The 138,236-nt window shown below is 48.1% G+C and overlaps 5 protein-coding genes across 15 annotated transcripts; 3 read left to right on the forward strand and 2 right to left on the reverse strand.

Annotated features, from left to right (window-relative positions):
- Positions 1–12,428: 12,428 nt before the first annotated feature.
- On the forward strand, positions 12,429–55,515 carry LARP1 (La ribonucleoprotein 1, translational regulator). 5 transcript variants are annotated; one of them, XM_037396974.1, is made up of 21 exons: positions 12,429–12,793; positions 23,497–23,547; positions 29,259–29,285; positions 42,953–43,014; positions 44,642–44,707; positions 45,495–45,666; positions 46,255–46,386; positions 46,542–46,691; positions 47,403–47,565; positions 47,850–47,994; positions 48,216–48,390; positions 49,246–49,415; positions 49,725–50,084; positions 51,254–51,377; positions 52,004–52,209; positions 52,305–52,411; positions 52,769–52,920; positions 53,196–53,340; positions 53,578–53,687; positions 54,256–54,383; positions 54,951–55,515. In XM_037396974.1, exons 1-21 carry the CDS (start codon positions 12,442–12,444, stop codon positions 55,167–55,169), a joined length of 3,216 nt encoding a protein of 1,071 aa, XP_037252871.1. In that variant the 5' UTR covers positions 12,429–12,441; the 3' UTR covers positions 55,170–55,515. The 5 variants fall into 5 exon arrangements, with proteins under 5 accessions (XP_037252871.1, XP_037252872.1, XP_037252874.1 ...); XM_037396975.1 differs by having other exon boundaries at positions 45,498–45,666; XM_037396976.1 differs by having other exon boundaries at positions 12,430–12,793; positions 46,542–46,682.
- Positions 55,516–59,197: 3,682 nt separating this feature from the next.
- Positions 59,198–78,511, reverse strand: FAXDC2 (fatty acid hydroxylase domain containing 2). 3 transcript variants are annotated; one of them, XM_037396981.1, is made up of 11 exons: positions 78,450–78,511; positions 73,950–75,990; positions 71,164–71,232; positions 69,983–70,030; positions 67,012–67,103; positions 66,801–66,904; positions 65,996–66,117; positions 65,463–65,668; positions 64,403–64,508; positions 63,123–63,289; positions 59,198–62,271 (listed from the first exon to the last, which is right to left on the reverse strand). In XM_037396981.1, exons 4-11 carry the CDS (start codon positions 70,028–70,030, stop codon positions 62,118–62,120), a joined length of 999 nt encoding a protein of 332 aa, XP_037252878.1. In that variant the 5' UTR covers positions 71,164–71,232; positions 73,950–75,990; positions 78,450–78,511; the 3' UTR covers positions 59,198–62,117. The 3 variants fall into 3 exon arrangements, with proteins under 3 accessions (XP_037252878.1, XP_037252880.1, XP_037252879.1); XM_037396983.1 differs by having other exon boundaries at positions 62,005–62,271; positions 75,745–75,990; XM_037396982.1 differs by having other exon boundaries at positions 62,005–62,271; positions 74,199–75,990.
- Positions 78,473–86,468, forward strand: CNOT8 (CCR4-NOT transcription complex subunit 8). 3 transcript variants are annotated; one of them, XM_037396984.1, is made up of 7 exons: positions 78,473–78,575; positions 79,566–79,765; positions 81,354–81,547; positions 82,903–83,064; positions 83,867–84,011; positions 84,689–84,799; positions 85,105–86,468. In XM_037396984.1, the coding sequence occupies exons 2-7, from the start codon at positions 79,649–79,651 to the stop codon at positions 85,252–85,254; spliced, it is 879 nt and encodes a 292-aa protein (XP_037252881.1). In that variant the 5' UTR covers positions 78,473–78,575; positions 79,566–79,648; the 3' UTR covers positions 85,255–86,468. The 3 variants fall into 3 exon arrangements, with proteins under 3 accessions (XP_037252881.1, XP_037252882.1, XP_037252883.1); XM_037396985.1 differs by lacking the exon at positions 78,473–78,575 and adding an exon at positions 78,585–78,705; XM_037396986.1 differs by lacking the exon at positions 78,473–78,575 and adding an exon at positions 78,585–78,701.
- A 744-nt stretch (positions 86,469–87,212) lies between these two features.
- On the reverse strand, positions 87,213–105,726 carry GEMIN5 (gem nuclear organelle associated protein 5). Of its 2 annotated transcripts, none has more exons than XM_037396979.1 (28): positions 105,539–105,725; positions 105,166–105,320; positions 104,502–104,683; positions 103,842–103,993; positions 103,505–103,636; positions 103,192–103,324; positions 102,585–102,744; positions 101,767–101,979; positions 100,974–101,059; positions 100,373–100,467; positions 99,612–99,748; positions 98,333–98,406; positions 97,754–97,935; positions 97,513–97,652; positions 96,885–97,056; positions 96,401–96,628; positions 95,780–95,893; positions 95,216–95,344; positions 94,525–94,620; positions 94,095–94,232; positions 93,410–93,557; positions 93,176–93,295; positions 92,099–92,309; positions 91,229–91,486; positions 90,416–90,578; positions 89,243–89,819; positions 88,735–88,831; positions 87,213–87,818 (listed from the first exon to the last, which is right to left on the reverse strand). In XM_037396979.1, exons 1-28 carry the CDS (start codon positions 105,687–105,689, stop codon positions 87,663–87,665), a joined length of 4,599 nt encoding a protein of 1,532 aa, XP_037252876.1. In that variant the 5' UTR covers positions 105,690–105,725; the 3' UTR covers positions 87,213–87,662. The 2 variants fall into 2 exon arrangements, with proteins under 2 accessions (XP_037252876.1, XP_037252877.1); XM_037396980.1 differs by having other exon boundaries at positions 87,663–87,818; positions 103,505–103,633; positions 105,539–105,726.
- Positions 105,727–105,750: 24 nt separating this feature from the next.
- MRPL22 (mitochondrial ribosomal protein L22) lies at positions 105,751–115,316 on the forward strand. Of its 2 annotated transcripts, XM_037396988.1 has the most exons (8): positions 105,751–105,841; positions 105,927–105,972; positions 107,861–107,996; positions 109,978–110,043; positions 110,573–110,650; positions 111,479–111,548; positions 112,785–113,017; positions 113,149–115,316. In XM_037396988.1, exons 1-7 carry the CDS (start codon positions 105,814–105,816, stop codon positions 112,994–112,996), a joined length of 636 nt encoding a protein of 211 aa, XP_037252885.1. In that variant the 5' UTR covers positions 105,751–105,813; the 3' UTR covers positions 112,997–113,017; positions 113,149–115,316. The 2 variants fall into 2 exon arrangements, with proteins under 2 accessions (XP_037252885.1, XP_037252884.1); XM_037396987.1 differs by lacking the exon at positions 113,149–115,316 and having other exon boundaries at positions 112,785–113,080.
- The last annotated feature ends 22,920 nt before the right edge of the window (positions 115,317–138,236 follow it).

Here is a 138,236-nt window from a genome sequence, read left to right on the forward strand (position 1 = left end):
TCCCAGCTGGGCTTTCCCTGTTTTCGGGGGGTTTGGCTCTCCCATCCCTAACAAGCACACAGCACTGCAGGGACAGCAGGGTTTAGGAGCCGTTCCATTAAATTCTCTCCAGATTTTCCCAGAGCTTGAAACCTCTCAGCTTTTTCACTGTTGGGGTTTCTGCCAGCCCAGCCCTCCGGGGTGTAGCTGGGGTTGGTAGCAGCTGCGGTGTCTGGAGCTGAGATTTGGGGAAACAGGGAGAGAATCAGCTCTCACTGGTCCCAAGAGCAGCAGACACAGAAACAAAAAATTGCCTCTTTTGGGAACCCATGGAAAATGGGATTTTATATAAATTTATTGTACCTATAGATATTTGCGTCTGTATGTATACAAAGGCTATCACTCTTGCAGAAGTGTTGCTGTGTCACCTGGCACTGGCGCCGTGGGATGCCGGCTCTGGGAGCTGAGATGCTATCTCGGGGACTAGCTGGCAGTCCCAGCCAGAGCCAGGGCGTATCAACCCGTCCTGCTCTGAGGACACTTTGCAAACATCCCAACTTGTTCCTGAGATTTATTTCTGGGCCAAAGCCAGGCAGGAGGAGGCTTCCCGCAGGCAGCTGTCTGCCAGCAGAACTTGCCCTGCCCGGGGCTTGCTGCTTTCCAAGCAAACCCTGTGCCCGCGCAGGTGAAACGCCTCCCTTTTGGAAGAAGGAGAGGGCTGGGTTTAATGTTTGGGGGCTGAAAGGGACATCCCCCAGCTGAGAAAATCAGTGCTGCGGCTTGCCCTGGGGCACGGGGGGGCTCGCCCGCCGCTGGCCCCGGTAGCCGGGCGGCAGGTGGCAGCGGAGCGGGGCCCGGGCCAGCGCCGCGCTGCGGGGGTGGCCGCGCTGCCAGGCTGAGCTGACCAGGGGCTTTTCCCCCGGCCCTGTGGCCCTGGCTCCTTTCCCAGCGGGAAAAGGGAAGCACGCTGGCAAATTCAAGCTGGCCCTGGGCTGCCCGCCACCGCCCCCACCCCCCCCCCACACCCCCCCCCCGGTTCCCAGGCATCCCAAAGCTGCCCCCAAGACCTTGCCAGGGTTCCGTGGGGCACAGTGGCACAGTGACGGTCCAAATATCTCTCCCTGCTCCATCTTGGGGTCTCATCCCTCCCGGGAAGGGTCAACAATTCCCACTGCATCAAGTGGTGGTTTCTGATTCCTCTCAAAAGAGAGCCCTGAGGGCCAGGGAGAGGAGGAAAGCCCCCCCCCCCTCCAGCCCCCTTCCCCAGCAGCACTCTCTGGGAATATAAAATTTAAAAAAAAAAAAGCAAAGTACAGGCTGTAAGAGCCATGAACAGGTTTTCAGTGGGTTTTCCATGGCACCTGCTCAATGGCTGGGAGCACAGCCAGAGCCCACGGGGTGCATGGCTGGCCAAGGCAGTCGAAGCTCTCCCTTGGCACCCGGCACCCAGGCGATGCTGGGAGGGGGCCAAGGACACCCCCCTTCTGGGACGCTCTGGGGTGCCTGTTTACAGAGGCGGGTGATTTTGTTGAGTCACAGGTTGGGGCTGGCAAGCACCCAGCCCTGTACCACCAGCCAGCCAGAGGCTTAGAGCCATGCCACCCTCAAAGAAACAGGGGCAGGGGGGTGTGTGTGTGTGTGTGTGTGGAGTTTAACCCCTGGCAGGGAGCTGGGAGCATCTTCTCCAACCTACCGGGCTCCTCTAACACCCCACTTGGTTAAAAAAAAGTATTAAAAATAGAGAGAAAGCAGTGTCTGCTTTTTGAGCACGGAGTCCTTGCTGGCGGAGCAGCTCCTGCCAGGAGGATGGGCACAGGAACAGGGTTGAGCTGTCCCCAGAGGCATGGTGGGGGCTGTAAAGCTGTGGCCAGGTCCTGCTTTGGTGATGTATGATTTTAAGAAGCCCAATCCTGGCCACAGGGGCACATGAAGGCTGCTGCAAGCAAGTAACAAGTCCTCAAGTCTGCAAGTGCCTGTGAGCATGAGAGGAGGTGGTTGGGACCACATGGGGATGGTGGTGGTGGAGGGTCTTTAGTCCCCGGTGCTGAGACACCCCTATAAATAGCTTTCTTTTACTCTCTGGCTCTCCTTTCCTTGGAAACAGAGATGGGGGAATTTCTCCTTCTGGCGCCTGGTTCAAGGGAGGGAGCACCAGCACCAGCATCGCCAGTTCCCCAAGGACCAGCCGTGCAGAGAAGCCCGCCACAGCTGCATGACTTCTTGGGCTGCACCAGCACCTGCCGTGGTGGGAAATTCTCCCTGTCAAAGGGAGCCCCCTCTCTCCCTTGCCAGCTCTGCCCCCTGGGGCACTGAGTTATCTCTGGTGCTGGTGTCCTGGGTGCCTGTGTCACCCCACCCAGCCTGGCTCACCAGAGATGCAGTTAAGAGCCAGGGCTGCCCTCTCCTGATTACACACGCAGGTGCTGAAGCTTTTATCATGGGCAAAGCCCTGCTGGCTCACTCGGTCCCTTTGGCCACTCCCGAGAGCCCTGTGCTCAGAGCCTGGCTGCGCTATCTCCCCTCTTCATGTGAACCACACGACTTGCAGCCTGCCTATCTGAAAAGCAACACCAAGCAGGACAGGGTCCCTGGCCTCTGCCCAAGGGAAAGTACCATTTGCCACTACCTGGGGAACTGGTTCTTCCAGAGAAGGACAAATCCTGATTGCTCTGGTGCTGGTGTTGTGACCCACTGAACACCAGCAGCTGCCCCTGGGACAGGTCCAGCCCAGCAGCCGGCTCCAAGCCCTGCCCTGTCCTTCGAATGGGATGAAGGGGTAGGATTGGCCTCCAGCAGCCCCTCAAGACGGGATGAAAAGGGTTACGCATTGTGTTACAAAATGTTTAAACGTAAGCATCCGACCTCACTGCAATTTTCCTGGGGGTTTTCCTGGTGTTTGGGCTATCACAAAACCAAGTGGGTCACTAGAGGGCTTGCGTGGAGAACAGCTTCACTAGGCACAGCATCCAAAACAGCAACACATGGGGAACCTCCATGGAGCATCTTCCACTGCCCTGTGAAAGGACAGTGCCATCCCAAGTAGTCCCCAAAGAGCAGTTGGAGCCCCTGCATCAGTCACCAGATCTTCTGTTTAGAAAGGGGGCAACATGGAAGTGTTTGGTCCCCCCCAGGAGCCTGGGGCTGGGAGCCCTGGGAGGAGCTGCCTGTGTTTGAAGATCAAGCAGATGATGTGCCTGGGTGCCCCGCAGTCAGTGTGAGCACCAGTGGTTCCATGGTCCAGCCTCCACCGGTATTACTGGCAATTGTAATGTGCTGTCACCATGTGCAGAAAGGCAAGAGGTGCCTTAACGAGGTTTGCTAAAGTAAATTATTAAATCAACAGCTTTGCAGAAGCAACCAGTGCTGGCACAGGAATTGTGGCATGGTGTGGATGGCTCCTGCCTGCCGGAGGGAGTGTGTTGGGCAAAGCCACCTCAGGAACCACTGGGAAGAGCAACAGGGGCCGGTGGGCTGACAGGTGCAGGAGGGGAGGGATGTGTGCACAGGGACTGATGCTGCTCTGGGGTTTTCCCCTCTTTGGTGGCCCAGTCCCACCAGACGGGAGAGAAAGTCCAACGCAGCCTCTAACATGGCTTTTGTCCTTCTCCTCTGCTGTACTGGGGAGGTCTTCTGCCTCACCAGCATTAACTGTCCCCAGCTGCTCTGCAGGCTCCAGCTGCGGTCCCGCTCCAGGCTCCGGGCTACCATCTCGTGTTCCTCCCCACTCAGATAAACTGCGGGGATGTTTTGGTTTGGCACGAGCCTTGGTTTTGCATCTTTAGGAGCGGAATTACAAAATAATAAGATAAGGCTGTAGACTGGAAGCGAACTCAAAAAACCCTGTTTCAAGTGTAAAAGAGGTCTCTCCTGCCCAGCAGACCTGTGGGGTGATCTTGGTTCAGGACAGAAATTGCTGCCAAGGGTTTCTGGAGAGCTGGGAAGCCCTCAGTGCTGCCTTGGGGTGGTCCCATGCTGAGCTTGCACTAGCTTTACTGAAACAGGGGCAAGACTTTGTTGTGGGAGCAGGAGCTCGGAAGCAGCCTGCAGGGGTAGCGAGGGACAGTATGTGCTTTTCCCCCTGTTTTTTTTTTTCCCCGAGGATGGAGAGGACCTGAAAGGTGTCTCTGAAGAGGATGAGCTGCTGTCTGGCTCCTGTTGTTTCCACTCTGAAGTCCTGGCCCTGCTTGCTGTCAGATGAAAACCTGTTTAGGAGAAAACCAGGTTAGCTGAGAAGCATGAAAATCAGATTGAAACATAGGTGAGAAATCCTGGCTCCCTCTACACACAGTTTTACATTGCATTTACTTTGCTCATGGTTTAAGTTCAGAGTCTAGCAACCAGCCCGGCAGGTCAGACTCCCTCACAGGTCAGCACTGTCCGTCTTGACAGGTGAGGGAAAGGTCTCGTGTCACCGCAAAATCGGGCAGCCAAAATATAACAAAATCCACCTGCAAATTCTGCATTTCTGGCCTGAGGTCCCTTTCACCCAACACAGCTGGAGCTGGTCAGTAGTTGTCACTAACACGACAACCTCCATCAACTAACATCATCAGGACTTTTTCATTTGCTTGATGTAATTGTAAAAATGAATGCATCAGCACAGAACATAGCCACTGCATCCCCAGCTTTACGGTTAAAGTCCCATCCCACAGTAATTTCCCCTGATAGCATTGGAGGCACAGGATGTCTCAGATCCCTGGAGTGGGTCTCTTCCCCTTGTTGTTCACCTGGCTGTCAAGAACTTCAGGAGCTCATTGGGAAGTGCAGGGGCAGAAGAGGCAAGAGCAAGAATAAAGTCATAAAATACAGCCTCTTACAGCTTGGACTCCTGGTGCACTGGGACTCCGTGGGTAGTGGATTCAGGATCCTCCTGGATGCTTTACAGGAGTGTATCCATGAGCATCTCGGAGTCTCGCTTGCCCCCTGGAGCTGGGAAAGCAGACATGCTGTGTTCTGGGTTAATTAGAGATACTTACTTGATGCTTTTGCAGCTGCTGATCTCAATGAGCCTTTCCTACAGTGGCTTTGGGCTGACTTTTTAAAACCACTGACGGAGCAATTCCTTTCCATTACTCCCATCTCCAGAACAAGGTGAGGTTCTCCAGCCCTCCTGAGGGCTCCTACAGAGCCAGGGAGCTCCCTACAACCTTCCAGGTACTACAGCATTACAGTCCAGGTCTCTGCAGGGAGGTGGGCAGGGGAACAGGGGAGCTCTGCTGTCCCCAGCCCTGTCGCCCCCCTGGCTGCTGGGCTGAAGGGAGGGCTGACACGGACATCACACGTCCGCCCCTCCGCAAGCCATTCCCATCCCCGATGACCTCCCTGGGGACAAAGGCAGAACATGAGCACTATTAGCTGCTGTGTTTGTATACACAGGCCTGTTGCTGACACAGATCTCTTAATCCCTCTGCCTGTGTCCTACAGACCATGCTTGTACAGCGGTGGCCACGGCCAGGTGCTGGCACTGCACTTTACTGAAGCCCTTTTACCTCTGACTCGCTGATCAGCTGCTGACGGGGTGTTATCGGGAGGCTCAGTGGTGATGCCAGCGTCCTTGCTAAGGGGACTGTCCCCAGCTTGATTTGGTGGCACCAGGACAGCTTGGTGCAGGGTGGGGAGGACCAGTGTGTGCCGCTCTGTGCTTTGGCATTGCTTCGCTTCCGATTTATCATCTCTCCCACTTTGTGGGCCTTCAGCTCAGGGGTGGAGGTGGCTCAGCTCACGATTCAGCAGGCTGATGTTTTCTTTGCACCAGCAAAATATTTGGGAAAGCAAACACAAAGCTGGCGAGGCTGGGTGGGAGTTACAGCCAGAGAGCCTGGCTTGCTGCAGGGCACGAGTAGAGTGGAGAGGATGCTCAGAGCAGGCTGGAGCCGTGCCCCCTCCCCACACCCCGGGTGCTGGGTGCTCGGGAGAAAGATGCTGGCTGCCAGAGGAGTATCAGTGCAGGATGGAGCTCTCCCCAGGTGACAGAGTGGGGAGGAAAGCCAGGAAAACCAGCTCAGCAGAGAAACCTCCCTGCAGCAGGAGCAGGGATGGGAGCAGAAATGAGCAGAGGAGGAAGAACCTCATGGCACCCAGGAGCATGACAACACATCACCACAGCTGAAGGGAGGTCATTTAGTCACTTCAGGGGGTCAGACAGAGCCAGGCATGGAGCTGCCCTCGCTTCATCCCCTTTCTTTATGTGCACGATGCAGCTCTTGGTCACAGAGACGTGCGGTCCCCTCCTGAGGTCCTTTGCCACCCACGGTGTGACGGCTGGTGCCTGGGGCAGGCAGCCAGGCTGGGCTGGGTGGGGAGTGGGTGTGTGCAGACCCTTCACTGTGGGTGGTGGCAGGAGACCCGAAATCCTTGTGGGAGATCTAGCCAGGCAGCTCAACCCCACCATTCAGGACTGGCTCTTGATGGGGTTCCTGTCTGGTTTCTCCTCCTCTGGTACCCCCGTGATGCCCATCAGAGCCTGGGCTGCTGGCTGCCTGAACTCTTGCACACGTAATAACAAGAAGCTTTTCACTTTCCTTCTCACTGTTTCTCAGTTCCCTAGCTATCCAGGGAGAACAGCACCCATCAGATCTGTATGCATCAGTGCAGTGCACAGACCCTAGTGTGCTGCTCGCCAGAGAAACACCCGGCAGCGATGCAATTGTGCTGTGGGTCAGGCTAGGATTTGAATGGCAAAGCCCAGGGCTTTGCTTTGACTGCAGAGGGGTAAAAAAATATTTAAATAACTGCCAGTCACTGAAAAGAGCAGGAGTCCCATGGGAAAAGAGAGTATTTGCAGCCGTGCATGGCTGATGGTTTTGTCATGAACACAGAGCCTGCAAAAGGAGTGAATGAAGCTGCCGGGAGCTGCATCTGATTTAGTATTTCATAACTTTGGTGGTTGACTCCAAGCCTTTTGGCTGTTAATTATCCTTAGGTGCTTAGAGGAAAATATCCCAGCAATTCCACCCATAAATCTTATTGATTCTTACCTTAAGTCTTTGGGAGCTTTTTGAGCACCTGCACAAGCTGCCACCACTTGAATTAATCAAGCTCCACGGAGCAGCTGCTGGCTGGTGCCTCCCTGCACATTAGGCACGAGGCAGAAAGATGTATGTTGCCAGCTCTGGTGCAAGGTGTCGTGGCAGAGAGGCACGGACTTCTGAGGCTGCTGTGGGCGGTCAGGATCTGGGAGGGATGCAGGACATCTCATCTGAAGCACAGAGAGCTTAAGACATTTTGAAGAAGCATGCTGGAGCATTTATGCCTGATATCGCTTTGTGGAAAAGTGTCTGAAATATTTTTGCTGAAATTTCTGGTGGCAGAGGGGTGGCATGGAGGGTAAATATCCACTGAAGAAAATCTCAGCCTCGGTGGTCAACTTACACCACGTTTTCATGAGCACCTGGAAACTGAAAAGATTTAAGGGACGTGTTAAGCAACCCTGAGCTGATATATCTACAGCAAAATATACAAGGTGGGAAATTCTGGTCTAGAGGAGGTATTGCTTTCTACAACCAATGTCATCAGTAACTAGGAAACGGGGACGTTTTCAGAATGTTTCTTGAGTAGGCAAGGTTACTTATTGGCTGTGGGAGATTCCTACAAGAACTGTGGATTTTGGAGGAAAAACTTGTGACGATAAAAGTAGTTATGTATGCTTAGAAATCCCCCCCCCCCCTCCAATCCCTTGATTAAAAGCATGCAAAAAATGCACGGCAGACTTCAGGTTTTTAATTACAGGATATTTCGTCTCATTTAAAACTCATTCTTAATACCAGGAAAATCCACGCAGCACGCTGCCGACACAAACACGTTCACAGCACCACTTCCCAGTGGGCAGAGGAGGGTGGAAGCGGTGAGGGACCAGCGGCTCCGCAGAGCTGATGGGAGCTGGTTTCCACCCGGCGCGTGGCACGGGTGCCCTGAGCACCACAGTGCCTTGGGCTGGGCTGCAACATCAAACCGCCGAGCCCCAGCCCCTGGGCCCTGGAGTCCTGCTAAGTGAAAGCACTTTTTAATTGGGCTGTAATGGAACTCGTTAGTGTCTGCTGTTTTATTACACAGGTTGAAAATTACTTATTAGTGCGAATGCACTCACTCTTCATGCTGATCGTTCACATGCTTTGCTAGAAGGGTCCAGGCGCGTTTATCTCGGAGCCGGGGAGTACCTTCCATCCCTCCGGATCTGACGGCTGCAGGCAGGAGAAGCCCACCGGACTGCCTGGGAGCACTCGGTGTGTTTTCATCTCCCTGCCCTGGCAGGAGAAGTGGGGAGTTTACTGCTCTGGCTGCGTGTCATGCTTTCGTACGTGGCCCCTCTTCCCAGCGCAGGGGCACGAGTTCTGGGGTTAAAAACACGGAGCAAGGAGAGGTTAAAAGCTGCGTTGAAGAAGGAGATGTTGGAGGAGGTCTCTTCAGCAGAAACATGCAGGAGTGGGCGCCTTCTGTTTCTGAGCTAAAGCAGGCTGAAAGGCCAGTATGTGGGGTAGCAGAGGGTTTGGGTGTTTCATTTTAAAAGTACTCAAGTCCTTTGTGATGGCCACAATGTGACACTAATAGGTGCCTGATGGGGTTGGGAGGCACCTGCCATGGCAGGGTGGCAGGGACTTGCTGGCAGCTTGCCCTCAACCCCACTCACTGCTGGGGCTGCAAACTGGGACTGGCATTTGGGCTTCCACAGCTTTTGGGGGCGAACCTGAGACTGAGATGGGTTAGAGTTTCCTGATGAGGATCCTGAGGGCAAGCTACATATTTTTCAGTGGGAAACTGTCAGGTTTTTTTGAAATTGAAAATTCCCTGTTCAATCTTAGGGTTCTGCACCAGTGTGGCACCCTCTTCTCGAAGAGAAAATGTTTCTTTTCCAGGAATGAGCTCTGGGTATCCTTTGAAAAGCTTTTCCTCTGTGGATGCCAGAGGTAGCCCTGCAGTCTGGTCAGTCACGCTGCATTTGCAGGTCCCATGGGAGCAGGACTCTGACACCCATCTGGGGCAGCTGGGCTCGCTGGAGGGCGGCACTGCAGGGTTGCTGCAAGAAAATTTGCCCAACCTTGAGTGCATCATCCCTGACAAAGTTCCTGCCTGGCAGATTTCAAGGAGCAGTAGCAACTACATGAATAAGTCAAAGCATATGACTCAGAATAGGAAGTTTGGGCTTTCCTTGGCAAAATCCCCTCTCACTTTTGCAAAGCATTAAAGGTGCCTGAGCCTTAATACTCTGCCATCCACGTGTAAGGCTTGGGCTTTACTCATCTCACCAGGGAGCAGTGTGACTGGCACTGGCTGGCAGCAAGCAAGCTGGTCTGGAGGTGCTGGGGAGAGGAGAAGATTCCTTTCAGAAGCGCTGACTGCAAGGTCAGCACAGCCCTTGGATGCAGGGAAAAGAGATGAGGTCAAGAGTGTGCTGCAGCTGCTGATGGGCATTCGGTCCTCTGGACCGGACTAGAGCAAAACTGTAGGAAACATGTGTAATGGTGATCTCCTGTTCCCAGTGCCAAACAAAATTAGGCAAATGGGACCTGAGAAAGGGGCTGAGCTGCCATCCAGGCAGGATGGTGGAGCTAAGGGGTAGATCGGTCACATCTGCTGCTTTGTGCTTCCCCCCGCCCCCACCCCGGCACACCCCTCGTGCCAGGCTACTGAGTTAAAGCTGTTCCCAAAGGGAGGGTCAAGACCCTCGGTGAGGTCGCCAGACTGGCAGAAATGGAACTGGGGATCTGCAGGGCCAGGCAAGATGCTCAAAGATGTTAACAGCCACCATCAAAGCATCTTTAAACCCCCAGGCCAGCGTCAGAGCAGCCAGGGATCTGTGGTAAATATGCAAGCCACGCTTCAGTCAGGGAGAAATAAGTAAGCTGTTGTACAGGGAGCAAGGGAGGTGGGGAGCTCCTGCCCAAATCACTGCTCTGCAGAGGAGTTTCCCTGGAGCCTGCTCCCTGGGAGCCTGCGCGGGGCCAGCACGGGGCTGGGAGGCAGCACCCAGAGCCACTCGGTGTGGCCCAGGCAGGCACAGGGACACGTCTGGGGTGAAGGATGAGGCAGAGAAGCAGGCTTGGGGGTGACAGTTAAGTGCTTTCATTGAATTTGGGGAAAGCAGAGCTGGATTTCTTCCTGGTGAATCGTGCTACAGAAATGCAGAGACTTCTTGGCTGCTTCACAGCAAATCCCTGGAGCTGCGAAGCAGAATATCCATCCCAGTGCCGTAGATGCTGGGCAGAGCAGGGGAAGGTGGAACCAGCAGAGGTGGGGACACTGAGGGAGGTGTGGGGCGCGTGGAGCTTGCTAGGCACGGCCGGCGTGTTTACACCAGCTGGAGTTGGTGCTCATCCAGCTTCCCTTTACGTGAAGGGTGGGTGTTTGAGAGCTGACGAGCCAAGGCGATTTGTCCCTGTGGCTGATGCAGAAAGGTTGCCCAGACACTTCTCTTTCTCCCCCCTCACCCATGCATTTTTTTCCTAACGTTTAAAACTCTGCTGAGGTTTGGCTTGGCTGGCCGCTATGTGAGTGGGGAGGGTGAGACTCCCCCAGCTCCCTCCTGCCTGGAAGCTTGGAAGCCAGTTTGGCTCTCAGCCACCGCGGGCTCCTTCCCGCTCACGTAGCAGGCAGAGCCGCATCCCGAAGGGACCAAGCGGCAGGAATGCTCAGCCCTGGCTGGGGGACAGGACAGGGACCCCGCTGGGCTGCACATCCCCCAGCTGCAGCTTCCTCGACCAGCAACGCCTGTACTCCCCTTCCAAGGACCCGCTCCCAGAGAGGGTAAAGGTGGGAGCCTGGCTGGCAGGGAGGGCAGCCCGGGCCGATGGGAGTTGTGCAGCCCCCAAGCCGTGCTTGTGGGGAGCCCAGCGACCCCTGGAAAATCAGGGACTGGGCTACATGGGGTACAGGACACGGCTTGTGTTGCTGCAACTGAGGTATCAGAGCATCCCCTCCGCAATCCAGCCAGGCAGCCAGGCCAGCTGGAGTTACATAGAAACTTCCTTTTGGAATTTTAGCGGCCAAATTCTTAAACGTGTTTGGGATGTGGCACACACTGGTGATCCCTAAGGCTGTGGCACACCTCTGAGCCAAGGGGTTGGGGACCGAGGGACACAGAGAGCTGAGATGGTCTCAGTGGAGCATCCCCGACAGCCTGAGACTCCCTCTGCAGATCCGCCAGCCCGTGGACGCTGCCGCCCTTCCAAACGGAGCGCTGAGCTCATGTTTCTCTCTCACCCTCTTCTTTCCTTCTAACAGCTCCACTGTGAGATCAGCTTTTCATCCTTCTCCATGCCAGGAGTTGCATCTTCAGCGGCGGGTCACACCACCAGCTCTGTGGAGATGTCTCTCTGGGGCTACTGGACACACTGGGCTACAGGACACACACATGGGCTTCCAGACGCACTTTTCTGGGAGAAGTGGAGCGGTGTGCTCGCCCTTACAGAGAAAACGGTTGGACCTGATAATCTCAAAGGTCCTTTCCAACCTAAATGATGCTATGGAAAGGCCGGGAGAGGCTTGTTATGAATGAAAGAGGCATTTTTATGTGAATTAGACAGGTCGTGCTGAGCAATACTGGCAGTGCAAGTCGCCTTTGAAAGGTGTATGGCCCGGGCGCACATACACACGGCGGGGGGACAGCCTCGCCAGCTGTAAGGATGAGGGGACAGGCACCACGGGTGCCCATGATGATGACAAGTGAGTGACATCCCGTCAGCTAGAGATCAATCCAATATTTTAACCTCCCCAAAAGGAAGGTCTGTGGGTTTCGCCAGGCTCAGGACACAGGAGGGGCTCCTCGAACAGGGCTGTGCCCCCAGGGCACCGGGCCCCCTCCTGCACCCCCACTGGGGAGGGAACTGCCCGTGGCCGTTATCCCCGGGTGTGGGTACCAGAGAGCATCCCCGTCCCTCGGCGGTGGGCCGAAGCCTGCAGCAACATCCCCGTGCCAACCGTTGCTTCCCGGTTCACGGGGCCACCCCCCGCCACTCGTGTTCTTGCAGCAGCGTCGCGCTGCCGGCCCGGGGTGCGTCCCGCAGCGGGGAGCCCCGGACCCACCGAGCCGGCAGCGGGACTCCGAGCCGGAGCAGCGTCCCCTCCGGCCGGCAGCGCCGGGGTGAAGCCGGGGCGTGAAGCCGGGCGGGGGCCGTCCCGCAGCGCGGGGGCCGGGGCCGGGACCGGGGCCGGACGGGGTCCCGGCCGCGCGGCCCCTTTAAGCGCCCCCGCCCCCCGCGCGGCCGGGCGTTGCATCAGGCACGTGCGCGCCGCCGGCCGGCCCGCGGGGGCGCGCCCCGCCCCGCCCCTCCCCTCCCCTCCCCTCGGCGGCGGCGCGCACGGGCGGGCGGGCCGGCGCAGCGCGCGCCCCCGCGGCAGTCGCGTGGTCCCCGCGCGTCTCCATATTGCGGCGGCGGCGGCGGTGGGGGGGGGCGGGCAGCGCGGCGGCGGCGGGGCTCGGGGGCGCCGCGTGCGAGGGGAGTTCCCCGGCGGGGCGGGGGCGCGCAGATGGCGACGCAGGTGGAGGCGCTGCTGCCCGGCGCCCCGCTGCTGCCCGCCGAGGAGCGCGCCCTGGTGCTGAAGCCGCCGCAGGACGGCGGCCGGGAGAAGGGCGAGCCGCCCATGGGCCCCGACGGCGGCCCCGCGGCGCCGCGGCCGCCCAGCGCCAAGCAGCAGAAGGAGGAGAGCAACAACCAGGAGAAGGAGAGCCTGCTGCGGGCGGGCGGTGAGGCGGAGGACGGCGGCGAGGCGGGCGGCGCGGGGCGCCGGGAGTTCATCGAGGCCCCGCCGCCCAAGGTGAACCCCTGGACGAAGAACGCCCCGGCCGCCGCGCCGGCGGTGAACGGGCAGTCGCCTCCAGGTGGGTGCCGGGGCTCGGAGCAAGGGCTGGGGCCGGGGGGGGGGGCTGGCTGCGCCGTCGACCGCGCCCCGGCCGGCCGCGCCATGCGGCACGGCGTGGGGACGGCGCCGCGCCTGCGGCCTTGCCGGGGAACGGGGCCGCGGCCGGCGTGAGGGGGGCGGCGGGCGGGGGGGTCGCTGGAAGTAGGAAGCGGCGGCGCCGTCCGGGGCCATGAGGCGGGGAGCGCGTGTGCGGGGGAGGGGAGCGGGGCCCGCGCCCGGGCAGCGGCCATGAGGCGGCGGGGTGGGGGGCGGCGCGGGGGCGGCTGAGGGCCCGGCGGGGGCGGGGGGCGGCCGAGGGGCTGGGTGGCCGGGCCCCGGGCGGCGGGCACACGGCGGCCGCCCCGCTGCGAGCACCCCCCACCCCCCGCTCCCAGCATTCCGCCGCAGCGCAGGCAACGTGGTCGCTTCCCCGGGCGCCGCCGCCGGCGTGAGCTTCCCCCGGGAGCGCGGCCCGGCCGCCGGCGCCCCCCGCCGCCGCCCCCCGGCGGCCCTCCCCGGCCCGCGGCCTGGCGCTGCCCACGTGTGCGGCAGCGGCGCCCCCGGCGCGCAGGCCGCGCCGCCTTTCTCTGCCGACTCATGGCGGCGGCGGGGCCGGGGGCTGCGGCCGAGCACGGCCCGGCCCCTGCACGCCGCAGCCGGCAATAGGGGGTGTCAGCCGCGAGCCCCCCTCCCCCCGCAAAGGGAGCCCCGTGGGGAAGCGGAGGGGCAGCGTCCCGCGGGGTGATGCTGTCCACATCGCGTTTGTAACCCGCTGCCGTCGTCAGCAAAGCCTGGACCCGCAGATCATCAGCATTTCGTGGGAAGCAGGGATAGGTTCTGCTTTTACCGGGAGGGCATCGCTCAAACCTGCTTCGAGGGAATCGGTAGGAAGAGGAAAACACGGAAGTTTTCACTAAACCTCTTGTTTGGGAAAGACTCTCTTAATTTTTCCAGCCTTCCCCTGTTAACTCTAAAATTGCACTGCCAGATATGATACCAGATTCCTAATTACTGTATTTGCTAGTGTTTTGCAAGAACTGTTACTGCTTAGCGTGGTGATTCATCAGAGGTATTGATCTTTGGAAGATGGACAGCTCTGCGTTTTCCACCTGGAAAGCTGTCATCTTAACGGGGAGTACAGAGGAGGAATTAATTGCACCAGGTAAAAGTCCACGTTCAGATTGTGGGGTGGGTTGTCGTTGTACGCGCCAGCATAAGTGAAACATAACGAAATCCAGGCCAGCGTTGCTGTCCGCACTTGTCTCTTGCGGTATGACATAAAACTGGTCGCGTAGCTCCTTTGTATGAAAGCTGCACTGCATCATGCTGCCTTCTTGGGTAACAGTCCCTAGAAATAAACCAAACGATGCGAAGTGGCAAGATTGAACATTCCCAGTTCAGGCTCTCTAAGGCGCATCCAGATTCGTTATGAGGCCCATCGCAAAGTTGTGTGATTCCTCAAAGCCAGCAGAAACTGAGGCAGTCTGCCCAACACAAGGAGGGGCCCCTTGTAACTCCTGAGATGTTTTTTTTTTTTAGGGACAGAGCATGTCAGTAGCATGTGTCCACCCTGTGGTAGGGTGCGGGAGTAATGCCGCAACACTCAGAATTTTCATGGGCCCAGCACAACTGTCTTGGTATTCCCAAAGGTGTTTAAATAATGGAATTGGTTAGTGGTGCGTTTTGGGATGCTTAGCAGCAGCGACTGGTTCCTGCAGTGCCCCAGATGCTGCCGCTTGGCTCTCCTCTCTTGGGGCATTGTTTCTTTTGCTGCCTGTTCATTAGCAGAAGAGAGAAAACGTGTAAAATAAACATGGCTGGCAAACTCCCAGGAGAGGCAGGCTGGCAGCTGACCTTGCCTGGCAGCCCTTCACCCAAGTACCTTCTTGTAGAGTTTGCAGGCTCCAGTTGTGTCTTTACTGCTTTGGGTGGAGGATTTCTTTTGGCAGATGCTTACAAAAAAAAAAAACAACAACCAACAACGGAGCGTGAATTGTGTGAGACTGTACTGGTGTGGTGAGTTGTCATGTTGCAGTGACCTCCAGGAGGATCACCTAAGGGAGGTGACTCCTTTGTACGCTTGAAGTGGATTTAAAACTCTGGAAAGGCACTACTGGATGTTTTTGGTTTTTCAGCAGAGATTAGAAAAACCATGGCTCATGATCCAGCCGTGTTCTCAGAGTAGTGCTTTGCATGCTGGAGACATTAAATGTTTCCAGCCCTCATCCTGCCATAGGTAGTGAGAAGACCAAGGAGCCTAGTGAGGACAGCTCTGTAAAGATAAAGGGATCCTTCTGTGACTTGTTTTACAGGCTTTGAAAACCCTAATTTTTTAGAATGATTATATTAATTATAGACCCGTGGAGCAGATTTAATGGACAAGACCTACTCCTTAGGTGTTTACCCATTCTGTAATGGTCTGTGTTGGAATTGGTGCTTCTAAAAGTAAAGGCATTGAGCTCTGGCCCAGAGGAAACAGAGCCATCTTCAAGATCTTTGCGAGTTTCTACTGTCTGTGTTGGAGTATGGATAGGGAAAAGCTTAACAAACCCACCTCCAGTTTTGAACTGTTTGACTCACTGCAACTGGTAAAGTTGAATGCACTGGGGGTGCTGATGTAAGGGCTTGAAGAACGGTGTGGGTTTTTTTTTTTGGACTGATTAGGATTTATCTTCAGAAGTTGGTGTCTTGCCTACCTGCTGCAGCATTTTTATGCTTGAGGTTGGCAGTGAGGTCTCTTAGAGGGTGTTTGAGTGAATGTTTCTCCTTTTTCAGGAAGGAGGGCTATTGAAGCAAAGCGTCTCCTTGCTGCTTAACCCCTCCTCCAAAAAGCACAACGGCGTGGCAGTAAGTGGAGCAACCATTAGATCGAGTTAGACAACAGTGATACTGCTGATGCTGTAAGTGGAGGCTGAGGCTCAGCTGGAGTGGCACACCAGAAATTTTTCCTGGTGTCTTGACAAGATGCGTGTTACGTTTCTGTTTGTGTGCGTTTCAGAGTCAGTGTGCAAGAGAGCAGAGGGGATCCTTTTGAGTCCTGAGCAAACACATGGACCTGTCCTATGTGGCAAGTCTTGTACTTGGCACTGCTTACTGCTCGTGAGGGATGATGGTAGAGCTGGTAACAATGCCTCATTTTTACTCTCTAATGATCTAGTAACAGGTCTGTGTGGCTGTCCTCTCCTTATTGCCTGTTCTCTTATCATGTAAATAAATGCAGCCAGCAGCAGCCTGACTGGCGAAGGCACGATGGTCGTATGTGTGCCTGCGGTAGCAAAGGAAGCATTTTTCTGGCAAAAACAGCTTTGAGCTTTTGGCTATAAACAAAATTGAAAGTATTTTCTTAAATTCTTTTATAGAGGATTCTTACATAGTGGCTTGCAGTTAAGACAGCTCGACCTTCTGGAACACATTGTACTCCTCCACTGTGCCCTGCACCAGGACTGGTGCTGATGCAAGCATTGGTGCAGACAGGTGTTAACAGCACCCCGTTTTGAAAACCTGCTGGATTTATTTCAAGAAATGTTGCATCAAGGCACTTGGCACTTCTTAATGTTTAAAGCCGTTTACATCTTGGAAGTAAGAACACGCAGGTTTTAATGACTGGTACTGCAACTGCCGACTTCGCCTGCACTAACTTCTGTGCTGGTTTTCATTCTCATTGTAAATGCTCAGCCAGGAGAAAAGCAGTGTATTTTCTAGTGGAGATGCAGGAGGTGTTTTATTTTCTTAAGTAGAGTTTCTTGCTTGCCGTTTGACAAATGCAGTGGGTGGATAAGCAGTACTTTCCAGAAGGCACACCTTAGTTGCTAGCAGCAAGCACCAGGTTAGCTGACTATTGTTCAGAGAGCGCGCGTGTTGCTTTATGCCAGAGCAGAGCCTGGGTTGGCTACCAGTACTGAGGAGAAGGCAGGGGAAGATTCATTAGCTTCTCACCCCTCGCTGACTAACTCGCCATAGGGCTTTCCTTGAAACCAGCCTCCAGTACAGGAGATAAGATGTATGGGAAGCTTATTTTTACCTTTGGCATTTCTTTGCATTTGGGGTAGGTGCATGCATCTGCCTGCTTGGGTATCCAGCTTGGATACCGTGCTGCACACACCTATTTCCAAAGTGTTGGGCAATTCGTGCTCTGTCGTGGCATGTAATTGTGGAGCTCTCCTTGCTGTTGTTACAACAGAGCTGCTATCGCAGCAGGAGTGTCATCCCCCTGCCGCCCCAAGTTTCCTCTCTGAAATACTGTTTTGTTCCAATCCCACAACTCGCGTTTGAGTAACTCTTCCCATCTTGTTGGGGAGAATGGGGGTAACTGGAACTTGCCGCTCTCAAAAACCGTGAAGCTTAGTGTTTTTCCTCCCCCCCCATACCTTTGCCCTTCAGCTTTGTGCTGGACCTTTGCCCCGTTCAAGCACTGTTTGTTTCGGGAAGGCTGGGGAATGCTGCGCAGCTCCTGAGAGCTGACTCACTGGCCCTGGTTGCTGGGCTTCAGCGCTTCTGCTGTGACCACCAGTTCCACGTTGCCAGAGGTGCAAGGTGTCACTGGAAGATTCTCACCAACCACCACCTTGCCCTCATCACCTTTTAAGATGTTTATTGCCTGTGGTGCTGTGGAGGTTTCCGCCAGGGTTGCATTTGGGATCGCTGGACTGGGCAGCAGAAGGACTTGGGTCAGGTGTGAAGACAAATCAAGTGCAAAAAGCAGGGCTGGGAATGGGGGCACTGGGGCTGCAGTGCTCCGCTCTCTGTTCCAAATTATGACACCTGATCCTTTTACTGTGCTCAAATAGTGTGAAATTATCCTCAAGGGAATGCCAAATGCCAACTTGGATAGAGTGAGGTTGCTCTTTGCATACTCGAAACTTTGTAATGAATCTCTGACACCACCTCAGTGGTGGTGCTTGTTTGGCTGAATAAGGAACGGGCATTTTAGAAAGCTGTGCCATCTAGACCAGGTTGAATGTTTTAATCCTTACTGTTACTATGGCTACAAACAGCAAAGGTTTTTTAAAATCATCTTAATGAAAACTTAAATACGCTTGAATACCGCCAGAGGATTGGGGTGTCCTTGGTGGTGGTGCACCTCTCAGAGGAGCTCTGCTTTCATCTCCATAACCAGGTAAATGGGGGTACAGTGGCCTCTCTGTAGCTCTGGCAGAGAACTGGTAGGAGAGCTGGGAAGGCTTTTTGCTCTATTCTTACCGTAAGTCCAGTTGGGAGTGGTGAGCTTTGTTCATTCCCAACCACGATACGCGTTTACATTACGGTCTTTATTTATCTTCTGGTCATTTTGGCATTGGAACCTTTGCTGACTTCCAACCAAGGGCTTAAGTCTGCATGCCGCTGGCTCTGTCAAATCCCTGGCTTGCTGTGCGCACAGGGAGCTCGGGGAAAGAGGCAGTACAGCCTTGGTGATAACTGCCGGGTGCTCTTGTGGTGGTAATGCCATCTAGGTGGAGCTTTGCAGGGCAAGAAGTTGTCTGCTGGAGTTGGGTAAAGCTCTGGGTAGTCTGTGTGGATGTATGGTCTCTGGCGTGGCCAGCTCTGCATGTGTCCGTTTCTTTGCTTGAGACAGGGCTTCAGTTCAAAACTTATTCTGCAGGTCCAGGTCCTTGTTAGTGATCTCAGTGGAGTTGGTAGAGTTTCCTCCTCACCTTGAAATAACTGGCTAATACGAACATCTAGCAGTAAATGATACAGCTGTATGACTTGAGCAGGTCAGAGAGAGAAGAGGTAAAAGAAAGGCTTTGAAGAAATTAATGCAGTGCTGTGAGAACTTAAGGCAGCTATTTGTGTACTTGCGCAACAATAATTGGAGACCAGAACAAATGGGAACTGAATTTGGCCTTGAATAAATCAATTACCAGACTTATGTGCGGGGAGAGTCCCGGGTCAGGGTCAGTCTGGATTGTTTGGCTGAAAGAAGTGGGTGCACATACGACGGTCCCACAGCCGTGGAGTAAAATCTGACACAAGGCATTTGGTGCAAATAGGTTTGCTGGTGGCAATTCTAATACTGCGCAAGGTACGCCTTTGGAGAGGGGGAAGGGGTTGTGGAAATGGTGGTCAAGTGTCAACATGTTTCTAAGCAGAGGCTCACCCTGTAATCACAGGTTCCCAGAAGACGCTTCTAACTGAACTTTCCTCGTCAGAGTATGCATTTGTGCTGCATTTTGGGGGGCTTCTGTGGGCAGGCCCGGTGGATTGCCTCTTTGGAGCAAGTGGGCATGTGATGTGTTGTGGCTCTGCTGGTTTCGGTGTTGCACCGGGCTGCTGGTGGTGGTTGAACTGCTGGAGTCATCCTTAGCCAGTCATCCGTCCCATCTTTGCTGTGATACTTGCTATGGATTTTGCCAGGATCAGGAGCTCTTCCTGCAGTGTTAAAGCTACATGTGGTGGGGGATATTCTGCTGGGGCATGCAAGGAGAGGGAGGGAGGGAGGACTGTGAATTGGCTTGATCTAATACCTGCATTATCAGTGGTTTACCTTCAGTGTCCTTCTGGAGGAAAGCTGACTTAGGAGTAGCGGCTTGCCTCGACACTCCCGTGTGTTGCAGTATGGTACGGGAACATGCAGCAGGCAGTTTGCTTCAGCACTCTGCGGTGGTTGTGATTTTTTTTTAATTTTTTTTTTTTGAGTCATTCAGTTCCTTTACATGGTCACAAGTCGGAAGGTTTGGTAGAGATCTTTGCACTGGATAGGTTGGGGTTTACAGTGTGTGGGAGGAGACCGTGGTGGCCCTGGCTGGGTTGGATGCTCTGGCACGACAGGTCAGGTGGAAGCCTCTTTTTGCTTTAGAAATGGCCAGTGAAGGTGGCTGTTGGTGTGACTGAGGTCTGTCAGTGCTGGTTCTGGTGACACTCAGAGGTGACACACGTGTCCTTTGTTTGATCTAGAAAATGGCACTCCGGTTTCCTCCGGAGCATGTGTGGCACGCACAACGTGCTGGCGGGCGCAGCTTGCCCTGACCTGCACTCCCGGGAAGCATGTTCGCTTCCTGCCGGGCACCCCTTGAAGTGGCTGGAAACAGGTCTGCAACCTGCTGCTTTAGCAGGCAGAGCTGGCCTGTCACCTGGCCACTTGCCCACAGGTGCTTCGCCAGCTCCCCAAAGTAGCCCTAGGCTCTGATGGCACCCAGGAGGGTATCCCTGCCCTGCGAGGAAGGTGGAGGCGGGCGAGCATCCCTGATGCTCCGCGGTGTTACTTCTTGGCGATGAGAGCAGTAGTTGGGGGCCGGGGGGGCGGGCAATGGGGAGAAACAGGGGCTTGGATGGGGCTTGTGAACCTCATGTGTCCTTGACGCATGAGCCAGAGTTACACCACGACTGGGAGGCTGGGGGCCGGGGGCAGAAATGTCCTGTGCCCTTCCTGCCCGGGGGGTGACACTTGGGACCCTGGTGCTGCTCCACACACCCCTGCCCAGGTGCTGTGGGGGTGCAGCCCCAGTGGCTGGGGGGTGGCAGGAGGAAGCAGTCCCTTCCCAGCACACTGCTGAGCACGTTTTTCCAGCTGAGCGGTGGCGTGTGCCGTGCTCCTGCAGGGTGACTCTGCAGTCTGCAGGGCATGGCTGCGCGCTGGAAGGGATCTGCCAGCTGGGCGGAGGGCGCGGGGCGGGGGGGGCTGCTTATCTCCTTCTCCTTTCCTCCCAGTCATTTGACTTTTCTGACTCGCCTATTGGATGCACACATCATGGGAACGGAGGGTTTTCAGGGCTAAATACATTAGGTTTTAAGAAGTCTGAAACACGGAGGAGGTGAGTTTTTCCTGACTAAATATGTGGGGAAACAAGTATGAAATTGGAAAAGCCACAAAAATGAGGAAAGGGTAGTGTTTTGTTGATGGGAAAGTAAGAGAAAAGGTGTGTGGGGAGATTAGTGTCTTACCTGCCTGGTAACTCGGAGGTGCTGCCAGAAAGTGGGTGCGTTGCTGAATACTTAGCCCTGTCTCTAAGCAGGTTGTTTGTAATATATATTCAGCCTTCACACTAAATCACTTTTTTTTTTTTTTTTTTTCCTTCCCCCTTCTTTATAACTGTGCTTTTGGAAGCTTCTGGTCAGTGGTGTAAATGAGTGATTATTAATTTATCAAATGTTAGTTACCAGACTATCTGGTTTGCGCCCTTACAAATGATGAAGCTAGTGATGGAATGAAGTAGTAAGAACTTGTGGCTAATAATCAACACTCAAATGTTTGATAAGCCAACGTTCACTTCACTTCAGACTACAGGAAATTAATTTATTTAGATTCTCCAAGGTCAGATCTCCCATTTTTATGTATTAAATGTTGCAAAAGCAGCAGTGAGTTTATTTCTGCAAGACACCTGGGATTCTCAGTACGAGGACTTTATACCTTAACTGTAGCCCTTCCAAACAGTCACAGAGTCCACATAGCTCAGGAGCAATGTCTGTGTCAGCTCTCACAGCACAAGCCTACTGAAAATAAAGAACATAGTAACAAGTAACAATGCTCTTGGCCTCATCTAGCACAAAAAGATATTTAAGGGAGTGACTGAAGCACTTCACGCTACCTGTGTACCTCCACACGGGCTCACCTTGGCGAGTTAGTCACAAGGTTGTATAAGGGGCAAGTAAAGGTGAAAAGAGAGCCAAGAATTAAGTGTGAAGAGTGACATCAGTGTACATGATGCCGAGAATATGTGACTGTAGGAGCAGATGTTGAAATGTGGAGATAGGCATCCCAAAAACGTCGATGGGAGGTTTTACCCTGACTGAAGCGCAAGCGATGGGATATTTATGCATGAGATCCCACCTAACAGGACAGAAAAGCGAATCACAAAGGTGTCTGCATCATGTGCTCAGATGACAAAGCATGAGACTTTACTGGCTGTAATCATACTAAATTTCACTTCCCAACTCCCAGCTAAACCTTGAGAGCTTGGGGGAATACCTAATATGACCTAACGCATCTTCTGAGTGCTCAGAAACCCTCTGCCGCTGCGGAGGGTCTTGCGCTGAGCTGAACAAAAGGGGGAGTGATTTGACTTCCCAATCAATCTCAGGTGAGCTCTTCTAGCTCCCCCCCCTTTTTTTTTTAATCAGAGGGTGACAGATGTGACATTTGCATGCTGTGCAGGGAGGAATTTGCTCTAAGTGACCCATGTTTTTAAAATGTAAAATTAAACCTGTAAGTACAACTGTGAAGATGATTTGGAAGAGACATAGCAGACAAGACAGACAACCCTCTTTAACTTCAGTTGGAGCCGACATCTGAGTTGATCGAACTGCCATCAGAGAAGTGGAACCAAGCAAGGATGGAGTTGGAGGGTGATTGGAAAAGCTGTGTGTTTGATTAAAACCAACCAGATAGCTCGGATGGGAGGGGGAGAACATCTCAGACTGTGAGCCTGATGATTTCTAATTCAGTTAAGAGATTTAATTATGTTGTCTTCACTGTGCTGCCTTGTGTATCCTACAGATCCCCTGCTTGGTGCTCTGCCCGCAGCCCTAAGGTGGAGAGAGCCTTGCAATGTTTAGTTCCTGGGGTTTCCACAAGGATTTATGGCACCCCCCGCCATCTTATGGGGCATACCCATGATACTGGTGTTTTTGAGGAGGTGGGGGGATCCTCTTTCATGGAGAGATGATTTCTGGCTACGTAATGGATCCCCCTCTGTAGGGAGAAGGATCTGTCCTGCCCACTGCTTATTGAACTGTCCTTAGGCAGAGCTTTGCTGTGGTGTCTGACACTGCCTGCCCTTAACTGCACGCAGGAGAGCGTGTTGCAGCGTGGTGTGCAATAGCCTGGTCAGAGGGAAATGCCATCCTGTATTCGTTGCCACAGCGTGGGATCCAGTTGGCTTCTGGGCTGCACCAAAATGGTTCCTGTATTTCAACATGAGTCTCTGAGATACGCTGAATTTGCTTGATCATGCCTGCAGTTGTAGTGCCTGTTCAGTATCCAGTAGCTTAAAGAACAGTTTGGGGAGGGTGTGATCGTCGGGCCCAGATTCATGTGGGGTTGGTCTCCTGGAAAGCTGGAGACTTCCAGCAGTGTTGCTTCGGGTTTACTGGTGATTAAAGGATGGGAGGCAGAGAGCTGGGTCACCAGCTGCTTCGTGGGAAAAGTAATCAAGCATCTTTAAGGTGCCCTGTACTTTATCTGTAGCTTTTTGTTGGGTGCATGAGTAGGAGTGTTAGGACTCGTACTTGGAGTGGCAGTGCTTTGCTGCTTCTCCATTTTGGAGGTGGTGGGGAAGGGGTTAATGGGAGAGAACACCCAGTGTTTGTTCTCTCCAGTGCAAGCACTGATAAGTGGATGGGAGAAAAAACAGCCGTGACCTTATAGTTATTCCTTGTGTGCCTACGCATGTGTGAGTGTTGGATTCGCAGGACTGTCTGTTTGGAGAGCTCTTGTTTTTTCTGGTCAGGCTGACCAGATGCGTTCCCCAGAACCCCACTGGCATCTCTGGTGCTTGGAGAAGAGACCTGGACTCTCTTTCAAGTGGATGTCTGAAAGGTGCTTTTGCTGGGCGCAGTGCTGATCCCACCGGTGACCGTGTGACTGCTGCTCGGTCAGCTCTTTTCCCCTTCTGTCCAGAAGAGACTGGATGTCAGCATTAAGGTACTGGTTCGGTTTAGTGTGTGGTATGAAGTTAAAGCTAGGGAGCTATCTTGGACAGATAATGCTCATATTTTGGAGTGGGTGATATTATTTTTTTGTTCCAGGGGTGTTCCTCTTGCACCTTGGTGATGCTGGAAGTCTTCATCCCTTTTCAAGTACGTGAAGTTAGCAGGGGCACCCCAGCTGAGCTTCACCAAAACCACAGCTGTATATACACTGAAAACCTATTTCAAGCATTTGTTTCCATGTGGTTTGTGGGAAATTGATGTTAGAGCTCACACTGGCTGCAGCTTTTCAGCCAGTGTAGGTGATGGTGGTGTCAGGGAAGGAACCATGTGTCTCCTCTGGATGGAGAGCGGAAAACCACGTATGCGGGTCTGGTGGTCTGGATACCCTTGCAGAGAAACTGATCTGGAAGCTCATGAAAGCTTCTGTAGTTCTTTTTCTTGCACGGACCTTACTGGTGTCTTGGGACCTAACCATCAGCTTGGGGTTGATCCATCTGTCTCAAAGTTCAGCTTCTCTTTGAAGGGGGTAAAGATCCTTCTTGTTACAGTAGCTGAGCATTGGTAAGAGGCATGGGAGGCATTTGGCTGGACCTGGAAGCTGGGGAGGGTTGGGAAGATCTGCGTGACTGAGAGCTGGACCCTCCCTGAGCCTGCTTGACAGGTAACGAAGGAGGGAGCAGGAAGCAAGCAAGATCTCAGGAGGGACTTAATTGGCCATGCTAATCTTTGGGTTTGGGGTTTCTGGCTTTGCTACTTTTTCCTAACAGACCTCACCCCCTTCTCTGCTGAATGTTGCTTTGAAGAGGCCTGTAACTGTCTCGGGAACCTGTGCAGGCACTGCCTCGGCCTCTGAGGGGGAGCCAGGTGATAGAGATTTGAGCTGCAATGTTGCCTGGGGATGGAGAGGAGATTCAAGCAGCACTGGTCTCTTTGCAGCAGATGCTGGACTATGTAATTTGGACTTTTTTCCCGCCTGTGCTTTTGCACTGGGAGGATTGCCCTCATAGCCAGGGAAGCAGAACTGAATCGTCCCTGCTGGGTGGCAAGTCAGGTTAGGAGGAGAGAACCCCAGCAATCCTGCCGTCCACCAGCATTTCCCTTCCCTGTCTCTCTCCTGGGCAGCCAGTGCAGCCCTGCAGCTTTCGAGCCATTGCAACCAAGTTCTGGTCACGTCTCTGCTGCTGAGTCCCCGCATGACCTTGGAGAGGTCATTTTTTTGCTGACGTCCGAGTCTTTTTGTCTGCAAAATGTGGAGGATGATTTAATTACAACTGCATGGGTCAAAAGCCGGAACAAATCAGCTGGTGTCTTTCTGTAGCAGTGGCAGTGTGGGTGAGCCCCATGTCCCGCTGGGAGCTGCTGTAGAGCGTGCTATCATGTGTGCTCGTACCTGTGCATGCAGAGGAGCAGCACACCGGTACCAGTCAGCGTGCTTTGGCTACTGGCTGGTGGTGCAAAGCACACTGAGGTTGCTTTTCCCCCCCAGGTGTGGAGAGCCAGAAGGTTAATTGCAGGTGTGGGGGCCGGTGGGGTGCAGGGAGCTAGTTCTTGCTGGCACGCTGCCTGCAGCCTTGCTGCCCCTCTTGGCAGTTACGGCTGCGGGTTGCTGTAATAACGAGTCAGCATTTCTCTTGCGTCAGGGCTAATGAGCTGCTCTTCAGCCACTGCCTCTTGGGCCCTGCTGGGAAGAAGCAGCGTCTGTGGCGGAAAAGGGGTGCAGCTGCTGGCAGGGGGACTGGGGACAGGCAGTAGGTGGTGGTGGAGGTCCCTTCCCAGCTGTAGCCCCTGAGCAGGAAGAAGGCAGGCTTCCAGTGAGGGTGTCTGGATTTGGCACTGGAGCGTGGCTGGTGGAGGAGCCGGGTTGGCAGCGTGCTTCTGCAGTGAGTGGGGGGAGCAGCGGAGGGGAGATGAGGGCTCACAAATGGGGTAGCCTTTCTGGACCTGTCCCAGATACCTGAATAGCAATGGTGGCCAGGTAGCCCCTGGGGAGGGGTTGTGTGTGTGGATGCATCAGCTTTTCTCTTTAAATGCCCCATTTTAGCATACAGTCTTCTCCATATAAAAATACCATCAGGCAAAAATTGGGAATCTGTATCCACCCCCCAGCACAACCTAAAATGAGGACGACTGCCCTCAATTTACTCGTGTCTCCTGGGGTTTTTGTGCAGCAAGTCCGGGTATTGGTTTTCAGAGCAAGCACCTCTGTACTGTGTCTGCACCCTCACGTGACAGTCCTGAAAGGGATGCTCTGCGCCCGTCCCGACCTCCTGCCAGCTGCAGCATGCACCCTTGACCTCCTCCTGCTCGCTTCTTCCTCCACCCCACTTTACTGATAACAGGGAGATTCATGAAATGTGTTTTCTGCTGAGATGTTGCAGGCTGTAGGGATAACCTACAGAGCTGAGGAGGATGTTAAAGGGCTTGGGATCTTCATCTAAACAGAGGGATTCTGATCACCACAGGAACCAGTGATCTCTTCATTGTAGCACCAGTCTCTGCCAGACCAGACCAGGCAGAGACTGGTGCTACAATGAAGAGATCACTGGTTCCTGTGGTGATCAGAATCCCTCTGTTTAGATGCCAAGTCTTTCTGGTTTTGGGCCCATGCTGAGGAACAAAGTGTCTGCATGCAAGAAGGGGAAAGAAACGTGAGACCACAGGGCCCAAATTTCACGGGTCTTCCTTGCTTGCATGGCGGTATTGTTACTTCTTGCTCCTTCACATTTGGCTGCCTGGGGGCTATTCCGTATTGGTCCAGCTCAGCAGGCTGGACTTGGCTGGGTGGTGGCATGCAGGCAAGGGCAGAGCAGCCTGGCTCCCACATAGGGAGTGCCTGCTGCCGGCAGGTGGATGGTCAGGTGGTGAAGAGCAGCTGTGAAGCATCATCCTCTGCAGCATCTGGCCTCTGTCAGGATACCTGGCATCAGGGTCCCTTGGGGGGAAGCAGGTGGGAAAGCAGTGTGTGTGGTGGGAGGAATCAGTGGGGCTGGTTTGCTGGCTTTGGCTTTCTGTGTTGGGACTTTGATCAAAATCACAGCCTGGTCTCTGTCCCTGGGTCCTTGGTGTTTGATTTTTTTTTTTTTTTTTTTTTTTTTTTTTTTTTTTTTTTTTTTGCCTTGGGAGTGCTGGGAAGGGAGCTGACCTGGACAGACATCCTGCAGTGTACTGAACGGGCTCCTTGGAGAGCAGCCCTAGGGGTTTCTCTTTGCCCTGCCAGCCACATGCATTTCTGCCTCCTTCCCTGACATGGCTTTCTGGGAAAAAGAAAGTGCTGCCTGATTTAGACCTCTCTTGGGCACCACAGGTGCTGCCCTTAATTGGCAGGCTAATTTCTAATCTAGTCACTTGTGCTTGCAAGGGAAGAAGGTGTCCCAAAGGGTTGTTGTGCCTGGCAGTCCCTGACCAGCCCTGCCTGATATGTGTCCTCCCAGCAACCGTGCTTTTCAGAAGAGCAAGTCCTGCAGACTGACTGCTCTGTGCTGCCTGCAAACCCAGTGCTCTGGGTCTCTGCTGTGAAGAGCCTGGAGTCAAATCTGTATTATTTATAGGTGTAATGAGTTGGACAAGCTCAGTCTCTCCCAGACGAGAGGACTGAGGATTGGAGGCACGTGTTCTTCCTCAACAGGAGTTGTATTGGCAGACCTCGAGGTGAATGTGAGCAATATCTGCCCCTGGCCATCATGTGTGGTCCTTGCTTTCTACTGACCTAAGCCACTGAGGAGTTTCCACTGCTTTTCTAGTAAATGTGGCGGCAGATCTGCTGTTGGGTTGTGGCTGAGCTCAAAGAAGCCAGGAGAACCTTTTTGCGCATCTCTAGGGCTGGACGAGGCAGTGGGGAATATAGCGGTGAGCTGAGCAGAGGCCTTGAGGGCAGTGCAAGCTTGGAGTTGCAGCAGTGGCATGACTGCTGGGAGACATCCCTAGGGGGTCACCTGCAGTTACTACACGATCTGGTGGCAGTTGTGGTTTCTAGAAGTGGGTAGCCTGGACCTCTTGTGGATGGCTGGTCGTGCAGATGGCTGGCCAGGCTGTGGTGTGTGTTTGATGAGGAGCTGGCTGGACAGCCTAGCACGAATGCAAACTGGAGAACTGCACCTGGTGGAGTATAGCAAGGGTTGTCAAGGCTGGTAGTTCTTGGCTGGCACAAAGGAGTTCCTTTCCTCAGCCATTGTAGTAGCATTGTTATTTTATTTTGGTCTTTGGTAATAGCCAGTAGAGCTAGCTGGTCGAAACCAGTGCTTCCACCTTGTTCAGCTGTGGAGAAGCTGTCTAGGAGTTGCTCTAGTAGGGAAATGCAGAAATTTCCTCTCGTTTGGGACCTGTTAGATCAAGTACAGAGTGTCTCTGCTTGCTGTTGTAGGAGCCTGACCTTGTCAGCAACGATCACAGAAATAAGAGATGTTTAGATGCACTTGGGTGATATGGTGGAGGACTGCAATAGAACATGCAGTCTGCGTGTTATGGATGTGCCAGATCCAGACTGGTGCTTGGAGGCTTTTGTGTATGTGTTGGGTTTTCCCTGAGCTTGTGCCTTCAGCATGGCCACAGACCATAACCCTGTGTAACAGCAGAGATTTTGGTGTTCTCACCAAAAAAACCAGGTCTTTTGGGATTGGTGGGGATTTTTTTTGGTCCTTCTGCTTCTGCTGCTCTTACATGGGAGGAAAGCATTCCTGCCTCAGGATGCTTTGAACGTGGTGCACCATCAAAGGTAGAGCAATAGGAGTTCCTTTGGTAGAGGTGTGCTTTTGCTGTTTCTGCATTGGTTGAGCCCAGGCCAGAGGCCATTGCCCTGTCCAGGGAGTAGTCCTTGCTGCAACTCTTGTGACTTCCCAGCTGACTGTGTGTTTGGGGTAGCTGATAAGCAGGAGCTAGGGGCCTGCCCCTGTCCTAGGAGGACCTTGCCTTGCTGGCAGCCTTCTTCTTCCAAGTTCCTTGGAGGAGAAAGTGTATTGATCTCTCAAACATGCTGTTTTCATGGGTTCTGGGGCAGCTTTTATCAATGGGGTTTCTTGACATCTGTCCTGCATGCTCCTCAAAAGAATAAAACTTTCATCTGATCCTTCCAGCTGCTTGAGTAAACATCTTCCCAGCAATAAATAGGGTCCTTCAGGAGAAGGACCTGTACCTCTGACTGGAAAGAGCTTGGGGGGGTGGGAAGGCTGAGTAATCTGTTTTGGGATCTGAACCCCTCTAGACTCGGGCAGCTGTGCACAACGGGCTGTGCTTGATGGCAGAGCCACCTGAGATGGGAAGGGGAAGGCATCTGCCTGGGGTGGTGTGTGATGTGCCAAGGAACTGGGTGTCAATTTGGGTGATGGGTGCCTGCTTCTGCCTGTTCTCTGGTATAGGTGTTGTGTTGGAGCTGGGCATTGGCTGTTGATGTCCCTTGTAGCTGTGAAACCCAAGAGCCATCAGGAAAATGCTCACTTTGCTTTTGCTTTGGCTGCCACCTGTGCTTCCTGGCCGGTCACGGTGTTAGATGCTTTCTGCAGGTTTCCATTTGGTAATGCTGGCCAGGGGGAGCGTGGGGATGCCACCAGCTAGCTCACTGTCTGGATCTTTGTACGTGTCAACAAGCTCTATTGCTCACTGCTATTAGAAGCCAATGTAGAAAGTTGTTCATTGAGAGCAATACATTCAGGTAAACACAGACTCCTTCAAAATCTTTCTTGCAGTAAGTGGTTGAATTGAGGTGGGTTCCAAGCTGGATTGATGTTTAACTTCGGACACTAAGAAAATACTTCCTCTGTTTAGCTAAAGCAAACGAGTAAGAGAGGAGGGACCTTTCAAATATGATTCGCGCTCCAGCTGCAATCAATACTGATTTTTGTCTTTTTTTTTTTTTTCTTTTACAGATATATTTCCAACTGACGGCCAGTCTGGTATGTATTAATGAAAAATGGAGTTCTTCAAACCTTCCTCTCCTATGCCTTCCCTGCATTTCTCTTTCTGCAGAGTCAGCGCTAACCAGATTAGAAGACTGGTACAAGAATTTGCAACACACAGTAATTTAAAAAGCAAAAAATCCAAACCATGCAAAAACGTAAACAAAAAAAAATTCCTCAAAAAGAACCCAAACCAGAAAAGCCCCTCTAAATATTTGGCCATTCTTGTATGGCAGTGGCACATTTTATGCTTTCATGTAGTGGTGACTGCAACTGCTAGAAGGTTACCTTCTTCCTGTACATTGTAGCATGGCAAATTTGAGTGTCCAGAGTCAAAGAATTTGGGAACTTGCACATCTTGATCTTCACAGGTAACTGAAAGCATCAGTGTGTGACGATGCAAATGTAACTTGGAATTGCAGCTGTTGGTCTGTAGGTTAGTTGTATACAGCTTGATGTCCGTGAGCCTGAAAGTGTACAGTTGAATTTGCAATACTTCGAAAAGATGCAGACTTGCCTCTTGGCTTGTTTAGTCTGTGTGTTGCTGCTGAGTGTCGATGTTAATGACAGCTGAGATGCACTGACAGCAACACAGAATGTAAGACCGATGAAAACTTCCTGGCCCCAGTAATACATGCAGCCTTGCTAGGAGGGACCATGTAGAAGTGGATTGGGACACGAGGGAGGGAGGGAGGGGATGCTACTCTGGATGCAGGTCCCAAATCAGGAAGAGGATGTAGTTTTTAAGAGGATTCACTGATTATATCAATTCTTGCCTTTCCCAAACTGCCGGGAGCCCTTTGTCCAGGTTGATGTTGAAGTGCTAAGAGTGAAGGAAAGGTTTATGCTTTCCCCAGTGATACCAAGACCAGTCAGTAAGGTCCTGATGTCTCAGAGCTGTAGTGCCTTGTGGAGATCGCCCATAGCAGAGGCACTGGGAATGGGGCTCAGTGCTTGGCTTGGCCTTGTGCAGTCTTAGGCACGTCACTGTGTCCACCTCCTACCTGCATCTTTGAGTTGACGTGATAGTGTGAGGATAAATCGCTGCTGATTGTGGAGACGTTGCATCATCAGGATTTGGAAGTGTGGAAATCTACTCCATTGTCGTAGAGCTGATTTCAGTAAAAATAACTCACTGGTTTTAAGCAGTGTGATGTCACTTTGGAGACAGTGTAATTTGACTTCATGAACTGAACAGAGGGCTGGAAGTCATGTGTATGTATGTGTTTCCAGAGCTCTAGCCAGCAAACAAAGCTGTGGTGTAGAACTAGATCCACTTGCAGAAGATGCCTCTGTGGTGTTGGAGAAGTAACCCAAGTAGTAACCCAGTCCATTTCCATTTGTCTTCCATGATTTTTCTTGCTTTCAGAACGTGTGTGAGAACGAAACAGTAAGACTCATTTTGAAGGAGCAAAGATGTATTTCCATGTGTTGAGTTAGTAAGAGGCTTTTCTCCACCCTGCTGAAGATCTGCCTTCATCGGGTGTTGGGTTTTGTCTGTCTGAGCTGCAGACTCGGAGATGTCCTTTGGCTGGCACAACTCCATCCTGTGTTCTCTGGCTGGTTGGGGACCTTTGCAGCTGCCTCCAGGGTGGGGCATGAGTGTGTCTGCAGCAGATGATAGCATTTCAGTAAGTGCTTGTTACGTGTCAATAGCGTTGCAGAAAACATTACCTACAGAGCTTGGGGTTTTTTTACAATTCTGTAATTATAGGAAGATAAGTGAAAGCTTAAACAGGATTCCTCTTAATAGCAGCTGCTCAGGGCACTGCACAGTCCTTTCTCATACCTTCTCCAGAGTAGCCTTAAAGCTGGTACCTTGTTTTTGTTTCCCATGCACTAAGTTTATCTGGAAGCCCTGATAAAACACAGTGAAGTGTGAAGGCAGCAGGTGAAGGCAGGGTAGCACCACTGGTGGTGGGTGGCAGGCTTGCTGCTAGCATCAGAGTAGTTGTACACTCCTGAGCCTGTTGGATTTGACTCCTTCACCTCCCTTTTGTTGCTGAGGTTGTTTAATGAGTTAATTTGCTCAAGCCTGTTACTGCAAAGCACCAGGACTACTGTATCTATGTCAGTGCCTATACTTTAAGGTTAAGCTTGTAATGCCCAGGGGGTCTGTGTGGCTGTTTTCCCCCCTCGGTGAGAGGTGCATTGTTCTTCCACCCCAGGAAGTAGTTGGCACAGTGGCGGAGGATGCTGAGTTTTCGGTAACAGGGTTGGGACTTGCATAGGTGGGGAGCCTGAGCCAAAAATTGGCCATTTTGTAGGCACAGTAGCTGTAGCGTGCCCCAAAGCGTGTTCCTGCTTGTTAGCGTATGGATGCTGGAGGCGTTCTGCCCTCAACCCGGTGTCACATGCAAGCACTATGGAGGTGGAAGGGCAGCAGTGTTTGTGTCCTGGTTACCTAACAGCATTTGGAAATAAAGCTGTTCTCGGAGAGAGGCGACTGACTTTCCTTCTTGTCTAGCACAGCAGTTCCTCTGTCCTCTCCCACATCCAGCGACTAGGATTTGGCAGCTGTAGGGTGCTTTTCAGAAGAAGCCACTTCAAAGCTTGTGATCCGGAGTTCAGGTGGAAAGCTGGGGGACTTCAGTGCACTTGAGTGATGCGGGGCTGGGCTTGGCAGTGTGGTGGCGGAGCAGAGGGACGGACTCTCATCTTCCCTACTTCTGCTGTTAAAGGAGGGCTGTGAGGGCACATCTCCACCCAGACCCCTGTGGATGCATTGGCTGTGAACCCCTACCCTCTGTGAGGCTGCCGATGCTGTCCATCTCCCAGGACTTGCTGCCACATGGAGTGCTGAAGTTTGCTGCCTGCTATTTAAGGAAGTACTTTTGCTTGCTTTAAATTGGCCTCCTGCTAGCTTTGTGTGCTGTTCCTGTGCCCTCCTGGCATCGTACTCTGCAGCCAGCCCTCCTCCTCGCAGTGGTGGGGGGATCCCTGCCTTTTTAGTCTCACCTCTTAAGGGGCTGCCTCTGGGTGATTTAATTGCTTTTCTCTGTGCATCTGTAACACTGCTGTGCCCTTGTTGAAATGCAGAGACCAGAGTTGACAGCAGGGTGCAGTTGTGGATGTGCTAGTATTCAGCAGAGCAGCAAGTGATGCTCTGTCTTGGTCTTGCTATTCCTGATGGCTTTTTTATTAATCTTCTGCTGCACCCTGAGCTGATCATTTTGGAGAACTGTCAGCAGTGGCTGAGATTATCTTTCTTGAGTTAAACACTATGAAGTTTTTCGTAGAGAGATGTGGGTAATGCTCCCACTGCAAGGAAGCAGCTTTTAATCCTTTATAAAGAAAAGGAGGGGAGATGGATCTTTAAATTAGGAGAGAAAGTGCTGTGTTGTACTCTTTTTGTAGCTGAGTATTTCTGAAGGCTCACTGATAAGGGTGGTTTTACTCCTATGCTGTGTATCGAGGCAGAGGAGGCAGCCACCTGTAGCACTGGAATTAACTGGACTAGAGGGAGTGGTTTATGTAGCAGGATCCACATGATTGTGCACTCAGGAAGGAAGTTGGCAGCATTTGTTATTTCAAGCACTTTAGGAAGAATCTTGAATTTCCCCGAGTCTAGCTTAAGGTGGGGGGACATAGGTGAGGATGTTGTATCTTGTGCTTGGAGAGTCTGCCTTGAAATCTGCTTGGCTGAGGTACGGTAATCCTTAAGTAGCAAAAAAGGAGCCTTTCTGCCTGCTCTCAAAGGTTGCAAGGATATTTGGCTGCCTTGTTGTTGTCGTGGGTTAAATGCACTGGATTTGCCACCAGGAGGAAGCCCCCATACCTATGATTAGTTTAATCCAGGTGGTTACAGGACTGTAGGATTTCTTCAGCTTGTTTCCAGAGACACCCTGGTTCGTGGGTGATCTAGGTCTGGCCTCCTGAAATGCCTGGGAATGTTTGCTGCATCTGGTCCTACCACCAAATCGCTGTTGCTTTCCCCTGCCCCAAGAGATGGGGCTGGATTTCTGCCTGGTGGTGGCTTTGTCTTCCTTGGCCTCGCAAGCTGAGCTGCTGCTCAGTCTCCTTTTGTTACATGCATGCAGGGAGGCAGGTTTGCAGCTGACCTGGTGCAGGCTTTGAGGGCAAGGTCTAGCAGTTGCTTTGCAGGTGGCCACTGAGAGGGGACACGCTGGTCCTGTAGAAGTACCCAGCGTCGGGTACAGGAATCACAGTAGGGATCAACTAGGAATGATGTTACTTAAATTACGTCACGGTCTCCTTTCTAGAAACCCAGTCTCTGGCTCCCCTTTGAGATGACAGTTTTTCCGCAGGCACGTTTTGTGCAGAATTTGCACCTTTGCCTTGTGTGACCCCTCGCCCCCTCCACTGGCATGGGCAGTGGGAGCTGCACAGCTCCCTCCTAGACAGTGCAAATGCTCAAGAGCTGGAGGGTCTCACGGCAGGCGCTTGGCTCTCAGTTCCTGTCTCTTCGTTGTTAAATATTTACAGTGAGACATACCAGATGCTTCCCAGGAAGGGTTTTGTCAGCTTCCAAGTCCCCAGATGCAGCTGCACAAGAGGCTGATGGCCATTAAAGGGATCACGTCAGTGTGATGCCCTGGGTTGAGCAGCAATGTGGTGACTTCTCGCTCATGCTACGGGCACTGCTGGTTGTGCTGTCTCATCAGCCCCAGCGGGATGCGGGCGGAGAGCACCCCTCTGCTGATGACAAGAGATTAATGATGTCTGGTCCTCTGGCTTTTTTTTCCTTCTCCTTGGAAGCTTTTCCACTGCAGTGGGAGAGGGAGCGGGTGATGCTTTTGGCTTTTATTGCCACACAGCTTTTATACGGGACCTTCTCTGCAGCAGCGGCATCCATATGTGACTGCTACACGGCTGCCTCTGCTCCCTCTCTGTTCTCGGCATGGCTGTGTCTGTCTCGGTCGCCCAGCTACCCTGCGGAGAGAGGGGTGCGCTGACCCAAGTGAGGCAAACTCAGTCACCAGCTCTCGGCATCGCCAGCCCTGGGTGTGCAGAGGCCAGTAGCTGAAGCATCACTGCTGAATGCCACTGGTCAGGTTCCCAGTGTGCCTCCTGCTTTCAAGATAAGGTCCAGGACCTTGGGCTGGGCCCTGTTTGTTGCTCGTGGTGCTTATCAGCTTTTGTGGCTGACAAGGTGACCTGCCACACAGCACTGAGGATAGGGAGGGAAGGTCCCCCTGGCCCAGGTTGCACGCTGGGCTGGCCCCCCAGGACAGCCTGTGCATGTGCACATACACCGGGCTCGCTCCGTGCTGGGCATCCCCATCTCGGTGTCACAACTCCTGCCTGGATGAGGGACTGTCCGGGTGCTGTGGAAGTAGGATCTCCGGACGTGGCAGGTCTGCTCCTCCAAGGGGGGGCCAGGGAGGGGCGGGCTCACTAGGTCATCGTTTTTTCCAACTAAATATAGTTGCTCGTGCTTTCATAAGGCTGGGATTTTTGCGTCACGTGACTGTCTTATCCCTCCCGGCCAGCAGTTGGTCAGAGTAGGGGATCGTGTGTCTGAATGGGTAATAATTAACTGTTAACTAGCTTTTCATTAGAGCCTGGCAGAACAGGCAGAGCGGTGCAGCAGAGGTAAGCAGGAGTGGAGGAAGCTGCTCCTGGTCCCTCCTGGAGGGTGGACACCCTCTTTTAATTTGCAAATTGCTTGCCCCTAAAGGTGAGTGGCTTGGGGTTTTTTTTGCTGCGTTTTAAAAGTTGAGTCCTGCCATGCCTTGTGCGTCTGTCCTTGCCGTCCTGGTCCTGTAGTTCCTGCTCGGGTCACCCTTCCCTCCCTCACCACTGATTTTTTTTTTTTTTTTTTTTTTTTTTTCACCTTAGGTCATGAACTATTAGCTGGTCTCCAAGCCAGCTTGGAGGAGGGCCTGACCCTCTGGCTCCTCCACGATTTGGCCCGCCTGCATGCCCCAGGTCGGTGCAGCCTTGCCTCGGCTGCCCTCCTCTCCCAGCACCGAGGTGTCCTTGCTGTGCCTTGCCACCCTGAGCGGCAGCTGGATCAACTTGTGCCTTTTCTCAGGGGCCCCAGCCCACCCGTGACACACTGACGCCGTGTTTGCCTGGGAGCGCTGCTGGCTTTTCCCACCCCTCTCCCCGAACCTTTTAACCTGACAGAGTGTTTGCAGGTGTCCTTGGAGGCTGCTTTTCTCTCTTCTGTGATGGCAGAAGAAAATGCTCTGCTGGCTGGAGACTTGTCTGCACCAGACAGCCTGGGTCAGGCGCTGGTGCTGGAACAGCCTCTTCTGCAGGGATGGTGGGGCGACGGGTGCCTTTCTCCCTGCGCAGGGAAAGCAGGGTGGCTCAGCAACTAATGGGGGCCTGATCTAACCCGGCTTTCTCATTTTGACAGTTTCTGGAGTGTGGTCGGCTGGGTGACCTTGGCTGTGTCCCCAGTGCAGTGTCTCCTGGGATCTGGGAACCACTGGCTTCCCAGCAGAGACCCCTTAGTTTAGGGCTCAGTTTCCTTTAGGAACCTGGGGGGGGGTGGGGTCCTGTGCAGCCTCATTCCGCATGAACCTGGCATCTCGGGGGGAGGGGGGGGGGTTGTCAGCGTGGTGGTGTGAGCATGGGTAGTGTGTCAAAAGTTTCCTAGAAATCCTCTTCAGGGAAAAGCATTGCTTGAAAAGGCAGTGGAAAGATGTCACTCGCCCTTGAGAGAGTTCATTTGCTGCCTTGTAATAGCAGCCGTCGGTGCCAGGAGGAACCCGCAGTGCCCTCCCTGATGCCGTTAACGTTAGAAATGCCTGTCGGCGTTTCTGAACCCGCTCCTTCTGGAGCGTAGCTTGGCCACAAGTTGAAAGTTTCTGTCTTGGACTGGGAGGCTGCAGGGAGGATGGCTATGTATCTTTGGTAAGTCCAGGTCCTTCCTGCCCCTCATTTGCCCTGAAAATAAGTCAGACCCTGCAGATAACTTGTGTGTGTGGAGCTTGTAACAGTTATGTGCGTTTAAAAAGCAATACTGTTTGTCAGCTCCCTGTGACCAGCGCTGTTACGAGCGGTGTCCCTGCTTGCTCTGAAGGTCTCTGTGCAGGACTGCGCTGCCAGTGGGGTGGTGTCAGCAGAGAGACAAGCTCTGCAAGTGTCTTGAGTGGCTTTACCTCCCCCTGCTCCAGGGCTGCTTTAGGACTATCTGCTGAGGGATACGAGGGCTTGAAGAGCTGGGAATGCAGCTCAGGTGCCCACATTCCCAGCCCGTGATGGTGCTGCCCTGGCACGCTGTATTGAACCTGCCTGTACCCCTGGCCTTTCTCCTTGCACTCTTCCAGGACAAACTCCCGAGCTCTCGGAGCCTGCCTAGGACATCCAGGTGGGAGTATTCTCATGCTCTCTGTGGAGCTGTCAGATGCCCTTTTTGAAGTTATTTTTAGCAACTGATCTTTGCAGCAGTTGCAGAGCTTATATTGCAGAGAAGTGTAGGCAGCTCCCTGCTTCCTTTGCTGTTAAGAGTAGGGCTTCTAAGGTGGAGCTGCCTGCTGAGGAGCTGCAGAAAATTGCTGGGAAGGCTTTGAGCCACGGTGCCTGCAGCTTCTCTTGCTCCTGCTGAACAGGCTTCCCACATGCTTTACAAGCCCAAATCCTGCTCAGCCATGCAGCTTACGGATCTCGTCTTCTGCTTGGTCTTGACTTTTGCCCATTCTACTGCACTTTTTCTTGTATGTGCAGGAAACTTACGATATTGCAGAAGTGTTGCAGATATCCCTCTTGCCTTTGTAAACAAGGCCAGATGCTGTGCTGCCAGGTGTGAGCTGCGAGACTGTGTGCTGGAGGTGATGGAGCCAGCTGTGCTTGTCTGTAGTCCCCAGGAGTGGGTGGGAGACCCTGTTGTCAAGACACTGACTCCTTTATGCTGGAAGATGTCCTTGTGATAACATCTCATTTAAAGCTGCTGGAGAACTCCCATCCAGTGCTCCCTTGATTTCCCCTCCCGTGCATACACCTCCAGTTATGACTGTGACTTGGTGGGAGGTAGAGCTGTAAAACGTTGCAAACCTAGAGGAGGTGCAGCCTGTGTGCCCAGTTTGCCGAGAACCTCGCTGGTTTTGTGTACCTTCTGATGTCTTCAGCAAAATGTGAGCCTGCCAAGCAGTCAGTGCTATAAATCCCAGGCTTTTCAGCTTGTGTGCAGAGCTGCAGAGACAAGCATTTCCCATCTCAGTCTGGCATTAGCTCTGACACATGGCCGAGGCTGGTGCTGGGAGCAGCTCCTCGGGAGACAGGCAGAGGTGGAAGCTGCACCTTGGTCTCTGGGGATGTTTACACCTCTGTCTGCACGCAGGGGTGCTACCAAATAGCTTCCTGGGAAGCTGAGGTCCCCTCCTGTCTGTCTGTGCTTCCCAGCCCCTTTACAACAAGGATGTGTTGCCCACTGCTTCCATCTTGATGAAGAAACAGGTGCAGCTCCACAGGAGGTGGGCAGAAAGTGTTTGCCTGTCCCTCAAGGCTTCTCTGCATGTAACTTCAGGAGGGTCCACTTCCAACAAGAAAAACTCAGCACTGCCCGCAGCAGGTGGGCTTCTGACGGGAGGAGGAAGGCTGTTGTTGGCTTGCAGGTCACAGCTGGCCTGCAGGACTGATCCTGCAAATGCCTCTGGAGAAGGTGTGGGGATGGTGGACACAGAGTTCACCAGCTGTGTCCTCTGATGGCTTGGTCAGGCTCAAGTTCCAAGTCATGGCGTTTGCATGCTTGGGCAGGGGAGCTTCTGAATTGGTGTCCCCTGCTGCTGTGTGGATCGGACTGCCCTGGGAGAGAGCTTGCTTGAGGCCTGGAGGAAGGACAGGCACAGGTTTGGTGCCCTGAGTTTCTCGTGTTGGCGAGGTGGGGATACACCCTTGTTGGAGCTGTTCTCTGCTGGCTCCCGAGAGCTCTCCTTTGGGGCCAGCAAGGGGATTCATGTAGCCACAGTGGGGTCTGGGCAGGCTTGGCAGTGGCTGGCTGCCTGTTGGGTCCCTTTTTCTCATGGGAGCTGCTTCGGATGTTGGTGCTGTCCCACCACATCTGTCCTGTGTGTCGTACCCCAGGAGGGACTCTCCTGCCCTCCTGGGAAGACTCTGGAGGAGCTAGCGCTTTCCAGGGGAAATGGCTAATTGCCAAGCTCATTTTCTCTGTCTGGACAATGTGCATGGATATACAAAATAGTGTGAGCGAGCAGTAGTTCTCTTTAAGATGTCTAATGCTTTCTGTCTTTACTCTTCCCAGAAGTTGTCATACCCGGGTGTCCCATTTTACTTCTCAGGAGGTTAATGCAATACTTTTTCTTGCCGTGTCGTTTTGATGGGAGCACTATTCCACCTCTCATTTAGGGCTCAGCTCACCCTGGGCCCAGCTGCATTTGCTCGTTCTTGCCTAGAGAACTTGAAACAGCATTGCCAGAGCAGGTGTCCTGTCGTGTTGGTTGAGCTGTGGTCCTCGTGTGCCAGGACTGTCCCATGGAGCGTGGGAAGGAAGGAGGATTGTTTGGACGCTGTCAGGTAGCGGAGTGGATCGTGCTGGATGCATGGCTGGCTGTCCTATGCAGCACTGTCGGGCTCCTGCCAGGGCTCTGAGGAAACTGGGGATACCAGTTCAACTCTTCCAGCCCCAGTAGGACCTGCAACGCGGAGCATGCGCCCCTGCCTCAGCCTCTGCAGCACAAAGTCCGTGCTCTTGGCTTCAAAACTGCCTTCATCTGCAGTTTCTCCTAGGTGCCAGGCTGTGGGCTGGAGTGGCCTGGGGGCAGGCCGGCTCCTTTCTGTTGACTTGGCTGCCGGGGAAGGAGGGGTGTGCTGTGTCAGGGACCAGGGACGGACTGCATGCCGGAGCTGAGGACTCTGCATTCCTGCTGGGAGCCTGGGCTGCCCTCTGAGACTGTCCCAGCTGGTGCTGGGTTGCTCTGAGCCTTTGTCTACCTTTCACAGGAGTGGTACTGTGCCAGGAGTGGGCACTACAGCTTTCTTGCTAGAGGTGCAGGTATTTCTGCTGTGTAATACCGGATCTCTGCCCAGCCCTGCAGATGTATTCCACCTCTTCATCTGCCTTCTCTAAAAATCCATTACAAGCTGCACTGGATGTAAGAAAAGGCAGGCATTGGGTTTGATTTTCTCAGCTAAGGTAGTAAATATGTCTTGTAGGCCAAGCTCAATGGTCCTATGGAACATGTTCCTTTTGGGAGGGGAAGGACACACACGACACGGACATTTAGGGGGGAGCTGCTGTCACCCTGGCTGTGTGGTCCTTGTGCAATGGCTCTTCTCCTTCCAGGTACAAGGAGTTTGCTCACCTGGATTCCCCTGTGAGCTTCCCGCCTCAAGGGCTGCTGTGCCACAGCCAGCTGCAGGCCAAAAGGAAAGCACAGGGTGTCTGCACAGCCTTGCCCTTCTTGGCGCTCACCAGGCGTGTTGGGGAGCGAGTGCCAAAAGCCAGCGAACGCTTTGACCGTGCCTTGGCCATGGAGGGGTTTGGCTGCAATACTGGCATTGGGGCCGTGGTGCTCCCACCTGTGCCTCGTCCCCTTGGTTGCTGAGAAATAACCTCCTCGTGGCTGGGCAACCCCATGGGCAAATGATCTGGTTCTGGCTGCAGGCGGCAGATCAAAATTCAAGACCTGCTTTTCTGTTCCTGGCTGTGCCAGCATCTGCTCTGTGGCTGCAGGCAAAGCCACTCCTTCCTTCCCTGCCCGCTGTCCCCTTGCCAGTCTCACGCCGCTAAAAGCCCTGGCTCCCACTGCAGCTGTTTGTCTGTCCCCTCATATGGAGAGGCCCTGATTTTTGGTCGGAGGAATGGTCATGCAGTGCTAGTGCAACTGAAAATTGTTTACTGCCACCAAATAAATGCAAAAGAAGGTCTGTGAAATGCCAGGAGGGCTGAGACATCTGTCAGCAGCTTTTAAGGTCTCGGCTATCAACCAGGGCAGTATCTAATATCCCTTGCTAGCACTGCTTGTCCTGAGCTCTTCTGGGGGGGGAGCAACGCCCACTTGCTCCCTATTTCCCAGGTTGATGCAGTGACAAAAGGCAGCAGGATTTTCCTGCAGAGGGTCTTGTTGGCTGTGCACCACAAGATGTGTTGCTGTCCTTACAAGGAGGGTTTTCTTCTGAAGCCTGAGCACATGGAATTAGCTTAAATGTGTTTTGGGTGGGTTGCGTTGGGTTTTTTAGACGCTTGGCTTTGCTGGAGTCTCTGCAAGGGAACATGAAGAGCAGTTTGGGGGTTGATGTCCAGGAGCTTGACTGGAGAATTGCTGCTGGGCTGGAGCTGGGGCCCTTGGTTGGGCTGGCATGCCCTGGAGGGTGCCAGGCATGCACAGCTTCTGCTCACCATGGCTCTGGGCTCTGTGGATGCTACGTTTGTCTGTCCACAAGTCACAGTCTCCTGGCTTGGTCTGAGCAGTCTCCACCGTGACTTGCAGATCTCGACTCCTTCCATGCTGGTGAGAGCTGCCTGCAGCCCCTGCCACCGTGCTGGCCTGGCTGCACTCCCTGGAGCAGCCTCCCTGCCAGGCTGCAGCGCTTTGCTTTGTGTTTTGTCTTCTGCAGCACTCTGCAAATGCTAATTAGTCTTCTCAGCACCTCGGCTAGATAAGGGATCCCTGCTCCTATCTTGCAGATAAGGAAAGCAGCAGAACTTGTTTCAAACAATTTCCTCCCTCCCCCGCAAAGATGGTGGGAGTCTGTGGCACCCGCCCCTGCAGCCTGTGCCCCTGCATCCCCTTTTGCTAGAGGTTGTGAGGGGGCCTCTCTATGACTGGTCCCAAAAAAAGCACAAGAACATCTATGGCCGTGAGGCTCCTGAGCTGAAGCGGCTGGAGAAAAGGGCTTGGATGCCATTGCCACGGACCCAAGGCTGCGGTGCGGTGGGAGCAGGTGCCCGGGTGGGATGCTTGCGGTGAGACTGAGCCCTGCTCTCCTCCAGCCGGAGAGATCGGTGCCTAATCAGCCTGCAGAGCAAGTTCAGATATTTTTTTTTCTGTGGTGCCAGGCATGTCAGTGCTGTCAGAGCAGGCAGGGGTGCTCCATACCTGTGGAAGTTGGGCTGGCTGTGGGTTTGTGCTGTATGTAGCGCTTGGTGCCTTTTGAAGCTATATTTAGTTGGTGACATCTGTGGGCGTTGAGTGGAGGATTTTAGGGCCTGTTTTGAAAGCACTCGCTCTTCCTACACTAGCAGGAAAGGTAGAAAGCCTTGTGGCAAGCTTTGTGCCACGGAGCCAGGATTCTCAGTGGGGTGCATGTGGAATAAATGAGGGAGACAGGAGACTGCTGCTGCTCGGGGGCAGGCAGTGCAGGGGGGCTGTGGAGGTCCTGGGGGGAAAGGAGATGATTTGGAGACCTAGCTGAGAGCTTGGGCTCTCCTGGGGGTAAAATCCCTACACAGGAGCCTTGGGGAAGGGAACTGGGGAAAGGGAGCGCACATGGTTCCATCCTGCCATGTCTGACTGCTGCCTTGACACTTCAAAGCCTCTAGCTCTGAGCAAGGCTGGACCAGCAGGATGAATCACAGATTTTGAGGCTAGGAAGGAGACTGGTTTTGATCATCTAGGCAAAGTTGTCCTGCCTTACGCAGGAGATCAAAGCAAGCTTTGTGTGGAGCTGGGTAGGCTATTCAGGGTGTTTCCTGGGGCACCCCCAGATAGGCTTCGCTGTTCCTCGCCCCCTGCCCCAGTTTGGGATGCTTTTCTTTTAAACAAAGACAGTGGTGGAGTTAGAAACACTGGCTCCTGCTGGGTGAGTGGCACCTGGCGTGGGCTGTCCCTTGGGTCAGGGGCTAGTGGGCTCTGCTCTCCCTGCAGAGCACCACTGCCATGGAGGAGACCCTTCTTGCGGGGCTGGTTTGTGTTAGGCAGCGGCGTGCTCTTCTGTTAGACGCGGTGTGTGCCCTGCGTGAGCCCGCTCCTGCTCTGGAGACCTTGCAGCCAGACCTGGGAAGGAGAAAAGTTAGATTTCTTTGTCGTCTTGTAAGGAGGTGGTGTGTGAGCAGGAGCCAAGGCAGGTCGTGGTGAGGCTGAGGTCTTGACTTGCTGCAGGTCTTGTGTGAGGTCCATGGTGGCGTGAACCCCAGCGGTTGCATTCTGATACCTGAAAGCACCCCGGAGGCACTCAAATGCCTAAGTGCTTTGGGCTGTAGTAGAGTTTAGACACTTCCCGGATCTGGCTCCTTCTGTCTGTACGTTCCCTCTCGTGAACTTGCTGCCCTGTGCTGGGATGCAGTGGAGATGGAAGCACGAGACGAGCAGCGCCCATGTGCCGCAGACTTGCGTGTCGCTCCGTCAGAGCCGCCCTCTGCTCCCTGGGGAGGGCCAGCCACACCGGCGCGGTGATGGGCATTGCCTGTTCAAGGGCATGTTTGTTTTGCTGTATGTAACAGCAGATCAGGTTCTGCATGGCGCTCTACCGAGCGAGCCGAAGCCCTTGCCACCCCTCCTCCCTGGCTAGCAAGACCAAGCCGGGAGGGCTGAGCTAAGTCAGGGAGTGCCTTCCTGTGGTGGGATGGGGTTAAAGGTCCATTTCTCGGTCACCTGGATTGATCAAGGTTTTTCTGATATTGATGGGGCCCTTTCAAGACCCACATCAGAAGCTGGTTCTATTCGTTCTCCGTTCACCTCTTTCTGTTAGACCCCCTTTGCCGAAGGGGCAGCTGGCTTGCTTCCCTCCAGAGCTAACACTTCCACAACCCTCAGCTGTGTTTTAACAGTTTTGTTCTCCTCCTCTTGCAGAACACACAACTCCTGCGAAGGTGGTGAGGGCTGCCAACCCGAGACAGCGGAAGGGAAGCAAGGTAAGGCTGCGCCTGCTGTCCCCCTTGCTGGCCTCCAGCTTCTGGTGCAGTTGTCAGTGCTGCATGAGCATCTTGAGGATCTGGTGAGCAGTCCACTTCCCTCACAAGCGTGGTTGTGGAGGGGTTGACGTGCTGGTCTGGCTGCTTGCAAGAGCATGGAGGAGAACATCCTGATTCTTCAAGTCTCCTCTCTGGCACTTTAGTGGTTTTGCATGCTGCCTGGGCTGGTGTTATGCCCAGCTGGGCTAGGGGAGACTTCACCTCCATCTTGCAGGGAGGCACTTGGAGCACAGTCCTGCATGTGGAAAGCTGCTCCCGGCACCCCAAGTCCCTTATGGGCTTAGCCAGTGCCCTGCTCCGTAGTGCAGACATGGGGGCAGTGTGATGGAGCAGTGTGTCTGCAGGTCCTTCCTTCTTCCCTGTGCAATCTGTTCTTCACTGGCACACAGAGAGCCAGGGTAATTGGTTTCAAACAAAGCAACTCCTTTGGAGGAATCAGGGCAATCTGTTCCAGGAGATCAACATATGATGGAGGGACAGTTGCTTCTGAGGATGTTGCATGCAGCTGGGGCACAGCTAGGGACATGGGCTGTTGGTGTTGGCTCCCAGCAGCCAGTGAAGACTTGTCTGAAACTTGATGTGACTTCTTATCTGTTCCATCTCAGGGAGGGGAGGGCCCTGGATATGGAAGTGTTCCTGCCTGTGAAACAGGCATGGCCCTGCACTGGAAGTGGTTTTCCCAGGAAACCTGCCTCCTGGGGAGAGTAGCATGGCACCTGAATGTAGAGATGTCATCTCCTGAGGGACTTGGTGACTCCAAGTTAATTTAGAAATAATAACCCCCCAAGGGCAAGGAGGAGTTTCTGTGCCCAGATAAACTCAGTGCCCAGCCGTGATTGATCATGTAGCTGGGCAGCTGTGCGTGTCCTTTCCTGTCTGTCCTGCAGGTCCTCTGAAACCTGGGGCAGGTAGAATTTATAGTAATGGCCAAGTAATTTATTCAGCATAAAGTGACTGGTGGTCCCACATGTGGCCATGGGGTGTCCGAAACGAGGAAGCTCCCTACCATCAAATACCAGCTTGAATTTTTCTACCAGTTCTATGTGATCCCTTTTCCCTTTGCTTTGTGGTTGCCAGCACTTGGTTGCTGTTGGGCGCTCAGTGAAGCTGTGCCTGGCTGTAACCTGCTGCTAGGAGAGACTGCTGCTTTAATGGGATGTAGTTGCTCCAGGTGGATTTAGGATGCTGAAAGCTATGTGCTTTCCCTGTCCAAGGGATGGTGCCTATGATGAGTGAGTGACCCTGGTCAACTTGGTGCCAAATACTTCTGCTGGGGCAAAACGTTTGGTGGGAGCTGGGGGGCTGGTAGCAGCCTCATTACAATCCCTGACAGACAAAAACTTGTCTGCAGTTTATTTGGGATTAATTTGGGGGCCCTGCTTGGGTGGGGAAAGGGGCTGTGTATATGCAGTTCGAGTGTTGCCCCCCAGGCTCCCAGGGACAGCCACCCACAGGACAGCCGTGGGTGGTGGCCGTGACAGTGTGGCTGGAAGGGCTTCTGGCTATGGAAGCAGGGAATGGCGCCTGCAGCTTGTGCACTAACAAGACTTTTCTCTTTGGATACAAGGTTGGGGACTTCGGTGATGCCACAAACTGGCCAACACCTGGAGAAATAGCCCACAAGAGTGTCCAGGTGAGAACACAAAATCAGTCAGATGAGCAGGATGAGGCCCTTGCGCGCCTCCCCGTCCCTCTAAGAAGCGCTGGCTGAGCCAGGCCGTTTGGGGTGCTGAGTGCCAGTGTGGAGGCAGCCAGGAATAGCGTGCAGGGGATTTCCTTTTAGGGCTGCCCTGCACATTGGGCTCCTTCCCTCACTGCTATTCTGGGAGCCCGGAGCCCGGTCTGAACCCCTGGGCTGGGTAAAGCAGGTAGGGCAGCTCGGACCCACTCTCCTCAGGGCTGCTCACTGCAAGGAGGGGCCTGGGCAAAAGTCAGGACTTCCACAGGAGCAACTGAAAGTGCACGAGAAAGGGCTGGTGTGCCCGAGGGCTGTGGCCTTCCTCTTGTGCTGCAGACGTGGCTGTTGTTGAAACTTTTCTATTTTTGGGTGCTGCTTTGCCAGCTCCTGGCTGGCTGTCAGGGCATGAGGGTCACTCACCCATTTGCCTTTGGGGCAGTCTGGTCCCTTGTAGGACACCTCATCCAGGAGCACCAGGCCTCCCTGACAGTCCATCTCAGTAACTTCTGTGCCTGGGGCTTGTCTTGGCTGGAGCACTTCCTAGCATCTGTAGAGGCCCTTGCCCTGCTTAGACATAAGCCCATCCCCAGGAACCATACAGCTCTGAGAGGCATGGAGCAGGGATGCTTCCAGCCTAGGGCAAGGTCCTCCTGTTCCTGCTCCTGCTGGAACAGCTGGGTTCTGCCTCCAGCTCTTCGTTTCACCCACCTCTGACATCTTTTCCGCACTGGTGTGTCTCCAGCAGCCACACAAAGCACCATCCCTCCGGAAACTGCCTGTCAAGAAAGACATGAAAGAGCAGGAGAAAGGGGATGGGAGTGACAGCAAAGAGAGCCTGAAAACCAAATCAGATGAGTCTGGGGAAGAGAAGAATGGTGACGATGACAACCAGAAGTCAGCCCAGAAGAAGAAAGGTAAGGGAAGACCTGATGGGAACAGTTCCCCGTGCTCGGCCTGTGTTCCTCTCTGCAGTGCACATCCTGGTGGAAGTTTCCACTGCCTTCCTGGGAGCCTTGCTGCAGGACATCATCCCAGCACAGGGCCAGCTGCGGTGAAAAGATGTTTGCAGGCTTCAAGGGGGCAGGGTGTCATTTTTGTGGAAGCAGGTGGAGCAGGGCCCAAGTAGGGGCGTTGACTGGGAGGTGTGGCAGTAGTTCCCTCTCACGTGTGCTCTGTGGTGGCACAGAAAAGCCCCTGCCTGTGGGCTGCATCATCGTGCCTGACACGTGAGCTCTGTCTGGGCTGAGCCTCAGTGAACAGAAAGGGGCAGAGGAAGGACAAGTGCTGTGAAGCAACAGGGGAGTTTTGTGTTATGTCCCTTTGTGTCCGAGAATCCCAGTCGGAGCCTTTCTGCCTGGAGGGATGTGTGAGGACAGGGTTGATCCGAAAGGCCCTGCTGCTTTCTCTCCTCCGTTTGTGGGGGCTGTGTGGCACGGGGGGGCTGCAGGGGAGGAAGCAGACACACTGAACCTGTGTCACACCCAAACCCTGTCCTTTTGCAGGCAACAAACACAAGTGGGTCCCTTTGCAGATAGACATGAAGTCAGAGGTGCCAAGGGACAAAACGGCGTCTCGGAACAACCGGCAAAACGAGCAGCACAGGCACCCCTCCAACAACCGCAGTGAGCTGAAAGGTGGGGGCTCAGGCTGGGCACCCGCTCTCCCTGCCCTGGCCGTGGGGCAGAGCAAGCCATGATGCCCAGGCACGCCGTGGGGCGGTGGGCTCGCTCCAGGGAGGTGCTTCCATCCTGTAACACTCCTTCTGTCTCTCCTTCCCCATCTGCTGCAGGCTGGCACCCAGACAACAAGCACGAGCGCAGCTGGCAGGACCATGATGAAACCTCCAGCGTGAAGAGCGAGGGAGGAGCTGTGCGAGGGACCTTCCGGGGCCGAGGCCGGGGCCGTGGCAGGGGCCGTGGCCGGGGCAGAGGTGATCACTGTATGTGTGGTCTCGTGGTAGTAGGGAGAGAACAGAGCATGTGCCAAAGTGTGCAGGCCTCTGTGTGTGTGAGATCTGGGGGTCCAGGGTGGGCTGGGGAGAGGGCATGACGCTGTAGGGATACAGGGGAATATTGTGGCTGGCCATCCCAGCTGGTAACTTGAGCTTCTTTTATTAAAAGCAAATTGTTCTTACTAGTGTTTTAATACAGGGAAATCTCTTTCTGCTACTCGGGCCAAGCGCTTCCACCTGTTTTCTGCCCCTTGCAGTACCCCTGCTTGCAGGACCTGAAGCATGCTGATGCTTGTGTAGGCTTTTATGTCCTGTTGAGAGCCAAGCAGAAGTCATGGCTTGGATGAGAAAGAGCATCTGCACTGGCGTTTGACAGGGCAGTGCTGTGCTAAACCCAGGCACAGCTTCGCTGTAGGGCCTTTGTGTGTCACCTGGGCTGCTCAGCCCTCCTGGGTAAGAGGGCTCCTGGCCTCTCTGTGGCTTGGTGTGTTAAAGCTTTACTGGGATCCCTTCTGCAGCAGGGGCTGAGAGCAGGAGGAGAGTGGATGTGGGCGAGTGATGTGCCATCGTGGGCTGCCATAGGGGCCACAGGAACAGTGCAGAAGGAGCTGTTTGGGCAGGAGTCTGGCCCCATCCGGCCACGCAGCCCGTCTAGCAGGTCCCAGGGGCTCTGTGCTGACCCTTGCTGGTGTCCCACAGGGCACTTTGACTACCAGTATGGCTACCGGAAATTTGAGGGCTCGGATGGCTCCCGCACCCAGAAGTACGCTAGCAACATCACTTACTACTTCGACAACATCAGCAGCGCCGAGCTTTACAGCGTGGACCAGGAACTACTCAAAGACTACATCAAGCGGCAGATGTAAGCACTACCTCTTCTCCTTGTCTGAGTGTTGGTCGTTGGTGGGTTGTTCACAGATGCCATCCCCAGAGGCTGCATAGCTAATCCCGTGGGTAGGGATAGAGCCGAGGTGTGTTGACTCTGTGCCATCAGCTTATAGCACCAGCTTGCCCCAAGTCTGGGCTCCCCACGCTGTCTGTCTTCAGCTTTGCAGTAGCAGAAGTGCGTGTGTGGGGTTATTTCCTTGGGGGTGCCTAGAGGAAGGTGGCTTGGAGCTGCCTCTCACTGATGTGTTGTCCATACAGAGAATATTACTTCAGTGTGGACAACCTGGAGCGAGACTTCTTCCTGCGTCGCAAGATGGACTCGGACGGCTTCCTTCCCATCACCCTGATCGCCAGCTTCCACCGGGTGCAGGCGCTGACCACAGACATCAGCCTCATCATCAAGGTGAGGGCAAGGAAGGATTAACTTCCCTTCTTGTTCTTCTTGCCGCTCCTGTCTGAGGCTTGTTTTCTAGATGGGTTGCGGGCGAGATGCGAGTGGAGCCTTCCCTTGTCTTTGACTTGTTCCCTCTTCCTCTTGGCCCTCCTGGGGAGGAAGGGCTGGGGCTGAGCCACTCACTGTGCTGAAGCAGGGCCCTCAGTTAACTGGGTATCGCTTGGTTCCAGGCTCTGAAGGACAGCAAGGTGGTGGAAATCGTGGATGAGAAGATCAGGAGAAAAGAGCAGCCAGAAAAATGGGCTCTCCCTGGCCCTCCAATGGCAGACTACACGCAGACGGACTTTTCGCAGTTCATCAACTGCCCTGAGTTTGTGCCCCGGCAGAGCTTCCAGAAGGAGACAGGTGAACGCTTGGGGAATGTGGAGGGAGAACTGAGGCTCTGAGTCAGGAGTGTTCCCTAGGGCAGGGCTCTGCCGTTTGCTCTTTGCTTGGTGGTGGGAGCTGGTGTGGGCTCCGTCCTCAGAGCCCCAGATGCTGCTGCTGTACACGGGGAAACATGAGAGGCTGAGTCTGTGGCTTTTCTCTGGGGGGGGCTGAAGACATTCAGGGAGGGTCAGTCCTGCTGGAAGTCTCTCGGCTGTGCCTGGAAATCCTCTACTGCTGCTGGGCAGAGCAGGAGACACTCAGGAACCCAGCTTTTTCCATAATGGGTGAGGAGGTCCTGGGCATAAATGGGGCAGCATGTATGGAGCTGTAAACAGAGTGCTGGGGGAGGGTCTGCTCTCCTTCATAGGCGGCTCTGTGCTCTTGGCCCCCCATCCCGTGGGGGCTGGCAGGAGCCCAGGGCTGGGCCCAAGAGGCCAAGTGGAGGATCTTCTCGGTACTGTTGTAGGAGTTAGTTTTGGCAGCAGAAGATCTGTTCTCACTGGCTGCAGACTCTTGGGAAGGTTTCCCTGACAGCAGCAGAGCACAAGCTTTAGGACTTTGTGTGTCTGGGAAGCTGTCACCTACGGAGCTCTGTGGCCACCACCAGCGTCACAGCCTTAACTGGAGACTTTTTTTCCTTTGTTTTCTCTCCTCTCCCTCAAGCACTTATGGGTGATGTGCTGGTAAGCCTTGGCCACTGGATGCTAGCTAGTACCACAAGCTGTGCCATGCTGCCAAAATAACTCCCTCTTTGGTCTGGTACTTCAAGTACTCAAGCCCTCAGGCTCCCTCCCTCCCTTTAAAGCATCTTGTGGCTCTTGTTGGCTTTAGAGTCTGCTCCTGGCTCCCCACGTCCCTCCAGCCCAGTCCCCACCAAAACGGAGGAGGTCAGTAACCTGAAGACTATGCCCAAGGGCCTGTCCACAAGTCTGCCAGACCTGGATTCAGAGACGTGGATTGAAGTGAAGAAGAGACCTCGGCCCTCCCCAGCCAGGCCCAAGGTGGGTAGTGATGTAGGAGCTCTCAGGGTGGCGATCTCCCAGTTAACTGTCTGGATGACGTGAACCATAAGTAGGCGGGCATCAGATCAGATAGGGTCTGCTGGTCACAGGAGTGATGTCCTAGTCTCTCCTGGCCCCATCTGACCCCCTTAAGAGCTGTTCCTCAGTGGTGTAAATAACGTGTTCTCCCCAGATGGGCGGCTTCTGGCTGCAGTAAGGAAACAAAGGGCAATAGTTTGGTCTCCAGGCAGTAGGCTTGTGTTGCTGTGCAGCCTTTACCCTGTGTCACCTTTGCCCCCCTACCTGTAGAAACCAGAGGAGTCAAAGACACTGCAGCAGCAAAAGCAAAAGGACCAAGATGAACCCGAAGAGCTAGACTTCCTCTTTGATGAGGAGATGGAGCAGATGGATGGCCGCAAGAACACTTTCACTGATTGGTCAGATGAAGATTCGGATTACGAGATTGATGATCGGGACGTGAACAAGATTCTCATCGTGACGCAGACACCTCCTTACCTGCGCCGGCATCCTGGTGGGGACCGGACTGGCAATCACACATCCAGGGCTAAAATGAGCTCAGAGCTGGCTAAGGTGATCAACGATGGGCTGTACTACTATGAGCAGGACCTGTGGACAGAGCAGTTTGAGCCAGAGTATTCGCAGATCAAGGTGAGAGTAGCTGATCCAAGGAAGGGAGTGCATGGGGGGCCTCGTGGTGTGGTGGAAAGGGCAGTACAGCAAGTTACAGCCCACTCATGGGGTGGAGCTAGGCTGGAGTTAGTCCTCTTGCAGAGCTTGGGATTTCTGACTCCCAGTGTCATGCTCTGCTGCATCAGGGATAAACACAGCTCTGTAACGTGGCGTTAAGGCTGCAGCCAGGTAAACAAAGTACCAGTAATGAGGTGACCTAGAACATGGAGCCCATTACTTTGCTGTCTGCCAGGGTCTTGGCAGGCAGTGCTAGATCTATGGGGAGAACTGGGTGTCTCTGCACTGTCCATAGTGCCCAGTGCTCCATGGCACGGTCCCTTGGAGACTGCGCTTACTGGGGACAGGTTCATAGATGGCTAGGCTGCACTGGACCTGTGCTCTTCATTTTAGTGCCGGTTTGCATAGACCAGGGCTTTTTATAGAAATCCCATCTGCTGCTTTGGAACGTTTGAGTCCCAGCTTGGTGACTCTCACAGTCAGGGACTTGACTAGACTCGTTCAGCAGTGGAAGTTATTTTGGCTGCAAGGTGGGGTGGCCTGTTGGAGCTACCAGCTGGGCTCAGTGTTCCCATGTCTGGTACCTGGCACACTGCTAAAGCAGTGCCACTCTGGAGCGGCAGAAGCTGAAGGTGTGGGGAGAGAGGTGGCAGAGGGTCGGTGTGCTGGGGTTATGGGTTCCTGGAGCATTGTGCCCCACTCCCAGTGTGGCTGTGAGAATGCAAGGAGGAGGTTCTAGAGAGGCAAGAAGGTGGCAGGGGCAATGGGGTCCTGGCCAAGCACAGGCTACAAAGCTTGCTTTGAACCTTTCTGCACCGGTGCTGACCTGGGTGAGTAAAAGCCTGAAAGAAGCAAGCAACGGTTAGTGGAGCTGCCTGTTAGGATCCCTGAAAGCTTGGGAGCAGCAGGTGGCTCAGATCTGGCCCATGCAGTGCCCAGTTCTGTCTGCTGCGTCTCCCCTCTCTACCTCTGCACGGCAGGTCACCCTTCTGGGCACCCAGATGCCATGGCTGCACTTGGTGCCCAGCGTTGTGGCTGTTGCACAAGTAGAGTGGTGGTCATGATAAGCTGATGGGGTGAGGGGAGAAGAGGGCAATTTGTTGCTTCATCACCTTCCTCTTCCAATGCAGCAAGAGGTGGAGAACTTCAAGAAGGTGAATATGATCAGCAGGGAGCAGTTTGACACCCTGACCCCAGAGCCCCCTGTGGATCCAAATCAGGAAGTCCCTCCTGGTCCCCCCAGGTTCCAGCAAGGTAAGAGATGGGAGGGCATGAATGGGTGGAACTGAATTTGTTTCTGTTTCTCCTGATGAGAGATCCTTGGAGGTTGGGTAGCAGCTAGGGAGAAGGAATTGGGGCCACAGGTGCAGTTTATCTTTCCCAGAGCAATGCCTTTCTCCCAGCTTTATATTTTTGGGCTCCAGAAGAGGAGGCCCAAAAGCAGAGGTGTCCCAATTGAGCGAGGAAGCCTTGGCAGACTTGTAGCTCCCCTTGATGTGACTTTCCTCTTGGACCCTCTCTTGAGTACCTGGAAGCAGCTGCGTGTTGGGCCTTCCTTGTTTGGCTGCACATGGCACCTGGTGCTGTGTCCTTCTCTTGGGGATGCGGGGTTTGTCGCTGCTGTTAGCCATGAGAAATTAGATACCTTGTGGGATCCCTGAAAGCTCAGTCCTTAGATCTGCTGCTAGGTTTTGGGTTGTCTGGCCAAGCTGGTGACGTGTTGTCACCATTTGAAGCTGTTTGTCTTGGAGAGCTGGGATGTGTCCCTGCGTTCCTGCCCCTGCTGCTTCCCATCGGCCAGATGGATGTCCCTTGACCATAGTGCTGCTCTCATGCTCAGAGCACAGCTTGACCTGGGGTGGGGGCTTTTGTCTCTGCAGTACCTACAGACGCTTTGGCTAACAAGTTGTTTGGAGTCCCCGAGCCTTCAACCATTGCCCGGTCTTTGCCTACGACTGTACCAGAGTCGCCCAACTACCGCAATGCCAGGACCCCCCGGACCCCTCGCACGCCTCAGCTGAAGGACCCAACACAGACGCCCCGGTTCTACCCAGTGGTGAAAGAGGGCAGGACGATAGATGCCAAGGTGGGACCAGGGCTGGGGTGTGGGACGGGAGCTGGGGTTTCCCAGCGGGGTCTGGGGAGGGAGTGCGTGCATCCCTGATGCACCATGTCTTGCAGACTCCGCGCAAGAGGAAGACGAGGCACAGTTCGAACCCCCCGATGGAGTGCCATGTGGGCTGGGTGATGGACTCTCGGGAGCACAGGCCCCGAACTGCCTCCATCAGGTACTTGAGGTCACGGAGGAGCCAGAAATGGGGAGGGGAGCAAGTGTGGGAAGGAAGGGGAGAGGCAGCATCTGGCCTTGCAGGGGACGTCTCCTGTTAGGTGGCTGCAGACAGGACTGGGACCCAGCTTGCCCCTCCTGGAAGAAGCTAAGGAAAGTCTGGAGCCTTGGAATAAAGAGATGAGACTGTTGGAAACATTGGTTCCCTTCCTAGTAGGATACCCCGTGGCTCGGGTCCCAAACCCAGAGTAGACGGTTCCAGGGAGGCGGTGGGACAAGTGCTGTGGGGTGTGTGACCGCTCTGCTGTCAGCTGAGTGATGCCAAGGAAGGGTCTTGACAGGAGTCTCTCACACTCAGCTCGAGCCCTTCGGAGGGGACCCCGGCTGTCGGAAGCTACGGCTGCACCCCGCAGTCCCTGCCCAAGTTCCAGCATCCTTCACATGAGCTTCTTAAGGAGAATGGCTTCACGCAACATGTCTACCACAAGTACCGTCGGCGCTGCCTTAATGGTAGGGACGCCTGCGCTGCGGGGTGTGGGGCAGGGTGTCTGTGTCCGCTGTGTCCTGGGGCAGGGTATGGCCACAGAGCATGCACACGGAGATAAACAGGGTCCGACAACCTTGCTGGTAGCTGACGTTTCCCCGCGGTTTGTGGCAAGCGTGGGCTGTAGCTCGGGGTGTCCAGCACTGGGGCTGGGTGCAGTCACAGTGCCGCAGAGCCCTCTGCAAGAGCTGGCTCCATGGGAAAGGATCTGCCTGGTCATCACCCTTTCTTCCTGAAACAGAGCGGAAGCGGCTGGGCATTGGTCAGTCCCAGGAGATGAACACGCTTTTCCGGTTCTGGTCCTTCTTCCTCCGAGATCACTTCAACAAGAAAATGTATGAGGAGTTCAAGCAACTGGCTGTGGAGGACGGGAAGGAGGGGTACAGGTAGGAGAGGAGGGGCAGAGCAGCTTTTCCTGGGAGAGAAGTGAGGGAAGAAGTATTCGGCCCTTTGCAGGGCTCACAGCAGAACAAAGCAGCATCTCTGCCTTGCTCAGGGGCAGGGCTTGGATTGCCCTTGGCCACCTCCTGCTGCTGGTGCAGAGCAGGGCTTTTGCCTCAAGAGCCTCTGTCCAGGTGTTTCATGTGCCAGTGCCTGAGCACCATGTGCTGCTCCATTCCCAGGTACGGTCTGGAGTGCCTTTTCAGATACTACAGCTACGGGCTGGAGAAGAAATTCCGGCCAGACATCTTTAAGGACTTCCAAGAAGAGACCATCAAGGATTACGAGGCTGGTAAGTGCCTCCTTTTGCCTCCCCTGGGGTTGTAGCTGGGGATGTAGCTCAGCTGCGTGGCTGCCCCTGGGCCTCTTCTCATGCCTTTGGGGAAGCCCTGTAATGCCGTACATCAGCGTGTGTGGTGGGGACCGGCGTGTGTGGTGGGGACCGGCGGGGCGTCCTGTTGCTTCATGGGAGAGGGTTGAATGGATGTTCACTGCCCTGAAGACTTCGGGGGGGGGGGCGGGGGGGGGGTTGGGGTGTGGAGGAGGGCAATGGGAGGCTGTAGCTCTACCAAAAACATTTCTCTAGAGGCACTGGTCCCTCTAGGATTTCTCAAGACCCTGCAGCGGCCGAGCCTTGTCACCACCAGGTCAGGCGAGGCTGGGGACATCCCCTTCAGGAGGGCTGCCCGTTACTGACGTAGGGGGCTTCCCTCCAGGTTTTCCATCCTGGCTTGGTTGTGCCTACTAGTGGGACAGGAGGGCTCGTGGGATGAGTGGTGGAGAAGCTTGGAGGAAAGTGTTCTGATGTCTGGTTTGACACTTGTCCTGCTGACATCTGGTTTGGTTTTCTTCTCCTGCAGGACAGCTCTACGGGCTGGAAAAGTTCTGGGCCTTCTTAAAATATTCCAAAGCCAAAAATCTGGACATTAACAGCAAACTGCAAGAATACCTCAGCAAGTTCAAGCGCCTCGAGGACTTCCGAGTGGATGTGAGTAGACACAATGCCCGCGCCATGCTGACGGCCCCTGCAAACGCCCCTCTGCCCCCTCCGAGGACGTTTTGGGGACCGGTCCCCAAGCAGTGCCAGGCAGGGGGAGTCAGCGACACCTAGTGTCAGGCCCTGTCATTGCAGCCGGGCCAGGAACAACCTGCAGGGTTTGAATATTGCAAATCCACTTCGGAGCAGCTCTCTGGGGAACTGGATGAGCCCATCTTCCCTGATGAGCTGAGGAGGAGAGTGAGCCTTGATGGTTTGAGGGGAGCCAGCGCTGTGTGGAGCTTCAGCTCCTTGACTGTGCCCCTTGTCTTGGAAGGAGGTGCCTAGGAGCAAGTTGTCACTATTGTGCTTGGCTGGGAGTCAGTCTGTCTTTCTGGCAGCAGTAGGTTTGGAGAGGAGGACAGCTGTGTGCTTGCGGTTGAGGATGTGTGTTCTTTGTGGGTCAGGGAGAAAAGTTGCAACTACAGGTGTGCAGGCAGGCTGTTCCCTGATCCAGGGGAAGGGCATCTGCATTTGCAGCAGGTTGTGCATTTGCAGCTGGTGTGTTTTTTCTTCCAGCCACCCATGGGGGAGGAAGGTGGACACAAGAGATACCCTACGACGTCAGGAGATGGCAGGAAGCGCTACCCATCCCAGTCTTCCAGCAAAACAGTCAGCCAGTGCCCACCCAGCCAAGCCCACGCCTCGCCCAGCCAGCCTGCACAAGAGGATGCCAAAAACCTGAGCCAGCAATCCCCCGCCCTGTCGGCTGCAGAATCGCAGACAGTGGGGAAGTAGAGAGGCTGCAGCATCTGCTTCCTGCCGGGGGACGGGGTGGGTTGGTGGGAGACTGGCTCGGAGAAGGGGAGATGTGAGGGGGTGGGACAGGAAGGAAGCTGGAAGGTGGGTGCCCAGGAATAGGCTGCTTGGGAGAAACTTCAACGCACATGATTTTTTTTCTCTTGTGGCTGGAAAGCAAAGACGATTGCATTTAAAACACCATTTTGCTATTACAACCCTGACCAGAGCCAGACCCGCTCCCAGCAGGCCCATCCTTTGCTTTCCCTTCCCTCCCCTCCTGTGCACACACTCATGTCTTAGTGTCTTTAAAAAAAAAAAAAAAGTGTTCTGGCTGGGTTGGAAAGGGGAGATTTTTTTATTATTATATATATATATCAAGTTTTAAATTATTGCTAGAGGTTTGTCTGGATTTACCAAAACAAGTCTGCTCTGTGCGGCCCCAATGACTCCCCTCAGTGTCCCCCCTCGGATCGCAGGGCAGCCCGCTCAGGAAGCTCAGAGGAGCGAGGTTCCCTGATGGGGGACCGAAGCCACAGTGTGTCGCAGTGCTGCAGAGCCTCTGATCTCCACGACCTGGCTGACTTCTCCCATTCCACGCGTGGCGGTTCCTCTCCGACACCAACCGCCACGACAGGAGCATCACCCTGTTTGTCCTCCTGATCCCTCCTCCCCGACGTCTTCACCTCCGACCTTCCCGAGGGTCTGGCTCTCCTTCCGCCCGCCTCTCCCTTCCATCACGGACAATTTGGAAGTCAACCAAAGGACCTTTGCCAAGGATAGGCTTGTTCTAACTCCTTCCTGCGAGGATGGCTGGTGGGAAGCCGGCAGGCACCTGGACTCAAGCCTGCATGGACGATGCACCCGCTGCTCCAGGAATGCCCATCGCATGCAAAGACAGGACTTTGCCAAAGGAGGGTTTCTCTTCCTTTTCCCTTGGAAAAATGAAATGACAACAACAAAAACAAACACAAACCCCTCTGAAAGGAATGAAAAAAAAAAAAAAACAAAACACTTTAAAAAGACACCATCTCCCTTTGCTTTCTTCCTTGGAAATACTATTGAAGAAAAAAAAAAAAACAAAACAAAAACAAAACAAAAAAAAACAAACAAAAAACCCAAAAAACCACACAAAAAAAAGTTGCCTTATGGTAGAGCTGGACCGGGAGGCTTGCTAGCTTCCTGCACCCTGGGGCACACTGGGCTCTTGGCCCCCCCCCATCCCCTCAGCCCGGAGACTCCTCATGGCATTGCTGCCGAGCTGATCTTCCCTGCGGCCTTTCCTCTGACCCCGCAGCTCACTCGGATATTTCCCCGCATCGTGGAGACCCGCTACCAGCCCTGGTTCTTGCGGGGGAAGGTGCCCAGGGCAGTCAAATCCAAGACTTGTGCTCATGAGTAAAGCCGCTATGTTGTGTATATAGCATTGTAGCATCTTCCCGCGACAGCGACTTGTACGTGCTTATGGCCTCGCTCAGCCGCCCCGTGCCCTCTCCAGGCAGGCTGGGGCAGGAGGTGGGTCTGCTCCAGCCCGCACCTTCAGCGTGGTCAGGGGGTGAGCGGGGAGATCTGTCACAGCAGCTGTGGAGGGACTGACTGGTCCTTGCTGCGAGCAGGTAGGAGGGCTGGTGTCTCCCTGGTGCCACCGTAATGCTGTAGCCTGAAGAAGGAGCAACGCAGCCCCAGGGAACCCGTGTCTTGCAGCCCTTACCGGCCCAGGGCTGCTGGTGGGACTTGTGCTGTGCGTGAGCAGGAGCCCTGCCTGGCAAAGGAGGGCTCTCGCCCGAGTTTCTTGTACATTGTGTCTTGGCAGGCGGCTGCGTGGTCTCCTCCTTAGGGAAGTGTCCCTGTGCATCTCCAAGAGCTGAGATAACACCGTGCTGCTCCTCGCTTGGCTGAGGCAAGGAGGTGGCTGCAGAGCTGCTGTGGCATTTACTTGGTTCCTTTGCCCAGCACCGAGTGGGCTTGGGCAGGCAGAGTGTCCCCAGGCTCCGGAGCTGCATTCCCTCCCAGCGGGCATGTGTCAGAGGGGCGAGATCGGCTCCTGGGGCCCAGAAGTAGCACTGGAAAGTCGTGTTCCTGCCATGAGGGTAGAAGCTCCTTTTCAGCAGAGCCGCTTACCTTGCTGTCACCGTGCTCCATCTCCTGGGACGGGAAGCTTGCTTTGCAGCCGGCTGGGCTGTGGCTCGGGCGCTCTGTCCTTGTGAGCTGCAAAGCGTGCTCCTGCGCATGGTGTGGGGCGGGCACTGCAGCGGGCTGTTCATAATGCAGCTAATTGCGTTGCGCTCTCTGCAAAATCTTAAGCCGGTAACAAACAGCATTTTCCCAAAGTATCCAGTTATTGATCCAGAGGGCTGTCTTAGAGCTGGAGGATGGAGTCATCTTTCCAGGGCTGTCCCTGTGTGGCTGCGGGGCTGGTGGCTGAGAGCAGCCAGGAGCTGAGAGTGGAGATGGAGTGGGGTGAGCTTGGCGTGAGCTTGGGCAAGCTGCCCATCAGCAGCGGCCGTGGGCGTTCACAGAGCCCTGGCTGAAGTCAGTCGCCTTCCCAAACCGACGCTGCGTTGAAGATGCTGCTGGGGTGGGGGGTGGGGGGTGGGCTGGGGAGGTGGGCTGGTCCGTGTGGAGCAGCTTGGTGAACTGCTGCTAGAATTGAAAGCACAGCTGGGTTTGAGTGAGGCTGGGTAGCTGCTACTTTGCTGTTTCCTGGTGGTGTGATCCTGCCCTGGTCCGTCCGCCCCTGCCACATCCCCCTGCAGCTCCGTACCGCTCATGGGCCCGATTCGGCGCGCCAGCCTGAGTCTGTGGCTTGCCCCGTCACAGCAGCAGCGCTCTGGGGTTGCGGGGTGGTAACTGGGCAGGGCAGGCAAGTAACACTTGTACAGTGCTGTGGCCGTGACTGTTATTTCTGGATTTCCCCCCCTCCCCTTGTGAACTGGAGTCAGATCCCTGAGGTTATGGATGCGGCCGGGTTTGCCCCTGATTTGGGAAGGAGGAGCCTCGGAGGCTGGAGATGGGGGTTGATCAGAGACATGGGAGATGTGTTGCTGGTTGTTTGCAAGTGGAAACGGGTCTGGGTGTTTTGTGGCTGGTCCTTACTGCTGCGTCCCAGCGCTCCTCTCATCGGTGCGTGTTCTCTTTTGAAGCCAGTTGTCTGCATTTTAGCAACAGGCGAAATAGGAAACGAGGAGCAGCAAGCTCCTGCTGCGGAGTTGTTGCTTGTGGAGCGGACTGTGGAATTGCTTGGGTGGTAGAAGAGGTAAAAAATTTCCAAGAGAATTTCCCAAAATCTAAGTTGATCTTAATTTTGTAATTTCTAAGGCTGAGACTCCAGTCTTGGCATGGAGGAGTGTCGTTCGTGTCCCCCCCCCGTCCCCCCCCCCCCCGTCCCCCCCGTCTGCTGAGTCAGTGGTTTGTCACAACAGTGTGGCTGAGGGCCCCGTGAGAACCCCCCGTTTCCCAGGGGAAGGTGGATCAGAAGCGCGGTCCTGCTGCCCTCCACGTTTGCGGACCGTATGCCTCGTTTTACTCTGTCAGACAGCAGCCTAGCCAGGGAGCAAAGACAGATGTGAAACCAGCTGTTGGTTGCTCCCTCACCTCCCTGCGGGATGCGGGGCAGGGCGCTGCCCTCACGGTGTGGGGGGCAGGGAGCTCTGCGGGGCCGTGGTTACGGGGCAGCATCCTGCACCCCGGTGCTGCGCGGGGGCCGTGGCAAGGCGGGGGGTGCAGAGCGTGCGGTCCGTGCCGGGCTGGGGGGCTGGCCGCGGGGGGGCTGGCCCTGCCTGCGCCTCGCACGGGGGGCAGCTCTGCAGGGGCGCCTGACCTTGCTGCCTAGCTGCATGCAGAAGGCATCGCACGGCGCACGGTTCGCACCGCTGCTGGGCGAAGGGACAGCTGTCCAAAGCGGGATTTTGCTTTGGAGAAGGTTCTTTCCCTTCTGCTGAGGAAGGAGTTTGGCCTTGCTTTTAGTTTGGATGCTTCACCACAATCACGTTTTTGTGCTTTTTTTTTTTTTTTTTTTTTTTTTTTTAAATTTTCGTGGGCTGAGGGGTTGGGCACACGTACTGCTGGGAACGCTGAGCCATCCCGCAGCTCTCGAGGGCTGCGTGGTGCTGGCTCCCAGCCCTCGGGAGCTCCGGGGGCTCTCGGCAAGGCTGGGGGAGGCCATAGGCCTGCAGGCAGAGCGGGGGGCGCGCTCCCCAACTCACCCCTCTCGGGACGGCCCAGGCTGCTGCAGCCCCGGGCTCCTTGCCGAGGTCAGCCCATCTTTGGGATGCAGGTGGGTGCAGCGGGTACGGAGCTCCGGCGTGGGGTCAGGAGTGGAGGTAGAAGGTGTGTTTCGGAGGCAGCTGCTTTGCTTTGCCGTGCTCATTTGGGGCGGGGGGGGGGGGGGGGGGGAAATACTAAAAGTAATAATCCTGCTGTTCCGATCGCCTGTCTGTTGCTCTTCCTGCTGCCCCCCTTGCACCCCCGATGGCGGCTTGTCGCTGTAGCCCTTGGGGTCCCTCGAGTTTCGGCAACTGCTCGTCTTGCTGGGGACTGGTCGACTGTACTGTAACAAAACGATGTGTTAACCTCGGTACCCTGCCACGTGTCTGTACACGTTCCACATGGCAGTGCAGAGGGGGCCTTCTAGCTGTTAATGCCTTTCTAGTTATTTTATCAAAAGGAAGGAAAAAAAAAAAAAAAAAGGAAAACTGTAAATGTAGCAAGCTGTGTTTGCAAATGCTTATTTTCTCCTGTCTCCTCTGAGACTGGTTATGTCACTTTGTCACTGTTTGAAATGGATGCTAGGCTCTTTTTAAGGGAGGGTTGCTACACTTGGTGTTAAATGCCTCACTGACTTCTCTCTTTTTTTTTTGTTTTTAAGTTTCCAATACAGGTAATAGTTGAATGACTTCTTCTTTTTTTTTTTTTTTTTTTTTTTTTTTTTTTTAAGATAGTGTTCATCTCAGTGGCATGGAGTGGGTGGCTGGAGGGCAGCATTTCAATGAGTAGTTTACAGTTTCACTTTCTGCAGACACTTGAACATAGGACCGATGTATCTGTGACAAGCACATCCCCTTGGTGGGAAGCCCCGAGGAGCGGAGGGGACATGCAGAGCGTGCTCGGGTCAGCCCCGGGGTCCCTGCGCTGTCCCCCTGTGGCTCGCTCTCTAGCCATCAGCTCTGCATGGGGCTGGCTCGTGCCGGTGGTACCCCCCCCCAGGAGGGTCCCCCGAGCCTCCCTGGTGCAGCCCCACTCCCCCTCCTCCTCTCCCAGCCTGTCCCGGTCCCGTTGGGGTTGGAAGCCTTTGGATCTGTGGCTCAGAAACCCCCAGTAAGCCACGCGGCCAGGGTTGGCCCTCTGCTCGCTTGCCAGGAGCAAAAGGGGTGATGGTTCGATGTGCTGGCCCTTCTCAAACCCTGTGTGTCCCAACCTCAGCCTTCTGTTTCCCAAAACTAGAAAGTGTGTGCAACCTTCTTCAGCTGCATTTATCGTAGAGACAAACTTAAAATGACTCATCACAGACCATGTATCACTTGGGAGGAAAATCTTGTTAATATGGCCCACTGTACATGATCCATCTTCTGTCGATAGTACATAATCTTTGACTCATGTGCTAGGATCATCATCACATATAAAAGGAAAAGAGAAAAATGTAAAATACTTGAATGAGAGCTTGTATTATAACATTAATATTATTCAGAGTATCTGCTTTCTAGGCTGATGTGATTCATTATTCTAGTAATGCTTTAGTCCTTTGTAATTTGTGGTAATTATGCTTTTTCCTTTTTAATACAAAAAAAATGTATAAAAATAAAAACTTCAAAAGACAGTGCAGCCTGGGTTTTCTGTTCTGCTGACTTGCCCTCCCCAAGGGGACATGAACGGGTTGGGCTCATCCCTGTGCGGTCGCAGGGGCTGAAGGAGGGTGGGAGAAGAGCTGGTTCCTCAGGTGGAGCTTCCTCGGAGGACACGGCCTAGCAATGGTGACATGTGTCATTTTTGTCCCAGGCCCCCAGATAGGATCGATCAGTTGTGTAGGTACTTACGGACACGCATAAAGGTATGGATGCTACGCTCTTTTGGGCCCTTTCTTACAGGGTTTCACTAGTGTCCACGCAACTCAGGACAGCCGGGACTCTTCTTCCCTTGGAAAGTCTCTTTCTGCAGTTGTGCAGACGCTTCACACACGTTGTGCGCTTCACAACAACTTCACGTTGTGCAGTTCTGGTTTGTGACCCCTCTTGGCGTGTGGGGAGCAAGATGGAGCTCAGCAGGAGGAAGTGATGGACCAGGGCTTCTGCCATGTAGCACATCAGCCCCCAGCTCTCCTGTCCCACGATGGGGAGACTGGCTTCACGTTTGCAGCTGTTAGTTTGTGGAGTGGCGATGTAGGCCGTGACGGCCCTTGGTCAGACCAGGATGAAGAAAAACTTGGGGGAAGTCAGGCCTCTGTTGCATGTTTCCAAAACTCTGGCCCCGCTGACTTTCCATGGGGTTGCATCTCGTATCCCAGGTGTTCAAAGTCTCAGAAAAGTAGTGGGTTTAATCCTATTACATGTAGTTACAGTGATCTTGCTGGTATTTCTGCAGAACGCTGCTCAAAGAGTGAAAACTGAAGCGCAAAAACCTTAATAACTCCCCAAAGCCATGTGGCCCAGAACATATCTGGCTTAAGTGCAGGCAGCTAGAACAAGGAACAGTGCAGGTAATTAAGAAAAAAACCCACTAAACGTGGTTTTAAAATAGCTTTCTAGAGCAGTTCTTTTTTTTTCTCCCTTGGGTAGAAAATAGTGGCAGCAAAAGTGCGGTCATTTCAAGTCGCATGTTTTAAGTTCAGCTTCAGGTTTTCTTACGTGTGAACAGTAACTTGTTTCCCAATTAAAATACTATTTGGCATAAATCATTGTCTCTTGCTCTGCTAGTCACGGGGCTCTGCGGCACCCTGCAGGCTGCGGGGTTGGTTCACTCTGCCCTGGGTGCCTCGGGGATGCTCTCTGAGAGCGGCGTGAGGCTGAGGAGGACCCTGTGTCTCTGGTAGGCTTTGGTCTGTTTGAACACTGTGTCTGTGCCATGCAGATAATCCAACACTCCCAGGACTCCATAGCACTGGTTGAACCTGGAAACCAGAGAATAAACATCACTGGAAGTTACTGCGGTTACCTTGCTCTTGGTATTTCCATCTCCTTTCAGAGCCCTAATGAGCCGTCCACAGGATTCCTGCTACGGTGCTGGGCCCCTTGCAGCCGCATCGGCTGTTTCTGCAGGAGGCAAACTGGTGGGAGCAGCGTGCCTGGATCTAGGGCGCACCTGGGGAATGGGAACAGCTCCTCCGGTGCTGTGTAGGTATCCCTGAACAACCTGCCGAACCTCTGCCCTCTCCAGTATAGGAGGTGGCTGGGAATCTCTGCCAGGAAGGGTTAATTGGGATTGATTGGGCAAGGTGTTACCTGAAAACGTTACTAATGCCAGTGTATTGGAGAGGGACAGAGAGAAAAGCTCCCTGCGGATTTATTTCAGCTGTGTGACTTGCCCTTGCTCTGTCTTCTTCTAGCCCACGTGCTGTGTCCTGAACTTCTAGGCAGAGCCTTGCAGAGAGCAGGCTCTGACCCTGTGCTTGTGCTGGGGAAGTCCAGGAATACCCGATACTGCAGGCACCGTGTGCTTTCTGCGTGCTTTCCTCCTCCATCATCTTTGGAAACTCGAAACGCCCAGCCCCACTTCGGTGTTGGTGCTTTGGAGAAAGTTTCTGCGTCAGCTGGTGGAGGAGGGGGGGTGTCAGTGAGGTGCCTGGCAGTTGCGTGGGCAGTGGGCTCTGTCCTCTGAAACCCCGACGGCTGTTTTAACTGCTTTGAGAACCAGCATTCAGCCTGCTGTCGGGCTTCTCCGCTCGTGTGCGAGTTACTGAAACGCTCTCGAGCCTCAGGAAGGGCGGGAGGGAGTGGGGAGCTGAGCGGTGCCCAGACGTACTTGAGGTGGTGGAAGTCGTGGAACTCTGGCGACGGTAGGAAGGGCAGGTGGTAGCCGCAGTGCGAAATGCTTGTTGTTACGAGAGCAAGGGAGAACCATGCTGCGATTGAAACGATATGGGACCCCATCAGCATCGGGCCAGTCATGACGGGCAGCGTGTTGGAGAGCTAGAAATGAGAGGCAAAGTCAGCCTCATTAATGGGTCCACAACAAGCAGCCTCTCCTCTAGAAGCTGAATTCTTTCACCTGGGTGATGCATCATAGCATCGTATTAGTTTTGTACAAACAGCATAAAGGGCAGATCCATCCGCAAACACCTTGCTAAAATTACATAATCATCAAAGAAATAATTACAAAAATTACTAAAATTACGTAATCGTCAAAGGAATAATTACAACTACGGCAAAACATTGTCACAGCCCAAGCTCCCTACACTTGTAGTAGGAGTCAGATGTGAGATCAAACCAGGGGTGTGAGAGCAGCATGATTCCAGTAAATCACCCTGGAGTCAGAAGTAGGAATTTCAGTTTCACCTTGGAGTAATGCAGAAGCTGCTCTTGGGAAACCCGGCTGTAAAAGGGCATGGCCCGTGGACATGTGCAGTCAAAGGCAGCGATGTGATGATCCCGCCTGCATCACTTCATTGTGTCCTACTGGTGGCACAAACAGCTGTCGCTGCCCAGAGCAAGCTGACAGCACCAGCTAGGCTCAGTTGGACTTACATAAAAAGTTATCCTGCTGCCCAAAGACTGTCAGTTAGGGACACTCACAGAGCTGGTGTGGCAGCCCAGGACTATTGTTAACAGGAGAAAGTGCCTATAAGTGGAATCTTCTGAAGGTGGGATGTGTTTTCGTGAGAAATCTCAGCTGAAGCAGTGCTGGGAGATGCTCCTGAAAACACTGATCCCAGCTGCGAGCATGAAAATCGTAACAGAATTCTGAGTCCATGCAGTAACCTGGACTGTGTAAGTGTCACATCTGGTGTGGAAAGCACCGTCTGTGCTACTAGCCCTCTCTGTGCTCAAGGAATCGCCATGCAGTTGGTTCCTTATCTGTTGGAGGCACTTGCATCTGGGCTCTTAAAGCTAGTGGAGTGCAGTATGAACAGGTACTGTGACGCTTCTACAGCCAGGCTTCTTGGCAAAGCAGCTTAGCTTCCTCTGCCTAAGAAAGAAGCGTCCAAGAAACATTTACTTTTCTTCTCTTACGACTCCTCCTCATCCCACGATAATCACACTCCGTGCAGAAACTGGGAGGTGACCACATGAGAACCCACTTACTATGTGTTCTACTGGGTGAGCATAAATGGAGACCACACCGATGGGGGCTGTCCACTCGTGGTGCTTCTTGTGAATGTGCTTATACAGGACCGGGAGGTGAACGAGCCTAAGCAGAGAAACCAGAGAAAGGCAAGTTTTGAGCTCCGCAAGAAAGGAACACAGAGTAACATAACACAGAATTTCTGCTGGGGACTTGCTCATGTCTCCTCTTTAACTTAAAGATTTCAGAGCAGCTGGGAATAAGAGCGCAGGACTCCTGGCTTCCCTCGCTCTCTCTTTAGTATTGATCCCTCTTACAACTGATGTGTCCACTGGCTGATGTTAAACTTAAATCCAGATAAATTCCATACATCAAAATCCCTGAATGACTCATTTGCTCAGACCTGGGAGAGTACTGCTTAGGGGAAGACTCGCTTTATATTCTCACTGTTTTGACTTTTCCCACTGGCAACTATTAGAGTCAGAATTTTATGTTCTGTGGGTGCTTTGTAAGAAATGGCTTTTTACAGGGTTGTTTTTTTTTTGAGTGCATTTGTCCAGAAGGGAAACCTACATACTTCTGAGATTGCTGTGCTTGCTTCTGCACAGCCTTTTGCAGGTTTTTTTTCTTCCTTGCTTTAGTTTTTTCCTCTAATGTTGGTGTCAGTGCTTAGAACGCCTGCGGTGTCAGCTGCCAGGCCCCGTTTCATAGGTGCTGTACAAGTGAATGTGAGATCAGTCACTGACCTCTTGAGCTTTTTTCTTTCAGGACAGTCAGTCTTGTTCATCTCTTTTCAAAGAATGCTGGGCCACAGCTTTTGTGTAAAGCTACCTGGGTTTTTTCTTCCTTTGCTTCTAAGCTGCTCCACCTTCGTAATTTTACCCATTTTTGCCTACTGTAGTTACTGACAGCACCAAAGCCTCATGTTGTAAAGGTGGAGTTCAGGACCTGGAAGTCTTCCCTTATAAATACAAGACTGGTGGAACAGCGGGGACTGGGACCATTGCTGTTGCAGGAGAAGGGTATAAGCTTAAAGGCATGGAGGAAAACCACGGAGTCCTGTTCCTGTGCTCCACTCACCTGTGTGTATAATAGAAGAGAACTTCCTCTATTAAGGTAAAGATGCCTAGCTCCATAAGAAACCAGTGGAAGGTGGGTAATTCCTTGTTGAAGGTGCTGCCCCACCACTTCATGACGTAGAACATGGGCACAAGCATGGGCAAGGAGATAAAGAACTGATTACACAGCGCTGTGTAGATGGCTTGGCGCAATTTCTTTGTGTCCACCTGCAAAAGAGAAGTCAGGACGTGAGGCTAAGTCAGAAGCAATGCAGCCTTGAGTTGGACGGATAAAAAGCTTTCAGATTTGTAGGCAGTTTCCATATTAGTTTTGGGATCAACTTTTTAACAAGCAGCCCAGCCAGATCTGATCAGTAGCCTAATTACAAGAACCGCCTTCCTCTCCGCCATGGATATACAGGACTCAGCTTGACTTCCCTTGAACCCTACCTGGTTGCAAGACAAAAGCCTAACAGGTTCTTCTCCCTGCTCCTAGCCTAAGGAGACTGCAGGAAGCGTTTAGCCAGCAGAAGAGGCAGAGTGGGAAATACTTACAGGATCATTCTTGCCCAGCTGAATGCGATAGCGAGTAATGAAAGCTGGCTTTCCTGTTACATCAGCCACCATAAGGATTCCATTGAAGCACCAGAAAGCAAGGCAAGGCACCAACGCAGCCCCTGTGGCGTGGGGAAAAGGCAGAGATACGTGAATGAATGGAGAGCTATGGCTAAATCAGAAACAAAATATGGTGGCATAGTATCCAGAGGATCTTGCTGGGACCCAGGTGTGCCAGGTGTGTATCCTCTGCCCTGAGATGCTTTAAAATGGAATATGGGCAAGTTCTGACATCCAGGTAAGACCTTGGGAATGGGGAAGAGGTTAGAGTAGACAAATGTCTCCTAGGTTGAAATGTGCCACAACTGAGGCTAAGAAAGGGCTTTTCTGGATGGCTGGGGCATCTCTTGTCATGGGTGGTTTTTTGTAAATACAAGTAGGATATGGTTGAGTTGGTCCCTGGGACCTTGCAAAGTCTCTACCAGGCTGTTCGCCAGCTGTTAATCACAGACAGAGAAGAGTTTTATAGGTGCTATGGCAAGAGTAAAATTCGCTATTTTAACTTTAATTTTCAGTAATGGGTTCTACTCATTCAGCTCTCACTGAGCCAAGTGTTTTCACAGGAAAGCCATTTCAGCTTTTCAAAGGCAGCTCAGGTGTCCCACATCAGCTGGGGCTGGCTTTGAAGCCTACACGTGCTTTTTCTGTGGGAGGGTGAGTGAGTTTGGGAAGGCATGTCCATGTCCCACTATTAGATGTAATACACGGATTGTTCCTCCTACAGCACAGAGTTGTTAAAACTCACCAAGGAAGAAGATTGTCCGCTCCTTTCCCTCACACAGGTAGTAGAACTTCAGCCATGTTGTCTGCCAGAAATGGCCTAAAGTGTCCCAGATATTCTGTGCATACCTGTGGGAATAAGTGTTCTTGGTTGCCCATCTTTTCATCATCCACTTTTTCCTCTCTCCATCCACAGAAAAGTGTTCGAACAATGGGGCTTGAGGAAAAAATCTTACCCAGAAACAGAGTTCGCCAAGACGGTGAATATGAGCAAGCCCGTACCAAGGACACGGGCAGTGATCTTCACAGCATCCCTGAGCTTCTCCTCCTGTGAGCAAGCAACAAGGGTAAGTACGTCCTGCTGTGTCCTGCACTAGCGGTTTTTGTATTTAAAATGTTGTTTTTTGTTTGTTGTTTCAGAGACTCTCGAAAGAAGGTAACAAAGCTGTTATGGGCTGTTGAGTGTAGCTGAGGGGAGGGAGCACACCCACATCCCTCTGCCGTGCTTACAGAGACCCCAAGTGTCACTGACATGGAATTTCTCTGGAATAACCAAAGGGAGAGAAAGGACCACTGATTTCGCCCCCTTTGGTTTTGTTTGGCATGCTTCTTGCTGCCTGGAGGATTATAACATAAGGAGCTTCTGGATAACTCGCAGCAGTAGCAAAGGAAGACCTGGGGGTAAGGAATGGTGATCCACCTTAACACCTCCCTCGCTCCGTATTTTTTCCCTCCCAGTATGCTTTCCCCCTGCAGCGGCCAAACTGTTGTGCTTCAGATGATCTGGTTAACAGCTCCAGTTAATCCAGAACCACTCCTCTCAACTTTCCTCTTTGCTTTGAAGACCGATGCTGAAGTCAGGCTCACGTGCCCAGAAGCTTGCCTTTTTCCCCCCAAGTGTAACAGAGGTTTAATACACGATGTTACCTTTCCTTGCATAAGTCGCTTTGCTGTGCCTTTAGGCCATCACAGGTACAACTCAGCTCTAGTACAACTAGTGCAACTTGGCTAGTAGGTGCCAGCTGTATAGGACAACTGCACATTAACAAGGACGTTAAATGCTTCTAAAATATTTTTTAAAAATGTATAATAACATGGTAGCCACTGTTAGAAAACCGCAACAGCTGCTCTTAATGAAAAGTGTAAAGTTCTCTAAACCCCTGCTCTCAGTGACAGAAATGTCACCTACTGAAGAAATACTCTTGGGCAGCTGTGATGTTAGCATTACTCTTTTATCACGGTACGGATTTGAACTATACAAAGCAACTGCAAGACAGTCAGAAAACTACCAGCGAGATGTTTTGATTCCAGGAATTAGTATATTCAAAAAGCAGTATTCAATATATTTGAGCATTTAAATATTCAAACTCAAGTTTTTTAGCAGATATATGACCAATGTATAATTAACTATCAGTCTTTTAGAGTAGCCCAAGTTGGAACTGGTTCTGGAGTTCCACAGTCTTAGTTTGGGTTTTCTTGGGTGAATATGTATTATATTTATCTGCAGGACAACTGTTTTAGAAATATCAACGCAATTCTAAAATAATACAGTGTAATAACTGGCTAGCGTCTTGTTCATTACTCTGTCCTTCCTGTTTTTTAACTGTGGTGTTGTGCTTCACAAACAGACTGGAGTAAAAATAGCATGATTCATAGTTGCTGTCCTGCTTGCCTCCTGTCAGAGAGGACAAACAAGAGAGACGGCTCACTAATAAATGTTGAATGCAGGTGTGTTTAAGGTAATGCAATATAGAGGAATCCTCTCTATACAGCTTTTAGCGCTAAAAGCTTTAAGATTCTGTAGCAGCTACAGAACATTAAGCATCTCCCAGGACTTGTCAGCAATATTTATCTGTCCCAGGACAGAACTTTGCTCATTAGCACTGAAACTTTCCTTGTTAAATGAAACAACCGTTTCCTCCTATCATCTTTTTTTTTTTTTTTTTAAATCAATTTAGCAACTGGGAAGGAAGTAATTTAAAGGACTCTTGCCCTACAGCTTGATGTTTGTGAACCCTATAAGTTTATATTAGAAGTAATGTGATCTGTTGCCACCATTATCACTGGGTGTACTGAACTACAAATGCAAGGCTGGCAAAAAAAAAATGAAATCCCTTCCAGCTTCAGATAGCGCACGCTGGGCTCTGGGCTGCAGAGTTGCTCTCTTAGCAGTTTCGTTCTTCCAATTGCATCCACGTTATGCCTCATGTATGCTGACATGAGATAAGACTTTCTCACTCTTTAGACCCTGAAACACCATCTACATATTCTTTAGAAAAAAGGTTACAAAAGCTACAAAAAGCTTAGAGCTTTTTAGCAGAATCACGTAAGTCTTTCCTACCCTTGGGTTGAAGAACATACCAAAGAAAAACTCTGTTGTCTTACAAGTGTAAGACTTTTTAGTTAGACTAAATAGTATTGCAGATTCTTTAGCATCTTCCAGCTGAAGAACTCGGAGAGTTTCAAAACCTAGTAACTCCTAATATTCATCAGACACTGTGTATGTCCTGCTTTGAGACAGGACAGAGGGTAGCTAAAGCTTAACCATTTTAAAAGCCCTTTGGCTAGAAACTGTCTTGTTTTGAGGCTGTGTTTTTATTGCATGTGATGAAATGATTATGTGAATGAATCCCACACAGTGTCATTACGTGAGCTGTGGAAGCAGAAAGTTTACATAGAAAATAAAAAATCTTGTTGATCAAGTCCAAGTGCTAACACCCTGTTCCTCTTCATGCCAACAGCTCCGGCACAGTAGTTTCCAAACCCTGATCTGTGGATTGCTTGAGATCTTGCCCTTGAAGGGCTTGGACAAGCTGGCAATTTCCTTAAGTGCAGAACAGGGTTGCTGCCTGCAAGGTAAAGAAACTGGGGCACATCTGCTGGGAAACATACTGTCTAGCAGGACCACTTTGAAGGACTGGGTCCGGTTAGGTGGCGCAGCTTCTGGTTACAGGGGAGTGTTGTGGTCTCTTGCCACGCAAGCAAAGAACACAGGCCCTTCACCGCGTGGTGCCGCAGCTGCAGTCCACTGGAAGGGAAAAATGCTGGGAAAATGTTGCTGTAGTCATAAGAGATGAGCTCCTAGTCGTGCTAAAGTGATCAGAGGGTGGCTGTATCTGTCACTTCTTTTAGAAGACGATTTGACACATCCAGCCTTCCAAAGCACCTGCAAAATGCTTTGTTTAAAAGATGACTATAAGCCTTTACCTGCTTCTGCTGCTCAGCCATGGTGGAATATCCAGAGTCTCTTTTCATCTGAAATAAGAAGTGATCTAAGTAAATGAACCTTGTACGGCTGGAGTGTGGAAGAACACACTGCTGACTCCAACAAATCCCCTCAACTTCAAGTTCGGTTGCAAAACTGTAAAATATTTACTCTCTGTGCTCTGTCCTGTCCTGCTCCCTCCTTCGTGTTGGCCATCAAGCAACGCTGAGCTTTTGAGAAGAAAAAACTCCCGTATTTCCTGGTGAGTTAGTATTTTCCTGGGAGACTAACAGGGATGCAAGAGTAACAAAGAAAAACAGGAGAAAAGGCAAACCCAAAGCTTTTGATTGTGGCACTGTTGTGTTGTGGCACAGCTGCCTCCCTTGATCTGGCCCAGGAATACACTGCACTCAGGAGGAACTCCAGCACTTCACAGACTGCAAGGAAAGGAGGATATGGGACATGTTCTTCCATTAATGACAACATGCTGTTAAACTAACAAGGATGCAAACAAAAATCTGACTACATCCAAGTGAGGTTGTGCCATGAAGAGTTAACACAGTAGAGCCCCAGGAAACCTCCCCTCACATGGCAGAGGAACAGCTCAAGAACACGGTTAAGTGAGAAAATCATCTTTGCTGCAGTTCTGCTATGGTCAATTTGAGTGTTTGAAGTCCTAAATGGACAGGTGGCCATCTCATAATAATTCTCCCTGCATTTGGCTCTGGCTTGACCATTTGTTGCTGGGTTTGGTAATAAATAAAAAAAATATACAAAATTAACCCAAGGTTTAAGTAGTTGCTGGAGCTTCACCGCTGTTGGCTATGGAAAGCTCTCTATTTCAGGACACGCTGTCCTAAGGATTACTGTGTTGCTCTTTTTATATTGCTGCACTCTTACCATAAATAATAATTAGCAAAAGCTAACAAAACATTCCTTAAGGTTTTCTTGGTTTCATCCCATCTTTAAGAACAAACACGTGAATTACAGTATGAAGGCCAGATTACTGTGGATTGCAGAATGTAATCCATTTTGCTTTTCATACTTAGGAGACTATTCAAGCAGAGGCAAACCACGTTACCTACGGTAACAAAGGAAGCAGAAACAAGGTAAAGGCACCTGTCAAGGTACAAAGAAAAAAAGAGCTGGAAAACTATTAATTAGAAAGATGATATTCTATTACCTTTCCGATGGAGCAAGCCTCTTAGGAGTAGTCCTCTTGCAGTGTTTCGTTTCAGAAAGGAGGAATACACTGCCAAAAAAGAATTCCCCGTATTAACCAGGAGGTTATACTTCAAAAAGCTTGAAATGATAGCTTTCTGGGTACGTTCTTACAAATGCAACTCTGTTTATTTACAGCTGTTACCAGCTCTGTTTCCCTAAGTTGCATGTTAGTATGCAGGTCAAGGGGCACGAGACAGAAAAAATTGGACACCACCTTCCTGCTTGGGCTCCTGCTTACTCCTGGACAGAAAGGACCAAGGCCAAGTCCATCAAACTACATACTTTAGTGGAAGAAACTGATGTGAAACAGTTCGGAGAAGGAAAAAAAAAAAAGGCAAAAAGTGATTTGAAACTTGAAACCATGAGCCTGAACTCCCAACGCCCTATTTTAACATTAGTGTTGTATGTACTCCTATGGGAAATGCTAACTTTTGGTTATCAGCCTAAAAAGAAAAAAAAAAAAATCAAGTTAACTTTGTCTCCCTTGGCCAAAGAAAGTAAGAGTGAGAGGTGCCCTAAGTTGCTATTGCTTAAAATAAGAATGTGTTAAGGAAGTCACAGTGTTCTCAGACTTCTCGTCTTTCCCCAGATCTAGAGCTCCTTGCTATTAGACTTTGTGAGCTGCTAAAGCCAGTCTATGCAATCTTCTGTATGTTGATTTTTTTTTCTCTGATATATCAAGTTTTTCCAACCACAACCTTATTGAAAAAATATAGTTGGATTCCAACATATCTGATGAAGAATACCTATAAGTAGCAACCACAAATAACCTGCTGGCCTGGGTAGAACAGCATAAATAACTTGCCACAGGACGATCTGACCTCATCTTAATTTCCAGTGATGCATTTTTATGTTACATAACATGCAATACAGTCCCATCTTGTCACACGGGTCCTCTCAGTGCAGGTATGCCCACTGTCTCCGAGAAAACACTGCTAATGTTTGAAATATGTCAGGCTTGAATAATCCATTCTTTTTTGAGGCTTTGCTCCATTCCAGCTTCCTTAGCCGGTTGTTTGGAGTCTTGTACAGTTGAGTTTTGAGTATCTGCATGGAAGGAGATGCCACAGCTTCTCTAGGAAATCTGTTCAAGTATTCGACTACTTAATTTCCGCCCCCTCCCCTAGTATCTAATCGGATTTTCCCTTGCTGTAACTCGTATCCCTTGCCCCTTTGCTGTGCACCTCCCCTCTCTGTCTTCTCTACAACCGCCCAGTCGGGAGCTGAAACAGCAATATGAAATTATTCTGCTGGGACAGCACAGTAAATAGTGTTGGCCATAGTCTTCTGTGGTTAAAGAGATTATTTTCTTCTCTGATGACCCTGTGGCAGACAATGTTAGATCTTTGAGAGAGAAGGCATAATAGGGTTATCTCAGCTGCTTGCCGGAAGGCTGATGCTCTGGAATGGTTCCTCCATACAGCAGTGCTGAGTCAAACCCTGCTGAGTCTTTGTATGCAAAGAGCTAGAGCAGAGCACAGCAGAAAGTGTGGCTCTGAGTTTTTAGGAAGAGAAAGAGCCACTGCTTCACTGAGTCCCATATTCTTTGAGTTTAAATTATAATAATTTTAGTAGTACTCCTTTTAAAATAATCAAATTATGATAGAAGTCTCGCTTGGGCAAAGAAACAGTACTGCCATATCTGCTTACCCTCACTCTCCCTAAAATCTCAGTGTACTACCTTTATTAAGTCACATTTACAAGATAAACTTTTACATTATTTACATTAAAAAAATAATTCTACATTAAAAAAATGAAAAAAAAAATTTTGATGGATTAAGCTTTCCCCAGCATCTCATGACCTACTCTTTTTTTGTTGGATAATGCCTCTTCTGACTCAGAATACACCAAATACATTAAAAAAGCATTCGCGTAACCACGGCTGTTTCGGCAAACAAGAAAGCCATTCAACTGCTTGGCACTGATCTCATGTTGGCACGTTATACAGCCCCGAATCAACCAGCGAAGATCTCAGCTGTCTGCAGCTATTTCCAAATATGAACTAGAACTGGTGCTGTTTAAAAAAAAAAAAAAAAGGTTCCTTTTCGGTTATTTCAAAGTAGTTAACACAAAATTGATCCAAACCAAATTTGTAACCCTAAAGTGAAAGCAATTGGTTTTCCAGTCAGTCTCTTGACATTTAAGGGGAAACATACACTAGTCAATAAATAATTCTAATACATTTTATTTATTATTATTTCCATGTACTTCATAATTTGTCCAACAACTGTTCATTAAGTCACAGATCTGTTTCCACTGAATTTTCCACTTCAGGTATCGGAAGAAGCTAGTTTGTCTAAGTCATGTTTTAAAATGCTCAACACAGTCTAAAAGGAAAGAACTACCGTATTTTCTACATTTGTTTTAAAAATTATGTTATTATTTATATCCCATCTCTGCTGTCCCCTTACATTTCGGTTTCCAGACAGCCCCAAACCACAGAAGTGCTTCCCCTTGTGTTGTACCCAGGGTTCTATTGCATTGCTTCCTGCTTCTGACACCAGCCCCGTAGCCCTGCTGCTGGCAGGTGCAGCGGAGGAACAGGGTACATCTGCTGTGATGGACGTGCTGCCCACCACAGTTTCTTGGTATTCCTTTTTCTCTCCTGCTTGGATCTTCTGTAGTAGACCTCACTTCACTAGAATCAACAGTTACAGTGGAGAGATAGTGGGAAACAACTGCGCCTGAGACAAAAAAGGCTATGATTATCCATGAAAGTATAGAAAGGAAAACATAAGAGCTTACCTGGTCACCCAAAAAGTTGCTTATCAGCCACACTGTGTGGACAGACACAGGATTAGATGTTGTGCTTGGTGGATGTCCTACTGTGCCAAGCACTACCTGCATCTGAAGGCAACCACAGTGCCTAGGAAAGCTTACAACCATAGTTTACACAGACACATGCCATTGCCTTTTAATGATTTCCTCAAAGTTTCTATCGTATCTTTTCAAGCTAGTATACCCCTGAACTCTGGCTGCACATTCTTTGCTCACCTCCTGCTGATGGTAGTCTAGGAGAAGTCCTTTGTGTCTATTCAGAGCCCAGAGTTCAACTCCTCACCTTTCACTACTGCTGTGGAAACTTTATGACGGTTTAGGCAAATGTGACAGGGGTGTGTTTCCAAGCAGGAGCTGGCTGTCCCCTCCCAGACGAGTCATGTGAAGCCAGTGCCATGTCACTGTTAGTACTGGCAGTGTTCCCTGTGCATATGTGCATGCTGTCACTCAGTTCGGGGTTTGGAATACATCTCTGCAGGTAAGAGTTTTTCATCAAGAGTCAATGGCTGTATCTGAGAATAAAAAAGCCACCTACACCTTAAAGGTAAGTAGTTTTTATAATGCACTAACTCACGTTTTGAACACAGAATCGCTAATGCCAGTGCAACTCAATGGGTTAAAGGTCTATCTGTTAAAAGCAATAAGGGTTACTATGAGATTCGGCAAAAGACCCCAGCAGTCCAGTTTTCATTGTGTTGTACTAACTCTATGAAGTACACCAACACTATGTTGCTACATAGTGTTCTCAGCCAGTTACAGGTATTGATTCCAACTGCAAGGCAAGATACAAATAGGTTAGAATGTGCTTGGGCTTAGTTGTCTTCAAATATGTTTACAGACCATAACGTCTGTAATTATGGCATTGCAGAGAGGGAGATGCAATGTGCAGCAGCATTGGTCTTTATTATGCAAATGTGGCCCCAATCTGTTACTTACCTAATGTACAGTGCCCTATTATGAGCTAAGCCCTGAGAACTGAGGATGTTACTTGCCATAACCTTCCAAATTTATATTTCCACCCAAGGAAGAACAAGGAATATGACCTCTGCCTCACAGCTACCCTTGCATGGCCATTCACAGGTAAAGCAACACATGCTCTTTGGTAAGCAACATCTCAAGCCAGCAGCAGCTAGAGCCACAGAGCGATCTGCGAGCATGAATAATGGTGCTGCCTCGTTGTCTGAGCCTGGTTTCTTGTACCTACTACTACATCTGTATTTTTATCAATTAACTTTTTTTTCAGGAGAGTATTCCCAGAACTCCTGTCCCACCCTCATGGTGTTTGTCCTCTTAGTGTGGTAAACATTCGCTGTTCCTTCATTTCAGATTTAAGACTGTGTTACTGTTTTCATTGACACTTTCTCTTGACTAATCCCAGCTATTCCTTGGTGGGGAAAAAGTCTGTAATTCTTAGCTGTTGCTACTAATTGTTATTTATCATAGCCAGCACACTCACCTAGGAGGAATGCAATTCCTTCAAACTATTTACTCACGTGCAGAGGAGGAAGAGGAAATTGGCATTTCAAGAGAGGAGTGCCATATGAATGTTGTCCTGAGTCGATATTTATTTGGATTTGAGCTTGCACTGGGAGGACTATCCATCCAATAGCCAAAAGTAGGTGATAAGCCAGTGAATTTCACAAACCTCAGTGTTTCTTTTTAACCGTTGTTCAATCCCGACACGGGTTATCTCTGAAATATTTACACCCAATAGGAACAGACAGCTCAGCATATTAGTCATAAGGATGGAAGCGTAATTTACCTTCTGGTGCAAGTTTGTGTCTAGCGCAGGTTGGCAGTCATCTAAAAGTTGCTTCTGTCTGTTAGCTAGCCTGCGCCCTGCACTGGCATCTTCATCACAAACACTCCGATGTTAGTGTTGTCTTTGCTGAGGCATGCACGAAGTCTGATGTCTTCTCAGCAGAAAGACTTTTTGATCAGACACTTCATAAAATAACTTCTCTTTGTTCACTCGCCACAGTTTTTGTAATAGTCACTGTTTGTTTCGCTGTTTGAAAAAAACATTAGGAGAAAAACTACGAATTATTTTTCAGGATTGTACAAACCCACACTGATAGCTCCTCTAATGCTGAAGAGGAATCTGAACTTTATCGTTAATTCCCTGCGTTCTGAACTATATTTCTAACCATCTGCCAGGGCACACATGCCACCACCCAGTACTGTGGTGGTTTTTGGTAAGCATCTGTGGAGCAATGGAAGGGTTAGGAAAATGTCAACTACAGCCTTGCTGTTATGGTTTAAATGTGTTCAGCCAGCAACAGCTGCATCTTTTAACTCTCAATTCACGTTTTAACATTTCCATAAGTAAGTTTTCTACCATTTGCAGTGCTGTTACTAAGTTCTAAAGGAAATGCACAATGATTTCAACATGGCACGATCCAGGACATGCAGCTCAAGCTGACCAAGGTGAAATTGTTGAGTTTAAAGCCCTTTATTCCACCTCAGGATGCAGTAAGTCTACAAGACAAACTGTTTTTTCACTGTGGTCTTAACAGAACCGCATGGAGGGTTTGAGGACTTTTCAAGGTCCTGCTTTTGAGTGTTGGACCTGGAAGCAAGTCTGGTAACTAACTTCCAAATACAAGAACTATGGGACTTTTCATAAAGAGTGGGGTGCCTTTCCCAGCTATTTTTCATCTTTATTAGCCGTGATCAAAATTAGTCATGATTGAAAAAAAAAATTCTGTTTGCCTTGAGCAACATTTCCAGCTCTCACCACCAATGCTCGTAAACATCCCTGAAGAGCATTTTTTTTTAAACTACATGCAAACCGTTAAAACACTGTAAGTGCAGTTTATCACAAGTGATTATTTCCTCCAATACACTTTTTATTAGAGTAGCAAGGCACACATATTTTGGTTTCCTGAGAAGATTAATCCTCCATTTTTCCCTTGGATTTAACATATCTTCAAGCACTGGGTTTGTAAGAAAGAAAAATGGTTGTATTTTATTCTGAACCCTTTAGGAAAAAAAATAATAAATCTAACCTTATATTTACAGAGTGCTGTAATCCAGCCTGCTGTATTTACTTGCTAACAACGCTTTCTTGCACAAAATCCCAAACTCAAGTGACCACGGGAAGAAAGGCGATTACTTTTTGCCAGTCTAGCATATTGCATAATACATAAATTACACAAGAGACTGCAGAGCTAAGGCAAAATGGTAACTATCTATCATCTACGAAGATAAACTTTGAATCCAAATAATGTTCAATAATGGGATGTCATAAGGTGCTGACAGCACCAAGGTCACTTGATAGAGAGCAGTACTTGGAATAACCTCTTTTCTAAAAGTTACACTTCTGTTGAGGTATGAACATTAAACCTGAGACACTGAACTATGTCTGAACTGTAAAAGGTACCAAGATTTGTTTTTCCAAATACTTTTTATCAAAATGGTAGGCAAGTAGTTAGGATTCAGTGGGAGGAAATACTCCCAAATGGTGGGCAGAAAACAATTCTGCAGCAGCACTAGAACTGCAGGATTTTGTAACAGATGCAACCCCGTCCAGAAGGCTGGCAATCTAACAGAAAGGAAATACTATCTATGCTTAATGATCAGTAGACAAACTTCCAAATAAATTGCATATCTGCTGTCAGCATCAACCAGCAAAGCAAGCATTGGCAGCCACCTTACACAAGAAGTTACATTACGCTGCTTTTCTGGATACAAACTTCTGTTGCTAATGTAATTTAAATAGCATTTCTGGGAGAAGCCAGCCTAGAAGTCTGCAGACATAGTAGATATATTAAGAGTTACTTCTGAACTTCTGCAGGAAGAAGGAGAATTTCCTCAACTGAAGAGTCTTGCTACAGACGACAACCTGTGAGCAACACGTGCCAGGACAGCAGCGGTTTGTGCTCTTGGCCTCAAAAAACAGCCCCTCGTCCTGCCCCGCTGGGCCGCACAGCCCAGGCCTGTGAGTCTGCGGGGGACCATGGCGCACGGCAGCCCGGGCCTGAGCGGGCTCTGCAGCGACCCGAGGGCTCTGCTGTGCCCCACTCGCCTCCCGTGAGGGAGGGCCGCCATTTCTTTTAGGGATGCTCAGCCGGGGCCTGGCGCAGCCCCTGCCCCAAGGGACCTGGCCCTGGGGCGGCTCCCCACGCCGCCATGCTGGAACCCCACCCGAGGCCCGGTGGGTGCCTCCGGCCACCCAGCCTCGAGGCTCCCGGTCCCTCTGGGAGAGGAGGGCACCAACTCCCTTATCCCTCACCCCCGCCCGCGGACTTTGGACTCGCCCGCCGCGCCCAGAGCACGGAGCCCGGGCGAGCCCATAAGCCCGCGCTGGGGGTGGGGAAAGACGAGCCACGACGAGGCCAAGGCCTTCGCGCAGGCGCGCTGCGGGCCGCCCCACCGCGCGGCGCTCCAGCTCCCCCGCCCGCTCCCTTTCCCCTCCCCTCCGCGGGAGCGCGCGCAGCCGCGGGCCAGGCGCGCGCAGCAACGTACCCCACCGCGCGCCCCGCCGGCTTCTCCCCATCTCTCGCGAGAGCTGAAGCGGCAACCCGGAAGTCTTGCCCCTGGCGGGGGCCGCATCGCGCCTGCGCGGAGGCGAGAGCCCCGGCTTCCGGGCAGGTAGCGTGGGGGCAGGGACGGCGATGGGGAGCGCCGGAGCAGACGAGTCGCGGGGGGGACTGAGGGCTAGAGCGGCCGGGCGGCCCGGCTCCCGCGGCGCGAGCGGCGGGGCCTGGCGGCGCGCAGGCAGGTGCGGGCGGGACGGCCCCGGGTGCTGCGCGGGAGCCCGCGGCGGCGGGGACGGGGGGGGGCGGGGGGGCCTCTGGCTTCCCGTCCGGGATGAGCCACGTCCGGCCAGGCCCCGGCCCCGGCGGGGCGGACGGCGGCGGGGAGGCTGCGGGGGGCAGTGCGGCGCGCGGGCCCGGGGCCCTGAAGCAGCGAGGCCCTGCCGGCGGGCTGAGGGGGGGGAGGGGCGGCGGTGGGCTGCGGCCCTCCGGCCGGCACAGGCAGCTCCAGGTAGCCGGTCGCGCAGGGCCCGGCCGGTGCGTGCGGCGCTTGAGCCCCGGCTGCGGGCCCGGGAGCGGTTTGCCCGCGGTGCGGCGGGAGCGGTAAACAAGCGGTGAGGTACCGTGGGTGCTGCGCCGCCGGGGCTGCTGTCAGTGTGGGCTGAAATGCATCACCCGAGCGTTTCCTGAGTTACCTCAGAGAGGCTCACGCCTGTAAATGCAGCCTGTGAAGCATTCTGTTACTGTTTTTTAAAACTATCGCAATAGTTCCATATTAAGTGCGAGGATTCCCTGCTTGTACATCTTATGCCCAAAGTTTCAGAGCTTATGCCTGGAGAAGAGGAAAGATAGGGAGAATGACTCTTTTCATAAATAACTGGACTATTAATTGCACATCCCCTCTTGCAACCCGAAAAGATGCTCTAGATTTTCTTCTCATCCAGCATGTTTGCAGGAAGTGATAAAAACAAGAAAGAACTCGATGTGAACTTTAAACGGCCTAGTTGAAGGTGAAAATGGAAGTGGGACGTGACTCTCAACAGAGCGTTCATTCTTATACGTCAGTCTTTCTTTGTATAAAGTATTATTTATTTGTTTAATGCAGCACATTGGTAAGATCGCATAGCTTGCAGTTCTGCGCTGTCATCTGAATTCAACATCAGCTGTCATCACTCTGGTCCCTGCAAGATGCCAGCAGCCCTTGCAGAGAACAGCCAGGTTATCTGTGAAGTATGGGCAAACAATCTGGAAGAAGAGATGAGGAAAATTCGAGAGATTGTTCTAAGTTACAGCTACATTGCAATGGTAAATATCTTATACTTGACCTAATTGCCTTAGTCAAGGGATTTTATTGGGTAGAGGAGTAAGCTGATGCTTGAGTGAGAAATTACTTTCCGCATCCCCAGTCAAACTGATCTGGAAGTTAAGTGGTGAAAAAATAGAAAGCTGTTCAGTAGAATCTTTCCAGAATTTAATACAAGTATGTTGAGTATGGATCGAATGAAGGATGGGGAAGAGAGGGACCACCTTAAAAACCTGAATTAATTTAACATTTAGCTACTCATAATGTATGAGTTCGTGCAACAGGAAAATGAAACTGATTAGATGTGCAGTTGGGTTTAAATTTTTAGTTTTCCATCAGTGTATTTGTCCTTTGAATGTCTTTCTCCGTTTGGTTATGGAAGATGCCATGGTCCTGCAGGACAAAAGGCCTGCAAATGACAACTAGTCAGCTAGGCTGCCTCCTTTTTAGTGAGGTCAGATGTTGATTCTTAGAGAAGGAAAGTACTCTGGTTGTAGGTATGACAGTGTGTTCAGAAAGCTTTGTTTAAGAAGACCAGAATCTCCCCCAAGTGGGAGGAATCTCTTCCTGCTCATAGAAGTCTGCATTTGCTAGGCAGGAGCCAGTTAGTTACAGAAATAACTGGGTTTTGTTAGGATACTGTAAGTTACGCCAAGTCTGCTTAGGAACACTAAACTTTAAAGTATGAAAAGTCCTTAATAAAATTGTGCCATAAAAACACGTGCCCCTGTAGAGCGTGGGGTATTTCAGTGTAAAATGCAGTTGTGTAAGTGAGTATGATTTTTTTTTTTGTTACCATATATCAATGGGAAATGATCTTTCTTGCTTCTCTTTCTTCAGTCTCACTGAAAGTGTGCTTATGATCAGTTTTAGTGGCTGTGCTGTAAGTGTGGACGCAAAGGTCTTGGGCAAGGGAGAATTTTTTTCAGATACACAGCACTGCATCCTTCATGGAAGTTATGTGACCTAATCAGAGTAAAAATAGTATGGAAGTTTGGGTTTTAGCAAAGATAGCACACTATCGCTAGCCAAGTAAAATGTTTTTCATCTAATAGATAGTTGCTGTGTTGTTAAGGTCTGTTTTGATTGGCAGTGGTTTTCGTTAATGTAGGCGTTGGCTGTTCCTCAAAAATGGTGAAGGTTATCACTATCTCTGGACTATTGAATGAAGATGGTCAGAGTGCTAAATTTAACTGGTATTTAGAATGTGAAAGAACACTGATTAAATAAATAAATAAAGTCCACTTTAGTAGATTTAGGGAAAATGAGTTAGTCCTTTGAGAGAGAGATGTTTAGTTTGTACAGTAGTGCGTACCGGATGACTTTGTAACAGTTTTGTTTTAGACTAGAACAAAACTGCAAGAAGGGATACCTGTAATAAATGAATGCAAGTTAACAAATTGTGTAGTTTTTTTTAGTATCTGACTTGTAGCGGTTTAAAAGTTGCATGAATAGGGAAAACGAGAGGAAAGAAAAAAGTGATTTTTACAGAGCAATTCACAGAATGAAGTGCCAAGACCTGCAAGTGTGGAACTGAATAGGCTTCTGATAAAGTAAGTGGTGAAATAAGATTTTTCCCTTCTCTCCTAGGACACAGAGTTTCCTGGAGTTGTTGTAAGGCCAATTGGTGAATTCCGCAGTTCCATAGACTATCAATACCAGCTTCTTCGGTGTAACGTCGATCTTCTGAAAATTATCCAGCTGGGCCTGACTTTCACAAATGAGAAAGGAGAATATCCTTCTGGCATCAACACCTGGCAGTTCAACTTTAAATTCAACCTTACGTGAGTCTTTTGAAAAATCACCTATTCCTTGTGAAGTGATGCTTTCCTTTGGCAGATGCAGGTGTCCATATGTTGGTTCTGAGTGATAAAAATTTAGACTCTAACACAGATTATGTGGGAACCTCTTTTGGCATGACAGGAATTTGCAGTGTTTCTGGAAGTCTATGCTAAAATCCTGTCCTTAATACTCTTTCTTTCATAAATAGCCTATCCCCAGTAATTTTATGTGCCTTAATTTTTTTTTTTCTGGAACAATAGTCAGAAACTTTATGTTTTATATATAAAAATCCATCTCTTTCTGCTAAAAATAAATGGATGTACTGTTTTCAGCAAAAAGGAAAATGCCTGTTCACAGATCCATGCTAAAATATAAACTGTGTAATTGTCACACCTGTTCAGGAGAATGAATCTTGTTAAATGGAGTGTGGCAGTTCCTGTTTCCTCCATGCTGTAACACCCTGGGTTACTGTTGAAACAGGTATTATCCCTTCCCCTGTAATTGTAAAGAGAACTCGGCATAATTACCACTACAGCTGCCTGGAAATAAAGAGAGGGTTTATCTGGCAAAACCACACATTTATAGGAAATCCATCTCTATTCTTATGGGACTTTATTGGAAAACGTTACAAAAATATATAGCTAGTATGTGCAGGTCATACAGTTCTTGAACCCAAAAGCTGCAATATTTACTCCCACAAGTTTGTAAGCCTCTTGAAAGTACCAAAGTCAGAGTGAAGTGGTCATAAATTTTGCTGTGTTATGTTCTTCCCACTCCCACCTCGCCTCTCAAATGAAACAAACTACAGAAATCAGGTTCCTGCTCAGCTCTCCACCAAGCATATCATCACTCATCCCTGTCCTTCCATAGTCAAGTATTATGCAATTTTGTTTACTCCCAGCGATGGAACTGGAGGAGATGATGATATGGTGGTGTGTGCTGTGAAGTGAGAAAGAAAAATGTAGACAGGAATGATGCTTGGTGCTTTGGAGTTGTATGTCTTCTTGTCTGGGAGAGCTCTCCTTTTCTTTGTGCTCTCATCTGTGGTGCTTCCATTCATGTTGCAGAAGTTACGTTTTTCAAAACATCATTCGGTTATATGGAGGTGGGATCTTTGGAATTTGCACTACCAACAGAATAACTAACTAGCTATGATTGCAGAATAGCTTGTGTTGGATGTAGGAGGCTGCAGTAGTGGTATTAAAATTTGAATTTTCTAGAGAGAGAAATGTGGAACCCAGAGATAGCCTATTGGTCACTCCAATTTTTGAAATACAGTGTGGGGAGAATTTTTCTGAAATGAGCCTTGACTTGGTAGCATAGCACCTTGAGTGCAAAAGCTGTTTTTCTCCTTCAGGGAGGACATGTACTCTCAGGATTCCATAGACCTCCTTGCCAGCTCTGGGCTGCAGTTCCAGAAGCATGAAGAAGAAGGGATTGATACCCTACACTTTGCAGAATTGCTTATGACATCTGGGGTCGTCCTTAGTGACAGTGTGAAGTGGCTGTCCTTCCACAGGTAGGTCTGAGATGGTCACTGATGCTGTGAAATGAGAAGTCTTTCTGACTGAAATACTATACTTTTGTCCATGGAGACTGACACATTTGAAGGAGAAGAATTAGCAGCTCTGCAGTTCTTAAAATAAGTTTAAAGATACGAAGGCCAAGTTTAAGAAGTAAGGACACTGGGCACTTCATTTTCTACTAACTAATTGGCTACACGATCCAAGATATCATGATCCAAGATCACTGTGGTCTCAATTTTGTGTGTGCGTTGCTGGCAAGTCCTTTTGCTGTTACAAGTCTTCCTCTCTGGCGGGAGTTACTAAGTTGAAATATGATTTCTACACTTAGTAACTTGTGTGCGTTGTGAAATAAGGTTTTTGTTCCATCCTTAAAATGTTGGTGTTTACGTAGAGGAAGAAATTAGTTGTCCGTCTTGTAGCCTCTGGTCCTTGGTATCAGCAGGTAAAAGGACTTGAGGAAGGAGGTGCTCACAACAGATACTTACAAGGTGTCCTGCTTTTCTGTATTGCCTATAGCTACAGAAACTTGCAGTCTTGGGAAGAAAAGTATGTTCTTCCCAAAGGCTTAGCTGTTCTGTAAGAGGTTAGTGGAGGCACCCAGAGAACATTCAAAAGTCCAACATTGACACAGGTGATCAGGATGAATTCTGGTTCTAATCCAGAGAAGTTTTACAAACATCAGAAAATGTTTTGAAAGCTACAACATGTAAAACTCTTGTGAAAAATGAGATATTGGTACCGACTGAGTACAGGTGTTGCCTGCTTATCTGGTTTCTGTATGTTTTTGGTTTTCAGTGGTTATGACTTTGGCTACATGGTCAAATTGTTGACAGATTCCAGGTTACCTGAAGAGGAACATGAATTTTTCCATATTTTGAACCTTTTCTTCCCATCTATCTATGATGTAAAGTACTTAATGAAGAGCTGCAAAAACCTCAAGGTACTTCTGTCTCCCCAGCAAGCAAATGATGGGTGGGCATCAACACTGTAAATGTACAGTAGCCAAGTGACAGAACTGCTGCATGTATCAAGTCTTAATTAAAACTGGAACGTGTATATAAGCCAGTAGTCACACATAAAGCATGTATGACTAAGTCTGTATTTAATAGATACTGCCTCCCCAGTTTTAGGCTTATCAATATGTGTATTATATAGGCGACATTACCATAACCTTCCGTTTGTGCATCAGTAATTTCAGAGGCCAATTATAATTCAGCATGCTTATCTTCGCTATGCAAGGTGGAGTTCTTACATGAACTACTACATGACTTGATTAACTGGTTGACATGCAGAGGGTTGAAAGTCATTTATCTACTGCATCACAGCCTTGTTCAAGGCAGGGGAGGGAAAGGTCCAGCATTTGTAACCTATGAATGTACCCACAGTCATCTCTAGTATCTGCAGCAGGAAAGCAAGGTACTCAACCTGAGAAGAGTATTTACACATTCTTGAACAGTATTTATTACTATGTTTAACTCACAGCTGGTGTGTGTGTGTACTGCTAGAATCTGCATGGATTCATCGTAGCCAGTGTTTGTCCTCACGTTTTGGGGAAGTGTGGCAATTCTGGTAAGAGATGAATCTTCCAAAATAAGATCTGTTCTGTTCCCATGGCAGGGTGGCCTTCAAGAAGTGGCAGATCAGCTGGATTTGCAGCGAATTGGACGACAACACCAGGCAGGATCGGACTCTCTTCTCACAGGAATGGCATTCTTCAGAATGAAAGAGGTACTGCGGTATTCTTTATGGTTCTTCTTTCTCCAGTTCCTATCCATAAATGTCAACACACAATGTGGGTGGGGTTTTTTTGTTTGTTTGTTTTGAGCCTTGTGACCCTCACACTTTGAACTGTCAATAATAGTTGTTGTTGATACTGGCACAGACTTCTGTTTACTCCTCTTCCATGTGCTCATTTTGATTTGTACACTGCATCTTAGAGGTGTCTGACTTCAAATGTGCTGTTTAATTGACGTTGGGTGCTTTCTGATGTAAAGACACAGTTTAAAAATACCTTTTTTTTTTTAAATCTGCAGTTGTTTTTTGAGGATACAATTGATGATGCAAAGTATTGTGGGCGGCTGTATGGTCTTGGCACAGGAGTGGCTCAGAAACAAAATGAAGATGTGGACTCAGCCCAAGAGAAAATGAGCATTTTGGCTATTATCAACAACATGCAGCCATGATAAGTGGTAACCCTCAGTAGAACATGGTTACCATATTGGCAGCTGCTGTCCTCAACCATTTTCCCCAATAGTGTCTCAAACACAAGGCATCTACAGTATACAGCCTGCAGAAGGCCTGCAGTTTTGCTGAAGAGCTGCATCTTCATTTGAAACCCAGAAGTTGACTGAATTCCTAATGCCAGCATTTGTGGTTTGCCATTTTTTTAATACCAAGGGCAAAAGACATAACCTACTGTGTATACCTCTGGTTTTTTTCCTTCTTTATACTGTACAGAATCCACAAGGAAGACTTAACAGTAGAATATTCAGTAGAGCTAAGGGTCTGGATATCCAGTGAGAATGGACACAGACATGCACAACAATTTGAAAATTGTGCTTTATACAGCTTATTTTAAAACTTCTGCATGTTGTGAGGGTGACTGCTTCACCTCATGTTTGCTTATTTTATCTTTGTGTAGTCTGAAACTTGCTCCCTTTGATCACTGCAGAGGTTTGGGAACGGATGACATTAAAAATGATCCTTGCAGCTAAAAATACTCAGAGATTTGCTTTAACAACAGTGGGAATGGATAATATTGGAGCTGATTTGATCAGTTCTCCATAGTTTCTAATCCTGTGTGGTACAGGTTTAACCCAAACTGAGCCTCAGCTTAGTTCTTATGGGTATTAAGAAACTGTTCTGGCTTAAGAGGCCTAAAACTTCACCTTTGATAGGGGGTTGGACCAATACTCTGACTTCGGTTTTCTTCAACTTAACCTACGAATTTTATTCTTCTTGCAACACAAGTAGTTCAGCAGATGGATAAGTATTTGTTCCTCTTCTTCCCCATACTCCTCCAGCCCCTGATTCTGCTATATGCTTAACAACAGCCAAAACAGCTGTTTCTCAATTATAAACATCTAAGAAGTTATTAGATGGAAGAACAACTTGGGATTCTGACTTTTTAAAAAATGAGCTATTGTATAGTGTTTTTTTTCAACAGTTCTGTAATGACATTTCTTAAAAAAAAACCCCAACAAACAAATGCAAACCAAAAAAACCAACCCAACCCCTTTTGGACATGGCAGACTTTAAATTTTAAGACTTTGTCTTGCATTTTAAACAAGCTTAAACAATCCATTATTAGAAGTTGAGGTTTAGAGCTGGTATTTAAAATGCTTGTAAATACGATTTGTTCTTAATTTTTGTAAAATAAATTTTTTTTTTAAACGAGGCCTTGTTTTGGATTTTCCATCAAGCATTAAAATTCCTGAAGTTCAGGCTTTGGAATCTGAATTTGAGCGATACACAACGAAAGATGCTCAAGTTCTTTTCTTCTTTTACCATTTATGATGTGCTACTGGGGTATTTCTTAGCAAAATCTGCTTTTCATAGAATCATTTAGGTTAGAAGTGTAGGGGGGCCTTTGGTTAAGCACTAGCTCCCCCTCCTGGTTTTCAAGTATTTTGTACAAACGTAGCAAGTGGCAACAGTTCACTACATTTAACACACCTCCAGAAGGATCTTTTAGTATAACCCATCTTTTCACCTACTGCTCTTAAATGTTTTTCTGAGGCTTTACTCAGCTTGGAGTGGGAAGTCTATCAGTATCAAGGCTGCATCTTGGCTAGAAGAATCTGGAACAGCTGTTAATCTAAAAAATCCATCCCTCCTACTTTTTTTCTTAAAACAATCTTTATTGTAAAAAGCAGTTTGTTCAACCGCGGATGTTACCAAAAGCAGGGACTTTTCTTGACCTGGAGAAATCCCTTATCTATTGCTAGTCAAGCTCGAAACCTTGCCCTCCTTTTTATGTTGTACAGGTGGCTTTGTAACACAGCTAAGTCGTAGCACACACTTGTTTTATCTAGTTTATGTAACACATTTAACAGACACTACCCCCCCCCCCCCCAACAGGCTTATTTTCAATGCATTTGCTGTTAATTGACACAGATTTCTTACATCATTTAAATGCCAATTCACAGTAGTAGAAGACTTTATTTAAAGGAGGGAAAATAAACTCGCAATGCTTTTAAGAACAATACTGGCTTAAGGGTCAGTTTGCTTACAGAAACCATTGTTATTCCTGAGGGCAGCTACTATTCCTCCTCTGCTGCTCACAACTGTTCCTCTTACAGGTAAATAGCACGAGCTTTCAGCAGCATAACTTCCAACAAATAATAAAAAAAAAAAGACTCTACAAAAATCCTGTATAGTGTTCAAGCCCGCAACGCATTGCTTTTCAATTTTCTAACACTCATCTCCTTAAGTAGTAGCAGTTGATGATCCCAAGTGAGTCTGTATATAAATTTTTGTAGTTTTATCCAAAATAACCGTGGCCATCAAAACAAGCCTTCACTTGAAGAAAGAACAGCCTTGGTGTTAAGTAACTGTAGGCAGCTCAAGGAGATGGTTTGGTCTCAAAATGTCATGTCAAGAACCTCCTGGTAGCCTTTTTGTAAATGTCAGCAGTACCGTGTTTCCTAAGGAAGTCCAGTGCCTGCACACGTAGCTCAGGAGGGCACTGCGATCCGGTGTGAAGGAGTACCAGGCAGCACTCCAGCACGTCGGGGAACGGGAAGACCTGCAAAAAAAGGAACGTGAGGCGATGTCTACTCTTTCAGTTATAATTTTCAACTACAACATACTCGGGCAGCCAGCTCTCTAAAGACACTGCTTTATAGTAGTATCTTTGGAACAGACAGTCACGAGTCAGATATGTTTTCGCCTTTTCTTCCAGTACATTAGCTCATGCTTAACCAGGTTTGCCCCCTCTTGCACAATCACCGTGATTGCCATAGACTACAGAACAGAGGGGATGAGACAGCCTAGAAAACATTTTTTTCAAACATGTGATGCGTAGTTTCTACAGTTCCTAAGGTCTCAAAGAGGATGGTGCCAGACTTTTCACTGGTGCCCAGTAAAAGGACAAGGGGCAACGGGCACAAACCGAAGCACATGACATTCCATCTGAATTATGAGGAAAGACTTCCTTCCTCTGAGGGTGACAGCACCGGAACAAGCTCCCCAGAGAGGCTGTGGAGCCCTCTCTGGAGATACTCAAAATGTGATCCTGTGCAACCTGCTCTAGATGAACCTGCTTTAGCAGAAGGTTGGGCTTGCTGACCTCCAGAGGTCCCTTCCAACCCTGACCATTCTGTGATTTTATACCTTAAATTTCTGATTTTACTGTTTATCTTTGTATACACAATTCTAAACAGCAAAGAATTACTTTTAAAATGCATGGGAGAGATTCATCTCCCATTGAATTCTCCTATGCAGGAGCTTTACCTACACTTTCCAAGTGCATGGAGAAAGTTATGCTGGAAAGAAAAATACCACCCTGATGCCCTGTGTCTGTTCTCTCTCAAAATTGCCACAAGATCACAACGTAAAGTCACTGTTCCTCGCTTGTGTATGAAAGGGATTGTATGATGTGGCTGCCCTTACAAAAAGACTGTCTTTTTTTAAAAACCGCAATGCCTCTTCTGAAAGCTTACCTTTAAATTGTCTGGAAATTCTGCTAGTTTCTGCTTCGCTTTTAGAAGCTGCTTGGTTAGCTCAGGGAGTGTAATCGGTTGCTTTACTTCATCTTTACTGTCAAGAAAAGAGCAGGTGTCATGAGTAACTGTTTGGCTTAAATGATGGCATAGCTTCCTTCCTGTGCAGGGAGCACAGGAGAGAGCCGGACAGGTGTTCTATGCTTTAGCTCCTTCTTGCCAAAGTCCCAAATAATTGCTCAACAAAGAGACAGACCTCTTAGGTCCTTTTCATTATCCTCCCCTTTTCAAGCTGCCCTGTTTATTCACTGCAAGAACACACCTTGCGTTTCACAAAGTTATTCAGCTGTAGGAAGTTTATGCACATGGTAGACAGTTGCATTTTGAAGTGTCCCTGGGGTGACAAGCTTGAGATTAGAGGCAATGTGAGCGAAACAAGAAATTTGCTGCAAACATACACAGAAAAAGTAACACTTTTCAATCAATTCATTTATGTTCTAAGGCTTACCAATTCAACTGGGTGCTGTCAGAGCATGGTTTGTCTGACTCGGTCTCTGAACTCTGCTGCAGGTTGCTTTCCTGGGTGTTTCCATTTGTGTTTTCCTGGAGATTGTTCCTCTGCTGCTGATGCTGGCAGATCATATCTGCTAAAATCTGCTGGACCTCAGCTATATCTCTCTGGGTATTCTGTAAAGCAGCGATCTCTTCTGAAAGAAGCACTTTGCAGCCATTCAGCTTTGACTGTATGTCTACCAAATCAACCGAGCTAGTTTTTGAGTCACTTTCCGTCTCACACCTGTGAACTTCAGTTGTATTCTGGAGGTTTTCATCCGTCTCAACCACCGTTTGATCAGGAGTTTCTTCAGGGGAGGAGTGACCTGAAATGCAGCTCTTCTCAGGAACTGTCTGCTCACTGGGACACAGCACAGGATCCAAGCCAGCCTTCTGGATCACAAGGGAGTCATTGGATAGATTCCACCACAGGTCATACAGCAGTCCATAAGCCACAAAGCCCTCTAAACTTCTGCAAGCATCCATGCTCTGAGAATTTGTGCTGTCCAGTTTGTGTCTCAGGTTATCACAGCCTAATAACGAAGAAAGGATTACAAATAGTTTATAGAGCTTTCAAAGAAAAAGACCAGATCTGGTAAAAACAGCTATCCTGGAGACCCAAACCAGAGATTTACTTAAATGCCAGCAGAGTGGTGCAGGAAGCAGGAAAGCAAGAGGCAGACACCTCTGGCATCTTTTTAAACACAATACTCTGTTCTAGCTAGCATGGCATTGCATGTCCTCATCATCTACAGCAAACTTCCTTGGCCGCAAGCTGTATGTGAAGATATTCACATGATCAAAAGCTGCAAAATACTCTGCATACTCTAAAAGAGAATGAAGGGAAGGGCAGGTTGGAATGATATACGAGATGAAAACAGCTTTCCAACATCCCCATCTCCCTTAAAGGACAGAATTTGCTCAGTTTCCAACATCACACACACCAACTGACACTGCTGAGCTTCCTTCCACAGTGGGGAATTCTGATCAGCCAACGGCCAGACTGCACGGGTTTCCACATATATGTGCATGTCTTGCTCCTTCCAAACATTATTATGCCCGGTAATATTAACGGACACAAGGTGTGTTACATCTGTTAGTGCCAGGAGATACAGAAGAAGAGACTTACCTTCAGGAAGGATGATACTGCAGATCTCTTGCATCAGAGTGAAATTACCAGCATCATAACTGCGGGTCACAGCTCCAAGAATACTTTTCACTGCCTCATTCCAGGTAGCAGTATGATAGCTCAGGGCAGCAAGGGTCAGGTCATGGGAGATATGGAAAAGCACCTACAGGAAGCACCGGAGAGCACAATTAATAGTTTTACTACAAAGTATGAGCTTGTGATCATTGCGGAAGAGCCCAGAGACAAAGCAATTTTAACTATAATGCAATTTACATGGCTTCCTTCACTCAGGAGACAGAAGTAATGTAGAGGTGCTCCAACTGTAAAATGAGCAGCTGTGCTTGCATGTGTCCTGCTAAACAGATGACAAGAAGGAGCGTGCCAAAGGTCATTGACTCACTGCAGTCAGAGGGGAGAGCTGCAAGAGCACTAGTCTATGAACAGACCTGAACTCAGGATATTCTAACAACAGTAGCCGTGCCTCCCCTAACAGCTTGACACAACCCCCTGAATCAGCGCTGAGACTACTTAGCTATGCCAGTCCCTCTCACCCAGCCAGCACATCTCAATGATCTCAGTGCTCATGACTGACGCTGTAGGTCAGTTCTTACCCTGCACAGAAACAAACTGGTGGCTACGCAACTTCTCCCAGCTGCCTGTCATCTGCTTCTCCCAGACTATAGCCTCATCCTGCAGCAGGCTGCAAACATCAGTCCCCTGGGAATCGCTGGCACACCACCACAAAGCGCCTGCGTTTTACTGCGTATGCCATAGTTAAGGCTCAGTGTGTGTATCAGACCTAAATCCATTTACCTGCTTTGGGTGTGTGTTGCTGGTAGAAGGAGGATGCTCGATACTGTGCAGCTGCTCACATGCACTTGTGATTTGTTCAGTGGTGTCCATGCCCAGTACCTTCTGCCACACTTCCGTCACCATGTCAAAAAACGAGGCCTCTCTGTTCAGCTCCCAGCTGTGATAACAGGGAGGCACGGGGCTCTTTCGGTCACAGGGGTTTCTTTCACTAAGGCACTTGCAAAGGAGTTCATTGAGGCAGAAAACAAGTCTTTGTCCCTTTAACAAGAAAAGAAGAGTATTGAGCTGCTGCTGAAAGAAAAGCACTCCCTTACTGACCATACCAGCTAGACAAATGTAAGAACATCACGGCTAGTAGCAGCTTGTTGGTGACAAGACTGTTTTACAACTGCAGCGACCAAAGAACAATGTTGATAGACTCAGAGACTCTAAGGTCAGAATGAAACCTCAGAACAAGCTAAGCTAGCCTTCTGCTTTTTAGTCTGCAAGAAAATGAATTGCTGGATTAAGCTTCCAGCAGATGGGCTTCCAGTTAGCTCTGTTGTCCCTTTCATGTAAAGAGTGAATACTTTCCTTCACTTCTTTCCTCTTATGATCTGTATTAAGTACTTAAAAAAAAAATAATCCCAGTTTTCACAACTACCTGTCATAACTAACAAGCGTAAAGCCTGCGTGCCTCCCTACCGTGGGCCCTTTGCCTCTGCAGAGGCACATGCTTTTTCTAGAAATTGCGGTTATTCTGTGAAACAGTTTGAGGCAAAACTAGCTCAAAGGATTACTTACTAGTAACATAAGTGGTGCCAAGTTAATCAAGTTAATCTGGAGAAAGAGATAATGCTAAAGAAAGCAGAAAGAAACAACCAGACTCACAAATAAAGTTTTATGTTGCTGAAGGACTTCCTGAGCTCCCACCCAGTTCCTGGATAACAGCATGTCTTGGGCACATCTGAAAGACAAAGTTGCTGACAACTCCTCCTCCCCAGATACCAGCGCAAGCTCAGCAGCAGTTCTAAGGGATGCCACATCTCCCTTTTTTGCCAACACCTTAACTGCATCATAGGGTGAGGAAGCCCCCAAATAACTGGAAAGAGATAAAAGCAAGTCAACTTGATTAGTATGAAAATACCATTTTAAAATTGTATTACAATACAGCAGGACAAACATATAAATGAAGATAAATCTGTATTTTCCACAGGTTCTCAGAGCTCTTACCAAAGTTTACTATAGACATAAGGCGCACCTGATCCAGTGCAAAGCTACAAAGGGAAAAGTCACACAGCCTGATAACCTGGACTAAAACCTCTGGTGGTGTGCACACTGTGCTTGGCTTGGATGAGAAACACAAATACATAGATGGAAGTGGCAAAGGTTGTATGCGGTAGTTTATCCCTACTGCATTTCTCTGGAACCTTTTCACAAGTGTGAACACTTTCAAAAATGCCAAAACTGAAACCAGTGTCAAGCAGAGGACACTATTCCAGCCAAAATATTTGAAGCATTATTAGTAATTTTGGTAGTCACAAATCTGAAACACTCTAGCTGGAGGAAGATAACCCATCAGGTTTATTAGGATATTGGCTAAGGCCTCAAGAAACTAAAGATTAACTGTTGCGCCGCGCATTTCCAGCGGAGAAGTTGAAAACATCACAGTCTTTTCATATACATCCTAATCTTAGTCTTGCTAGACTAGTTTTTCAAAGACTTCTAGTAAAGTCTGTAGAAAGAAATGGCTCTACTGTAGTATGGCATTTAGACCGTCTGCTCTGAAGTGCCCTCTGGAGCTGCTTTTCCTACCTACATTAGGGGGAGTCTAGCGAGACCAGGCTCAGAAAGCACCTTAGGCAAACAATGGCCAGACCAGTTAACAGATTTCAACTGCTACAAAACCAAGAACCTTCTTTGTTTTGGGCATGGAACCAATTCTGTCTTCTTCCCAGGAAAACTCACCATTTGGCGGCCATGGAGTAATGACCGTCTTTCTCTAACAAAGCTGCCCAGCTGTTGTAGAGATCCTTCAGAATCGGATCTTCTGGACGCAACCTGGCCTTGGCAATTACAATTGCTTCCCTAACGCAAGAGAAACCAGTTAGAAAAGTTAATTGACTGTGTACAAAAAGTGAACCAAAATGTCAAATCTACCCCACTAAAAAAAGCAAATCCTAAGCATAAATATACAGTAACCTGTAAAAGTTGTTCACTTTCAGGAGGTCGACAGCCTCATACACTTTGTGGATGGACAGGAGATGGGAGGCAGCCTTCACATACTGCTCCTGAAAACACAGCTGCTTTGCAAAGGCTTCTACTGTCCAAACCCAGGCCTGATAGCCAACTGCAAAAGAGAAGGCAAGACAATTGGAGGCAAAGTTTTAAAACTGGAAGAATTTCTGTGGGATGACATCATCACTGGTTTCTTTAACATGCACCTCTTCTCTGCCCCAAATTAAGTTTCTTGTTTCTTAACTATCCTAATACAAGTCAATGAAACAGGGCAAAGCTAGGGCTTGAACTTCACTACCAGTAAAATAATGTTAAAAAGCATATTTAAGCCAACAGCAAGCTGGAAGGACTGGTACAGACTGTAAAGAACCAACCTTGTGCTTGGAAGGATGGGTCTGCTCCTTCAGGAAATCCCAAAGGAAACCACTCTGTTTCCTGCTGTCCCAGCCTAAGGGCACTTGTGGAAGCATCCAGGTCTTTATCATCAATAGAATATGTTTTGTGTTTGATTTTTGTTATCAGGCAGTTAAAGAAGCAATTTCCTTCTAGTCTGGGACAACCAGGAGTTTCCAACCCAGAATAATCAGAATGAGGCTACCCTTGGGAGCTAATTCTATCTGCTTATATGTTGTTACAAGAACGAACATACCCATGGGTGAGATTGCTACCAGCTGGTCTGTTAGCTCTCCCCTCTCAGCAGCTGCCTGGAGGACACCCTTCATATCTCCTTTCCACAACATGAGCTGCTGAAAGAGCTCTGGATGCCCATTCTCCAAGTGATGTTTTCCTGTTGGAAGCAAACACACTTCCTATCAGCATGCATGCAACAGAATTATTTGCCATAGTAAAATAGCTTGGCAAAAGTGAGATTATTCAAGATTGAGGTGCTTCAGGTTTGCATCAGAAAGACATAAAAACTATTTGGGTAAAATAGGTCTTTTCACACAGACCTGCATTCTTAATCCTACATTTTAATCCATAGTAAAGAAAATTCAAACATTTTTCCCCCATTTGTTTTCTCCTTGAATGTAACAGTTAAAATGAACATATCGTCAAAGTGGATTCTTTATTCCACTTACCTTCCATATCAATCATCTTGTGCACAGAAGCCCTGTCTGTGAACAGCCCCAAGTGGATTCGATCCTTGAGGTCAGAAGACACATCGTCATTATTATCTAAATCAGATAAAAAGAACAAAGATTTAAGATTTGGTACGACACTGGGAGCTGGGACCTGCCAAGTCACTGTACCACTGCAGTATCCTCAACTGTTGGCAAATACTTGTCTTCTACTTTTTTTCCTTTACATAGGATATATATGTATATAGGATAGTATAGCAGATTTAATAATTTGAAGATCGACAAATTAAGATTAGGAGGACCAGGTTTGTGCAGAACATTTATTCTAAATCAAACCTAGCTTTGCATGCTCTAAGGAACAATACTGTGAGAATATAAACATCTCCCTCATGGCTCATTGTCTCCTGCCCATATTATATACATCTGAGGGTGAAAAACACTGCACATATGCAGACAATTCTACCCTATCTCCTCAACATAGGAGCCTACTCAAAACCTGTCTGGAGTGGCTACACAGTACTGAAACTCTGCAAGAGAAGTTAGATAAGAGACCGCAACTAGTCACACAATTTGATAAGAGTAAAGATTTTAGAAAAAGTAAAGCCTACTGGTCAAAGTTAAGTCCTTGGGCACATGCTTCTGAATGCTTTAGAGCACCTGCCCTCTAAATATTTTAGTTTTACAGCGATACCTTTGGTTTTCAGACAGGTAGCCAGCCTCAAGCAGTCCTGATGCAATTCATCTTTTGATCTGTGATCCATGAGCGTGCTGAAGGGTAGAATAGAACGAGGCTTCCTCTTCTTCAGAGAGGCATCAGAGGCTGAAAAATCAGACACATTTCAGTTGCTGCTGCACAATCACAGCAGAACTCTCCACTGTATTCTAAAACCTCCTCTTCCTCACACAGGAAAACAAAACAGATGCTCAAGTGCCACATACACCTCTATTATGACAACTTTTACTTTTGAATACTGATCACTTTGCGTATTTTTCTGCCCATCTTGCCTGAAATGAAACTAGCAACTAAAAGGCAGTATCTATGCCCACATTAGACAACTACTCAATTGACCTGACAAGCAGGGCAAATAAAAGAAGCAGCAACTTAAAACATTTAAAAGATTTTACAAGCACGTTCTGCCTTCTCTGGCACTTATTTGGTGTCACGTTTGGAAGGGAAGCTGCAGCCAAACACAAGCCTAGAATGAGGAACTCTGCCTTGATGTAGGGCTGTTAAAAGTCCCTACAACATACTAACTTGGTTTCTCTTTAGGTGGGTCCTTTTTCACAGGAGTGGCTTTCTGGGTCACAAAAGGCTTTGGCAAACTGAACGAAGAATAATCGTATGCAGATGAAGATGTATCCTTGGACACTGTGGAGTTAAGCAATAAAAAAACAGAAAAAGAATGTATGGAAAAGCCCATAGCAGAATACTTGACATGTTCACATTCTATTACATTGATTTCAGAAATATACAGAAACCAAACTTTGCTTTGCCATATAACTGTATATTTTCAGGGAAAGGAAATACTAAGAAAACATTACAGAACTCTCAGAACGATAAACAAGATGTCAACAGACACTAACGAAGGTCTACCAGTAGTGTAAGATTTATCACTGCAAGGCAATACTGATCAAAAAGTACATTGTTTCAGGCCAAAGACAGCAACTTTGTTAGGCCAGAATCTTCTTATTTAAAGACAGTGAGTCCCAAACTAGATTAGAAAATTATGAAAGGCATTCCAGAACTGCATTTCCTTCGAGTGGACTATTTCAATAGAACTATTATAAGAAAATCTGCATGAAAATACCAAACTTGGTGAAGCTCTGAGGGCTAAACAGTCTGGTAACCATTGAACTAAGACGATTTGATTATTACCAGTCATGGGGACTTCAGCAGGCAACTCTGCCTCCCGAGCTTCTTTTTCTCCTTCATGGTCCGACACTCCATTTTCCTCTAGCAACATTTCCTTCACACTTTCATCTCCATTCATAACATCACTTAGATCCTGTTTGGCTGGACTCTTTCCTGTAGGCTTTTTCTTCTTCTTGGCTTTGACTTTTGGTTGCATACTTCTTTTTTTCTCTAATTCTATACTCTTTTTGCCTGTAAAAGGTTGCAAAAGTTACCCTGATACGATCTGTAGAGGTTTTTAGTGTATTAGCTCTCTGTCAAGATCAACATTTAGTTTCCAGATGCAGATACAACTCAATTTAAATCTAGACACAGTATATTCCTGAAGTAGCAGGAAGACTTGGAATTCTGTGTAAGAACTATTTCATACTATTTCAACCTGGCAACCCTCTATTTCCCAGCTCCAACATCATCTTCAGGAAAGGATCTTCTGTTTGAACATACTTACCCTGAGGAGGCCGTGTATGCTCCTGCTTTGAAATTTGCCATTTGTGAACAGAAAAATCATCTGCTCCTGTATAAATAGAATCTGAATCCACTGGTGACCACTGGACACTCAGCAGCCGGCCCTGGTGCCCTCGGTAGTTGCAGAGTGGCTCTTCCTTCATAACATCCCATACCTTATAAACAAGAAAGAAATCTGGTTACTCAGAAAGTCTCATCTTCCCCTAATACTCTGCATTTTCTCTCCAGTGAGTTGCATTTGTAGGAGCTTCTCTTTTTGGGGTGTTTGCACATGTATTTCAAATACCGACACACAAATAAAGAGAAAATTCAGGGCTTCCTTTCTTTGTATGGATACATTTGCCTAACATTTCTCTTTTTAAGGATCCAAAAGTGCTAGTATGAAAATGGTAATGACTCAACTCAAATCAATTTGCAAGTCGCAAAAACATGCTGATACCCGCGTATCAGGTATCCAGAACCAGGAGATGGTTACCAAGGGTAAGTTTGCAGTAATTCAGTAGTCTATCTTACAAAAGAAGCTTTGCTGTTTAGTGAGCTTGGCTCCAAAACACTGCAGAATGGATGATTTGAAAAAAGAAATATGCTTCTGAGTGGCTGTGGAACAATACCTGTGCAGTGCCATCATAGCAAGCAGATACCAATCTTCCCTCATGGTGGGGGCTCCAGGAAAGACTTGTGATTTTGGCTGTGTGCCCAGCCAGGGTTCGAAAAGGCTCTGTTATTGTCAAAGGACTTTCTGAAGCGCTCTCTGAAAGAAAAAAGAAAAGGTTCAAGTATGGCCAGCGAGACAAACTGGAAGTAAACCAAAACAAGATACCAAGACTTGAAATATAATCTGCAAACTGTTACCTATGACGCTTTTCAGATTATGCACGTAAATAGTGGCATTGACTGAGCCTGATGCTATCAAGTAACTCAGCTCTGGCTGGCTCCCATGCTCATGATGCCAACGAATGGCGTTAATCAGTTTATGATGCTGCTGGATAGTGCAAAGCAACTTCAGGTTTGGTGCCTGAAATATTTCAATTGAGCTGAAATGCAAGAACAACAGTGTAAGAATTCCAGTAGTCAGTGAAACAGGAATTTTTTTGTTATCCTACATGAGCAGAATTACAGAACATGAAACAGAGTAACTAAATGAGTTTTTCTTTTCTGGATTCAACACTAACCCTCATTTAGTACATCAGCAAAACTGCATTTCAACCATGAGCGGATCCTTGAAAAATAATTTAATGTGTTGATGTGGATCCTCCATGCCAAGAGTGGCTAAACTGGTAACAGCAGGGAATGCTGTATTATCACAATTCAAATACACTGGCAGTGAAAAAAAGAGAAAAGCCAGGGTAACAACAAATACTTTTGCTTCACTACAGTGATTCTAGTCAAGGTCAGCACATACACCACCCTAACCTCGAAGGCAAAACGTACCCATCTTCATTGCCAAGAGCCAAGAGTTTGCCATCGGGTTTCCAGCTGATCTCTGTACGCGCAGGCAGTTTGTGCTGTAGAAAGAAGACACGACTATTGCCAAAAATCCTTACATCTCTCTCGCATACATTCAGCTTAGCAAGACTGGCAACTAGACAGAGTTGCAGTTAAGCACAAAATGAAAGGCACAAAGGGGTCCATTGCTTTTGAAGCAGCAACTTAAGCTTCAGCAATTAAAGGCTGAATGAACTGATGCAAGAACCAGTGATTATTTTTATCCGTTTAGTGAAATGTCTCAAAGGAAGTTTGTCTGGATTCCAGTAGAACCTTGACGCTTGATCTCCTTATGCTCCTTGGAAAGCCTCAGACATTGCAGGCAAATTCTGTCATATTTCAAAGGAAATCAAAGTTTATTTGTTATTATTTCTATTCTTTCTAATTCAGATGAAAGCTACTTACAATTTAGATGCCTATAAATGATCGTTTCATTGCCTGAAACATTAGTCTCTTAACCCCCAGTAAGCCTTCTACTCAAGGAAGAAGCCAAAACCGAGTTGATTATAAATTGATATAGCTTGACTGACTTCAGTCAACTTATGCTGTCTTAAAGCAACTGAAGATCTAACCCACTTCACTTATTTTGTACTTTCACCTAAGAAATGACTGAACTTGAGCAGCTGCTATGGTCAGTTATCACCTACCACTCTGCATTAGCTGCAGTGTAAATGGAAACAGACTCCTGCAAAATCATGACTGCCTTTATGGTAAAATTTATTTTAAAAAGAAAAAGTTAATGTTTGAAAACAAGAGACCTAGAGAAATCAAGGTAGTTAACTCATGCATGTCAACCATGTGATCTAAGCTATGACATTATCCAGGATATTACTTCAAGTGCTTTGAAACTGGAAAGCTCTGTATGATCTAACTATTTTAAACAGTGACACACAGCTTTCAAACCAGACCCGGCATTTCAATTTAACTTTTCTAGTTAAGTAAATTACACAGTAGAAAATTAAGTAACTGATGCCAGGAACAGATGTGCCATGTTGACATTGGGGTGGGGGGGAAGACTCTTTTTCAGAGGCAAACGCACGATCTGTTTAAATAGTTTGAGTCAGTAGGTGCCTTTGAAGTTCATTGGTGGAGATGGTGGGTTTCAGATTTTTTATGTATTACAGACACATCATGAAGGCAAAATCACAGATCCACAAATACAAGGCCATAGAAACTATGACACGGTTACCACAAATCCATAAAACCCCCTCAGAATCATACTCACTTTGATTGAATTCGTGTCTCTGATGACTTTGTTGATGTCATTTGCCTCTCCGTTAAGCTTCCAGGGGTTGTGCTGAAAAACAATACCTTCTCCAGCACAACTATATAACGTTGCAGAGGGTTCTTCACCTTCTTCTCCTATCCAACAGAGAATAAAAACCAAATATATGTTCATCAGTCTTCCCAGAAGTAATCGCTTCCACTGTAAATCAAAACATTATTTTAAAAGGCTATATACATACTTTAATTGCCTGTGATGCGGCAGCAAGAAATTCTCACAATACAATCCTCAGAAAGGACCTCTCATTTCTACTAACAGATCTCTCCACAGCACAGTCACCACAAGCATTAAAATTCCCTTTAAAGTTTGGCAGTTCAAGTTGTGTAAGAAGAGCTAATGGAGCTGTTCTGTTTAGTTCAAATGGTAGAAATACTCTTCTGGAGCTAAGGAGCCCGTATCTGATCCGCTGCAGTTACTGCAGGAAGCCCATGCAGACAGTTAGTGGTCTGCAATACTCTGAAGTAAGCACAGAGGTGTGGTACGCCACTCCCACCTATTTCCTGAAGCGACCAGAACTCAAAACCAGGAGATTGTTTTGCTCCCTTGCAAAGTCATTAACAATTCGTCAAGCAGAACACATTCTTAGCTGCAAGGATTGCTACCAAGCAAATAGGGCTCCTTTTCCTAAGAAGGGAGAGCGTACCAACCTCATGGCATCTGTGCGCACCGCATGGGTGTTCTACTTGAGCTGGAAGACTCACCAGAAGACAGAGGAGGAGTTGGAGGCCCCCAGGCTAAGGTGTATACAGTCTTCTTGTGGTAAGTACTGGAGATCTGAGGTGGCTTATTCTTAGCACTGGGCAGGAAGAAAAGGAAGCAGGGGCAGTCAGATTTCAGCAGAGAAATAAAAGAAGAAAGAAAAAAAAAAATCAAGGCAACATTATTTCCAGCTGTGAAAACAGACACCAAGTGCTTTAACATACTAAAGCCCCGGCTCAACCAGGCCTTCTTTAACATCTCCTGTAGGGACACTACTAAAATCGTAACTGCCCTGATGACCTTCATCACCATGTTGCTCTTCATTCTGTGAAAATGTCTTCCTGGCTAAAGTTTTCCTTGACCGATGTCCAGGTGATCTCTAGTCATGCAATTTTAAGTTTATCTTAAGTAAAGATTATCTTAGAAGCTGACAGACATAATGGAGAGATGAAAAGATGCACTGAAAATCCAACTGTTTGACTAATTTTAATTTAATCCTACTCTTGTCTAACAGTAAAGATATACCTCGGGAAAGACCACACCACCTATGCATGGTAACATACCAGGATCTGACACTGATGAATTTGAAAGCTACTTTCTTACCTGCTGGAGAAGGTGTCATATATGCCAACTTTTCCATCGTCTGTTCCAAAAGCCAAGCAGCCTTCCTTAGTTGGATGCCAGGATAACTGCAAGCAAAACAGAGAGAGCGCCATAATGACACAAACTACAGACACCTTATTTCCAAGTAACAAACAAAAGGAAAAAATTGAAACTGATGAGCAAGCACCATCCCTTACACCCACTCTTCCAACAACAGCCACTTGACTTGATCTCTCTGCTACGAGTATTAAAGTCTCTCCCCCAAACAGCTAGTGGTGTAAGATAAAAGGAACTAGAATTAAAATTGCTGAACTGCTATTTGACATCTACATTACAAAACAGAAATGGAGAATATGGTAGGGTGGTGAGAAAACTTTTGATGTGAACAAGAGTAACTACCATGTTTTACTGCTGCCAGCAATTTTACCAGGTTAACTTGAGGTTAAACCCAAACGACATCCACGTTGGCTTTTGTGTGTGTCAAACTTCCTAGCAGAGCAAGGGCAGCCACGGATGAAGCAAGGAGGGATCACAAAGCAGGGTAAAAGTGGAAAAGTAATGTCATAGCTAGCTGGACTTCAGCTGATTTTCACTAGATTTAATGCAAGCAACTAGGGTTGTAAAAAGGGCTAAAAATTCATTGCCAGATTCTAAATGCATTGTATATCAAAAGAATCAAGTACAAAAGGAAGAGCTGGGCTTTATATTTAGTTGGGAAAAGCCTTCTTTAGAGAGAGAAAAATATTCTTGAAAGAAAAAAAGGGAGTCAGAAGGGAGTTAGAATCATACTTACTGCTGTAACCTTGGACTTTATGCTTTGCCAGAAGGTTTTAATATCATAAATATTGTTCATGGACAAAGTATTCCACACCCGGATCATACTGTCTCCAACACCAATGGCAAGACAGCCTGTGTCCACAGGGGAGAAGGCAAGACTATAGACAAAACCCCCAAGTGAGGGCATGGTCCAGCTACAGTCGAGAGTTGATAGGTCCCAACACTTCACCTGAAGAATATTTAAGGAACAAGAAATGGTTAAATTTAGTGACTGGTATGACAAGGAAAAACAAAGCACAAGTGAGATGAAGAATCAAAGGATCAAGTTCAAGGCTTGACACAAGTATGTGATCTGCACCTAGAGGATTACATGTCACAGACTGAGCTGCAACAGTTGGAAGACTCTAATGGAATGGACTATGTTTTAATACTATGGTCCACTTCTGACTTCAAAACAGGAGGCACACCGCTGCCTGTAAAAGGCAAAAAGTTAAAATTTTGAAAAAACAGATGCTTTAGTTTGTACAAGTAAATGATTTGAAGAAGGAAAATTAGGCCATTTTAAAATGAAACAAACAGGAAAAAAAACAGATAGTAAACTCCCTTCATTAAATGCTTACCATCGAAGTCCAGAATATTATAACCATTCACTCTACCATGGTAAGAGCTTGGGCTTATAAACTAACAAACATATACACAACCTGTGCTCAGAACAAATTTTAAGCAATGATGTTACAAAATGCTGTAATAAACCCACTTTAAGAAAAAAATCTGTAGCCCTAAGAGGGCTATTGGTACAGCTATTTGTATGTTAATTTTATAAACGATTCTTACATCTCTGTCCATTGAAATGGAAAAAAGGAGCTCTTTGTCCTGATGCTTCACAGAACTCAGGTTGAACACAATTCGGGAGTGATTCTGTCCTTCTGAAGATCCTAGAAGAGTCCACTTACGTTTTCCGGATTGGGTCAAATCCCAGAGTAGCAGTTCTCCTCTGCAAAATGTAAAATGTGTACTTAATTGTTCACTTCAAAAGAGTAACACAGGCTATATATAGACTGTATCACACATATACATACTGCATGTACAAAAGTAATACTGCTAAACACACATCTACAACAAGTGCCTATACACTGACACACGTGCAAACACCGCTTTACAAATTTTATCGATGGTTAACCACAATGAGAACTGATGTAATTTTCTCCCAGTGGATGGGTAAAACCACAACTAATACCTTCAGCAGTCAACTTTCAGTCAGATTATCAGCCAAACAGTAGTTTTCTAGAAATCTGAACTCCCACTTTTGGCCTGTCTCCTCTCTGGTTATACCAGGAAGGAAGCAAGAAGGGGTTGTCAATGCTTCCTATCCAGTTCTTCCTTATCAATAAATGCATCTGCAATTACTGATGGTACCCAGGCTGCTGTGTGCCCTACTTACCCAAAACAGCTGGATACAATTTCTGTGGAATGACCAGGCGGCCAGTGAACAGTCAGCCAAATGCGCTCTTTAACGGCAGGATCAATGGCTCCACCTCTTCTCTTCATGGGTGGCAACTTCAAAATCATTACACCTATGGAACCAAGAGGGATTGTATAGACGCAGTACATCATAATTAAAAAGAAGTCCTGTGAATCTCAAGCTTTGCGTATGCTCCCCAAGCTTTAAACTATCAAGTTAGCAAATGAAGGCTGCAGTTAGAGAAGAACTCCTCCACCATATTATTACTGTTCATCTCACTCATCTTACTTACTTCTGCCTCTAGTACAGCTCCATATTCGTATGGTCTGATCTTTGCTTCCTGAAGCCAGGTAACAACCTTTCTTCGTGGTTGAGTCCTGTGTCAGCTCCCCATTTGGAACTTTGCCTTCCCCTGAAGGAACTACTGAATACCATTGAAGTCATGTTATTATACTTTAAAATTCAAAGCTTTATAGAAATCAACAGAAAATACATTGATTTTCATCAGAACATACTTCATCAGTTGCCTTTGCTAAGTTACTTACTGATTTCCTAGAAGGAATTCAATTTTCTAGGACATTTACATGAACTAAAAATTACTTCACAAACCATTAATTGCTTCTAAATACCTTGGAGCTCATCTTGCCAAGCAGGTAACCTTTCTTCACCAGGCACAGGGCACCAGGCCAGACAATGTATTTCATCCTCATGGCCTCTCAGCCGATGAAGTATTTCTCTTTTCCTGCTGATATCAATTATAACCACCATGCCATCCTTGTAGCTAAAAACAGGGATTCAAATGAATGAAGAGATTGTTAGATTCGTGTAGAATAAAATCTGAATTAACTTGTGAGCTCTTTACCAGAACTGCTATCATTGTAATACAGAGAAGCCAAATCACAAGCAGCAATGGGACTAGCAGACTTGATGGTCAACGGGAGCTCCAGTACAGCACAGGTATACCTGCATCTGCCTTTTTGAAAGGTGCAACAAGTACGTTTGGCTTCAAGAATGACAGCAATTCATTAGTAATACAGCTTTCAGTCAAGTGTAATGAAAAAAACCCCAGTTTTAAGAAACTCTGAAGTTGCAAACCAAACCTGGACCCTTACATTGTTATGGATTTTTGTGTCTTGCAGGTCTATCAGATATTAACGTTATTTCTCATTTGTTAGAAGGAAAAAACCCAGCCACCAAAGCCTCTTAAAATCAACCTTACAACTGTGTAGCAAAAGTTCATAATAAGGTTACTGCAGAAGAATGGAAAACAAAATGTAATAAATATTTACCCAACTGCCACCAGGTTTTCATGATGAGGAGAACAAGTGAGACAGAAAATTGTCCGAGGCTCTGGGAAGAACTGCTGGCTGTCACTTCTGTTGTGCCAGTAACAAACAATGACACCTTTTTCATCACCGGATACGATCAGGTCTTTCACAAGAGGTGACCAGTGCAACGCTGAGATTGCATTCTGAAGAAAGAGAATTGAACACATTTAAAGCTGCCTTACCACCATCTAACAGAGAGTGACAGGCAGAAAATAATCCGTGTGTGCTCCCCAGCATCAGCTGAGTTTGTTCTAAAGTATTTCAGTGCTTTAGGGCGCTGGCACAATTGATGTATTTGCTGATACGGTGTCCTGGGTCACAGTAACTGTTCAAATGTATGTTCTTAGTCTGCCCTGCGGGGAACAGCACCTTGCTGAAAAGATTTTACGGGAGCTGCGCTAAGTGGCAAGGAGTACACGCCGCGAGCAGACACGCCGAGTGAGGCCTGGATGGCAACAACAGCTTATTAACGTGATGCAACACCACCGCAGACCTCAGGCGACAACAAAAGGCTGCCCAGCAGCGTTCAACGGTTTTAATTCCACGGGTTTGAAATTCCCTTTTGGTTACAGTACCATCCCCCTGCTGTGTGTACAGGACCCCCCCCCGTGCCCTGCCCCCCTACCTGGTGCAGGCTGTACTCCGCCAGGGCCGTCAGCGCCCGCGCGTCCCAGATTCTGACGCTGCCATCGTCGGAGCTGCTGGCGCAGAGGCTGCTCTGCCCGGGGCACTGGCAGAAGGCGAACCCGGTGATCCGGTCCGTGTGCCCGAGGAGCTCCCCTGCACCGACAGCGAGAGAGCGCCGTAGGCCCCGCCGTCAGCGCACAGGGCCTCCCCTCCCAACCCCCGGGGCTCCCGCCGCCTCCCGCCCACCCTCCCCGTGCCCGAGCGGGGCACGGCGGCTCCCGGCGGAGGGGCGGCCCCGCAGCGCCCCACAAACCGCGGGGGATCAGGGAGGGCCGCGGCGGGCCCGGGGTCCCCGCGGGCTGCGGCCGTACCGTAATAGGCGGGTGTGGCGGCGCTGACATCCAGCAGGCAGACGCGGTGCCTCGCCGCGAAGCCGAAAAGGCGGCCATCGCTGCTGGCATCGCTGCAGCGGCTGTTGTACCAGTTAGGCGAGGCGGGCAGCACCCGCACGGCCGCCGCCATGGCCCCGTCAGGCCGCCGCCGGCGCTGCCGCCAAGAGCCGCGCACGCCGTCGCAAACCCGTCGCAAACCCCGCGCCTCACCGCGCCTGCCCCCGGAGCGCCTGCCGTGAAGCGCGGCGGGCAAGATGGCGGCGCCGTGGGCCCTTGGCGCGGGTAGGTCTGAGGGGACGGAGCGGGAGTGCTGGTTTCGGAGGGTCTCGTCTGCTCAATCCTCGCTCACTGTGCTACTCCCTTTTAGGTGGTGCCTGGGTGCGCCGTCTCCTCGGCTGGGCGCGGCCGGAGAGGTGAGTCTGGCTCTGCCGCGGTCCGGAGCAGGCGGTGGAGCAGGAGCCGCCCCGCTCAGGGGGTCCCCGGCCTGGAGGTCCCGGTCGTCAGGCTCGGCCTTCTTGCTGGCTTCTGGCCCTGCCCCGGAGCTGTGGGGAAAGGTCACTTTGTGCCTCTGTAGTGCCTTTGTGGGAACTTGGAGGTTGTGGCGTGATGGAGATGCCTCTCTCTCGACCCCTTTCTATCGGGCATCCAGATTTGCTCCAGTTTTATGGTGCGGGTCAGTAACACAGTACGTGTTGCTGCCCTCTGCGCTATCCCCAGTCGTTGCTTTTTCTGTAGTTACTGGTCTTTCTCTTCAGTCTGGGGAAATGGTGGAGCTGTGCTGAGGGAGTAGCTGTCATAGCTGACTATATCCCTGACTTCAGAAGAAAGGCTGATGTGGAGTCTCAAAAGTGCAGAGCTTTGGTCTCCACTAGGGCCTGTGGAGGTAAATGCATTGCAGAGGCCTGTGTCACTGAAGGAAGAAGAAATAGGCTGATGTTGGCTGTGCTTTGGGTACTGCCTTTCCTTGAACTGAATTACATCCAAATTGTTTTACTCTGTTCTTCTAGTCTGTATATCTCCCAGTTGCTACTTATGCATGATTCTTTCTAGAAAGGTGCTCAGATTTTTCTTTACTGTTCCACTTACTCATATATGAAGTACTTTTGTTTGTTGCTTGTCATTGTTTTCTTTTGCTTAAAATGTGTTTGTGTTCTCTTACTTCTCTTAAAGCTGTGATTAATAGAGTTGCTCTTCATATGAGGTTGGATTACCTTAAGAGAGAGAATATGTAAGATTCCTTAGTTCATCAAATTTATTAATGTGTTCTGTTAATACCGGGAAGACAATACTGAGTTCATACTGCTTGACATGTTAAATTGTAAAATGATATTCACGTGCTTGTCAAATATTTTCCTGTATTAATCGGTGATATTATGTCTGGTGATGATGAATTGTCTTGATGAGTGGAATTTTTAAGCATTAAACAAATAAACAGGGTTTGGTAAATACCTTAAAAAATATTCCGTAACATTTGAATTTGTATATTATGCTACCCCCTACTGATAGGATGTGAAAACATTACGGTGTACAGTGCCCTTTTGAAACTAATCAGTGTGTTCTGTTTGCCCGTTGTTTTTAAAATGCTTTTCACCGTGTGGTTACCTGCACAAAGCCGTTCAAGCCTTAGTAAAACTCGCAGTATCTGCTCCTGAACTTAACTTCTTGTAGTTGCGAGTGGCCGCCCAGCGTACTGCTTTAGCTAGTCAGCAGGGGGCAGAACGTAACTTGGTTTTTCTGAAACTGAGGCGGGTGATCTGACTGAAAACGGAGGGGTTTTTGCGATCAGCTGTCTTGCATCGACATGATTGCATATTGAAAATAGTTCAGAATATCTTTCCCTTCAAATTTTAGAATGTTTATGAAACGCTAATACTTTCTTGATGCTCAGTCCCTTGAAAAACTAGGATAGTTTTCACTGCTAAAAATGTTGTTGGGTGGGTAAAAGTTAAATAAGCATTGGATGGTCTTGGAAAAGATGTAAGTTATTTTTGTGAGTAATGAACCCCACGTAAGAAGAAAGAGGTGACTGTGCAATGATCTGGAGACACTTAATGTGGAATCTCATGCTGTACCAATGTCAGTTCTGGTTCATGACCAGTTAGGTTAGGAATCCTGAGGCTACTTTTTGAATTAAAACCCCTTTCAATGTAAACTGTAGAGAATGTGGACAGTTTTATTTTGTGAGTAATCAAATGTGTCAGTTCTCTTTATCAAGATGGGTAAGTTCACAATTTTCCAGATAAACTGGGCAGGGACAAAGAACTCCAATGTTCAGCAGTGAAGACTGGTCGTGTCTTGCAGGTGGCTAGCATCCAGTAGCCTTTTTCCTCTGTCATGCATCCACACAAGCACATCTCTGCAGAAAATTGGGAAGTGGGAGAAAAAGAACAGGATTGTTTACCCTCCGCAGCTGCCTGGGGAACCTCGGAGACCAGCTGTAAGCATACACCTATGAATTTCCATCCCTGTTTATGTTTAGCAATTTCCGAACAGATTGTCTCTGGGCAATTCCACAAGGCACTAGTTTGACAGCTTATTCGTTTGTTTAAGATTTTAGTCAGTTTGGCATATCTATATTGTAAAAGTTAGCATCACTTAGAATACTTTCCATTTCTAAATTACATTGGAGCTTCAGGTTGCTTGCAGCTGATCATCTACCTGATATGTGATGCAGACTGTAAAGGTATACCATCCACTCTTTGTAGAAGTCTCTGAACTACAAGGAGGAAGAAATTACCCAGGATGTATCATTATGCGTTTGTTCTGTTTGTACTGACAGTAAATAACTAGAGAACAAAGTGACTGCATTGTTGCTTCTGTGCACAGACTTTTGCTAAGTAGTGGAACTAGCGGTGCCTGTTTGATGTAGGTACAATAGAGTGCACGCTATTCATTTCTTAAATTTGTTTGCGTTATAGATTCCTTGAAGTCTGATAGTGTGTTGCCTCTTGCTGTGGCCTTCCCTTAGGGAAGCTACTCAGAGGTTGTTTTCTATCATAGCAGTTGCTTGGAATGTTTAATGTGGACCAAGAGGTTCTAAAACTATGTGGGGAGGGATGTGTGAGTCAGATGTGGCACGTGATTGCAGGAGTCTTTTTTTTTTTTTTTTTTTTTTTTTTTCTCCTTAGGAAGCCATTCTATATGTACTGTACAGTGGGGTGGTTTCTTTAGTCTGTTGCACAATAACTTGTGTTTTACTAAGCCATAAACTGAAGCAAAGAAGCTAAAATTTTCTTTTCTTACCTGTATGCTTGGTGTAGGGCTTTCTAATAGCTCTTCAAGACAGCTTTTGGAAAAGTCAACATAAGTAACATTGGTCAATTTTTTAAATGCAATCATAACAGATTAGTTTCTGATAACGGTAGGTTTATGCCTGTTTCTCCCTGTCCCCTCTTACTGATCATTTTATAACTGGGAAATACAGTTAAATGTAAACAGAAGCAAGCTTCTTAATTTGTTGCAGATGAAAACCGTTTTTTATTGGATCACTGAAGGGATTAATCAGTGCTGCTTTCTCTACAGCAGAACTCATGAGAATTTTAGGTTAATTCTTCAGTATTTCCTTACTGTCAAGAACTGATATTTTGGAATTCTTTTTCTGTAATTGTTCTTCATTGGGAATTAATGTGTTGTGGCCCATTAGGCACACTGCTCAGTAAAGTGTTTGCATCTCAAAAGAATAGGGTTTTTTTGGACACATGCTTTTGTGGGCCGTGAGCATTTATTGCTCTGTGAACATCATAGCCTAGGATGTAGAAATGCATACTGTGTACTGTGCTGACTAATGCAGTGCATGTAAAAAATGCAGTCATTGACCAGCTTGCTTATTAAATCAGTTTTTCACCTGTTCCTAAAGAATGCCATCTCTTTCAAAGTTTTATTGATGTTAAATTTTACTAGCTAGTTTTGGTCCCTATTAGTACAATAATAATGTTAAATGGCTCTCTGGAGACAGCTCTTCATACCAATCAAACTTGAAACCCTCTTCAGTTCTGAAAAGCTAATTAAGTTCATTCTGGTGGTATTATTTAGTTGCTATCCCAGTAACTTGACTTGATAGCAGAGTAATATTTTGAAGACTGAATGGGCATGTCAGCCTTAGGCTGCTTCAAAAGGGGGGGAAGAGGGAAGGAAAAAATGATGAAAAATCTTCTGATTATCTTTTTCAGGGATTTCTGTTTATAAACTAATTCTCATAAGATTGTAGTAAAATTTTCTGTGTGCTAGCTGCTTTTTTTCAATGCTTTCAGTTTCGAATGTCAGAAGCTTATGCCTGGTTTGGTACGGACACGGTATTGCAGGGGGAGTCATGCTTATTTTATTCCTAGTAAGAAAATAGATTGTGGAGCAGATGTGTGTGCTGCATTGTTGTTTTCACAGCAAAGTTACTGATCCTCTAACTTTGTTTTTGCACCTAGGAAATATATCACTGTCGGAGGGAAATAAAATATAGCAAAGATAAGATGTGGTATCTGGCAAAACTGGTAAGCAAAAAGCACTTTGGACTGTATTTGTTAGAATGCAAAATTTAGTTGCTATACTTGCCTTACCAGCCTAGTTCAGTCCCAGTCTAATCAGCATCTTCATAATAGAGTCCTGGGGAAGAGTGTGCGTCTGTGCAGACCAACAGTTGTTTGTAGTTTGTTTTAGCTGCTTTATCCTAGTATGCTTTCAAATGTGTACCCAGGATCATATGCAGATTATGCGCTATGGAAGAATTTCTGTGTTGGTTCCTGCCTAGCAGGAGATGGCAAAGGGAACTGTGAAGGGCAGTAATGGGCTCTTTTTCTCATAAGGAAAAAAATATTGAATGTTTTATCAAGATTTATTCAATATTTAGCTCAGAAGTTCTGTATGTAAGATGTTGCATTGAAGAAATGGTAATTAAGGAAACGAAAGTCTTTTGATTTGCTCTTTTATAATAACAAAATAATTTAAATACTGTCTTCTGAGTAAGAGAAGGGAAGCATTTGTAATTGAAAAAAAAAATTAATTTTATCACTTTGATTGCAGATAAAAGGAATGTCCATTGATCAGGCTCTTGCTCAGCTGGAATTTAGTGATAAAAAGGGAGCAAAGGTGATCAAAGAGGTATGTAGTAGTATTCTTATAACACTCCTAGTTTCAATAAAATTTTAAAATCAGTATCTATCACCAGAAGTTTGGAGATGCTTCTGTTTCTGTGTTTTTCTATGCTTCTATTAAGCCTGTTGGGAGCATGTTCAAACAACGTATTTTTGTAGCCATTGTGTAATGTTGTGACTTATGGGTAATATGCTGAGATCACTTGTGCTGGCTGTTTTAACTTGTAACGATAATAAATTACATGTGGGTACCCTCTCTAACAATGCTTGGTGTTAAGTTCATGGTAAATAATGTAGAGTCCTTGTCACTAATGGCTGCTACATCTTTGTGCTTTGGTTCTTAAAACTGTTAGAGATGAAGGATATCATGGAAAGGACTGAGTTCTGTAAAGGCATGAAAGTTTGTCATACAGTGTAGTTGTTAGGAGTCTCAAATTACTCATTTCCTAGGCTGAAGCGCTTTCTGGCGTAATAATGACAAAGATGTATCCTATATTAGCTGAAAGTATTGAAAAGTTCATTTTGCCTACCTTGGAATTTGTTTCTAGTCTCATGTCTGATTAGGCAGAGGTCCATGGATGGATGGCTGACACATGCTGGTGGCAACCATCTTTTCCCCTCCCTTTCCTCCCCAAAAACATAGTAAGTTTTTCAGTCTGTATGCAAAGAACGTACTTACATAAAAGATGGTTGTCTTTCAAGAGTTCTGGTCTCTATAGAATACTTTTTGTGTTACTGACTTAAACATGCAATTTCTTCCCTGTTGTCTAGAGATAAGAGAGAGCGTTTCTTAAATTCCTACTCAATATTTCAATTTCTTTTCCTTTGGTTACAGGTCCTGTTAGAAGCGCAGGAAATGGCAGTAAGAAATCACAATGTGGAATTCAAATCAAATTTACATATAGGTACATTTTCTTCTTATTTTTAATGCAGAAAAATGTCATAAAAAATAATTTATCCTTAACAAAGTGTTGTTGCTTCAAATCAGCGGAAATGAGTAGAGGATGGTTTCTAGTAAACTCGTGTTTACCGAAACATGAAAGGTGTGTGCTTCTGACTTGCAGCACAGCTGAAGTTAGTGTGGCTGCTGAGCCTTCAGCCATCAGTTTGTTATAGTTGATGTCTGACTGGTGGTGCTCTGGCATCTGCTAGATGCGTTGTTTATAAGATGCATTCATCTCAAAGTGGGGTTTCTGCTCCCTACGTGAACAGAAAGTCCCAGTGAGGAAGATGTTAGGTATGATTATGAAAGATTAAGCAAATGAGAAGCAAACTTTTACTATGTTTTAATGTATGTTAATACGTTTAATGTGAACATAGATGCTGGAAGCTTTGTCCGTGGCTAGTACTATTAGTTTTGCAGGATCAGAATCTAAACTTCTATTAGAAACAGAATAAAAATAAATCAATATTGACACTAGAGTTTTTATTAAAAAAGGCTTTGTTATAGATGATTACAGGATAAGCTTGTAATAACTACAGCACTTTCTTGCCTAGAAAAGTGTTAGAGAAATGTTTACTTGTAATGTTTTTAGTCCCAAAGAAAAAAATTCTCATTGTGCCAAATATGGTATAAATGTTATTAAGTTGACCTCAAGCTTAAAGTAACCTGGATTGTAGAGCAGGTTTGATTAGAATTCTTTGGAGCCTTCCAGGTCTCTGCCATAAGGTTTATCTGCTAGTGCAGGACTGAGCATGTAGATAATGAAAATACCCATGATGAATGCAATAAAGGAAGAAAGGAGGAAAAATGAAGTCTGTAAGACTTCTACAGAAATTCATGAGACAAACTACTGAAAAGCAGTGGAATTAATACCACCTTCAGAAAGAGCTATATAATCTAGTAACTGCTCCATGAGCTTCCTTTGGATTTGTCCTTTACTACGTATTTATCTTTGCATGCATACTTTCTAAATTCATCTTTTCTGGTGCTCCTGAAGTGTTAATTCAACTCACAGATTCCTCTAGCAGTAATCCACTAAAAGTAATAGAAGAAAGGTGGAAGAGAGAATCCTGAGTAGAATGAACTTTTCGTATGCAGTCATGAAAAATATACTGTCCAGACAGTATTTCAGTTGCAGATGTGTAGTAGTTTATTCTTGACTGAATAGTCTTCTCTCCCCCCCACCTTTTTCCTTCAGCTGAGTCAACAGCAGGCAAAGGCCGCTATATGAAGCGGATTCGTTACCATGGCAAAGGCATGTTTGGCATCATGAAAATCGTCAGGTGCCATTACTTTGTGAAGTTGGTGGAAGGTCCTCCTCCTCCTCCAGAGCCACCAAAGACTGGTTTTGACCAAGCAAAAGAATATGTGCAGCAGCTGCGAAGCAGAACCCTTATTCATACACTGTGACAAACTTTTGTGACTGTATAGGTATTTCTTGTTCGATAATGTAATTATATGAAAGAATAATAAAAATAATGTTTTAGTTCTGTCTTTGGTGCTGCTGGAGCTGCATGATGCAAGAATAACCATAGGGGTTTTTCTTATTTGTCAAACCATAGGTATGGGAAAATCTTGGAAAAGCAGCAAGAGATGTTACTTTTTCTGAGTTACCTGGACCACGGCATTCAAGCTCTAACCTGGACTATACAATCTAGAATATCCGGTGCTGTTATAAAGCTTGTAAGGAGCTGTGGTTGTCCTCACATAAGACAGTTGCATGAATTTAAGGTTGGGTCTTTTATTGTAAAAAATGCGTGCTTGATATTCACGTTGCAAGATCAAGACCTGGATTAAAATTACTAAAATTTGACAACTTAAAGTAGTTACAGCGTTGGAAGAAAACAAGTAACAATAATAGCTGAGATTATCAGGCATCAATTTATAGTTTCTTGATCTGGGCTTTAGTGCTCTTTCTGTACAGTTGCTGTTGTGCATCTTCAGCATTGTGTGTGGGAGTGGGGAGTAAGTCATTTAAATATCAGGTTTTGACAGAGTCAGTAGGTGGCAATGTTTAGTTTGTCAGAGAAGGAAGTGGTGGTGAAAACTTAAAACACGATGAAACTGTTCTTGATTCTGACCATGGCATTAATAGTCTGATATGTGCATGGAGTTCAGGTTGTTCTCTGGAAACTCAGTATGGGTAACAGGCACAATATGGAAAAAAGCTTGTCTTGGTGAAGAGTGAACTAATTATTCTACACGGTCTGGAAACAAATTGCTTTTGTAGTGTTGAGGCAAGTAAAATGCTCCTTGGATTTAATATGGAATGGCTTGTTGCATATACAAATTGGGCTTTCAGTTCTGTGAACACTCCTGGTTTTATAGTTACTTCTTTGAAGAGAAAAAGACTGCAGTCAGTAGGGGGAATCTCATTCCACCCAGTCAAATTTTCAACTCAGATGGCTGGAGATCATGAACATCAGCATAAATAGAATAAGTTGCTTGTTTATGCAAATGTCTGATATTTAGACCTTTCTTTTCCATTCTGGGAACATTAGAAAGGGAGATAGACTGCTTGCCTCGTTTGGATCTTTTTATCACATCAACTAGCGGTAGCTTTTCTTACATGTGTTGACTTTGGTCAGTACTTGAGTGATGGCAAAGGGACAGTTCCTATAAGGAAACAAATTACCTTTGTCTTCATGAAGGTAGTATACAGCTGTTTCTTTTGGCTACCAAAGAAAGGGTCTCATGATGTTAAAAAGTGTTAGGAGACTGTGAAGTTATAAGTAGTACATGCATAGCTCAATACCATTTATGGGTGCTTCTTTGCAGTCTGTTTTTCTGCAGTGGACTTTAAAGACTTATTACTTGCTGTAAAGCCACAATTCAGTAAGTTTTGTCTGAAAGGTATGATCCTGATAAAACTCTATTGGTAGCCCCTGATGTGTGATTGAAGAACTGTCTGTTGTGCTATGATAAACAGCTGTGCTTTGCTGTGCCAGCTGCCTTTAAACTCTTTTCATCATACCGAATCTTTTACATTTGTAGCAAACTTGAATGACTTAATACTTTTTTGGGTCAGTGATCTGGGAGAAGACTAAAGAATTGCAAAATAATCCAAGTTTAATAAGCACTAGTCACCTAAGCATGTAAAACCTGGCTTTCTAGATATTTTACTCCAGTACCTCTTTTTCCTGCATGCTGTAAATTTTTCTTTGTATCCCTTCTGGACCTCCAGCCAAGGTTGTGTCCTTATAGATATCATTGCTCTAGTTATGAATCTGCAGAGATGGAGAGAAGTGAAAATGTGACTGATGTCTTTTCTGGCTTTTTTTGTGATGCAGCAGGTGGCCCTGACACTCCTTTAAACAAACAGACCTGGGCTTTTAAAATTTTTCAGTCAAAAAGCAAAGTTGTTGCTTGTCATTCTTGTTTCCTTTCTCAAAACAGTAAGTGGGAGGACTCCCTTTTGGCATGCTTTTCAGCATTCCTCTTATTTCTTAGTGCCCTTTTCTGCCTGCTTAAAGCCGTGTTGACTAAGGAAGCTCCATAGCCATGTCTGTAACAGTACGATGATGGGACATATGGTGAGATGAGGGGTTTGTGCTGGCTTGATCCTTCCCTTTCACTGGTGAGATGGTAAGAGTTGTCTGAAGTGGTTTCTGTGATAGGTGCATCAGAACATTGGTGTGGGAGGCTGCCTGAACCTTTTTAATTAGTAAGATCTGGCGGTAAAGCTTTATACTGTTAAGTTTTATATATAAATAAAATTGAAAGGGATTGATTCTGCTGTGCTTTCTTGGTAATTAGTACATCCACACTTCAGTTAGATATTTGATATGGATTCAGACGGAAAATTCCATGCTAACTGCAACAAGTCTGTAGCAGAAGATCATTTATTACTGTGACCTCCAATAGAAGAGCATTCTTAAATGAGCCATCACCGGGAGGGAGGCACCTAGGCCTCTACATGATGCTAATTGTATTAGTAACGTCTGGGGGCACTGTAAACTCACCGCTTGTGTATGTATGTGCTGATGTTACAGAAACTGGAGAAGGAGCAAGTATGCGTGAAGGTGTAGTAAGGCTTCAGGGAAATCTGAAGAGAGCAGAACTGTGAGCTGTGCTCAGCAATGTGAGATTTAATTGAGGAAAACTTAAAAACCTGCTGTTGGGCTTGTTCGTAAACATTTTAAAGTATCCAGTGAGAAAGTCAAAATACATTGGTCAGGCAGCCTGAATGTCTTTTTGGATGTGTGGAGTGTTGTGGTGGCATGGTTTGTTTTTTTTTTTTTTTTTACTTTTTAAGGCATTTACTAAGGTAGTTCGTCAAAGGTAGAGTAAGGAAAGACTCATTGATATAGTTAAGTGATCATCAGCCTCTTTAAATACATGGAAGATAAATGTAAGTGTTATAGCAATGACTGGACAGTTAGGGACCTGTGATTCTGGTCAGATCTGTACTGGAAATTGCCACTGTCAAGTGGGCTGCATTAGGACTTGAGTGGTACCTGGGCACAAACAGGCATGTTCTGCCCAGTGCTTCAGCTCTGTTACTGTACATGGCCTGAACTTGACTAGACCAAGGTCATGCAGTGCAAATCTTCTGATTACACAAATGGGAGGTGTATAACAGTATTGCCACCTCTGCATGGTGGAGGTGCTTGGGGAAATCCTTCACCGCTGAGTGAAGGAACAGTAGGAATCACTGTTTGCTTTCTGCCAGTCTCTATGAAAATCCACAGCTGGGATGCTGGAAAGTCGTGTGCAAACAGAATTCTCCTTTGAGCAGAAATAAGGTTACTCCTAATATCCTTGGTGAACCACAGAAACAAAATGTGATGTTCTTCAACCATATGAGCTATAGCCTTGCTGAAAATGCCCCTGTTTCAAGCTTTTCAAAGAACGAGGCTTTATTGCTGAATGACGTATTCAGCCATGTAATTTAAAATAATTACTAATTAAATAAAATGAGAGACTGTAATAGCAATAATAATCACAGAAGTTACTGTTTGCTGGAGCCTTACCTAGGGAAAATAACTTGAAAGGAGGGGAAAGTTTCAGAAACTGACTTTCCAGTACTTAGACTGAAGTGAAGAACAAGCTATCTTCTGGGAGTAGTCAGCAAATGCAGAGCTAATTTTGTATTTGCTCTATAACATCAACACTGTCGTTTGGTTTCAAGGAAGTTGTACGCTAATACAGAGGGCAGACTGCCATTGAAGAGAATGCACCAAGGAGAGTGTAACTTTACTTGGGCAAATTAGGCATCCACCTCAGAGTATTAGCTGAGGAAATTAATCTGAAAGTCTGTGTAACACACTTGAACAGGCCATTCTTGAAACTGAAGACAAAACATGGGGCAGAGCATCTGAATAACTGCTCTGTGGGTGCTACTTCTGTGTCTTGCACAGTAGTACAGTCATCAAGTTTTGTGTGGTAAAATGAATTTATCCTATATGAACCTAGATTCACTCGCTTTTTCTTGCCTCCAGAAACAGTCAAATAAAGGCTTAAACCACATTTGTATTCATAGGATACCTTCGTTTTAAATTAGCTTGGAGCTGGGACCGTTGTCAACACTGCATCAAGTCACCTGTGTCTCTGTCTAACAATATCGGAAATCCGGCCACCTCTCTGGTAGCCTGTACTAGTCCTAGGCTACTCTTCCTGGGAAAACTTTTTGCCAAGCCCAGCCTGAGCCTCCCAAGCTGTACTCTGCTGTCAGTATACTTTGTTCCATTGCCTGGTGCTTCTGAGAAGTGATTGACTATCCCGTTGTAACTCTCCCGTTCTGTCAGATCACCCTGCTAACCACCTTTTTGGCAGGACGAACAAGCCCAGCGTCAGCCTCTTGTAAATCTTGCTCTCCAGTCCTTGTACCCTCTCCAGTCTGCCTGTTTCTCTTGCAGTGGGGGATCTAAAACCAGATTCAATGTTCCAGGTACAGCTTCACTGGCACCCTTGGCTGATGACTTCCCTTGGTTGTCTGGCCATGCTTTTCATGGAGCCAAGTGCGCAGTTAGCTGTGTCTGTGATGAGAGCACGTTGGTGGCTCACATCCAGCCTGGTGCTCATGCAAATCCCGGGTTCTTTTTGGGGTTGCTCATCAGAATTGCAGTACGTACCTGAGGCACCTGTGTTCCAGCTCTCATTGCTTTTCTGTTTACGCTAATGAGGACTCCTTTACCTCTAGGAAATTGTTTTGTTATGTGGATGATAATTTTCTTTCCTAATAGAAAAATTGCAAAACAGTTTTCTGGCTCCTGTTATCAATCAAACTCTTAGGCTAGCTAAAAGTGGAGTAAAGGCATTTATTTGTACATGCTGTTGCGGTAAACTCCATCAATGTATGCAGCTAATAATGGTGAAATGTGTCTACATCTCGCTTATTGATTATCTTCAGAGCAAGACAAACATAGGTCCTTACTGTATGCTGGCCATGTAAATTAAAACTTTAATTAAATGAAAACAGAGTGGACTGTGAGGTACACTGCACTGGGCTGTTAAAGAATTGCTGTTCAAAACCAGCTCTTCTGGATGGCCCCAATTCTTTGCTTTCTTTTTTCCCCACTTAAAATTCCCAATAGTGCATTAAGATGAACTCAATAGTTAGTAAATTTTCCCCTGTGTAGTTTACAAGCTCAAGGTTATGGGCTAGAACAAGTAGTGTCATGCTATAAATCAGGTGTAATGGAACAGCTTGAGAGAGTGCACAGAAGTCCTACTTCCCCTCACACAGTGTGCATCCTAAAACTCTGAAGGTAGAGTTGGCACAGACCCAGAAACCCCCACAAATGGCTGATTAAATCATTAATAATGAGCCTTGTCCTGCTACCCTCTCAGTTCAGGAGTTTTTAAGTTTCCTGAATTACTCCAGTACAGTAAGGTGTACTGGAAAATTCTTAAAAAGGCTGCAAATCGGAAAAGACAAGCTTTCACCAGAAAGGGGATGTAGCTGAACCCCACTGTGGTGCAGAATGGGGGTAGGACATCTGCCTTAACTTGCATAGTTTTAGCTTTCAGCTGTTCCTTGCGGTTCTGGTTCTCTACACGAGCTGAAAAAGTCCTTTTCTGTTTCTTTCTGTTTTTCCTGAAATGTGTCACTAGTTCGCTAAGTCTGAAGCTGGACCAGCTGAAGAACCACCTGCCTGCACAGGCGGGGGAAGGCAGTCCTGACTTAGCAACTGGGGTCCTCCCAGCAGGACTGGGCTCAGGGGCTTACGTAGGTTATTACTTAGGTTATTATTGTGGCTGAAGGCTGCCTGGATGGGTTTGTAGTCTGTCAGCTGAGAGCACAGGCTGAAGCAACGGTCTGTGCTGTGACAGGGGTGCCCGGAGCTGGAGCCGGAACGTGGTTCCTGTGAGAAAAAGACAAGCTGGAGACGCGACCCCTGAGCTGGAAAGGCTTAGGCACTGGGGTGACTTCTACACAGACCTTACGTTATAGCAGTGGAAGAACTATGTTATAATAGCATATCCATGCGTGTGCTTTAGCTGTGCTTTGTCTGCCCCGTCCACCTGAACTGGGGAAGCTGCCCAAGATCCCTTTTGGTAGCTAGGGCTTAACACTGTTGCTAAGTTTCATCCTGACTGTGGCCAGGGTGTAGGAATGCAGTTGCAGACAGCTGAATGAGGGAAGACAAATGACACCTTCTTGACCGAGGTATGTCTGGAGAAATTTGAGTGTGGACAAACGGAACTGTGATGCCCTTGGAAGAGGAAAGTGATTTCCGAAGTCAGCGAAGGGAAGGGACAAAATTATACGGAACCTGGATTTACCTTGGGCTGACTGGAGTAAAGAATAAGGGTCAGAAGTCTGGTGCAGTTACAATTCTTTTACAAAGTCAGTGAAAACTTCTGTCTGAGATCAAGGCAATACCAACTAAACTCTTGGCTAAGTAGCTAGAAATGTCTGGTTTGTCTCTAGTACGTCACATTTCAGAGCAGAGGTTCCAACCTGTTCTCATCAAGTCCTAGAAGTTTCAAAGATACTCCTCATTTTTCTTTTGCTCTGATTATCCGTCTCTTTAGGGGGCTGTGCTCAGTCTTTTTAAGGGGATGGATGCTTGGAAACCAATTATCGTTCCATCTTCTCCATCTGTTCTGATGCTGGATATGCCTGTCTTTTCGAAGGCTTTCAGAGCGTGTGCTGGGAATGCGTTTCTCTTAGTGTTGAGAGATTTGTATTTTTAATGGGTATTTGTTTATCTATCACGTGCTAGATTTATTCACTTGATAATCTCTCAGCAACACAGGCAATCTTCTCATGTCCTGACCTAGCATGCAGGGATTTTATTCATTTAACAGTTTGGCCTTTGGATCAGACGGCCATTAGAGGTAAATCCTGCATTGTGCTGAGTATGCTCAGCACCACCAGAAGTGAGAGCAGCAGTAACCTGCAGGGAGCCTGCAGCGTCTTTCAGGATTGTGCTCTTAGAAGCTTTCCACATGAAGTATATGAGCAAGTTACTGTGAGGTGCATGTCTTTCCTTCCTAGACCATACCCTTCTTTAATGTGATTTCTCACTGATAATTGAGATTTCTTGATGAAATTTTTGCAATGACTGCCTCTGCTCGGTTAATCACTTTCATTCAGGTCTCTTACAGGCTCTTTTCTATGTCTGTCGTCTTTGATATGAAGCAAAGGAATCCTTTCTCCTTCAAGGTGTGCTTCATTAAAGTTAGTTGGAAAATGAAGGGGAAAGCACACATGATGAAGTGACATTTCTACCCCACTCCAGTACAGTACAATAAATTCATCATTATTGTCCCCAGATGAGAGAATTAGCATTTCTTTCTGTCTACAGTCTTGTTCTCTGACACATAAGCTTCCAACTTATTACTACTTGTTTATAAGAAATACTTAATTCAGATCCTTTATCAGACAGCATAGTATCTTTATTTCTCAAAAGCAGGTATCAGATGTTGTGTTTGTTCCTGATGGCAATCATGGGGGCTGAAATTCTAGGTTTCAGAAGGAGGCTAATAATAAATTTTCCTGATACGGCTCCTGGGATAGCAGGGCAATAGGGGTGATGGCCCAGGGGTGCATCGTATACCCACAAGGTGAAATGCAACAGCAGCCCGTGGTAGACAGTTCCTTGGCACAGCTGTGACTCTGGCAAGCCAAACAGTCATGGCACTGACAGCGTAAACATTTTGTGGCAACTGTGCAAAGCAGGCAGCCAATTATTTTACTAATGATTGCCTCTCAGCGCTCTCCTCCTTCATCTGCCCTAGAGAGGAAAACTTTTTCCCCCGTACTCTATCGTCTTGGATAATGGTATAAGTGGTTTCTTTCTTCAAAATGCGGTGCTGATATTGTGGTAACCTGTGCTGTATGGGACTTGGCTATGTAATTACATTCCTCCTCTAACTTCCCTCCTTTTCCAGACTTAAATTTGTAGATCCTGTCTGTGACTGTGACAGCTGTAGGAGGGATAGTCTGAGAGCTTGCATCTCTGCCACCTCCTCCTGGAGCTGTTCAACTGCTTCTTGTTAACCAAAGTGATAGAAGAGTTAATGCTTCCAGAGCGTTTCTAAAAATCTGGAGACATGCTCAGTGAGCACTTTGCCTAAGTGGGTGGTGACCTTCTGCTGACTCATTTGTGCAGTTAGTCCAGGTTGACTCCAGTAGTTTCAACTGAGGAACATAAAAAAACCAAGTTTGTGTGCCCATTAAACTCCTGGAGTAGCCAGGCCCATGCGGAAGTTAAGAACTATAACAGTGTATATACATAATCACAAGAGAAAACGTTGGTGCAATATGTGGGTATGTCAGGAACAGAGTAGTAATTCTTCCTGCTTGAAGGTATGTTCTTGATTCAGTGAGCTCAAGGTTAGTTGTGGTGCTCTAACTAGGAGTAGCATGGCTACTACTTAGGCGAGCTAAGGAATCCCAACTTAAAAAGTTATTTTTGGTTTTGGAAGCCCAGGATTCAGCTCTATCTTTAGTGAATCCTGCAGGTTAAATGAGCATTTAGGTTGTACTAAATTAACTGTGTCAGTTTCTGGGTAGCAGATCCCTACTGGAAATGATTCCCAGCTTCCTTAGTAGTCATCTAGTAGTATCTTCACAGAATCGTTGAAGATTTCTGGGCCTTATGACCATGGCATCACTTTGATCTTAGTTATGATAAATGCAAACTGAGCTCCATCCTGCTGGTACTGGATTGCTAGCAGCCTCTGAGCTACCTACCTAGGTTAAAGCCAGCTGGAGTGTTCAGCAGTGAAAAAGCAGCTTTAGATACTGTCCTTCTCCATCAGATTTCAAAGGAGAGGGGTATAGCTTCCTAATTGAAGACTCTCCTCTACCTCACTGCTGTTGTCAGCTATAGAATCCAACACAGCACTTTCATCTAGTGACAGTGATGAAGTAGTTATTAAATGCAATAGAAATCATTCAGGCCCCCTTTGATTAAAAGCTTCACGCTTATCTCTGGCTTTCTATGTTCTTGGAAAAGAGCTTGCCAGAAATACAGAACTAGAGAGGAATGCTCCCCTACTTTGTTATTTTGGGGAGACGGGACTTTCAAGCACATAAAGGTCAGTATTTGCATCTAAAGCAAGGGGTTGATATAATATCACCTTAATCTTGAAAGGCTAGCGTACCTCTCCTCCCCAGCTTGGGCACAGGGCTTTTGAGCAATGATCCAAGTGATCTGTGCTGTGTGGAAATGTCATCTTTTGGGTACTCATCGTGGAACAACGTGCCAAATGTTTGAGAAATTACCATTACTTTGCATATAACACATGACAGAAAGAGTGTGAAAAAATGTCAGGGGCCTTCTATTAGCCGGCTCTTTTGAATACAAACATAAAATATTAATTTAAATCAACTGAAAGGCATTAAAAACTTGATGTTCTCTTTGCCCCAGAAGTACTCTGCTGATAAGAAACAAATTAAAAATGCAGAGTTTTCAAATAGCAAAAATGCTGCATATTTCAAATGAAGTTGGTCTTTTTATGTGTAGTATTTTGGACGAAAAAAATAATATTAAATGCACATAAAAATGATTACTCTAAATGGTGAAGACATCAAAGTTTGCCATCAAAGTTAAATGAAAGCACTTGGAAGTCTGTTTGTTTGATCTGTACATAAATAAGCTTAAAAAGAAGCCCGGGCTTTTTTACACAGCTGGAACTGGGTAGCCAGTTCAAATTCCCCTGCATCCCAGGGATTCCCAAAGTAGGTTAGTTCCAAACATGGTCATTATTTTTTGTTGGTGTTTTTTGTGTTTCTCCAGCATGCTGCTATGCTAATGCACCAGGGAAAATGTGTTGGCAGAAGACACAAGTCACAGACTCTTGTAAAATGCTTTTGAGCTCATATGGAGAGTGGACAAGTTCTACGATACTGAAATAAAAGCCTCTTTCCTCTTCTAGTTTTGGAATGAGGACATCAAAATGAAGGTAAATGGATGAGTCCTTAACCTTGTTGAAGCCAAGGCTTGAAAAGTTAACTATGGTCATCTTAGCTGTGTTTTACGACCAAACATCCATTCCTGGGTTGGCCAGAAAGTGTGAATTAGGAATATGAATCAGAGATCTGTTAACGTATATCAGCTAAGGATCTGCTACAGAGCTGAGCCATACTAGCGTTCAATTCATTTCAGTTTGCTCTTAGGAAAAAAAACAACAAACAAACTTGATATGTGGAATCTGTAAGGAAATATATGGGACTTGACTTCTTTAGCGCCTTTCCACAAAAGATCCCACTGTGGTTTACAGTGATTTACAGGAATCTGCATGGTGCAGAGGAATTACTCTGCGCTCTGGGAGCTCTTTTGGTACAGTGCAAATGTAAGACCTTTATCTACAGAGAGCCAAGCTTCAGCTCATTTAGTTTGAGAGCTGGAAGTTGTAAGCAACTAGAAGCAAGACTTCAAAGAAAACCACCTTGGCTCCTGTGACTTCTGTTCAGTGGCCTGAACTGTTTGGGATCAGCAGACTTTCAACACTTAAAGGTGCGTGACAGTCAGTAAAACATGCTCTCAACCCCACTACAAATTTATCCTCCTTGATTTGGCCTCTAATCACGGCCTCTCTGAGCACAGACCTTTCACCAGTAACCTAAGCTGGAGCTGCATATGGCTCTGTGGTCCGCAGGAAGACGTTCTGTTTTGAAGAGCAGCTTGAAAGGCCATGCTTTACCCAACACAGGAGAATGTGCTGCTGCTTCACTCTGGCCTCTGTTTGTAGCCCTGGAGTTAGATGTGTGTCCTCCCTGGGAAGGCAGGCTCTCTCAGGAGGCACATCTGAGTCTGTACCTTCTGTAGGTGATGACTTCAAGGCTGCTTCTGGGACTGCTGTATGAGATCGCTGCAGGGCAACCAGCAAGGCAAGTCTTGGTGGAGGACTTGCCCTTCAAAAATTCCGTCACAGCCTTGGGGGGTGTGTGTGCGCATTTCTGCCTTACAAAGGTGTTATTTTTCCCTGCTGAGAAAGTCTAAATTGTCCTCGCGCCATGTTCTCTGCCATTAAACAATTCCACAACACATCCCCAGAAACAATTTATTGCCTTCTTAAGGTGGGGTTTCTTTTTCTTCCGGGGAAACTTCCTTGGTCAAGTGCTAGAAGGAGAAACCTAAAGTCTCTGGATTGCTTTTCCATTTTCTTGCTATGAGTGGGAGTACAGGAAAGATGCTCTTTATGAAATCAGCTATTTTTTAGGTGAGAGAAATAATAAAACCCCTCCCTTGCAATGAAAACACGGCACACATCCTCCCGGGGCGGGAGTGGCAGGTTGCAATTTGTGGTCTGCTGTCGTCTGCCCTTTGAGCAACGTGCTGCTTTCTGTGCAGTGAGCCCAAATGTCACTGGAGCCCTGTGAGAGGGTGGCTGTCCTTGCGAGGGCGGGTGGCAGGGATGTCATCGACCCCCCTGTTGCAACACGATGCTGAGGCTGCTGGGCTTACCTTTTCTGGAAATTTAAGTCAGCTTTTCAGCCAGCTCTCCTGGGTCTTGCAGGTGTGTTTGGTGTAGCTGCCACTTAGCAATGGTTTATTTTAGTTTTGTACAGGCTACTGTGTTCTCCATTGCTTCCACGTAGTGCTAAGCTGAATTTCATGGGGGCCTGCAAACATCCCAGGGGAGGGCTGAAGAAAGGAGACTGCAGAAACAGACAGTGTTGGTATGTCACTGCTTAAAGTAAAATCGGTCTCGGCGCAGAAGGGGATAGCAGGCTATCAGTGCACGGCAAGCCAGTTTTCAGGTATGAAATTAGCTTGGAAATCCACATGGTTCTGCTTTGTGGATGAGAGGAAAAACTAGGAGGACTCAATGTTATCGCCTGCATCTCCCTTGCCTGGGAGAGCTTCTCTGCAAGTGCAATAAATCTGTTTTCCTTTTGAATTCCTGTTGAATGCAAGAGAGCTCTTGAAATAATCTCAGTTCAGTCCCTCTTGTTATTTTTAATAGATTTCAGGATGAGCTGGTTGCTATGTATAGGTTTTTTACTTACAAATTTGGGTTTAAACCCAGCTGAATATTCAGTCCAATTAGAAACAAAGTCTTTGCTAAAACAAAGGCAAGAGGAACTGTGGGGAAGGCTTTCATGCATATGAACAAAACAACAAAACCAGGAGGACTGAATGTTTGTTATTCATACACATTCTTAGAGGTAATTATTGTGATTTTGATAGAAAGTTTAGAAATAACTAGGTAGAGTTTAATTCTGCAGTACAATTTCATTTCTTAAGAACTGCCCACCTTAAGAAGAAATGATTGTATTCTAATAAGCGTTTATTAAACTTGCAGTAACTGAAGTTGAATGTGAATTATTAAAATGTCTGTGAGGTGCAAGGTTGCTTTTCTTTTGCCAGGTGTCTGAAAGGTAAAAACAACAGGAGAACATGCAGCAAAGCAGGAGAGACAAAACGTAAGGCAAGAACTGGCCCCGGATCAGTCGCCGTGGTCCTGCTGGCCACTGCAGGACAGCCTCTACTGGGGCTGCACAGCCCAAGGAAGCAATCCGACAATTTACTGCTCTCATCAACTTGTGTAAGGCTAAGGCGTATTTTTCTCTTGAGGTAATAAGGGAAAATTTGGGAGGGGAATGAGAATGCCAGGAAGGTGAAAGAAATGGTGTGTTGCAGTCCATGACATGAGGAAAGAGGGAAAAGGGGATGGTCTGGGGTACACGTAGCATCTATCTGTGTATAAGGACATGGTTTACCCTGCAGTTTCCAAGGACTGAAAGGGTTTTGATGGGGCAGTAGCAGGGAAGAAAGAACAGAGCGAGGGAAGCCTGGAGAGCAAGATGGATTTAGCCTTACACGAGGTTAATGGCTTAGTCCTTTAAAATGTACAAACAAATACAAGGTGGTTTATGTGGTGGCTTTGACATATTCTGGCAATAGATGCAATGTGAAGATGTTTCCTCCATTTGCTCTAAGCCTTTGACTTTGTCACTGTGGGAAATTCACTGCACATAAGAGAGCAGAAAAGAGAGGATGTGAATTTCTATTGCAAAATACTTGTGTTGTTCTTTAGCATAGTTTACTACAGAAAGGAAGCTCATGCCTTTGCACTCTGTTATCTCCCAGACTTCCCAGCAGTGTCAAGACCTGTTGACCAAGTCTGATGGATGAGGGCAAGTGTGGAAGAGAATGAAGTTTGTAGAAAATGAGTGACAGGTAGAGCAGAGAAACTATAAGCACCTGAAAGAGAAAAGCTGTGATGACCTCCAGAAGAAAGACCCTGTCCTCGTCCTAAAACTTTCAGCTGCAGTTTGCATCTTCCTAGATCACGAAGTCTATCAGTCACTTGACACAAGCCAGTAGAAAATCAAGCTACGTTTTTTCTTTTTGTGCTAATGTGGGTGAATTCTGGAGAACTATGGAACTGAAATGTCCTAAACAGGTGATCCATCTGATTTCCCTGGGACATCCTGTGCTTACAATCAGTTCTCGTTTGAACAACACCTGTGCAATTGCAGTCTTTAATTTCCCCTATTCCTGGGGGTTTGCTGCATGGCTGTACGGTTTTGTCTAAGAGAAATGTAAGTCAAACTATTCTTCTTTAAGCCCAACAGCCTGCTGGGTGACAGAACACAAGTGTAGTCATATACGTCGTTTTGGTTGCCGGTTTTTCATATGAGGTGGTGCAGGCATATGTGTCTTTTTAGCTGAGTTCCCTCCTGTGTAGTCCTGCTTCTGTCAGAGACTTCCAGTAGAGAAACATGCTTTGGCCCAGTGATACCTGCACGTTACTGTTTTCTTCACGGTGCTCATATTCTTAACATTTATAATTCAAACATCTTCAGAATGAAGTGACAGTTTCTCTTCTGCAAAATAAAGAGCAAAATGACTTGTGTTAATTATTCCTTCTCACTTACTTGCTTAGCAGGTCATATATTACTCCAAGGCTTTTAGTGCCTTGGGCCAAAAAGGGTCATTACCGCATGCAGTCTAATGACCTGACCAAAAAAATATAAGTGAGGGAGAATGAGTCCTTCTCTACTGAGCTCTCTGAAGTCATTAATGGATGCCTTGGGAATTCTACAAAGCAACAGCTCGGAAAACAAACAGAATTGTTCAGTGTTGGATATCACTCTCGTGACATCTATGCTATTACGAAGATTTACAGCTGGAATAATTCAATCTGGGTTTTTCTCTTTCCCCCATTGACTCACATGTTGGAAGGCAGGCGGACCCCAAGAGTTGGGTTTTGCATAATTGAAGCACCAGAACGTATTAAGTGGAACGAGTAATGGGGACGAAGCTTTTCCCTTCCTTCCAGACTGGGTTATCAATTATAAATTAGTGGCAATCTAAGATCAAAGGGGTGCCATTTTTGCAGCTGAATTTGAGGATTTTGGAACTGAACAGATGAAATACAGTTAATGACTCATTTCAGGAAGGCAGAGACAAGAGGTAACTGGCAGGGGTGGAGTTAAGTGCTTTAATATGTTTCTGAACATGAACATACATTTTTCAAATGTAAAACGGGATGCTGAGATCAAGTTATTCATGCAAAATGATGCTGTTAGTTCCCCTTGTGGGGCACAGGAGATGGGAATTGGATCTGTAGCGTTTTTCATAGTGCTGTATGTGACCTACACGCTATAGAAACATGTTAGGGTTCCCATGTACTTGTTACACAAAAGGTTGGTTTGCATTAATACAACAAGTTCCATTGCTGCGAAGAAAATACATCTCTTGGGCAAGAACCATTCAACACATGCTTAAAACAAAAAATTGTGAGGTTTTTAATTTCAAGGTGGCTACAGCCTAATGGAGGGACATTCAGAAGAGCAGTCCAAGGCAGGACTTAGCTACACACTCCGTAAAGCAGCAAATGATAACGCAGTTTATGATTCAAGATAGTAGATGGTGCCACAAAGATCTCAGAAGCTTTAGGGAACAAATTGTAATCTGCTGTGAATTCTGCAAGGAGAGTGCACGACCGCTCAACGAAGCAGACAGGTGCATCAGGTGCCTGCTGTTTAAAAGCCTTTTCTCCTTGAAATATTCCGATTCTGAGTAAGAGGGACCCGGGTCAGACCAGGTGAAAAGGTGTTTGTGATTAGGGGCTGAGAGCTTGCCCGCACAGCTGCCCTGTGTTGTGGAGGTGATGGGCTCTGCGGGGTGGGAAGCTGTGCCGGGGAGGCAGCAGTTACCCGCTGGGGCTGGCAGGGAGAAGGTACCAGCCATGGTGCTTCCCTGCAGCTAGAGAAGAGGAATTCCTTAACCCCGAGGCTTGAAGGCAGTGGGAGCCTGCAAAGAAGCTTCCTAAGGAGTCCTGGTAGAAGTGAACGACTGAAGTAATAACATCCCTGAGTTTGTAGGGGAAAATATTTGGGAGGGTGAGAGGAGGGGGCTGGTGTGGGGCTGCTACTGGGCACTGGGACCAGCCTGGGGGGTGAAGCCTCTGTGGCTGCCCAGCGTCTCTGGTTGTTTTGGCACTGAGACTGGCTATCTGCTCTCACTTCAAAAATGCAACAGAAGAAGTCAATTATATTGCATGCTTTTCAGTAAAATATTTTTTTTTCTGGCCTCAAAGTTATCGTTTTTAACAGGATGTTAGATAAATTTCATGCTACACGCTACTTATTTTGTTTGGGTAATGCCTCATAAGTAGGAGTTTAGATTAAGTTAATTTTAATTGTTTCTTATTTTGGTTGGATAATGCCTCATAGTAAGACTTTTGAAATTGATGTGAACCTACTACTACATTATAATGGAGCAATTATGAAAATAATGGATTTATTATCACAACTGGTATTGGAATAAGGAGGGAGATTCTAATGAACTGACTCACCTTTGCTGATATGTCAGAAGAAAATGTGCTTTGGCGTACTAAATTTTATATTCAAACAGTTTCATATTTGGGGAGAAACTTTCAGAATTTCACACTTACCTGAAATATGAAATGAACATTTACCTGGGACCAAAAAAAACTTTTCTAATCGAGCTGAATGCAGAGGCCAAACTAATAGAACCTTCTTCAGCTTTTATTCAGAAATTGTTTTATTTTTCTTTTATCTTGAGGACTTCAAACACATTTTTTAGACTTTCTAATGAAAAATGTATGAGTTTTTTTTTTTTTCTCCCCCCTCCACTTTGCATTGGTAAGGTGTGTCCTGTTCTGAGTTGCACGAGGCTTAATTGCTGTGTCTGGCTATAATGAGGATCACCTGGAGATGAGAGTATTCCCCTCTACAAAACAGCAAGGAATCTGCTTAAATCCGTGGTTTAAATGACTCTTTTTCTTTCTCTGAGTCTTTGCGTTCATGTTTCTCCAAGGGTTTGCCTACTTCCTGATACTAATTTTATACAAATATCTGATAATTTGTAAACCTTTGTGACACACAATATAAGGCGTGACCTAGGCATGGTCTTCTAGAAAACCTGAAACAGCTGTTACAGGGTGAATACTCAGCCCGTGGCAACTCCGGGCTCGGCTTGTCCTTGATGACTCCATCTTCAGACCACGATGTAAATCCTTTCTCTAAAGGATCTTCTCGTGGCAGCAGAGCTCCTGCTTGGGCAGTCACTCTCCATCTGGAGCGGGGCACTAACTGGTGCGCTGGGAAGGGGGACAGGGCGACTTTGCTGTGGTGTTGATCCGTCGTTATCTGGTGGTTTAAGTCTGCTCCAGAAACGGGCAGCTCTGCTGCGTAAGCGGCTCAGCTAGTTAGAGGGAGGTGTGGAGCTGGGGAACCACTAGCTCGGGGGATCTTGTTGGAGAAGAATGGGAGGAGACCTCTGTGGTACCTGGGTTTTCACAAGCCTGCCTGGGCTCGTTGCTTTGAGTGTCGTGGGCTGGATGCGGAGCATCTCGCCCCTTAGGAAGAGGGAGCCAGCAACGCTGGCAAGTCAGTCGGACAGTCCCTTTCAGGCCCATCTGGAAGGCTGCTAGCTGCTTACCTCCTGGCTGTACGCCTAATTCTTAATGCTTTTGTAAAGGGTCCTCTCAGTGGTGGTTGGGCTTTGATCCTAGTTGCAGGCTCCCCGTGCGGAGAGCGCCCTGTGGTCCTCTGTGCTGCTGCCCTTGCCCAGCCTGGCCTGCAGGCAGAGGGCTGCTGTTCTTCACGGGAACCCAGGGGTTTCTGGAGGTGGAAACATGTCGTTGCAAAGCCGTCACGCTCAGTGGGCTGGGGGGGTCGGGGCTGGCCTGGGGAGTTAAACCCCATTCCTTATTTCTGCCACCTCTGTACGGCTCTGCATCCTCTGGGCTCTTCCCTTGTGCTGCCAGAACATGCAACAATTTCATTCCCTGAAGCGTGCCAGTGATGTGAGCGGGTAGGTCCTATCCCCTCTGCTTGCTGTTTGTTTTATTTGTGTGTTGTTAACCTTTACTCAGTGCACTTATTTACTTCAGGTTTTAATAGTGTGATAAGGTCACAACAAATTTAGTGGGAGGCATTTTAAACACTTGCAGCAATAAATCACAGTGTACATCACCCTTGTGCAGTTTATCCAGAACCAGAGAAATCCAATTTGGTCCATAATATGAAGGCCAAATAAAGCCAGGTATCATAGTGAGAAAGCTTTGACGTATGGCTCTGAAAGAACCTGCACACTTCTCCTCTATAAATTAACAGCTATTTTGCAGAGCTGACAAGTAGCTGATATTCTTGGAACCAGTCCTATTTGTGCCTTCCATCCCCCCTTCCATTCCATTCTCTTGATCTTTCCCTTTAGAAAATCCAAAGAGAAGAAAAAGCAGCCTGTTCGCTAATGTAGGTTTTAAAACACTGGTGCTATGGACACATCTCACAAGTGCAATGAACTTGCTGGTAGTGCATGAAACCCTAAAACCTCAGGGACTCATCTCTGCGGGAATATGTTCTTATCTATTCCTTTCTACACTGATTTTTTTATTTTATTTTTTTTCTTAGACAAGACAGCCTTTGCAGGTAGGATCAAACCAGCCTGCAGGTCATCCTAAGAGCTGCAAAGTCCTGGAGACCAGAAATGCGCAGTAGCAAGCTCTATTCAAGAGCCATAGATAAAGCACAAGGGAATGTGTCATGGGCCACTAAACTGTGCTGGCCAGGGAACGGGCTTGATAAACTGGCATGTATATCCTGCTTTAATTCCTGTTGGTTTATGGCCCCTGCAGTACCCAGGAGCCCTGCTGGCCGTCTGACCTTACCCTTGCCTTGAGTCCAGCAAAATTGAAAGGGTGTTTGAGAGAGGAGGGAAGAGGGGGAGGAAGGGATTAGTTGCAGGCAGCAGTGTTGGACTCCTGACCTCTCTAAACGACCCAAAAGGAGATTGATTTTACAGATGTGTAAAGCCTAGCAACCACCTGGGTTTTAAGCTAACATTAAAAATTAAATGCCAGTTTCTGTGTTATTAAAGGTGGAATAAAAAATGTTGCACCTTACCACACTCAGAGCAAGAAAAAGGTGGAGGCTTTGTGGAGCTCAGCAATGCCACGACTGTGAAGTGCAAAAGCAGTGTGAGGAGGAGGGACAACCATCTCCTCGGGTTTCTCCTTCATCTGGGTAGTGAGAGAAGAAAAAGCAGTCTCTTGGAGTGAGAGACAGTGCTGTGATGTCTGCCAAACTTGCCAGAGAGCAGTGTCTGGCTGGGCTGTGTGAGCAGCATACCTGATAGATGCTCAAGCACAGCCTCCATGAAAATAGGCAAGTCAGGTTTTGCCAGGCACTGCTGCCTCTCGCTCAGTGTCAAATAATCCCTGCAGGAGCAGTGCCCTGCATGATAGATTAAAAAGCAGCAAGAGCCCATCAAAATCTGGATGCATCTTTTTTAGGTAAATAAACCCTTGCCATTATGGAAGCGTGGAGGGACCGGATGGATTTTTGTGGGGGAGGCAGATTTCCCTCTTAGTACAACAGAGGGTGTTCTGGGTATGTGCAGCCATTGCTGGTTCTGCCGTTGTAATGTTGAGTTCTTGCCTGATGTCTTTCTGAAGATTGCAGCTCCTAGAAATGCCTGATTTGTTTGGTTTTGAAGGCATGAGCCTCCTACCTTCATCTGCATAGGTGGCTCAAGAATACTCACCTCTGTGCCTCAGGCTGGGAGGAAAGCCAAGCGTTGTTTTGTCATCAAACCCTAGGACTTTTATCTAAGCACGTGTACTTTTGGAGCAGCGGGGCTGAGAATACCAAACAGATGAAGAGCTGATGTGCAGGACCTGTGTAACCTGATGGAGGTCCCCGTGACGTAACATGAAAGTGGTCAGTCCCTGCTGTGAAACTTGGGTTTAAATAAACTGTACGTGCCCTTGCTGCAACCTACCATAGGTGCAAACTCCGTAGCTGTCACTGGCAAGGAATAGAAGAGAGCAACAGTCACTGGGAAATGGGGCACTTGCCTTTAAATGGGGTCTGTGGAACCCAAAGCGCTGGGCACCAGCGACCATCGCTGCCATGGACTGAAAGCTGCAGCTCCAGAGAATTTTGCATGCAGAATAGTCTCTCTTGGTCTTTAATGCCTAACTATTCTGATCATCCCCTTTTAATTTTTTTTGCTGACTAACTACATCCATAACTTCTTTGCTCTAGTAAAAACTCTACTTAATGCACAGCCATGTTGTAAAGTCAAGCTGCAGTTCCAACATGCCTAATCCTAAAAGAAGCATTTATTCAAAAAAGATCCATTTCCCTAGGAAATGTGCTTTGATTTGTGAAACAGAAAATGTATTCGTTTAACTGAGCCATTCATGTGACAGGTCACTCTTTCACCCTTTTGGTGCAGTAAAAGTTTATTCTTTTAATAGGTTTATTGCTTTTCGGTTATTCGTTTCCAAAGGACTCACTTGAGTGCTGCAGCTCTGATCTGGAGTACAGAAAATTAATTCTTTTTATGGTAGTCTATTCCTTTCACATGTCCTCATTTTAAGTGCAGCTCAACTGTATTACAAGTAACAGTATGTGGTCCTAGAGGGAGTACCAAGCCTCTAATTTAATATTGTACCAGAGGTCTTATAATGTCAGCGCTGCCGCATCGAGCTTTTCTCTTTTGAGCCCTTCTCTGTGTCCCAAGGGGAGTCATGAGATGCCAGGCTGGCTGTTGTCAACGTGCGTGGATGCTGCTGGGGGTGTGCATCTTTATTCTTCCGTTTTTGGGTTTTCTGGTCCTGAGCCTCATTAATAGAACGGAATGTGCAGGATGAACACTTCTCTCAAGACTGGGGCAGGGGGATTGGACTAGATGACTTTTAAAGATCCCTTCCAACCCAAGCTATTCTATGACTGCAATACATAGGAAAGCACCGTGCGTAAAAATCGCCAGTTACTGCCAGGGTTTCGTAGTGAGATGGCTTCTCTGCTGTGACGGCACCAGAAGCCATGGAGATGTCCTGAGCTCGCTCTGCTGATGTGCAGACACAGCAGGCTTCACTAGGTGTTTGGGGGAGGACACCTGAGTTCCCGAGGCCAGCCTTGGGGATGGTGCTGTGCATTCCCTTTGCCTCTCCTCCACTCAGTGCTTTGGGAGGGTTTGAGGGATAAAAACTTACAAATATTTGTTTGGTACCTGTAGAACAGATTTAAGTGGAAATGACAGTCTTGCCAGTTCTAACAGAAAATGACCTGTGTTTGGGAGTGGGGTTAAAACCACTCGGTGCCTCCCAGTGGCACTAGAATCCAACATCTCACCTCTAGGATGAATCAAAGCTCTGGAAGCTCTTCGTTTTTTGCAGAACTATTCCACCTTCACCTCTTAACTCCCCCCCTCCTTCATTTTCTCGGGGTAGGTTTCCTCCCCATCGCTGAAAGATGATGACCTAGGTCTGGTGCATCTTTTCTGGAGAAAGGAGTCAAACTCATTCTCCTTATCCTCCGTGCTCTTTGAAGCTAGGCATGGTTCACAGAACTCAACCGTTTTGCCATGAAGAGTCAATCCCAAGCTCCGAGATGCATCTTTACTGTTGAGCTTCATGCTCCAAGGACTGAAGTGCCTGTCAGGATTTCTTGTGAGCCGTGGGGATGAGATGATGCTCTCCACCTTGCTTCATCATGCTGACAAGGCGCTGAACATTAAATGCCGGCTGTCTCAATTTTGTTTTGCTTGTGTCATGTTGGTATCTCATCCTGTGTGCCATCAGAGCCCCTGCTTATTTTGAAGGACTGGATTTTGTATGCCCCTAGGGTGATCAGTGATTTGGCCTGGAGGAAACTAATGGTCTGGGCAGCCAAGACAGAGGGCAAGAAACAAAAATATGTGCCCTTCTGGTAGGGAAATTTGAGGCAGAGAGAAAAGAGGAGCAGCCTTCCCTAGGGAGCTTGCCAGAAGCCCTAGCAATGACTTCGGTAGCAAGTAGCTCCTGGTGCAGGTCTGTGACTCTTCCCCAGTGTGTGTGTGGGGAGTGGAAAATGGAGTTTAACTGTCTGGACAGCGCAGGCTTATTTTGAAACGATTCATTATTATTTACTCTGGTACTATTGCTGCATTGTCAACACTGAAGTTCCCAGACTTGGTGCAGAATGCAAATGCTCTGTTCCTGCTTGCTGGTGGTCAGGGGCTGGGGAGCTTTCGCTGGAGGCGATGCTCGCTGAAGGAGGAAAATGGCACAGTTTGGGAATGTCATTTGTAATTGTTACCTTGCTTTGAAAGACTTTGTGAAAGTTGGACATATGGACTCCCTCAGCGTTCAGTTGTTTTCAAGAGGCATATTGTGAGTGGGTGGGTGGATGAGAGGACGGAAATGAAGAAACCAGAAGTGTCCTAAATGGTGAATCACTTTTGGTTTTCCCTTTAACAGAAGGGCTCCCTTTCAAGGTGACACTATTAATTGGGACCTTTATGATTTCTTACATCATAGGGAAAGTGAAAAAATCTCAGCAACTGTGTGTGGCCCTGCAGACAGCTGCCATCTGCAAAAGGGAGCATTTTCCATCAAAAAGTAATTAAATTAGCCCAGATTCCATAAGTAATACAACTAGATCTCCCTGGTACCTCCCAAGACAAGCATGGTCTAAGTCAAGTGCACCCAGAGACCACATTTGGAAATAAGGCAATTATTAGTTTAATTCAGTCATCAAACTAATTTTACAGAAGCGGAGCATGCCAGTCACTGGAAGAGGTGGCAGCAGTGTGTAGCACACACAGAGCCCTGCGCCGGCTCCGGGGGGGCTGTGGTGGGGGCAGCAAGGGGACAGACAGACTGACCACGCTGTCTGACCGCTGGCAGTGCCCAGACCACCCTCAGCTAGAAGCAGCCCAAGAGTCTGTTCCCCCTGTGCTTTTCTAGCTGGGGTTTTTATTGTGTGCTGAACACAACAGCACTGAAGAGGCGTGATGGAAGGGCAGCCTCCTCCCCCGCTGTATCGCGTGAGCTCCGGAGAGCGCAGGGATGTTAAGACCAGGAGCTGGTCAGGGCTTCTAGACCACAACTGGCTCATCAGCTGCTGAAGAGAAGTAGTCATGACACAGAAATTAAAGTCTGATAGTAGACAGTTTGACTACAGCCCTAAGCATCGCTGTGAAATGCATTAAGTGACCTGTCACCTGTGGTTTGCTGTTTTGCTCGTCCTCTGCCCTGCAGACAGCTGTGTGCGCGAGGAGTTATTTGTGGTGGTAGAAATACACCCCTCTGTCTGCTGGAGAAAGCAAGCTGGGGTTGGAGATAGCTGCAGCAGAAAGTTCAGTGATGGGCGTTTAATCACACAAAAAACCATTTCACTTCACGGGCTCTGACCAGGTCCTATGACACAGCCTCCTGTGCCGAACACCACAAAACAGACGTGCTTTGCTCGAAGCTTGTGGCTGTTCCACCAAACCCGGTGTCACTGCTAATGTAGTTACAGATGATGGGGGCTTGCACGTGCCTTGGTTTTTAACCACTTGCTTGCCAGAACTCCTGGAAAAGCCATGCATGCGTGAGGTGTGCTTGCTTGCTTGTGTTCTTTAAAGTTTGTTCACTCTAGAACTCAAATATGACCTTAAAACACGATCACAGATAACCTGCTGACCCCAGCAGGGTTTCCATCTTTCTGCAAAACAGTGACAGTCTGACAGGTGCAAAAAGTACTGGTGCAAGTAAAAGATATTCTCTGATTATTTAAAATCAATATAAATATTTTAGCTCTCAGATTACTAGAATAAGGGGAGACCATGCCCACTGCAGTTGTCAAATTTACTCTAGTGCCGAGAGGTTCTCTTCCAACTAAAGTATCCCTGGATTAGCTGCTTGCTTTGTTAGAGAGAACCTGGACAGTCACCCTTGGAGACTTTCTGGTAGGTACAGAACCACATGTATGCAAATCTTTTCCTTTTATATTTTGCCTGGCTTATTCTGCATCTCCTTTACAGGAGTCAGAACTGGGTTTAAACATTTCCATTTTGGTGTCAATATTGACTGCGTTGCCTTCCTGAAAACATGCCTTCTCTAGGGTCTTTGGGAGCTCTGGTGTTACCTTGCACCAGTGGATGTGCTTGTTCCATCTATCCTCGGCTTGTCCTAAACTCAATAGATTTCTGGAGTTCCCTTACCTGCTGATGCGCTGTCTCTATTTGATGCCTGAATTTCTTACAGTTGCTTTCGAGAAGACATTTTGTTTTCTGCCTAGCACTTGCAGCTGTATTTTAACTTTGATATGAGGTTTAAGTACTAGTGCTAATTGTTTCAGTCTGTCCAGCGTCGATTCCCTCTCTGCCCCCACAAAGCGATTGCTTTGACTGATCTTCACTCTCTATATTTATGCCTCTGCGCAGGTTTCTCCGTATGGTGTGCTTGGTGGGTTAGCTTCTTGAAATGCCTTCTGCCATGGTGGCGTTTCTGGGTATCTGAGCTCCAAAGATTAGACACACCTAGGTGTAGGTCTACCTGACTTGCTACTTTTGCCAGGCTCTTCACCTTGTTTTTGGAGGAACAGCGCAGTAACTCCATGTCACCGGCCAGCTCTCGTCTCATGGTGTCTCTCGGACTGCTGTGGGGTTCTGCTGCACCTCTCCGGGTTTGCTTTCTTCTCTCTCTGACAGTGCTAGCAAGCAGTATAGGTCCAGGCAGAAACCTTGTGCCTGGCCATTCACTCTTACAGTATCCTTCACATCTGGCCACTGAGGTATGCTTTGGGGCAAGGACGAAACTGTCAGCCTCTTCCTGTTAATGTTATGGGAGGCTTTGCACAATAAACTGACTTTTACAAGAGAATTATTTATCAAGCAGCTGGAATTCTCCTTTAGTGCAAGGAATCTTATGCAGCATGCAAGTTCTCAAAGCTGGGTGTAATTGGGTGACTCCAGGGTTTGCATAGGTTTTGTCTGGTATAGATTATAGTCCTTTTGTGATGAAAATATCTGCTTTAAGAAACAGTGCCACCTGAGTCTGTTTTGCCTGATATTTGACAGTTGAGGGGTTTCTTTTTGCTGGTACACACGGATAGTTCAGACAAAGTGACTTGGGATCTTTGGGTGATGGACAAAAATAAACTTCTCTTGTTTTGAATATTATAATTAGCTAATAGAAGAAACCCAGCACTATAGTATTTCTTTCACGGCTTCATGCATTAGAGAACGTCTCAGATCCAGGCCTGTAGTCAGAGTTGTGGTACCGTGACCTTGGGGCGTTTGAAACTGAGTTGCGTAGTGGGATAGTCTTTCCTGTCCAGCAGCTCAATCCAGGCTTTGCATGAAATAAGACAGGAGGGAGCACTTGGAGGTAAATATTCAGTGCTCCGTGTGGGGTGTTTAGCCATCCACATGATTGCCAGTAATGGTAATGATGGTTTTGAATCTACGTTCTCATGCATCAGGTTGCACAATTACCTCTTTGGTGCTATTAGAGCATCTCTTGAGGTTTCCTCTTTACTTTTTGCCATCAGCCAGAGCACCTGCCTCTCCTCCAGAGCCTCCCATGGGATCCACTTCACTAGTGTCATTATCTGGGGCGTTTCATCAGTATTTACCTTAAGAAGATCTAAATAATCCTGCTGAGGCATAATAATAAAAACTGGAAAGGGCAATAAAAAATAACTATAATACAGTTTATTCTTTGGTACCCAATACACAGAGCAAAGCCCTGTCAGGTTCACTCACACCTTCCATATGGGTCCCAAGTGACCACTTCTGTATCTGTAGGAACAGTTTCTACTGACAATTTAGTTACCTGTGTACGATTTGGTCCCTTCAGCAGCAGGAACTGGTGGGGACTGCCAGGCTCTCCACCCAGGGGGGTTAATCTGTGCATCTGCAGTGAAGAGTGTTGTCCATCAATTGATGTGTGCACAGCAGCTGGAGCTGCCTAGGGGCATCTCTAGTGGGAGGTGCCCCTGCCCATGGCA

Source organism: Falco rusticolus, chromosome 8, assembly GCF_015220075.1.
Source record: "Falco rusticolus isolate bFalRus1 chromosome 8, bFalRus1.pri, whole genome shotgun sequence".
Taxonomy (NCBI): domain Eukaryota; kingdom Metazoa; phylum Chordata; class Aves; order Falconiformes; family Falconidae; genus Falco; species Falco rusticolus.

What these genes read in the sequence shown, in the direction of transcription:
- LARP1 (XM_037396974.1), top strand. Translation starts at nt 12,442, where the DNA reads ATGGCGACGCAGGTGGAGGCGCTGCTGCCCGGCGCCCCGCTGCTGCCC. An exon ending in GAGCTTCCAGAAGGAGACAG is followed by an intron (nt 48,391 to 49,245) that starts GTGAACGCTTGG and finishes TGTTGGCTTTAG; the next exon opens with AGTCTGCTCCTGGCTCCCCA. An exon ending in CCGTCGGCGCTGCCTTAATG is followed by an intron (nt 52,921 to 53,195) that starts GTAGGGACGCCT and finishes TTCCTGAAACAG; the next exon opens with AGCGGAAGCGGCTGGGCATT.
- FAXDC2 (XM_037396981.1), bottom strand. Translation starts at nt 70,030, where the DNA reads ATGAAAAGAGACTCTGGATATTCCACCATGGCTGAGCAGCAGAAGCAG. An exon ending in TGGCTGAGCAGCAGAAGCAG is followed by an intron (nt 67,104 to 69,982) that starts GTAAAGGCTTAT and finishes GCTTGCTCACAG; the next exon opens with GAGGAGAAGCTCAGGGATGC. An exon ending in CTCACCCAGTAGAACACATA is followed by an intron (nt 63,290 to 64,402) that starts GTAAGTGGGTTC and finishes TCTCATTTCTAG; the next exon opens with CTCTCCAACACGCTGCCCGT.
- CNOT8 (XM_037396984.1), top strand. Translation starts at nt 79,649, where the DNA reads ATGCCAGCAGCCCTTGCAGAGAACAGCCAGGTTATCTGTGAAGTATGG. An exon ending in AACTTTAAATTCAACCTTAC is followed by an intron (nt 81,548 to 82,902) that starts GTGAGTCTTTTG and finishes TTTCTCCTTCAG; the next exon opens with GGAGGACATGTACTCTCAGG. An exon ending in AGAGCTGCAAAAACCTCAAG is followed by an intron (nt 84,012 to 84,688) that starts GTACTTCTGTCT and finishes TTCCCATGGCAG; the next exon opens with GGTGGCCTTCAAGAAGTGGC.
- GEMIN5 (XM_037396979.1), bottom strand. Translation starts at nt 105,689, where the DNA reads ATGGCGGCGGCCGTGCGGGTGCTGCCCGCCTCGCCTAACTGGTACAAC. An exon ending in GGTAGCAATCTCACCCATGG is followed by an intron (nt 93,558 to 94,094) that starts GTATGTTCGTTC and finishes TCTCTTTTGCAG; the next exon opens with TTGGCTATCAGGCCTGGGTT. An exon ending in TACTCCATGGCCGCCAAATG is followed by an intron (nt 92,310 to 93,175) that starts GTGAGTTTTCCT and finishes ATCTCTTTCCAG; the next exon opens with TTATTTGGGGGCTTCCTCAC.
- MRPL22 (XM_037396988.1), top strand. Translation starts at nt 105,814, where the DNA reads ATGGCGGCGCCGTGGGCCCTTGGCGCGG. An exon ending in GGCTGGGCGCGGCCGGAGAG is followed by an intron (nt 105,973 to 107,860) that starts GTGAGTCTGGCT and finishes CGTGTCTTGCAG; the next exon opens with GTGGCTAGCATCCAGTAGCC. An exon ending in GAGCAAAGGTGATCAAAGAG is followed by an intron (nt 110,651 to 111,478) that starts GTATGTAGTAGT and finishes CTTTGGTTACAG; the next exon opens with GTCCTGTTAGAAGCGCAGGA.